Raw genomic sequence first — 144,179 nt, forward strand, 5'->3', positions numbered from 1 at the left:
AAAAAGAAAGTTGTTTCCACATATGTAGAAACTGGAATTGTGCTGAATATAAGTAAGACTAGCTGTCGCCATTGGCGTCGGCTAATGGGGATCCTAATAAATAAAATCTAATCAAATGTAAACTTAAAAAGCGATGAAGTTCCCCATGTAAGTTGCTCTTCTACATGTGTAGGAACATTGTTATTGCACTAATCTCTTGTGGACAGATGCACATAACAAGCTGTCCCTAGATTTTAGTTCTGGGTTGCCGAGATTATAATTACACCTAGTAACACCGTTGTATTGACATAGTAACCATGTTGAAAATTCTAACTGCAGCTGGAGAACATGACCTCTTTGATGACAAGTGTAGGCCATCTTATGCAGTATCGCCAAACAACAATTTTTCCATACATCTCTCTTGATCTTAATTAATACGGAAGTGCTGTCTGCATTTCTGATACTGCTAGATTACTGTTATGGTACATATATACTGTACAAGGAGGAGAGGGATTCTGAATCCTTTCTCTTACTATTCTACACATCTCCGTCTCTCTCTTCCATGTTTTTCATCAGCGTTGACTCCAATTGAAAATGAAGTGAAATAATAATGTCAGCTTCTTTTATTCTATCTAAGGTCCCTGTTCTGGGACTCAAATATTTAGTATTCAGTCCAGACATCACGCTCAACTCCCCCTGTCTCAGAGAATCTGGGCTTTAGGCAGCCTCATACTACACACATGCATGCACACTCTCTCTCTCTCTCTCGCATGCACCCCCCAAAAACACACCCACAACCCCCGCTCCCTGGCAGTGATGAATCATGGCAGTGAAGGGAGGGACTTCATTCTGTTGCACATGGCCCTGACTGAGTCCTACACCCATCACCCATGATCCTTCAGTGCCATCCGGGAAGGGTGTCCCCAGGTTGTCTCTACTGATGGGGAACACCTCCGAGTCACATGATGACATCTTCACCGATCTTCACCGATGATGACATCACCACGGCTTTGGAGGGAGGAAGAAATCCCTATGTCCCCTATGACAACTACCACCCATATGCTGCTTTAACATCCACCGTGACCTGAATTGAGCTAATGAACATAAGTGGATAATTAGTCAAATTACAATCTGGAAAATGTATAGAATTTTTGATTGAATTCATATATATTTTTTTTAATGAGGATTAGCTCTGGGATTGAAAACCATGATCTCAATTTATGCGCTGGTTCACACTGTGTGTACACTGAAAGTCGTCCTCTATACATAGCATGCAGCATCAAATAATCAAACCTACTTCCTTTTAGTTAAAAAGTGTGCTGCTCGATGCACAACCACACTGCCACTTTCTTTGATTAGATTTGTGTGTGTGTGTGTGTGTGTGTGTGTGTGTGTGTGTGTGTGTGTGTGTGTGTGTGTGTGTGTGTGTGTGTGTGTGTGTGTGTGTGTGTGTGTGTGTGTGTAATAATGACTGACAGTAACAGGGTCAACAGAGTTATTTAGTCTGGGAAAGGTAGACCACTGAGGAAGTGTCTGTAGGATTCTCTTGGAGTCTGGGGACGGTAGACCACTATGGAAGTGCCTGTCTGGATCTGCTCTGTATCAAACACTGGGACAAACGAGTAATTCGAGTTTGGGGACAGAATTGAATGTGACACAGACTGTATGATGGATGACCACCCCTAGGTGGCATTAGCGTGCCCCAACCCGGCTAAGAGCACTTTGTAATGGATCTGTCTTGATGGGAGAAAACAATCCATTAGTTATACTCTACTGTACTGTACGAATGGCCCAGTGGCCACAGCTTCTGGGAAGTGAATGATTTCCCCCCTTTTTTTTATTCACTACTTCCCCACTCTGAGCTTTAGTTATTAATCTACAGTCCAAGATGTCAGTGTGTGAACATTTGGTCCAGTCACTGAGATTGCAGTGATGCTGAGTGCAGTCTATACATGTGCCAAATTATACCACATGCAATACCTCTCAATATTATTAGATCACCCATGTAAATTAGATCACTTTTCTTACAACAGTTATGCTTACTCCTATGAGCAAAATGGGTGTACTGTTGGATAAGCCTTTTCTAGGTGGGGCGTCTTTTGCTAGGGGCAGGGACGGACAGGCCATAGTGCAATTCTGGCAAATGCCAGATGGGCTGGTCCAAATTGGGTTTTTATTTGGCTAAAAATGGGGGGCCTTGAGGGCTAGGGATTTGTCATATTTAGGTGGCCTTAACAAATGATTGAATGACTCATACCATATAGCATGCTGTATCAATGCTTGTTCTTTTATTCCGAAGATCTCCAGCACACCTTACAGGGAAGAGACTTGAATACAAGAAAATCATATGGAGACTATAAGAAATGGTCAAATGTTTTTCTCGATTGAGGCTGCCACTTCAGACATAACAGAACAGTACAATCTGCACTAGACTAAACTAAATAGGTGTTCAGAGATGCAGGAACATATGCTGTACAATATATATTATCACAGTGTGAAAGGACTCGTTATGTAATTAGGGCAAAGTGCTATGAAATCTTCATATGCAATTACAGAAGACATCTCTCTTGATACAACACATCCAATGCATGTAATCATTAGTCCTTTGTGCTGTGTTGCCTTGGTGTTCAGAACTCCATGGATACAGCTACATTCTGTAGAAATAGTTTAGCACCAGAATAATACATTCAGCTCAACGCGGGTACACCGTTTTAGTACATAATGGCTGCTGTGTGTGTGCGTGTTTGTGTGTGTGAATGGCTCAAGATGGGTATAAATTATTGGTTGAGTGTTTATGGAACACAAAGAAAACTATACACAGTATTCATATCCCGAAAGAAATAAATGTATCTCACTACAATACATTTTTATAGAAAGTTAGCAACAATAGATAAGATCTTGCTACCATGGAAAGGAAAATACCTGTCTAGTTGTGGAAAAATCACCCTGATTAACTCTTTAGTCATATCCCAGTTTACCCTGATGAGCTCTTTAGTCATATCCCAGTTTACAATGATGGTCTCTTTAGTCATATCCCAGTTTACCCTGATGAACTCTTTAGTCATATCCCAGTTTACACTGATTAACTCTTTAGTCATATCCCAGTTTACACTGATTAACTCTTTAGTCATATCCCAGTTTACCCTGATGAGCTCTTTAGTCATATCCCAGTTTACTCTGATGAACTCTTTAGTCATATCCCAGTTTACACTGATTAACTCTTTAGTCATATCCCAGTTTACCTATCTGATTATGGCCTTGCCTACACTTAGCGACATATTTTTTCAAATATATGAGCAAAAAATATAACATTTTATTTGGAACGGCAAGTCAGACAAAATTAAATGGGCCTATTTATATAATGAATATGAATTCGGAGTCAGAAAGGATAAAATATTAAAGCATTAGACCTCTCACTAAAGGCTTCAGTCATACAAAAGTTATACTTAAATCCAAACTGGTTCTCTAGCAGTTTAGTAAGAATGTCTCACCCCATGTTCAAGAATGGCCTTTTTCCCTTTATTCAGATTACAACCTCTCACTTTCGGTTATTTGAAAATGAAATAATCTAAAAAATATCACTATTTTTAAAACAAGCCATCGAAAGTTGGTTGCTATTTCAGTTTAATCCACCAGAAAAGACAGAACAAATATGTTTTTGTAAATTATCTATGTAAATTATATTCATAAATAGGACTGGTGGAGTTATGTCTCACATGCAGCTAACAAAAATATATGGAAATGTCTGCTCTACCCAAAATTACAACCAACTAATTGTAGCATTACCGCAAAAATGGAAGAGGCAAGTGGAAGTTGGAGAAAGTAAGGAACTTATCTGTCCCTGCATTAAAAACCAAAATTGGTTAAAGAAAATTGTGATAATATAGATTTTCCATGTACCGATTCAATGGTACATGGTTTATGAATTGATACATAAAACGATGCTGGAACCTGGAGGTGTGTTGGGTCATTGTCCTGTTGAAAAACAAATGATAGACCCACTAAGTCCAAACCAGATGGGATGGTGTATCGCTGCAGAATGATGTGGTAGCCATGCTGGTTGTGTGCCTTGAATTCTAAATAAATCACTGACAGTGTCACCAGCAAAGCACCCCCACACCATCACACGTCCTCCTCCATGCTTCACGGTGGGAACTACACATGCGGAGATCATCCGTTCACCTACTCTGCATTTCACAAAGACACGACGGTTGGAACCAGAAATCTCAAATTTGGACTCATCAGAACAAAGGACAGATTTCCACTGGTCTCAGTGGCGGATTTAGGTATAGGCGACATGGGCAGCCGCCGGGGGCGGCACGTGGCGCCGGCACAAAACATTTTGGACTGGTGACATTTGCACAATCGGTTTTCTATCGCTCATTTGCATGTCACATCAATGATATCATGTCACCGTGTGGGACTGTGTGGGTCAGTTAACCTTGTCGAAGTGGGCACCCTGATTCTAGTTTGTGAGCTAGGCAGGCTACTGCCTGGGAAGGTCTGCCACTCAGAAGTACGAGATGGGGAGGGGGGCAGGGGTAGGTTGACCTCAGGTCTCCCCACTGGAAGCCTGGGGTAGGGGGAGCAGGGTTAGGTTGACCTCAGGTCTCCCCACTGGAAGCCTGAGGTAGGGGGAGCAGGGTTAGGTTGACCTCAGGTCTCCCCACTGGAAGCCCGAGGCAGGGGGAGCGGGGTTAGGTTGACCTCAGGTCTCCCCACTGGAAGCCTGAGGTAGGGGGAGCAGGGGAATCTATCAAATAGAACACCTCTAACTTTGTACAGTACTAATGCAATTAGTAAAATCAGTCACACTACGAAATGCTACCAAATAAACCACAATTCATTCATAATACTGTGAATATATAGTTTCACAGACATATTGTTGCATTTTTTTCTGGTTTGTGTGAAATCGTTAAGAATAATGTAAAACCAGTCTGCACACCACCAAGGTTAATTGGTTTAGTCTTGACTCTTGGTTGACAGTGTTGGGGGATGGGTAATGTATTGATGCTCGAGGGCACAAATTTGTTTCTATTTGTCTTTGTTATTTCTTTTTGAAATTTATGAGTCTTACTTTTGTATATATTTTTATATTTATATAATTTTAGATGTTATGAATATTTATTTGTGTTGTTCCAAATGTCTGAATAAAAATGACAGTTAGTGCAGAATGGTGATTGGGGTGGAGGGGTGCAGAAGGGGGGGTTCGCCCAGGGAGCCATACAAGCTAGAACCACCACTGACCGGTCTAATGTCCTTTGCTCGTGTTTCTTGGCCCACGCAAGTCTCGTCTTCTTATTGGTGTCCTTTAGTAGTGGTTTCTTTGCAGCAATTCGACCATGAAGGCCTGATTCACGTAGTCTCCTCTGAACAGTTGATGTTGAGATGAGTCTGTTACTTGAACTCTGTGAAACATTTATTTGGCCTGCAATTTTTGAGGCTGGTAACTCTAATGAACTTATCCTCTGCAGCAGAGGTAACTCTGGATCTTCCTTTCCTGTGGTGGTCCTCATGAGAGCCAGTTTCATCATAGCGCTTGATGGCTTTTGCGACTGCACTTTAAGAAACTTTCAAAGTTCTTGACATTTTCCTCATTGACTGAAAGTAATGATGAACTGTCATTTCTCTTTGCTTATTTGAGCTGGTCTTGCCATAATATGGACTTGGTCTTTTACCAAATAGTGCTATCTTCTGTATCCACTTCTGTATGTCACAACACAACTGATTGGCTCAAATGCATTAAGAAGGAAAGAAATTCCACAAATGTAACTTTTAACAAGGCACACCTGTTAATTGAAATGCATTCCAGGTGACTACCTCATGAAGTTGGTTGAGAGAATGCCAAGAGTGTACAAAGCTTTCATCGAGGCAAAGGTTGGCAACTTTGAAGAATCTCAAATATAAAATATATTTTGCTTTGTTTAATATTTTTTGGCGTTACTACATGATTCCATATGTGTTATTTCATAGTTTGTATGTCTTCACTATTATTCTACATTGTAGAAAATAGTAAAAATAAAGAAAAACCCTGGAATGAGTAGCGGTGTCCAAACTTTTGACTGGTACTGTGTGTATATATATACAGTATATATATATTACAAGTAAACCTTATATTGTTCTGTTTCATAATTTCCTATAAACTGAAAGTATTCATCCTAATGTTAATCATAGATCGTAGTACTTGTCTCTAGTATGTTAGATGATGTCTGGTTGCCAATAGTAACCAAATTCAGCCAGCAACAATATTCACTTAGCCCAGTGAATGGACTAGATGGAGAGGGGGAGCTCTCCGGACTGTGCTCTGTATGAAAAGGCCTTGGGACAAACAGTGGTGGTCAGTGCTGTTTGAGATTAGGGACTTTTTTTTAATGCGCATTGCCTGATTTCTATTGCAGCATATTGGATGACTGTCATTCATATTCCATTCACCCAGCTCAATGTGACTTCGATAGGTTTAAGCTACTACGTGATACTTGAATTTCTCCTATTTTCATCATGAGGTTGCTACAACTTAGCCACAAATAAAAGTTTACAACGTAGGTGCACAGGTCGAGAGACAATGACACATTCGATACCGCCTTGCACACTCTTGCCTGCATCTAGCTGATCTGGTGTGAAATCATTATTACAATCCAACTAAAACAAGAGTTTCTATTGGCCAAATTCAGGTAGGTCCCTCCCTGTTTCGTTCAGGTTGCTTTCATTTATTGAAAAACGTTTTGCAAAAGAATTGGCGAAATTATGACACCCCTGATCACCCGCAAACACAGTTCACTTTCATAGCAGCCACATACAGCATCATCACTTTGCTCATTGTATAATTCCTTTTCACATCTATGCACTATCACCTTTTTAACTTTGCTTGTGGACAAACCATCATACCATAGCCACTAACTGCTACATAGCCTACATCGTTGTCACCAAAATAACATTATATTGTAGACAACAAAATAGAACTAACATGTAACCAATCCTGTATTGAATGACTCATCCCATTTCCATGTGTACAATCATGTAGTACAGTGTACAGCTAGCAGTTGCACCATTGGCAATAAATTAATAAAACCAAAAGCTTACCTTTACTTGGAAGAGTTGCCATGTTGGATAGCCTTAGCCAGCTAGCTAGCATAAATAGCAATAGTTTCTGTTTGAGTCCTGTCGTTGAGTAGGCTAAATTAGCTGCATTAAATAAGTAAGTGAAAAGTTATCTAGGAAGAAAAAAAATGCCATCTCTCTCTCTCTCTGCTGCTTCTCAATTTTTGAAGAAATGTATTTGTTCAAAACTGTTCAACTATTGTCTTTTCTCTTTGAGTCAACTAATCAAATCAAATGTTATTTGTCACATACACATGGTTAGCAGATGTTAATGCGAGTGTAGCGAAATGCTTGTGCTTCTAGTTCCAACCATGCAGTAATATCTAACAAGTAATTTAACCTAACAATTTCACAACTACTACCTTATACACACACGTGTAAAGGAATGAATAAGAATATGTACATAAAAATATATGAATGGGTGATGGCTGAACAGCATAGGCAAGATGCAGTAGATGGTATAGAGTACAGTATATACATATGAGATGAGTAATGTAGGGTATGTAAACATTATATAAAGTGGCATTGTTTAAAGTGGCTAGTGATACATTTATTACATCAATTTTTTCATTATTAAAGTGGCTAGAGATGAGTCAGTATGTTGGCAGCAGCAACTCAATGTTAGTGATGGCTGTTTAACAGTCTGATGGCCTTGAGATAGAAGCTGTTTTTCAGTCTCTCAGTCCCGCTACTTATGCACTGCAGTGCTAGCTAGCTGTAGCTTATGCTTTCAGTGCTAGATTCATTCTCTGATTCTTTGATTGGATGGATAACATGTCAGTTCATACTGCAAGAGCTCTGATAGGTTGGAGGACGTCCTCCGGAAGTTGGAATAAGTGCTGTGTAAGTCTATGGAATGGGGTGAGAACCATGAGCCTCCTAGGTTTTGTATTGAAGTCAAGGTACCCAGAGGAGGACGGCTACACCATGGGGCTACCCTACAGAGTGCTGCTGAGGCTACTGTAGACCTTCATTGCAAAACAGTGTGTTTTAATCAGTTACTTGGTGACATGTTTTATCCAAAAAATGATACATTCATTATTTTTATGAAATTCACTGAGTAGGATGGTCCTTCCCTACCTCCTCTGAGGAGCCTCCTCTGGTGGCAAATGTTGTAGTGAGAGACCAAAACAAATTAACATAAATGTAGGCATTGTTACAGTAACACAATGACCCTCGACTATGCACAGATCAATTGATACACCACACTCAAGAAATTTGATACAATTTATGAACTAATAAAAATTCTAACTGTTTTCCTTCAAATGCGTCATGTACCAAATGTCTTTTTGAAGGGACACTGATCGCGAGCACTTGCAATGAATGGGCATGACACCTCTGTGCATAAAAATGAATCACTATTTACCATCCTCATCATCAACGCCCTTGACCCCCCTCTTCTTCTTCTTTGTCTTCTTCTTCTCCCGTCCTTTTTCTCCTCCCCATTATCTTTTTTTACCATCATGCTGAACAAAATTATCTTCAAGGTCTTATTACGCTGCTAACCTTTTTAATTTGATTACTGTATTTTTTTTTTTTAAGTACATTTGGTGCGCTTTGGTGTATTACGTAAGGTAATCCTATACATAAATTGCAATTCAACCAGCCTCCAGAGGATGGCGAAAATACATTTGGGCGGACCGACCAATACTGGGCTGGAGGAAATCAGTTTGGAGTCTGCCAATAACAGGTCGAGTTGCGCTCAGCTTCAACGCTACATTCTGGAGGCAGTACAGAACGAAGTCCCCATTCCGAGTAATCTCTCATAAATACAGAGAAGAAGAGAAGCTGTATGCCTATAATATAATAGGCTGCGCCGTCGATTAATTAGGTTACATGGACTCAAGAGAAAGCTAATTATTTTGGCGAATGAATATAATTGCATAGCCTATTAAACGGCTTGGAAACTCAGTCGGCTCTTCACTACAAATCTGACCTAGGCTACCTGTGTAGAGGGGTTTGATTTTACTCATATCCTGGATCAATAGTTTTCTCGTGTGCTTTTCTGTCGGGTTTATATTTGTTTGTAGCAAACGGCTTCCGAGTGCGACTGGAATACGCGTCTGCACCGGGGATTGAATTGATACATCATAACCGACCGGAATTGAGATTGTGAATAAACAAGACATTGTTCAGGGTAACGTAACCTCACTCTACAACCCAATACATCTGGGTAAACTGAACGTGTATTTCGATAGCCGAGAACGATACTAAACCTGCATAATGCCTCTTGCACATCTTGCGGAGCCATGGCCCCAAATGGAACTAGTTACACTGGACTCAGAGGTAAGGACACCGGTGAAATTGCTCTTATTGTCATTCCGCATGCCAAATATAGGCTATCTGTAGGCTACACTTTTCCCTTCTGTTAATTTGTGTACTTGGAAAGACACTTGACAATAAATACCAGGATCAATTGGTTTTTATTGACATAATGGAACAATGTTGACTTGGGCCATGTTCAGAACGAAAACGTTCTCAGGAGTTGGAAATAGAAATGCCACATGGAGCCGACGTGATTCCATATTCTGCATGTCAGAGATGCATGTTTGTTCTACATAGAAATATGTTATCTGAACGTTTCAAAACGTTGTCCTGCTGAAGGCGCCCCAGTTGTTATTTGACAAGTTTGTAAAGTTAAGGAGTGCGCTTACTTGTTTGTTACAGTAGGTTGATGCAATGTACCCATGTGTGTGACAACATTTAGCCAAAGTGTGCCAAAATCAAATCTGACGGGGTATAATTTGATGTAATTGATTCCATGGAGCAGTGTCCTGTAGACTCTAAAACGTGTTCAAAATACTTATTTAAATGTTCCTCTGCCATTTAGTTTAATTTGTTATCAAGTGAGTAGGCTACTCTCCCCATCCACTCATATCCTGTTTTATTCAGTTGTTGGCATGGCTTGACATTTTTCCTTTTGATGTAAGGTAGTCTAGCCTAATAGCTCATGTTCAGAGGACATTAGCTGAACTCAGCTTCTGCCTTTTTGAATGTCCTCAGCACCTCTTGACTGGTGGCTGCTTGCCAGGAAGTCCTCGCTGGAATTTTTACTATGGTCATGACCTTGCAACTTTTGTTGAAAAGGCAAATTGGAGGCAAGAGTGACATACTGTCTCAGTCACAATGCAATAAACTAGTGTTCTCTCACGAATCAGCATTACATGTAAACCTAGAAAGCCCATTCTGTCTACTATGTTCTCATACTTCTCTCTCTTTGTGTTGTGATTCGGTTAAACTGGAGGAGTGTAGCCATACTACACCTGTTGGGAATGAGGTCTTCCCCAATCCCCACCAGATTGGATGGGCAGGTGACATGATGCCTGTCTTGCCTCGTTTCGTGTCATGGGCCTTTTGAATACGATGTGTTCGAAATGAGCGAGGTTTAGTAATGTAGAGAGATGACAAATGCCTTTAGAATACGGCACACAGATCTTTCCCATTGAGCTTGAGGCTGTAAGTCACAGCTCTCGTTGGCACCTGGCTCCGCTCCGGTCTTAGACCGACGGCCGAGGTGGATTGATTGAGCTGTAAACTGAGAGCCCTGAGACAGACGGACGTTAAGGCTGGGGTTGGATACCAGAGAGAGCTGTGGATTGATTGATTTGAAGGGTTGTGGTTTTGGGTTACTATTGGTTTGGACAAGGTCAGATTCATTAACAGCGTTATGGAAATGTAAGGTACTGACCGTCAAAGTACGAACTAGGTTCAGATTTTACCATTGGTCCATTGCTATATTTGAGCTGATAATGATGTCAGCTACTGTCGACAGCTGTGTACAGTTCTAAATAGTAGGATGTCAAATACCCAAGCGTATTGTTATGAACGTCTGATCTGAATATAAATGTTATAATCAACACAGTCTTAACACATCCACTCTGGGAGAGGAGCTACTCTCTCCTATCAGATGACAGCTGACGAGCTGTTTGTTTCCTGTCAGTGACTCTGTTTTGAAACTAGAGACGGTGCGAAGGCTACAGATCCGGCCCAGGGTTTAGTCACATACCACTACAAAGTTATCCCTCCATTCTTCCCTCTCTCTATTCCTCCCTGTCATCACGTCACCTGTCGTTCCGTTCCTTTCCCTATACTAGTCTCGTTCCATGTGCTGCCACTGGATCGCACCTGGCACACCACCAGGCTTCTTCCGGTCCCAGTTTGCTCCCTTCCTCTCCACTTTGGCCCCAACTGTTTTGACGTTTGCAAATCTGTAATGTGGAGTCTCCCCCACACTGCTGCTTATAGACCAACCTATCCAGAACCTTCAGATCTGCAAACCATCGAAGGGTTATGGCAAAGCAAACCATCGAAGGGTTATGGCAAAGCAAACCATCGAAGGGTTATGGCAAAGCAAACCATCGAAGGGTTATGGCAAAGGGGGAGGTGCGACTTGGGATTGGCTATCCGTCTGAATCCCCTGATTCCCCGACGTGATCCGGAGATTCCCCGACAGATGCCTCGACATAGAGCAATGCCCTAGTCATAGACACTTCTTTGATCACTGATGAAGTCACTGTTATTGTTCCCCTGTACATGTGGGGCACATGATTTTTGTTTCCTGCTCATATTGCTTGACATATTCCCTAACTGCTCTTCTCCTCCCTTCTCATATTATCATGAACCCCTTCTTCTGGTGAACATGTAATGCTTTGATATAAATGTTGTATTTTTAATTTGGAGGACATGTTTGCGACTGATGCAATCAGGCATCTACCTCTACTACACACTAGTCCTCTGTTCCCAGCAAAGCTTTTCTACCCAGGTGCAGCAGAAGGAGCTGAACATGAAAATATATTCACCAACTCTTGGCAGGACACTGCAAGTTCGCGGCGAAAAAAATAATTTGTGAAAACCAATGCGTTTTGGCGCATGCTTTTATCAGGTATTTGCTGATGGAGAGTAGAACAGAGCAGAACAGAACACAACAAGCCTCTGCAAGGGATGACTGTCAGCACTTCTGGAGATCTCCCTGTTATTACGCAAGAGGCCAGGGGTTGAGTTAATAACTGAGACAATGGTCCACATTCCTCTGAGCCATGCGTGGCCTGCCAGCACAGGGTACACTTTCGGAGCCACACAGGGATGCCGAGAGAGAGAGTGGGTGTGTTCCAGACTGACTATGTTGCAGACGCGCTGCACACAGCAGCCAATGGTTCAAATCACATTTTGTCACATGCTTCATGAACAACCGGTGTGGACTAACAGTGAAATACTTACGGGCCCTTCCCAACAATGCAGAGAGAGGAAATGGAGACATAATAAAGTAAAACGTGTAATGATACAAATAATAGATACACAATGAGTAACTACACGGTCCCGTGTGGCTCAGTTGGTAGAGCATGGTGTTTGCAACGCCAGGGTTGTGGGTTCGATTCCCACGGGGGACCAGTAGGGGGAAAAAATGTATCTATTCACTACTGTAAGTCGCTCTGGATAAGAGCGTCTGCTAAATGACTAAAATGTAAATGTAACTATAACTTGTCTATATACAAGAGGTACCAGTATCAAGTCTATGTGCAGGGGTACGAGGTAATTGAGGTAGATATGTACATGGAACTAGGAATAAAGTGTCAGTTAACAGTAGCAGCAGCGTATGTGATGAGTCAAAGTTAGTTTAGTTTGGTGCATCGCTTCCGCTTGCTGTGTGGTAGCAGAGAGAACAGTATGACTTGAGTGGCTATTTTTACGGGACTTCTTCTGACACCGCCAGGTATAGAGGTCCTGGATGGCAGGGAGCTTGGCCCCAGTGATGTACTGGGCTGTACGCACTACCCTCTGTAGTGCCTTGCGGTCAGATGCCAAGAAGTTGTCATATCAAGCGCTGATGCAGGTAGTCAAGATGCTCTCAATGGTGCAGCTGTAGAAGGTTTTGTGGATCTGAGGGCCCATGACAAATCTTTTCAGCCTCCGGAGAGGGAAGAGGCATTGTCGATCCCTCTTCATGACTTGGTTAGTGTGTTGGGACCATGATAGATCCTTAGTGATCTGGACACTGATGAACTTAAAGCTCTTGATCCGCTCCACTACAACCCTGCGGATGGGGGTGTGCACGGCCCTCCGTTTCTTGTAGTCCACAATCAGCTCCTTTGTCTTGCTGACTTTGAAGGAGATGTTGTCCTGGCACCACACTGCCATGTCACTTACCGCCTTGTCAGTGATCAGACCTACTACCGTTGTGTTGTCAACTTAACGATGGTGTTGTAGTTGTGCGTGGCCAAGGCTGTGTGCTCTACTGAGCTACGGCCATTATGTAAGCAGATTGGGTATGTTCCAGACCTACTATAATGTAATGGTGCTGCACGCTGGCATTATGAGATCTGGAAGGTGACTGCAATGTAGTCATCTTGAAACGCATCCAAAGAAGGGCCTTTAGGCTTACCTTCATCTGATCTGGGTGTGACCTGTGGAACAAACACCACCTGGGAGAGATGACTAACTGGCTGAATATAGGGGCATGTGATAACAACCTGGATGAGATTACTTACTGGCTGCCATAGGGGCATGTGATAACACAACCTGAAGCTAGTTTCACACTGGCAGGTATGAGGTCGCTTTCCTTGTTTCCTCATAGCTGCAGGTAGGGGCAGCAGGTAGCCTAGTGGTTAGTGTTGGGCCAGTAACCGAAAGGTTGCTAGATTGCGTCAGCTTGGGGATTCAATAATGATAATGTGTCGTTCTGCCCCTGAACAAGGCAGTTAACCCACTGTTCCTAGGCTGTCATTGTAAATAAGAATTTGTTCTTAACTGACTTGCATAGTTAAATAAAAATAGCTACATTACCGTTCAAAGTTTGTGGTCACTTAGAAATGTCCTTGTTTTTGAAAGAAAAGCAAAAAAAATGCCTTGAAGGCCAGCATCCCAGAGTCGCCTCTTCACTGTTGACGTTGAAACGGGTCTTTGCGGGTACTATTGAATGAAGCTGCCAGTTGAGGACTTGTGAGGCGTCTGTTTATCAAACTAGACACGAATGTACTTGTCCTCTTGCTCAGTTGTGCACCGGGGCCTCCCACTCTTTCTATTCTGGTTAGAGCCAGCTCTTCAGTTTCTTGGCAATTTCTCGCATGGAATAACCTTCATTTCTCAGAACAAGAATAGACTGATGAGTTTCAGAAGAATGGTCTTTGTTTCTGGCCATTTTGAGCCTGTAATCGAACCCACAAATGATGATGCTCCAGATACTCAACTAGTCTAAAGAAGGCCAGTTTTATTGCTTCTTTAAATCAGTAAATCAGCTGTGCTAACATAATTGCGAAAGAGTTTTCTAATGATCAGTTAGCCTTTTTTAAATGATAAACTTGGATTAGCTAACACAACGTGCCATTAGAACACAGGAGTGATGGTTGCTGATAATGGGCCTCTGTACGCCTATGTTGATATTCCGTAAATCAGCCGTTTCCAGTTACAATAGTCATTTACAACATTAACAATGTCTACACTGTATTTCTGATCAGTTTGACATTTATTTTAATGGGCAAAAAAATGTGCTTTTCTTAAAAAAAACAAGGACATTTCGAAGTGACTCAACTTTTGAATGATAGTGTATGCTACATTCTAGTTGTTTCTAAGTAAAGCTAGGCTTATGAATTAAAGATGGTCAATGCTGCAGCATTTTGGTTTGAAGTACAGTTTTTGCACTATGAATGAAGCAGTATTTCTTTTTTTTTTTGTCTTTTTTTTTGTGTGTGTGTGAGGGAGAGATTACCAGTTGCTTGGTTTTCAGGGTGGTTCTGCTGCTATAATCAAAGCTGTTACACTGAAGTTATATTTTAACCACGCCATGAGTTCTTCAAGGCTGTTTACGTTGCATGAATTATAGATGTCTTTTGAGTAACCTAATTGTGTCACATGGCTGGCTCCAAGCTATGTGCGTAGGGCGATGGCAAAATATAATTTATGATGGGATTTGATGTTTCTGAATAATGAAAGTTCTAAAAATGCATTATGGGTAGTGCATGACCCTAGGATAGCAGCACATTAATTCCGAGTGGTTTTAATGGGCTTTCTCCGTTCTGGTTGCTTTATACTGTTCAATCAAAAATACTGTTTCTGCACAAAACTGACAGTGAAGTCGTCCTATTTGTAGAACACCGCGTTAAAATCCTATTTTGTAGCCTCTAACTGGTTTCTATTTGCATTTTTTGTTCAATTTCAGCATTGTCATACATTTACTAAATGATATAACAAATCAAACATTAAAATACCTTACAGTGGACTGCTGTTGTATTTGGCTCATGTGATAAATGCAATTTGATTTGAATACCATTAGTGAAGGTACAGTGAAAATCCACATCGGTGGATCAATACCTGTAGCTATATTATATAGTAAAATACCATGTACCACTCAGCCCTACATGTGTGTACAGAAATGTATATCAGGGATCATCAACTAGATTTTATATACGTGTGTGTGTGTAATTATTGAGCGGCTGGTCAGGGGGTCGGTACATCATTACAGATACTTTGTAGACTGCAACTTGACAGCAACGAGGACAAACCGATACAACAGTTGACTAAAACGTTCTTACGTTTGTGTACGATCACAATTATGCATGAGAATACTTTGGAACAGATTTCCAAAATAAAAATCACTTGGAATCTGATTCACTGGTGTCTTTTATTTTTTTTATAACTTTTTTTGTTGTTTTTACATGGGATGGGGCAAATTCGTCCTGTGGGCTGCCATTTGGGGAGCCCTGATGTACATTTGGAATATGTTTGAGTGTGTAATTGTAAGTGTGAGCATGTAATTTTAAAGTGTGTGTGTGTTTTTACTCTGGTTGAAATCTCAGGGGAGAGCGTGGTTAACTGTGCCACTTGGATCAGCCATGCAGGGCTAATTAGGCCGAAATGTGTGGAGCAGCATCTTCCACATTCCTGCTCCAACCTCTCCTGAAGACCCAGGGATTATGACTACAGTAGTGACAACTTTATGGGAGGGGATAAGGAAAGTAGAGGAGGGAAGAAGTGCAAAAAATGGAGGGGAAGTCTACACAGAGGTTAGGGAAACACTCCGGAACCAGATGGAGGGGTAGTCTACACAGAGGTTAGGGAAACACTCCGGAACCAGATGGAGGGGTAGTCTACACAGAGGTTAGGGAAACACTCCGGAACCAGATGGAGGGGAAGTCTACACAGAGGTTAGGGAAACACTCCGGAACCAGACAACCAGTTGGTTTCCTCCTCCAAGGAGCCTCTTTTTATTTTTTATTTTTTTATTTTTTATTTATATTTTTCTTATTATTTTGTGTGTAAACCCCTCCTTTTTATGATTCATTGTTGGTTTGTGTTTCCTTTTTAGGTCAGTGTTTCACAACTCTCTTTTGAGTTTTAAGTTTATTAAAGGGGTAGTTCACCTCTACAAGCCTGTTTTCTGTAATTTTGAGGTGATTTAGGTGTAACATTTGGAACATACTAAAAATGCCTTACCACCCCCATGGATGTAAACCTTGTGACATCACTGCCTGGAATAGTGTTGTGGGTGATGTCACTTGAACTATCCCTTTCAACAACTGCAGTCAGTAACCACTTTACCATCCACATTTCTTTTGTTATGCTAGTGAATTCATACTGTATGGAGGAAAAAAATGAAAAACACGACAGCTGTGATGGCAAAGACAATTTTATAAATGTTGACAGAATTGTTTGTTTGATTATGGTGGGATCCTTTTGTGTCGGTTAAATTAAGTATGCAAGAAATGGCAGTGGAAACGCCTTTTTATGAGCAAATATGTATATAATAACCACCATATCAAAGTAAACTTGATGCTTCTTTCCAATAAATATCAAGGGTCTTATTCTGGTGACGTGATGATTCATGCTTGTCTAACGTTTGACAAATACAAATTCTCGCTCTTATCCATAATAATCTCATGTAGACTACACTATCCAGTGACCGCACAGCCTACCCGTACTGCGAACTGTTGGCCAGAGAGCATGTGCTAAGACCAGAGTAGTTATATTTGCTATTTAACACAACAGTGTTTGTGACAAAACTATTGGGAGAGTTTAACTGCGATGGAAACAACACAACTTTTAGATTTTTATTCGGTGCATGAAAACTTAAGCGAAAAAGTCAATTTTGTGTGCACTACGCCATCACACACTGATTTTTATCCGCAGTAAGTCAGTTTTGTGGAAACGCACCACTGGTCGGAAAATTCTCATGAAAAATCTGTCACAAAACTGGATGAAAACACCAGCTAGGTTAAGTCTTTTTAAAAAAAAAAAAATGTTTTTTTTATATTGATCTTCCTTTTGCACTCTCATAAAACCTCAGGCTGGGTTTGAGAAGCTCATTGTGTTTCCTAGACCTGATAGCCTAACAAGTTCTCTGGTGAGGGTGTGCCCTGAGAACATTCTATGATTACAGTAATCCTGCTTTCCTTTTGCGCTCTTGATTTGTGGCAGAGGCCGCTGCAGTAATGTCTCACTCTTGGTCCTTTTGGCTGTGTTTACACATGCAGCCCAATTCTGATATTTTGCCTAATTAATGAGCTGATCTGATTCATCAAAAGACCAATTAGTGGAAAAAGATCAGAATTGGTCAATCTGTATAAATGCAGCCTTTGAGACTGATGCAACTTAACATTTCCAATGCAAGTTAATTTGTGTCACCCAACAGACCTATCGATCTGTGAGATGACTATCGTGGCCAATCTTAGTGAGTGGAGGTTAAGGCCACGGTTCTCCGTTTAGTAAAGATCTTTCTCTGCCCTCAGACCAAGGGCAGTGCCTCAGATAAGCCATTTTCCCGCTCTTTTTCTTCTTTATCACAACTTAAGGCTAATCAATATCCTGGCTGGCTCTGTGTGTGTGTGTGTGTGTTAGAAGAAAACAACTGTATTGTCGTCGGGAGAAGAGTAGGAGAGGAAGTGTGACTTCAGGTTCGCCTCTCCATTGTGACATGACGGACGGGGGGCTCGGTCAGTGTTGGCGCGTCAAGCCTGAACCTCGCTTTGTGTCTTCGACTCTTTTTATTATAATTTTTTTTTCAAAATGCAATATATAACAAGGTCTCTATTTTTGTATGGTATGGTAAGAGAGAGGGTGTTTTTTTTTTGTTGTGTGTGTGTTCTGTCAAAACAAGAATGTGAATTTGTGTGTTCTTAGGTATAAGTTTACAGAATGCTTCCGACCAAACAAATCATATTTAGTTTTTGTGAAAACAGAGATTGAACATCTGTAGAGATACTTGCCCCCGGCTGTTTTAATGGCCTGTGGCAGTATTTTTAATGGCCTGTGGTAGCTGGATATTGCACTACAATGTACCAAACCATCTACTAAGGCCTTGGGTGAAACATTTAGTCAATTACACTCAACCCAGAAACCTGGAGTCTTTATATACAGTAACTGTTGGTTATTCAAATGAATCAGGCTGCCTAATCATCATCATCATCGTGGCTTTAATGGCAGTTTGATTTCACTGGAAAGTGGCCAGCCTGTCATGTATTGGTCTTTGAAATGCCGTGATTCTCTTTTCATCATGACATTTAAAGAGTGCCTGCTCTTGTGAAACTACATGGCAATTATGTCATCTGGTGCTTTAGCGTCTGGTCCATGCTGTGTATGCTGGGAAATAATGTGCAGACTGGCTGATAACAAATGGATGTTCTCTTTGAAGGGCTCTTAACAATGCTTCAGCTAGATACATTGTTGGAGGATAACTGTGGTTGGCCATTTCAACAGGTGAAACCCACTGGGTTTGTCAGCTTAGGAACAAAGTAGCATAATGAGTATAGATGCTCTAGGTTGCTATGGTTCCCACCCACACATACAATCTCACGCACAGCAAACATATTGGCACTGAAACCGTGTTCTCTCGTTTATTTTCAGAATGGGCAAAGCGTCACGGAGGATGGGGTCCCACCTGCTGGTCACAAGGTAAGAAGCGTCTTCAGATCACATCTCGCACATGCTCACCAAATAAACTATGCAATGCTGAAACAATTTGAAAAGATGCCTTTGGGAAGAGCTATTTTCCCTCTGCCATTATTTTATGGGAAGTGTGAACAGGAAGACTATTGAAGAAATCTACTGATTCGACTAAAATACAGCAATGAAGGTGAAACTGGGGACTGATAGGCTGTAAGACCACATTGTTTTCTGTATTTTGGCTTTAAATTCTATTGATTTTTATTTTTTTACCCATTTTCCTAACTAGGAAAACCTCAATGAGTTGTGTGTGTGTGCACTTGCATGTGTGCTTGCGTGTGTGCAGTGGCATTGGAAACCCTAAGCAAGGATCAACTGACTATGTGCTGTCAGGATGACTGACTGGGTGGTGTTGGCCAATATTGTGCTGTCAGGATGACTGACATGGGTGGTGTTGGCCAATATTATGCTGTCAGGATGACTGACTGGGTGGTGTTGGCCAATATTGTGCTGTCAGGATGACTGACTGGGTGGTGTTGGCCAATATTGTGCTGTCAGGATGACTGACTGGGTGGTGTTGGCCAATATTGTGCTGTCAGGATGACCGACATGGGTGGTGTTGGCCAATATTGTGCTGTCAGGATGACCGACATGGGTGGTGTTGGCCAATATTATGCTGTCAGGATGACTGACTGGGTGGTGTTGGCCAATATTGTGCTGTCAGGATGACTGACTGGGTGGTGTTGGCCAATATTGTGCTGTCAGGATGACCGACATGGGTGGTCTTGGCCAATATTGTGCTGTCAGGATGACCGACTTTTTATTTATTTGCATTACTTTTTTTAGATGAGGATAGGGATCTAGATGGAAGGGATTGGTCAAAAATATGCTTTATCTATCTGAACAAGAATATAAACCCAACATGCAACAATTTCAACGATTTTACAGAGTTACAGTTCAAATAAGGAAATCAGTCAATTGAAATAAATTCATCAGGCCCTAATCTATGGATTTCACATGACTGGGCAGGGGAACAGCCATGGGTGGGCCTGGTAGGGCGTAGGCCCAACCACTTGGGAGCCATACCCAGCTAATCAGAATGAGTTTTTCCCCACAAAAGGGCTTTATTACAGACAGAAATACTCATCAGTTTCATCAGCTGTCCGGGTGGCTGATCTCAGACGATCCCACAGGTGAAGAAGCCGGATGTGGAGGTCCTGGGCTGGCGTGGTTACACGCGGTTGTGAGGTCGGTTGGAGGTACTACCAAATTCTCTAAAAAGACATTGGAGACAGCTTATGGTAGATAAATGAACATTACATTTTCTACCAACAGCTGTGGTGGACATTCCTGCAGTCAGCAAGCCAACTATACGCTCCCTCAACTTGAGACATCTGTGGTATTGTGTTGTGCACATTTTAGAGTTTTTATTGTCCCAAGCAGAAGGTGCACCTGTGTGATCATGCTGTTTAATCAACTTGTTGATATGCTACACCTGTCAGGTGGATGGATTATCTTGGTAAAGGAGAAATGCTCACAACCAGGGATGTAAACTCATTTGAGAGAAATATGCTTTTTGTGCTTATGGAACATTTCTGGGATCTTTTATTTCAGCTCATGAGACTAACACTTCACATGTTGCGTTTTATATTTTGTGTGTGTAAAATATACATACAGTGTCTTCGGAAAGTATTCAGACTCTAAAACTGATTAAATAAAGCAATTTTCTCCGCAATCTACACACAATACCCCATAATGACAGTGAAAACAGGTTGACATTTTTGCTAATTTATTAAAAATAAAACACATGCCTTATTTACGTAAGTATTCAGGCCCTTTGCAATGGGATTTGAAATTGAGCTCAGGTGCATCTTGTTCCCATTGATCATCCTTGATGTTTCTACAACTTCATTGGCGTCCCTCTGTGGGAAATTCAGTTGATTGGGCATTATTTGGAAAGGCACACACCTGTCTATTGAAGGTCTCACAGTTGACCGTGCATGTCAGAGCAAAAACCAAGCCATGAGGTTGAAAGAATTGTCCGTAGAGCTCGGAGACAGGATTGTGCTGAGGCACAGGGAAAGTGTACCAAAAAATGTCTGCAGCATCGAAGGGCCCCAAGAACACAGTGGCCTCCATCCTTAAATGGAAGAAGTTTGGAACCACCAAGACTCTTCCTAGAGCTGGCTGTGCGACCAAACTGAGCAATCAGGAGAGCAGGGCCTTGGTCAGGGAGTTGACCAAGAACCCGATGGTCACTCTGATAGAGCTCTAAGGAGATGGGAGAACCTTCCAGATGGACAACCATCTTTGCAGCACTCCACCAATCAGGCCTTTATGGTAGAATGGCCAGATGGAAGCCACTCCTTGGTAAAAAGGCACAGGACTTCCCGCTTGGAGTTTGCCAAAAAGCACCTAAAGACTCTCAGACCATGAGAAACAAGATTCTCTGGTCTGATGAAACCAAGATTGAACTCTTTGGCCTGAATGCCAAGCGTCACGTCTGGAGGAAACCTGTCACCATCTCTACGGTGAAGCATGGTGGTGGCAGCGTCATGCTGTGGGGATGTTTTTCAGCGGCAGGGACTGGGAGACTAGTCAGGATCGAGGGGAAAGATGAACGGAGCAAAGTACAGAGAAATCCGTGATGAAAAACCTGCTCAGGACCTCAGACTGGGGTGAGGTTCACCTTCCAACAGGACAATGACCCTAAGCACACAGCCAAGACAACGCAGCCGTGGCTTTGGGACAAGCCTCTGTCCTGAGTGGCCCAGACTTGAACCCGGTCTAACATCTATGGAGAGACCTGAAAAATAGCTGTGCAGCGACGCTCCCCATCCAACCTGACAGCTTGAGAGTATCTGCAGAGAAGAATGGGAGAAACCCAAATACAGGTGTGCCAAGCTTGTAGCTTCATACCCAAGAAAGCTGTATTTGTATTTTTTTTATATAAATTTGCTAAAAGTTCTCAACCTGTTTTCGCTTTGTCATTATGGGGTATTGTGTTTAGATTGCTGAGGATTTTTAACTCTATGTACAGTGCATTTGGAAACAATTCATACCCTTTTTCCACATTTTGTTACTTCATAGCCTTATTCTAAAATGAGGGGGGGAAAACAATTGATTCCAATCTACACACAATACCCTATAATGACTTAGCAAAAACAGGTTTTTAGAAATGTTTGCAAATTTATTAAAAAAACAATTATTTTTAAGTATTCAGACCCGTTGCTATGAGACTGGAAATTGAGCTCAGGTGCACTTAGCTGCATGGTGACACCTTACAACTAATTGGCTCTCCTTTTTTCTCCCAGCCTGTTAGTGGAACCAACGGCACACAGGAAAGGTGGGCAGGCATCTGGTGTTGCTCATTGGGCTAAAGCATGACTCGTTGTTGGTCTACACTGTGGACAGGCTCCTGAACAGCTTCTATCCCCAAGCCAAAATACTACTAAATAGCTAACTGAATGGCCGTTCGGCCATATCTGAGTTGACCCTTGAATTTTACACACTCGCGCACACTGACACTCCAAAATGCACCCACATTTATACTGACTACACACACACACACACACACACACACACACACACATACAATCATCATTTTATGTTGCTGCTACTCTGTTTATCATATATCCTGATGCCTAGTCACCTTGTCCCTATACATATCTACCTCTATCACTCCAGTATGATTGCACATTGTAATTATGGTATTGGAACTGACCGTGTGTGATTTGATATATGTAAGTCGCTCTGGATAAGAGCGTCTGCTAAATGATGTAAATGTAAATACATATATCAATCAATCTTCTTACTTAATTGTCTTCCTCTTTATTTCTACACCCTTATTTTTTTGTACTATATTGATTACTGCGTTATTGGGTTTGGAGCAAGAAAGGCATTTAACACAAACTTCACTTTTTGGCTTTGGAGAAGTAAGGCTTAGAGCTGTAAACATGGACATGGTATTCTGATAGAGTTGAAAGTGGAATACATGTAAGCATTCATTTAGATGTATTATTTTATATTTTTCATCAACAAAACACTCAATTATGGAATTTGTGGAAGAATGGGGTTGCATCCCTCCAATAGACACTTGTATAATTTATGCCAAGGTGAATTGAAGCCGTTCTGGTGGTTCATGGTGGCCCAACACCCTATTAAGACACTTTATGTTGGTGTTTCCTTTATTTTGGCAGTTACCTGTATATTGTTGTAAAATCCCTCTCCTCTCTAGAGCAGTGCTTTCTCACCCAGGACCTTAACAACATCTCTATATGGAGGTTGTTGTTCCATGTAGCCAATTTGTTGGCTAGCTAATGATGGGCATATAAAGTAACTGGGAAGTAGAGCCTTTTTATTTATTTTAATTTTTATTTAATAAAATTTTTACTTTCCATATCTGACCAGGAAGTACTCGTGGTCCTTGACGAGGTGTCAGGAAGTACTCGTGGTCCTTGACGAGGTGTCAGGAAGTACTCGTGGTCCTTGACGAGGTGTCAGGAAGTACTCGTGGTCCTTGACGAGGGGTCAGGAAGTACTCGTGGTCCTTGATGAGGGTACTGTCCTCTCTCTGACTTGTGCTGAAGAACTTTGGAAGGATTTCAAATGTCGCTTTCTCCTCTTATCCCCATAGCCCTGTAATTTAAACAGATTTTTAAGGAGTTTCTACATTTTTTGTAATTTAGCAGACGCTCTTATCCAGAGCGACTTAGTTAGTGCATTCATCTTAAGATTGATATGTGATTGTCCCACCTAGGTGTCATAGTAAGTACATTTTTCCTCAAAGTAGTTATCAGCTGGGTCAGAGCTAGTAAGAGGGGGTTGCAGGGGCCAGAGTGTTGTGGGAATATTTAAGAATCTTTTGTGTAGGGTTTGCGCATAGCCTGAAGGTAGGGAGGGGCAGTTCCTCTTGCTGCTCCATAGGCAAGTACTATGGTCTTGTAGTGGACGTGAGCTTCGACTGGAAGCCAAGCCAGTGGAGTGCGTGGAGGAGCGGGGTGACATGGGAAGACTTGAAGGTTGAACACCAGGTGGGCTGCAGCATTCTGGGTAAGTTGTTTATGTGAGGTAGGGTCATATTCTACTGATTGTCATAGAGCATGAACCTGCAGGAGTGAGTAACTGCTTTGATGTTTACAGAGAATGACAGGATGTTGTCTGCGCCAAGGTTCTTTGCACTCTGGGAGGGGGACACCGTGGAGTTGTCAACCATGATGGAGAGGTCTTGGAGTGGGCAGGCCTTCTCCGGGAGGAAGAGCAGCTCGGTCTTGTTGCGCTTGAGGTGGTAGGCCGACATCCAAGTGGCGATATCTGCAGGCACGCAGAGATGCGTGTTGCCACCTAGGTGTCAAAAGGGGGGTAAGGAGAAAAGTAGAGTGTCCTCTGCATAGCAATGATAGGAGAGACCATGTGAGAATTTGACGGAGTCGACTGAGTTGGTGTGTAGAAAGGAAAAGGCCTAAAACTGAGCCCTGGGGGACACCAGTAATGAGAGTACGTGGTGCAGACATGGATCCTCTCCACATCACCTGGGAGGAGCGGCCTGCCAGGTAGGATGCAATCCAAGTGTGTGCAGAGCCTGAGACGCCCAGCCCTGAGCGGGTGGAAAAAAGGATCTGATGGTTGTCGAAGGCAGCGGATAGATCTAGGAGCATGCGGAGAGTCAGCGTTGGCAGTGCGGAGAGTCAGCGTTGGCAGTGCGGAGAGTCAGCGTTGGCAGTGCGGAGAGTCAGCGTTGGCAGTGCGGAGAGTCAGCGTTGGCAGTGCGGAGAGTCAGCGTTGGCAGTGCGGAGAGCCCCTGTGACGCCGAGAAGAGCAGTCTTGGTTCAGTGAACTGTCTTGCAGCCTGACTGGTAAAAAAAAATAATGGCCATTTAGCAGACTCTTTTTATCCAAAGCGACTTAGTCATGTCGTGCATACATTTTACGTATGGATGGTCCTGGGAATCGAACCCACTACCCTGGCGTTCCAAGTGCCATGATTTGCCAACTGGGCTACAGAAGATGGTTCTGATAGTGAGAGAGTTGGTCAGAGAGGGCACTTAAGTGTTTTGGAAGTCAAAGAAAGAAGGGATACCGATCTGTAGTTTGTCGGAGGGGAGCGACTCTGGCCATGTTGAAGACAGAGGGGACACAGCCAGTGGTCAGGGATGAGGAATGGGAGGTCTCCAGAGATGGTCTGTAGAAGGGAGGAGGAGATGGGGTCAAGCAGGCAGCTTGTCGGGCGGCTGGACGTCAAATTACACCAACACGTCTAATCAAATTGTAGCACAATACAGGCAATTAAAACGTAATAACATCTGATGGGAGATTTGGGAAATCTCCTTCAGACAGCTGTAATGCGGTCTGAGCCTTAGCTGAGCTGCAAATGATATTACTTAGCAGTTTTCTCTGTAGCAATAACGCTACAGTGCCACTGTGTAGGTATAGAACTACTGTTTCAAGCCAGCCTCTACGGTTTCTCCCTGGTGTCATCGTCCTTGCGGGGATGTTTTTGGAGGAAAGTTTCATCAATCCCCTCCAGGGCTTAGTTTGAAGGGGTGTGAAATGAACTGGAGTCATTCATTTCCGTACCTGAAGAGTGAGCGTTGTGAAATTGGGTTGGAAGTGTTGATGGTTTAATTTGATGTAAAGTTGGCATAGCCAGTTGATATTGAGCAATAATTTAGGGGATGTTTACTACATATAAAATACATGTATTTTGAATTTGTGTTCATTTGGTGTTATTTCATGAAGGCAACAATTGCCTTTCTTCTTTAGCAAAAATACAATTTTAAACACCGCTGCACTGAAAAGGAGCTCTGTGCAAAAGGAATCCTAGTGAGTGATTATACTGTTAGGCTGCACAGTTGGTCAGTTGCTTGGCATGGCTGGCTTTGTTATGGTTGCTTGGCATGGCTGGCTTTGTTGTCATGGTTGCTTGGCATGGCTGGCTTTGTTGTCATGACATTCAATAAGACTGTGCCAACGACAACCGAGGCTGTGGTGAAGTAAGCTCATAATTCAATTATTCAGGATTGACTTTTTTTTAGGTAAATGGCACATTTGGGGAAAGGCTGTTGCCTCAGTCATTTCAAGGAATAAAGAAAACAGCCACTTTAATAATTCTGTATTTTATTCCATAAAGGCCTAAGTGGTGATGAGTATTGATAGAACAATGGGGCTTTGCAGAAGAGCTGTCAGTCAGAGGACTGATGCACGATACAAACGCACACCTACAAACAGTATATAGTGCATTCATAAAGTATTCAGACCCCTTCCCCTTTTCTACATTTTGTTACGTTACAGCCTTATTCTAAAATGGATTAAATTAAATGCTTTCCTCATCAATCTACACACAATACCCCATAATGACAAGGCAAAAACTTTTTTTTAATTTGAGCAAATGTATACAAAAAACCAAGATGCGTTATTTACTTAAGTATTCAGACCTTTTGCTATGAGAATCGAAATTGAGCTCCAGTACATGCTGTTTCCATTGATCATCCTTGATGTTTCAGCAACTTGATTGGAGTCCACCTGTGGTACATTTTTTTATTGATTGGACATGATTTGGAAAGGCACACACCGGTCCATATAAGGTCCCACAATTGACAGTGCATGTCAGAGCATAAACCAAGCCATGAGGTCGAAGGAATTGTCCGTAGAGCTCCGAGACAGGACTGTGTTGAGGCACAGATCTGGGGAAGGGTACCAAAACATTTCTGCAGCATTGAAGGTCCCCAAGAACACAATTCCCTCCATCATTCTTAACTAGAAGAAGTTTAGAACCACCAAGGCTCTTCCTAGAGCTGGCCGCCCAGTCAAACTGAGCAATCGGGGGGAGAAGGGTCTTGGTCAGGGAGGTGACTAAGAACCCAATGGTCACTCTGACAGTTCCTCTGTGGTGATAGGAGAACCTTTCCAGATGAACAACCATCTGTGCAGCATTCCACCAATCAGGCCTTTATGTTAAAGTGGCCAGACGGAAGCCACTCCTCCAGTAAAAGGCACATGACAGCCCAGTTGGTGTTAACCAAAAGGCACCTGAAGGACTCAGACCATGAGAAACAAGATTCTCTGGCCTGATGAAACCAAGATTGAACTCTTTGTCCTGAATGCCAAGCATCACATCTGGAGGAGACCTGGCACCATCCCAGATCCTTGATGAAAACCTGCTCCAGAAGAGACTGGGGCGACGGTTCACCTTCCAACAGGACAACGACCCTACGCACACAGTGGCTTCGGTACAAGTCTCTGCATGTTCTTGAGTGGCCCAGCCAGAGCCCAGACTTGAACCCGATTTGAACATCTCTGGAGAGACCTGAAAATAGCTGTGCAGCGACGCTCCCCATCCAACCTGACAGAGCTTGAGGCTCTGCAGAGAAGAATGGGAGAAACTCTCAAAATAAAGGTGTGCCAAGCTTGTAGCGTTTTATTATTTGTAAAACATTTGCAAACATTTCTAAAAACCTGTTTTTGCTTTGTCATGTGTGTGGGGAGGGGGGGACGATTTAATACATTTTAGAATAAGGCTGTAACGTAACAATGTAGAAAAAGTAACAGGGTCTGAATACTTTCCGACTACACTGTATAGCACATTTAGACTGCCACTGTCCCATCTAGTGGAAATCGCTCAGCTCTGCATCCAGGACAAGATTCATGCCGATTTTAAACCTTAACCTGTGTCTGCGAGTGTCTGTGTCTGACATATAGTCACCAGTCACACCTTTCAGCCCTAGAAGCAGATGAGGGGCTTTGGGCTAGTAATGCTTTTGTTCCATTGGTGTCAATGAGATTAGTAAAGTTACTAATGTGACATAATGGGCTTTTGGTTTCGTTTAGCGCTGCTCTGGGCTATGTTTTTAACGCTCGACTGCCTGCTGCACTTTTTAAGAAGAGCAGGGCCTGTTTATTTATTTATATATTTTATTTATATATATTTTTTTATATCACTTTCCTCCAGTCGACAGCCATTTTGAGGTCACACAGCCTCTCGAAGCACGTAGGCCGGGGTGTAGTGCATCAATATTCCATCATTTTCCGGGGAAAACTGTGTATGAGAAGTAACTATTCTGTGAGGCTGTGTGACCTCAAAATGGCTGTCGACTGGAGGAAAGTGATATAAAAAATATTCCCTCTTACACCTCAGGCTCCAAATGCATGTCTTTGTTTAGTCAAAGTGTGTGCACCCCTTCTGAATGCCTCTCAACATTGAGATGAAAGAATGCAAAAGAGTCGGTTGTGATTCCGTGTTGAATCGTCTTCATCAGGATTAGCACCTGCTCACGATCGTGTGTGTCGGTCATGTTTGCCCTATGGGTGCTCTGTATTGAGCCATTCCAATTTAGGGTTTTAAGTATTGACCAGTATGATGGGTTGATTGTGTGTAGATGAGGTATTAGAGATGGACCTCTGTGTGGGGGGCATGTTGATGGAAGTAATGCAGGCCTCCATTCATACTGGAAGTCCCCAGTCAGCAGCGTGTGTGTTCATTCATTTTCATGGCGTAGGCATGGTAAATGCTCATCCACCCCCCCCCCATTTCAGGCCCCAATGCTCTGAGCGTGCGCGCACACACACACACACACACACACACACACACACACACACACACACACACACACACACACACACACACACTCATCCTGTCAGCAGCTCACTTCTGAATATAACTGTCATTTATTCTGCTCTACCTGACCTAAACAATGAACAGAGGCAGGAACTATGCCTGGGGGCACATCAACTCAACAGTAGAAGGGGTCAAAGGTCAGATTCGAAATGGACAACACCGTACCTGTCGAATAATTACAGCTGACCTAAACCTGGCATTTCGACTGGTCGGTTTAGATGACAACGTTTTCCCCCTGGGCATCAGCTCTGGTTTGAGATCCATTGCATGCTGGACCTGTAAATTGCACCAGGATTTCACGTCACTCTTGTCCATGGCAATGACACCTCCAAACGCCTGTTTCTTGCGATTTAATCAATCTCATAATTTGGCTACGTTTTTTTGTTGTCTCGAGTGGATGTCAACCTCTTGGTTTGAATTTCACATCTTCAAAGTCTTCTTGTGTCCAACTTGTCGGTGCTCCCCTAATACACCTGTAACTAAGGGACAGTAGAGGACAAGAAGATTGACTATAGTCAATCAACAAACATGGCTTTCCCTATGAAAATCCTGCACTCTATAGAAAAGCAACCCATAATTAAAGCTGCAAGCAGCAATGCCGGGGTTCAAGCTGTGGCCCCACTGTGTCACCATCAGGACAAATTTGGAGACATCACCCTAGGATGAGCTACTTCTTCTGTACACCTTACCACACTTGGCAAATATCAGAATTCAATCAACCACATCATGCAAAATACTTTTGCTGAATTTAACTTTTTAATTGATATTGACTACTTTAAACATGGTTTTTCTCCTGAACCGCTGGACCGAATTTGGTATATAGCATCTATGGAGGCTCATCTTTAAACACAACATTTTTCCCACGAGTCTATTTAAAAACAACATGGTCGCTATGAGCCATTGAGCTAACATAAATATTTTCTGTCCAACAGTGCCGTCATGCTGCCATACTCTACAGGTTACCTAGACTCACCTCCCTGAGCGTGTGTGCCAAATTTCATCACTCTTGAGACAAACCGCTCGAGATATAAACGTGTCGGTTATTATTACTAATAATAAACTATCACTCCAATAAATACAGTAGGGTTTCACAAGCTTCGCTACTTAAAACCCTAACTACTCAAGTCTTAAGGGACTGCAGTGCCTTGACATGTACTAGTGTGCCCTTTGCTTATAGTGATCAAATCAGGCCTGCACTGATAGATCACTATACAGAGAGTGCACTGTACTATGCTTTAGACATTTTAAACATGCAGTGGATTTTTCTCATTTCTGGTCATGTGGTGTATCTGATGTCATGAGGCTTTACTGTCTATGTCGGTACAGCTTGGGACTTCACACCTCAGGAGGAGAGCGTGTGTGAGAGAGGCTCTTTTCTACCTCCGGAGGTCCCGCACGACAGTTGTCCCGTGTGTGTGTGTGTCCCCCCCCCCCCTCAAAGCAGGACGATGTAAACGGAATTGTCTCGTTCAGCCCAACAGAATAAATTGTAATAGGAGAGCAATTGTTTTTGAAATCGCAAAAAAATGTGTAGACATTTTCCTAATATTAGATACTTGAAATTGCAGTGAAAGCTGGTTACTCTGAAATTGACAGTGTACTGTAGCTTTAAAGGAATCTCAAACGCCTTCATTTAGTTTAATGCAAAGGCGACCAGGAACACAAGCATCCACTGCCTAGTGAATTAACTTTTTCAGTCGCAATCAGCTTTTTTTTTTTTTCATGTAATGATTTGCATGATATTAATGAAATGAAGCATGGTTTGTTCTCAGATTTATTTTTGGCTTACCTATCTATTGTTTAGCTCTCTAGCTAGCTTAGCTAGTATGTGAGGAGGATGCAGGCATTTTGTTTAGCTTGCTACCTAGTTCTGTATGAATGACACTGTCAGGGATTGTTCTGCCATTGAAAACCTTGAGCGGGCCGCCTAAGCTCTTTTTCATGCTGCCTAAGTCCAAACAGTGTACATTTAGAAATACGTTTTCAGCATGGAAAAACTTTCAGTCAGAACTTAAACGACTTAAAACCAGATGTAATGTAATTGAAAAATGCATTTAGCAGTATTGATTTTATGTTTGAGCAAAAGGACACTGCATTAGCCAATGCAAAATGCATAGAATTGCAGGAAATTCACTTTAAAACTGCAATATTTTCTCTTATATCCATGGCAGATGTAGAATCACAGGAAATTAGGTATTGAACTTCACACACTTCTCTCAGCTCCATGGAGAAATGTGTAGAATTGCAGGAAGTAGTCGTAAAAATGGGGTGCATCTAAAATCTTCCCTAAAATTCAGCCATGGCGACGGGCTGACTGCGCCCATTACCACTCCTCGTGCCACGCCCAACACCTAAGCCCCCTTTTGATCCAGGAAAAACCCTGACTGTATGATAACGTTACTGTACTTTTTTATATTCGTATGTGAGGAGTGAACATTCTTTTTTGCTGTGCTGAAATTGCTTGAGGGAGGGAGAGATGTTCAGATCTAGGATCAGCTGGGGATGTCTTCTATGATCAACATTTGTAACTCATCACCACTCTCCAGGAGCCACGCTGCTACTACTTCAGGAGGTGTATATGTGGAGTGTGGGTGAGTGGCACTATGAGTAACTTCACGCTATTCTTCAGGATCCAAGACTACTGCTTCAAGATGTGTGTGTGTCTTGTCACCACTTTGCATCGAGTGTCACTTCTTTTGAGAAAGTGTGTTTTGTGTTTAAAAAGCTGTTTAGGTTCAGCGAACCTCTGTGCCTGATGTTTAGGAAAGCTAGAGGGCAGATAACATGTTGTTTTACCCCTGCTGATCTCCTCAGCCTTACTACCAGAGGTGCTGTTTATGTTCATAATGTTCAGTTTCGTGGACAAACATTTCTGCTGTCAGTCAGATTTAATGACGTATTTGCACCCCTTTTTAGCAACGTTAAGTTCCAGCTGTGATTAGCTTGTCAAGTTGGCAGCACACTGGAGATTTGCCTTGCCTGCATGTGTGTTGCACTCCTAGCCTCCTCCTCGGAGGCCTTCTTCGTATTCATTAGGGTACAATGTAGCAAAATATTTAGCTATGGAAATAAAAAAAGTAATGTCTCTTATTGGACAAAACCATGTACTCACTCCCTGTGTCAGCCTGTTTTCTTCTGTTTGGTGCCTAGTGAATAGGACCCTAGACTAGCTGTGTTGGAACATGCCTTTGGCCACAGAGGAGAGCCAAACACTTCACATTCCTTCATAGTTGAGGGGCGTGGTGGGGGTACAGAATGCGATCTCTCCAAAAAGAAATTGAGGAGTGAAACCAGAAGGAGATTCCTCTAAACTCCGTATCTTGGTGGCGTCTTCAGCCGTAAACACACTTATTATGCGGATGTTATAACGGCTGTTGGGAGTGGAGGTCAGGGAAGTGATTGGGTGACATCAGAACTGAATCGCGATCCCTATCGAGTTCTGTAATTGCTGACTTTTTTACTGTAAATTTGAATATGTTTCTCTTGGCTGTACTCACATGCTCTAAACACTAGACTGGGGAGTAGCCATTTGACAGCTGGGAACTGGACAGCTTGGCTGACCCTCTGACCGAACATGACATGCCTCAGTTTTCAAACTTTTTTGTTTGCCCGATTTGTTTGTAAAATCTATTTGCGGGCCAGAAAAAGTACAGTTATTTGAAAATATAGGTCCATTTTATCACTTCTATATACTTTCGTTCTAGTTTTACACGTTCAAAAGTGGCCTGGAGTTGATTTTATTAACCCATAATAATAATTCTACCCATCCACCCGCTAACTAAATGTTAAAAAAAAAATGTTTGAACGGGTCGGGGTTTGCCCACCCCTGCGCTAAACTGACGTCAAAAAACAGCATTCCAGCCAAGGTCGTGCAGGCCTACAGTATGTAATGGATTGGATTTGCAGCGCTTTTCCAAGGGTTCAAAGTGCTTTTGGTTGGGATGAAGCATACTTCATCCACACAATGTGCAGCACCCACCTTGTTTTTTTTTATGGTGGTACAGTATTTCTACAGGTGTTTGGCAGACATTAAGTGTCATTTAAGTCCATAGTCATTTTAGCAGTAAAAGTTTCACATAGTTCCTCATGCATATTGATGATGGTGAGGGGAGCAAGGGGCTGACTCCACTCTGTCTACTCTCCAAGGCCAACAGACTCTGGGACTAACTGACTGGGCTCCAGCCTTCTACACTGGGAGACTGCACTGTGTGTGCCAAGACCAAGCTTAGCCAAGACCAAGCTTAGCCAAGACCAAGCTTAGCCAAGACCAAGGTAGCATTCCACATATGCAAATGATGTATAGGACAAGATCATTTATACCATATTTATGAACTTCAAGAGACAGAATATCTTCACAAAGCCTGGAGAGTTTCTGGTACCCACGCCTAGCATATCCACAGAGATTCACATGCTAACATGTTCAGCAGGGTTGGAGTCAATTCCATTTTAAATTCCAGTCAATTCAGAAAGTGAACAAATTCCAAATGTTCCTAACTGAAAAGCATTGACGAGAATTGGAATGGGAATTTCAGTGTACTTCCTGAATTGAAATGGAATTGACCCTGATGTTCAATGTAACCAGAGCGGTGAGTCAGCTAAATCGCTAGCTAGCACAAAGTGTTACATACTATTTCTGTTGTCAGGCAGGATTAGACCTTGGCCTGCTCTCTGAACCCTGAGACGGCCTGGAAGGCGCCAACACAGTGGGTAGGCGTGGGTGATGCACACATTAGTGAAACACGGCTTTGTATGGTCACCGGCTCTCATTTATGGCCTGGTTTAGTACCATACAATCACATGTTCTACTGTAGTTCAGGTAGGTTTTCCCCCTCACTGCAATGAACTTGGTGTAGAATGTTGAGCAAGCTTTTCGGTTATTGTAGCAGTCTCAACTGTGCTTTTGGCTAGTATACTGTAGCGAACAGCCTGCTTTGATACTACATCTATATAACCTTATAGCAGTTGTCACTCCACACTTTGTCTGTCAGTAGAGATCAGTAGGCCTAAAATAGTTTGTTTATGCAGGGACTTTTGGGGTCCCCAAGTGAGATTTGGTTGGATCCCCCACAAACATTTTAGTGCCCACCCCCCCCACACTTTCTTAGGTGATTTCCTGTAATTCTTCAAATTTTTCCATGGGGCAAAAAAAAGTAGTAAAAATGTTAAGCTAATTTCCTGTAATTCTACATAACTCATGTTAATGATATCGGAGTGAGATTGACTAACAAAATCAATGTGGGGCGCCCTGGAGGGGAGGGCCCCTGGGCACGTGTCCTGTGTGACCAGTCGGTATTCAGCAATGATTACCACAAGATGGCTGGCTATACTAATTTCGCAATCAAAAAATGATCTGACATGGCTAATTCAGTGACTGACATAACAAGAGAAATTGCTGATATACAACCACATTTCAAACTTGTACATTGTGTATTCTGAGTTCCAAATGTCAACCAAAATTGCTTCTGGCAGAAAATGCAGCCTGACGTGCCATATGTGATGGTGCCAGACCGGCAGACAAAACAGAGTGACACAATCAGCCTTGTGACGAGTGTCTGGCTGTTCTGTATTCAGGAGAGCTGGGAGTTGCCTGGCAGTCACAGAGCGTTGTCTCGACAGATGGAGCTGAGTTTTTTTGCAACAGGGCCATGAGGTATGGATACGCCGCCATATGCTTTGATGCTAACACATCGTCAGAACACTCTTACTCTCTTTCTCACTTCTCTCTGACACACTCACCTTCTCACTCTCTTTATCCCTTTTTCTCAGTGCTTTTTACCAGTCACCCCATCTTTATACGACCCCAATCACACCATGCCATTACATCATTAACCACCACATCTCTCCTTCCCTCCTTACCTCATCTTCTACTATCTATAAACTGTTGCTAAGCCCCTCCACAGGCCTGTCTCAGCAGGCATGGCATTACATAGCATTTAGTTTCCTGTGATTAACAGGGCTAGCTGCCAGGACCAAGAGTGCTAGGGCATTGGGGTTCCTGCTAACGCTGCACGCACGCACACACACACACACATGCACGCACGCATGCACACATTTTAGAAGGGGAAGGAGAATAAATAAAGCTGTGACTGTGAGAAACGGTGTTCTGAGGGAGCTGTGTTCCGCCATACCAGAACATTCCTGAAGCTAGTAGGGAATGATCCGTTCAGGACGGACTGAGGGTGTTTAAAAAGAGACCAGACTCTGGGGAAATATCCAGCCAGACTAAGATTGGACAGTGAGTCAGATAATGCCATCTCACACGTTCAGTATCACCATTTTGTGCGTGCGTGCATGCCTCTGTGCTTACTCAGCAAATCAAATGTATATTCTTCAGGCTGGGGCATGAAGTTCCCGCAATGTGGTCATTGCGTTGCCACAACAGCTATGCACTCTTGGCTGACGTTAACGTTACTTGAGTTACACGCCATAAACTCTTATCGTACTGTATTTCATTTTGGAGAGTCGGGAAAGCGGCTGTTAATAGTCTTTAGGCCAATTGTGAAGTTTTCACCTTGGTCAGACGAACTCTGGGCTGTGAACTGCAGTACACTCTGTGGTTGAAGATGTCTTTCCGTTACAGTTCATCCATCCTATGGGATGTATTATTCATTCAGTGCAATGAGTCAGTCTCTCTGGCCTTGTCTGAATATTAAAAACAAATCTACTTTCCTTGAGTAAAACCACTGATCTAACACTGTAAGACTTGTCCTGTCCTGAAGCTACTCCTGTGTTGTCTTGGCTGTGTGCTTTGGGTCGTTGTTCTGTTGGAAGGTGAACCTTCGCCCGAGTCTGAGGTCCTGAGCACTCTGGAGCAGGTTTTCATCAAGGATCTCTCTGTACTTTCCTCTGTTCATCTTTGACCTGATCCTGACTAGTCTCCCAGTCCCTGCTGCTGAAAAACATCCCCACAGCATGATGATGCTGCCACCACCATGCTTCACCGTAGGGATGGTGCCAGGTTTCCTCCAGACGTGATGCTTTTCATTCAGACCAAAGAGTTCAATCTTGGTTTCATCAGACCAGAGTCTTGTTTCTCATGGTCTGAGAGTCTTTAGGTGCCATACGGTCAACTCCAAGTGGGCTGTCGTGCCTTTTACTAAGGAGTGGCTTCCGTCTGGGCATTCGACCATAAAGGCCTGATTTTGGTGGAATGCTGCAGAGATGGTATTTTTATTTCACCTTAATTTAACTGGGTAGGCTAGTTGCGAACAAGTTCTCATTTACAACTGCGACCTGGCCAAGATAAAGCAAAACAGTGCGACACAAACAACAACAGAGTTGCACATGGAATAAACAAACATACAGTCAATAACACAATAGAAAAAAGTCTATATACAGTGTGTGCAAATGAGGTAAGGCAATAAATAGGCCAGAGTGGCGAAATAAGTACAATTTAGCAATTAAACACTGGAGTGATAGATGTGCAGAAGATCAATGTGCAAGTAGAGATACTGGGGTGCAAAGGAGGGGAAAAAAGAAATAAATAACAGTATGGAGATGAGTTGGATGGGCTATTTACAGGTGCAATTATCTGTCAGCTGTCAGAGCAGCTCATGCTTAAAGTTATTGAGGGAGATATGAGTCTCCAGCTTCAGTGATTTAAAAAAAAAATGTATGTATTGTTTTGCAATTTGTTCCAGTCATTGGCAGCAGAGAACTGGAAGGAAAGGCGGCCAAAGGAGGAATTGGCTTTGGGGGTGACCAGTGAAATATACCTGCTGGAGTGCGTGCTATGGGTGGGTGCTGCTATGGTGACCAGTGAGCTGAGATAAGGCGGGGCTTTACCTAGCAGAGACTTGTAGCCAGTGGGTTTGGCGACAAGTATGAAGCGAGGGCCAATCAACGAGAGTGTACAGGTTGCAGTGGTGGGTAGTGTATGGGGCTTTGGTGACAAAACGGATGGCACTGTGATAGATCGCATCCAATTTGTTGAGTAGAGTGTTGGAGGCTATTTTATAGATGACATCGCCGAAGTCGAGGATCGGTAGGATGGTCAGTTTTACGAGGGTATGTTTGGCAGCATGAGTGAAAGTAGCCACCCTTTGCCTTGATGACAGTTTTTTGCAGACTCTTGGCATTCTCTCAACCAACTTCATGATGTGGTCACCTGGGATGCATTTCAATTAACAGGTATGCCTGGTTTAAGTTAATTTGTGGAATTTCTTAATGTGTTTGTGCCAATCAGTTGCGTTGTGGCAAGGTAGGGTTAGTATACAGAAGATCACCCTATTTGGTGAAAGACCAAGTCTATATGGCAAGAACAGCTCAAATAAGCAAAGAGAAACAACAGTCCGTCATTACTTTAATACATGAAGGTCAGTCAATCCGGAAAATGTCAAGAACTTTGAAAGTTTCTTTTAAGTGCAGTCGCAAAAACCTTGAAGCGCTATGATGAAACTAGCTCTCATGAGGACCACCACAGGAAAGGAAGACCCAGTTACCAACCAGAAATTGCAGCTCAAGTAACAGACATCTCAACATCAACTGTTTGGAGGAGACTGCATGAATCAGGGCTTCGTGGTTGAATTGCTGCAAAGAAACCACTACTAAAAGACACCAATAAGAAGAGGCTTGCTTGGGCCAAGAAACACCAAGCAATGGACATTAGACCGGTGGAAATCTGTCCTTTGGTCTGATGAGTCCAAATTTGAGGTTTTTGGTTGCGACCTCTGTCTTTGTGAAGCAGAGTAGGTAAACGGATGATATCTGCATCTGTGGTTCCCACCGTGAAGCATGGAGAAGGAGGTGTGATGGTGTGGGGGTGCTTTGCTGTTGACACTCAGTGATTTATTTCAAATTCAAGGCACACTTAACCAGCATGGCTACCACAGCATTCTGCAGCGATACGCCATCCCATCTGGTTTGCGCTTAAGTGGAACTATCATTTGCTTTTAAACAGTACAATGACCAAACACACCTCCAGGCTGTGTAAGAGCTATTTGACCAATAAGGAGAGTGATGGAGTGCTGCATCAGATGACCTGGCCTCCACAATCACCCAACCTCAACCCAATTGAGATGGTTTGGGATGAGTTGGACCCCAGAGTGAAGGAAAAGCAGCCAACAAATGCTCAACATATGTGGGAACTCCAAGACTGTTGGAAAAGCATTCCAGGTGAAGCTGGTTGAGAGAATGCCAAGAATGTGCAAAGCTGTCATCAAGGCAAAGGGTGGCTACTTTGAAGAATCTCAAATATAAAATACATTTTGGTTTGTTTAACACTTTTTTATTTTTTTTATTTTTTTTTGGTTACTAGATTCCATATTTGTTATTTAATAGTTTTATTTTTCCAATGTAAACTGTAAAAATAAAGAAAAACCCTTGAATGATTAGGTCAAATCAAATTGTATTTGTCACATGTGCCGAATACAACAGGTGTAGGTAGACCTTCAGTGAAGTGCTTACTTACAAGCCCTTAACCAACGATGTAGTTTTAAGAAAAATAAGTGTTATGTATGTATGCATTACACTCACTCTTTGTGATTAATGCTCTACGATTACATTCTAAGTAGGCTTGGGCGCTATACCGTATACCGGGGTATTTGGAAAAAGCCATGGGATGGTTTTTCAATACTGTCAACTATATCTTTGAAGGTTTTTCAATACTGTCAACTATATCTTTGAAGGTTTTTCAATACTGTCAACTATATCTTTGAAGGTTTTTCAATACTGTCAAATATATCTTTGAAGGTTTTTCAGTAAATGTAATGTTTGTAAATACTTTTAAGTTAATAGCTGCAGTCAACTTGTGCAATACGTTAGGAGTTAAAGAACGCAATTTGCTTTATTTCACCTCACATTATTTTCCATTTATGAAGCTGACTGTAGTTCCCCCAGAACACTTGAGCCAGTTCCATTTGTTTGTAAGCGGCACAATGGGAGGAGGCAGGAGCTGGTGAGTCCATAGCGTTTTTTATGTATCGGCAATTGTCTTTGCGGCATACATGGGGTGAAGTTACACTTGTATTCATTTGACTACTAAATCTTTGCCATCAGATATCTTAATGGCTTTCTGCCAGAAGTCAAAGAGCTCTGGATGAGTTTTGTACAGTTACCATGTTTCCCTGTGCTTCCTACTAGTGTTTTTTTTCTTCTCCCCTCTGCTCCATCGCTCACTCCAATGTATTTATAAAGCCCTCTTTACATCAGCAGATGTCAAAGTGCTATAAACACCAAGCAAAGCAGATGTAGAAGCACGGTGGCTAGGAAAAACTCCCTAGAAAGGCAGGAACCTAGGAAGAAACCTAGAGAGGAACCATGCTCTGAGGGGTGGCCAGTCCTCTTCTGGCTGAGGTGGGTGGAAATTATAAGAATACATGGCCATTAGGGCCAGATCGTTCTTCAAGATGTTCAAATGTTCATAGATGACCAGCAGGGTCAAATAATAATCACAGTGGTTGTAGAGGGTGCAACAGGTCAGCACCTCAAATGTAAATGTCAGTTGGATTTTCGTAGCCGAGCATTCAGAGGTCGTGACAGCAGGTGCGAGAGAGGGAGGGTCGAAAACGGCATGTCCGGGACAAGGTAGCACGTTCGGTTAACAGGTCAGGGTTCTATAGCCGCAAGCAAAACAGCAGGAACTGGATCAGCAGCACGACCAGGTGGACTGGGGACAGGGACAGCCAGGAGTCCTGATGCATTGTCCTAGGGCTCTGGTCGTCTGGGAGGAGAGAGAATTAGAGAGCATACTGAAATTCACACAGGACACCAGATAAGACAAGATAATTACACCAGATAGGATGAACAGACAGACTCCTAGCCCCCCCCCCCCGCATGTAGACTATTGCAGCGTAAATACTGGAGGCTGACATGGGGGGGTGGGGGGGGGGGGGGGTCGGGTGATACTATGGCCCCATCCGACAATAGCCCTGGACAGCGCCAACCAGGCAGGATATAACCCCACCCACTTTGCCAAAGCACAGTCTCCACACCACTAGAGGGATAACAGATCACTGACTTACTACCCAGAGACGAGGCTGAGTATAGCCCATGAAGGGATGGAAGAGCACCAGTAAGCCAGTGAATCAGCCCCTGTAACAGGGTCAGAGGCAGAGAATCCCATTGGAGAGGGGAGGCGGCCAGGCAGAGAGAGCAAGGACGGTTTGTCACTCGTGCCTTGCTGTTCACCTTCACACCACTGTGCAAGACTACACTCAATCATAGGACCTACTGAAGAGCTGAGTCTTCAATAAAGACTTAGAGGTTGAGACCGAGTCTGCGTTTCTCACATGGATAGGCAGACCATTCCATAAAATGGAGCTCTATAGGAGAAGGCCCTGCCTCCAGCTGTTTGCTTAGAAATTCTAGGGACAATAAGGAGGCCTGCATCTTGTGACCATAGCGTACGTGTAGGTATGTACGGCAGGACAAAAGAGATGGGTAGGAGCAAGTCCATGTGATGCTTTGAAGGTTAGCAGTAAACCTTGACATCAGCCCTAGCCTTAACAAGAAACCAGTGTAGCGAGAGTAGCACTAGGGTAATATGATACAAATATTTTGCTTCTAGTCAAGATTCTAGTGCCAAATTCAGCTGCTAACTGAAGTTTATTTAGTGCTTTATCCAGGTAGCCAGAAAGTAGAACATGTCAGTAGTCTAGAGGTGACCAACATGGATAATTTTTTCGGCACACATTTTGGACAAGAAGTTTCTGATTTTTGTATTGTTATGAAGATGGAAAAAATTGCCCTTTTTTGAAATATTCTTATGTTCATCAAAAGAGATTAGGGTCCAGAATAACTCTGAGGGCTCAGTTTTATTTGAGACGACTGTACAACCAACATTAATTGTCAGGTCAAACAGCAGATATCTTTGCTTCTTGGGACCTAGAATTAGCGTGTCTGCTTTGTCTGAGTTTAAAAGTAAAAGATTTGCCGCTTCCTAATATCTAAAACGCAGGCTTCCAGGGTAAGCAATTTTGGGGCTTCACCGTGTTTCATCGAAATGTACAGCTGTATGTCGTCCGACTAACAGTGTAAGTTGACCTTGTGATTCCGAATGACATCACCAAGAGGTAGACTATATAGTGAAAACAATAGTTGTACGAAAACAGAACTTTGAGGAACACAAACTTATGATTGATTTGTCAGAGGTCAATCCATCCAGAGAAGAACTGATACCTTTCCGACAGATAAGATCTTAACCAGGCAAGAACTTGTCCGTTTTAGACCAATTAGGGTTTCCAGTCTTTCCAAAAGAATGTGGTGATCGATGGTGTTAAAAGCGGCACTAAGGTCTAGGAGCACGAGGACATATGCAGAGCCTTGGTCTGACACCATTAAAAGGTAAATTTACCACCTTCACGAGTGCAGTTTTAGTACTATGATGGGGGCTAGAACCAGACTGTATACATTCTTTGTCTTCTGGAAGACAGTGAGCTGCTGCACAACAGCTTTTCCAAACGTGCTGCAGAGTAATGATTTAGTTTTACATTTTCCGGGTCAAGGTTTGGCTTTTTCAGGAGGCTTTATTACTTCCAGGTGGAGGGCGTCTGGAAGGGCGTCTAGGAATTTTTGGGTTGCCGGGGAATTTACAGTGCAGCTTTTAATAATCCTTGGTTGGAGTCTGAGCAGGTTATTTGTTGCGATTTCAAATGTAATAAAATGGTGGTCCAACAGAGCCACTGGACAAAACTAGATACAGGGTATGACTGTGGCAATGCATAGGTCCAGAGACATGTTGGACAAAAGAGTCGATGGCTCTGAAAGCCTTTGAGAGTGGGTCAGTGGACTTTTCCATGTGAATATTGAAGTACACATGCTGCTCTTCAGAAAAGCATACATGCACAATTTCTCTCTTTCACTTTCGCTTGTAAATGTCCACACTGACCGAAAATTACATTTAGTTTACATCGTCTGTGATTTTGCTATTAGTTTGTGCTAATTTTGAGGTGTCACTACAGTCCCTGGTTCGAATCCAGGCCGTATCACATTCGGCCATGATTGGGAGTCCCATAGGGCGGCGCACAATTGGCCCAGCGTCGTCCAGGTTTGGCCGGTGTAGGCCGTCATTGTAAATAAGAATCTGACTTGCCTAGTTAAATAAAAAAAATCTATAAAAAAGAGGCCTAATGGGCTTTTCTTGCATTTTTTTTTTAGCGCCCCCTTGTGTGCTATGCCCATAATAGTGTAAATCCCGGGATGAGAGAAGGACGGTATGACGATGTGAAAATCTGGATACCATCCAACCTTAATTCCCAGTCTAAACAAACACATGCTGCTACATAGTTTGAGTGTGTTGCACACACACCTAATACATGTCTGTACACACACCTAATACATGTCTGTACACACGTTGATAAAACGATGCCTTTCCTCTTTGTAGAAGATTTAAACATTAGATATCGTGCGTTTCCCTGTTGAGCATAAAACATTCTGAATGGTGTTAGGAGAATACATTTTAAATGGATTAAGTAAACCATTGACAAATGCCCACTTGAAGGAAAATCCTACTAGTGTAATAGTATAGGGATGTATCAGGTTTGCTGAGACCAATTTTAAATTCCACTTGACCCTGCTGAAATCTGTAGATTGAGCCCTCCCAATACTTTACTGCAATTTGTCAGCATGCGTGAGGACTCTCCTAAAACTACAGGAGTGGAAGAGTAGATGGGGTGGAAAATAATTTACTAATGCACTACTCGTGTGTGTGTGTGTGTGTGTGTGTGTGTGTGTGTGTGTGTGTGTGTGAGAGAGACTTTGGTTAATGTGTTGTTTGGGGATTCAGCTCTTCACTAGTGGGACAACTTAATTGGACCAGCTGTACTGTTTCCTCCAGAGTGATTCTCTTAATAAATTAGAATTACTAAATATTATGAATGATGTTGGCAGTGAATGCACTGGAGACTGAGCTTGTCGTGACACAATGTCTTGGTGTGAAAGTCGTGTACAGTATTTATACATGGAGGAGACCATGAGCAGTTTTCTAAGACAACACCTGGCAAAACGTTTTGCATTTCTTATTGGACAAGTTCAGGTAGTCCCTCCTTGTTTCTTTCCTTTTGGTGCCTAATGAACACAACCCTGTTAGGTTTCAGGACAGAACGGGTACCATATGTGCTTTTTCTTTTGTATCTGTCTTTGCTCTGATAAGTCCATTACCTTCGGTCTTTCAACTCTTCTGTTCTCGGAAAAGCTAAATTCTCCACATATTCATTTTCAAAGCCTCATCCTTGTTATTCACTCTACATCTCTGTATTCAGATACTGATTATTATTTTTTTTTTCTCTCCACTTAATTCCGGCCTTGGGGGTAACGGTCCCTGAGCCTGTAACACTCTCCATCTCCCATCCCTCTCTATATGCCTTGGTTTGTTCCAATGGAAACCCATTGGGAGTCATGGTGAAGATTTGCTACACAGCGTTGAGGTGTAAATGCAAACTTTTTTTTTTGTTGCCTAATTAATGTCTCGCACATCTCCTGCTCTTGTCGAGTATTTCAGCAGTCGTGCACACAGAATGATACCGTCGCCTGTGGCACTTTATTGAGATGGAATGAGGCGATTAGAATGCATGTCCATGATATTAAATTATTAACCTTGTGAAATGAGTCATGATTATTTCCCCATGAGTGTGTCTCGCTTCCAACAGCAATCCCTTGTTAATCCTAGCAATTTGCTTAAACTGTGTTTCACTTGTAGTCCTTCACTAGATGGCCCTAGAACTGTTAGCAGAGTTTCTGCACTGCAGCTGACGCAATGCCAAGTGAACCCCTTTAAAAACAGCCTTGATAATACAATGTTTTTCCGGAATGCTGAGAACTACATTGCTGATTTTGAAGAACCTGATTGGACTAGAATACAGATGAAAACTTTTATTTTTTAAATGCTCCTTGTGCTGCTCCGGTTATGGGAAAAACCTTTACTCTTCTTTTGTTTTACCCTCTGGCAGCCTTGTCTTTGAACAACAACTTGTCAAGGAAAATCTGTCTGCACTTTAGTCTGAGCCGGCTGGAGCCGGCTGAACTTTGAACTCACACTGGGTCTGTTGTGTTGTTGGTGAATGCCTACTCTAGCAGGACACCAGTCAGTGCTTTGACTTGACTGACACAGAACCCCGTTTTTTTGTTTGTGGCACTGCATTAATTGAACCATGCCAGAGGGCTTTGAAAATGAATTTAAATAGCACTTCCGGATCTGCAGTACCTAATCAGCCTTGACTCTGATTGCTTCTGCCGACCCTGGGGGTGTGTGGTGCGCTCAGTGCGCACGGTCAAGTGCGTCTGGTTATCTCAGGCTCTGGTTCTTGGATTTACAGTACGTGCGCCTTGTATCGTTTTGCCGATCGTGATGGTCCTGATGTGGGCCTGAGCGTGTGTCTGTCGATCATTGTGTCCACCCATGTGCGTCATCAGTAGCCAGGTGATGGAAGCCCTGCTTTACTGGTTGTAGTACTGCCCCAGCAGGAGTGGAGAGGAGGCCAGACCGACTGGAGCATGGTTTAGTCTAATTACCCACACTGCTGCTGGGTTGGAGGAGGGCACTAAATCACCAGGTGTTTCTATCCTATCCTCCCCACACAGACCTGTTTTTTTTTTAAATAGTATTTGTTTCCCTTCAAATACTTTTGAGTGCCTGACTGAGCCAGATGGTCGGTGTTTGCACTTGTCCACTATTCATTGGTTCCACTGCATGCCCACTAGGCATGCTCAATCAAGCACAGCTAAAGTATTTAGACCTGGATTCAAATAGTATTGGTTTTCTGCTATCTTTCCTATCCCAGCCTCGCTCTGTCTGGCAGTGAAGCAGCGTTCTATTTGGCCAGGATGGCTTCCCATATCAGGGCATCTACTGTGGATGCGTTCTCTCTTATCCAATCTAGCAATGGGCTCAAGCCTCATGCCTTTGAGCTATTTGCCCACATGGCATTGGATACAAGTGCAATGAAGAGAAACCAATCCAACTGCAACCAGCAGATCTCATCGCCCTTCCTGGACACGGTCTTGTGAGATTGGAAAAACACTCGTCAAGCATTTATTTTTACGGAACTGTTTGTATTTGTTTGTCTGGGCCCATATCAACAGGACTATATTTGTACAATCATTACTCGCTAGGCTACGTCTTCATTCAGAGGATTTGAGATGTAGCCTGATGTTTTCTGTTGTGTATGTGAGGTTAGATTGAAATGTCTGCTGGTTCCCACCACAGTAAAGCCTGCGGTGGGTTGTCATGGTTACGGCGGCTTTTCCTCGGTACCACAACACAGTACCCTTTTGACATGTGCCACAGGGTAACGGTGTGTGTACGTACCCCCCCCCCCCCCCCACTGCAGTACCCATTCACAGAAATCCTCCCCCAGTCTGTTTCATGGGGCTTTTCCTACCTCATTCATCTACAGAATCACTGTATTTCTGTCACGTGCGCGCACACACACTGTAATGATGTATCGCCGCCCAGCTAAAGGAGGTTCCATTAATCAGTGTGTGTATGATGGGGGGGGGGGGTTCTAATACAGAAGGCTAATTAACAGTTGTCACTATTTGGATACACTTCCTGTTCTATCACCATCAGCTAACGTTTTACTACTGTAGTCTGCTGTGACAAACCTTCTCTGTGTGACAAAAACAAATGTTGTGTGAGAGGGCCAGCGGTTGCCATAGTTTCAATGTGTAGAGACAGGGTGGAGTTTTTCCTTTTCAATCATTTTCCCCATTGAGGTCATCTATACGTCTCATCTATAGGGTGCTATTTACTCTCCGCAGTCTCTGACTGCGTCCATAATGGCACCGTATTCCCTATATAGTGCACTACTTTTGATCAGAGTCTTATGTAGGGAATAGGGTGCCGTTTTAGACGCAACCTCTGCCTTGTTTTTATTTTTTTAATCTTTATTTAACTAGGCAAGTCAGTTAAGAACAGATTCTTATTTACAATGACGGCCTAGGAACAGTGGGTTAACTGCCTTGTTCAGGGGCAGAATGACACATTTTTACCACTAGGCTACCTGCTGGTTACTAGTCCAACACTCTAACCACTAGGCTACCTGCTGGTTACTAGTCCAACGCTCTAACCACTAGGCTACCTGCTGGTTACTAGTCCAACGCTCTAACCACTAGGCTACCTGCTGGTTACTAGTCCAACGCTCTAACCACTAGGCTACCTGCTGGTTACTAGTCCAACGCTCTAACCACTAGGCTACCTGCTGGTTACTAGTCCCACGCTCTAACCACTAGGCTACCTGCTGGTTACTAGTCCCACGCTCTAACCACTAGGCTACCTGCTGGTTACTAGTCCCACGCTCTAACCACTAGGCTACCTGCTGGTTACTAGTCCCACGCTCTAACCACTAGGCTACCTGCTGGTTACTAGTCCCACGCTCTAACCACTAGGCTACCTGCTGGTTACTAGTCCCACGCTCTAACCACTAGGCTACCTGCTGGTTACTAGTCCCACGCTCTAACCACTAGGCTACCTGCTGGTTACTAGTCCCACGCTCTAACCACTAGGCTACCTGCTGGTTACTAGTCCCACGCTCTAACCACTAGGCTACCTGCTGGTTACTAGTCCCACGCTCTAACCACTAGGCTACCTGCTGGTTACTAGTCCCACGCTCTAACCACTAGGCTACCTGCTGGTTACTAGTCCCACGCTCTAACCACTAGGCTACCTGCTGGTTACTAGTCCCACGCTCTAACCACTAGGCTACCTGCTGGTTACTAGTCCCACGCTCTAACCACTAGGCTACCTGCTGGTTACTAGTCCCACGCTCTAACCACTAGGCTACCTGCTGGTTACTAGTCCCACGCTCTAACCACTAGGCTACCTGCTGGTTACTAGTCCCACGCCCTAACCACTAGGCTACCTGCTGGTTACTAGTCCCACGCCCTAACCACTAGGCTACCTGCTGGTTACTAGTCCCACGCCCTAACCACTAGGCTACCTGCTGGTTACTAGTCCCACGCCCTAACCACTAGGCTACCTGCTGGTTACTAGTCCCACGCCCTAACCACTAGGCTACCTGCTGGTTACTAGTCCCACGCTCTAACCACTAGGCTACCTGCTGGTTACTAGTCCCACGCCCTAACCACTAGGCTACCTGCTGGTTACTAGTCCCACGCCCTAACCACTAGGCTACCTGCTGGTTACTAGTCCCACGCCCTAACCACTAGGCTACCTGCTGGTTACTAGTCCCACGCCCTAACCACTAGGCTACCTGCTGGTTACTAGTCCCACGCCCTAACCACTAGGCTACCTGCTGGTTACTAGTCCCACGCCCTAACCACTAGGCTACCTGCTGGTTACTAGTCCCACGCCCTAACCACTAGGCTACCTGCTGGTTACTAGTCCCACGCCCTAACCACTAGGCTACCTGCTGGTTACTAGTCCCACGCCCTAACCACTAGGCTACCTGCTGGTTACTAGTCCAACGCCCTAACCACTAGGCTACCTGCTGGTTACTAGTCCAACGCCCTAACCACTAGGCTACCTGCTGGTTACTAGTCCAACGCCCTAACCACTAGGCTACCTGCTGGTTACTAGTCCAACGCCCTAACCACTAGGCTACCTGCTGGTTACTAGTCCAACGCCCTAACCACTAGGCTACCTGCTGGTTACTAGTCCAACGCCCTAACCACTAGGCTACCTGCTGGTTACTAGTCCAACGCTCTAACCACTAGGCTACCTGCTGGTTACTAGTCCAACGCTCTAACCACTAGGCTACCTGCTGGTTACTAGTCCCACGCTCTAACCACTAGGCTACCTGCTGGTTACTAGTCCCACGCTCTAACCACTAGGCTACCTGCTGGTTACTAGTCCCACGCTCTAACCACTAGGCTACCTGCTGGTTACTAGTCCCACGCTCTAACCACTAGGCTACCTGCTGGTTACTAGTCCCACGCTCTAACCACTAGGCTACCTGCTGGTTACTAGTCCCACGCTCTAACCACTAGGCTACCTGCTGGTTACTAGTCCCACGCTCTACCCACTAGGCTACCTGCTGGTTACTAGTCCCACGCTCTACCCACTAGGCTACCTGCTGGTTACTAGTCCCACGCTCTAACCACTAGGCTACCTGCTGGTTACTAGTCCCACGCTCTAACCACTAGGCTACCTGCTGGTTACTAGTCCCACGCTCTAACCACTTGGCTACCTGCTGGTTACTAGTCCCACGCTCTAACCACTAGGCTACCTGCTGGTTACTAGTCCCACGCTCTAACCACTAGGCTACCTGCTGGTTACTAGTCCCACGCTCTAACCACTAGGCTACCTGCTGGTTACTAGTCCCACGCTCTAACCACTAGGCTACCTGCTGGTTACCGCTCTAACCACTAGGCTACCTGCTGGTTACCGCTCTAACCACTAGGCTACCTGCTGGTTACCGCTCTAACCACTAGGCTACCTGCTGGTTACCGCTCTAACCACTAGGCTACCTGCTGGTTACCGCTCTAACCACTAGGCTACCTGCTGGTTACCGCTCTAACCACTAGGCTACCTGCTGGTTACTGCTCTAACCACTAGGCTACCTGCTGGTTACTAGTCCCACGCTCTAACCACTAGGCTACCTGCTGGTTACTAGTCCCACGCTCTAACCACTAGGCTACCTGCTGGTTACTGCTCTAACCACTAGGCTACCTGCTGGTTACTGCTCTAACCACTAGGCTACCTGCTGGTTACTGCTCTAACCACTAGGCTAGCTGCCTCCCTGGTAGGTGTTTTTCTCTGTAGATGGGTTGTTCCACCAATTCGGTGCCTTTCTGAGAAGTGTAAAAAGATTATAATTTATTTTTTTAAGTGTTCCCATCTCAAGAGGTTAGTTAAATAAAAAATACTGTAGTAAGTGCCAAATGAGTGTGTAACGGGGTTGAGTGTGTAACGGGGTTGAGTGTGTAACGGGGTTGAGTGTGTAACGGGGTTGAGTGTGTAACGGGGTTGAGTGTGTAACGGGGTTGACTACGTCTTCTTAAATCAGCCATACATTCCCCTGTGACGGGGGGAATTGAAGCTTGTGTGCAACAGTGAGTGGCAATTGAATGCAAGCTTCAGAAATTTTTATAATTGTATTTTTTTCTTTACAACATTTCTAGCCTGTATCAAAAGGTAACAGGGTTGATGTGTTTATGCTTGACCCACTCAGTTTTCCACCACAAAACACCAGAAAATGTCCAAGAACAGTAGAACCACTGATTTAACTATTCATGTTCAATGTTTCTTTTGAAAAACATTTTAAGAAATAGTTTCACCATATTAGAGTTCAGTTCACCGAACAGGGTTGACTTTAAAATGAGGGATATATGTGAAATAATCATCTTTGTCAAAGCAACAAAATAACTTGGGCTTTACAATGACGGTAAAAACATGGAGAAATGTTGTGATTAAGTGGGTTAAAATCTTCCTAGAAGTCAGTATGCACAGAGAGACATAGCAAGTCTTCATTCATAGAAAAATCTGATTTTATCGAATTCTCTGTGTGTGTGTGTGTTCATTTAATATAACAGGGTTTTAAGATTCAATATTGGTGCACAATTTCTACATAAAATATCATAGCCTTCAGCTTTGAGCTGAAGGCAATGTGCAGCCTGGTTTAGCCCAATGTGCAGCCTGGTTTAGCCCAATGTGCAGCCTGGTTTAGCCCAATGTGCAGCCTGGTTTAGCCCAATGTGCAGCCTGGTTTAGCCCAATGCTGCAGCCTGGTTTAGCCCAATGTGCAGCCTGGTTTAGCCCAATGCTTTGAGGGCCATGGTCACAACGCCCACTACTACTCAACCCCCCTGTCGTGTGGTCTGGCTCAGCTGACCTCTGTTCAGCACCTTCACATTGGTTATGTTCTTGCTGCTTTTATTTTTAATGGAGTCCGTCTGCATTTGAAATCCGACTTGGCCAAAGTTTCTTCCCTTCAGCTATGGTCTTCGACTCTCCACCGTCCTCACTGTGTGCTTTAACGCTTGTTTTTTTTCTCTCTCAACGGTCTTAGATTTATACCACCAGGGTGTGGCCCGGAGCACAGTACACTAACCTTTGACCCGGGTTGCCGTGGCAGCAGCACTGTTGTAGTTAAACGCCTCGCCTCCTAAGGCTAAACACACGATCTACATCCAAATGTAGTCTCAACTGGGTCAGTCACTCTGGACTGCAGCCATATCTATACCAAGTCATTACTATGGGATTTACAAGCCATTGAGCGATCCAAAGGCTGCTATTTGATTGTGTCGGCTGTAGGAGAGAGAACTACCAGCTGGGTGAGGGAGAGCGGGTAGCTGGGTGAGGGAGAGCGGGTAGCTGGGTGAGGGAGAGCGGGTAGCTGGGTGAGGGAGAGCGGGTAGCTGGGTGAGGGAGAGCGGGTAGCTGGGTGAGGGAGAGCGGGTAGCTGGGTGAGGTAGTATTTGGTATAAGGGAGTTCTAGATGGAATGTTTCTGTAAACACTACATATGGCCTGCGTTTTCAAATGGCTCCATATTCCCTATATAGTGCACTACTTATGGTAAAAGGTAGTGCAGGGAATAGGTGGCCATTTGGGACTCAGCCAGGCAGAGAATGTCATGCATCACTTAAGAAAAGGTGGAATGGCTGTCTGGTTAAATATTTTCTGTGTGGAGGGAACTTCCCACTAAGCTGGGAGTTGAAAGGCAATGGGTACATGGTTGTACTGTCTGCATGTTCATTTTTAATGTTTTATTTAACCTTTATTTAACTAGGCAAGTCAGTTAAGAACACATTTTTATTTACAATGACGGCCAAACCCTCCCCTAACGCGGACGATGCTGGGCCAATTGTGCGCCGCCCTATGGGACTCCCGATCACGGCCGGTTGTGATACAGCCCGGGATTGAACCAGGGTTTGTAGTGATGCCTCTAGCACTACAATACAGTGCCTTAGACCGCTGCACCACTCGGGAGAAGGCACCGGGTAGTGTTGTACTGTCTGTATGTTAATGTTGAGGCTGACTGGAATCTGAAGAGTGGGGAGGAGAGACACTATTAGGATTGTAAGGATTTGACCCTGGTATAAAGCTGCTTGTCTATAATTTTCCCCACGGTGGAGTTGTCTGGTATAAAGCAGCTTGTCTGGAATCTTCCCCACAGGGGAGATGTCTGGTACACTATATATACAAAAGTATGTGGATAAGTCTTCAAATTAGTGGATTAGGCTATTTCTGCCCCACCTGTTGCTGACTGGTGTATAAAATCAGTACACAGTCATGCAATCTCCATAGACAAACATTGGCAGTAGGATGGCCTTACTAAAGTGTGACTTTCAACATGGCAGTGTCATAAAATTTCTGCCCTGCTAGACCTGCCCCGATCAACTATAAGTGCTGTTATTGTAAAGTGGAAACGTCTAAGAGCAACAATGACTCAGCCGGGAAGTGGTAGGCCACACAAGCGAACCGAACCGCTGAAACGCCTAGCAACACTCACTACAGTTCCAAACTGCCTCTGAAAGCAACGTCAGCACAATAACTGTTTGTCGGGAGCTTCATGAAATGGGTTTCCATGGCCAAGCAACCGCACACAAGCCTCAGATCACCAAGCGCAATGCAAAGTGGCGGCTGCAGTGGTGTAAAGCTTGCCGCCATTGGATTCTGGAACAGTAGAAACGTGTTCTCTGGAGTGATGAATCACGCTTCACCATCTGTCAGTCCAACGGACGAATCTGGGTTTGGCAGATGCCAGGAGAACGCTACCTGCCCTTATGCATAGTGCCAACTGTAAAGTTTGGTGGAGGAATAATGATCTGGGGCTGTTTTTCATGGTTTTGGGCTAGGCCCCTTAGTTCCAGTGAAGGGAAATCTTTAAGCTACAGAATACAATGACATTCTACACGATTCTGTGCTTCCAACTTTATGGCAACAGTTTGGGGAAGCCCTTTCCTGTTTCAGCATGACAGTGCCCCCGTGCACTAATGCTCTTGTGGGTGAATGGAAGCAAGTCCTAGCAGCAATGTTCCAACATCTAGTGGAAAGCCTTCCCAAAATAATGAAGGCTATTATAGCAGCAAAGGGGGGACCAATTCCATATTATTACCCATGATTTTGGAATGAGATGTTTGATGAGCAGGTGTCCACATACTTTTGGGTCCTGAAGTGTATAAAGCAGCTTGTCTGGAATCTTCCCCACAGTGGGGATGTGAAGTAGTGTTTCCTATGTATGTGTGTGTGTGTGTGGGAGACATGGGATGTGGGCTATGGGAGGTTGTGTGTGTGTGTGTGTGAGAGAAACATGGGACGTGTGTGTGAAGAGAATTGCAGGCTGCTGTGAGTCATATTCCATAGTAGTGCTTGATATACAACATCACTACATTTCCGCTGCAGTCAGCCCTTAGCCCTGCTGCGCTTTGTGATGACCTCATTGTTTACCTTACAACATCCTCATCTCCCATCGACCCATCCCGCCACTCCAGACATTACGCCCTCCTAATGCGCCACCATCCCCCCCCTTTCAACCAGCCCTTCCTCTAGGCTAATGTTACTGCTCTATTCCTGCTAGCGCTGCTACTATTATTATGACCGGTTCCACTACTTCCGCTAATACTACTAGTCACGTCAGCATTTTAAGCAGGTAATGCTAACGGCTACTAGCCGAATTGCTGCCTTTGCAATTTTTGCTCCATCACTATTGACATGTACCAACTAGCTGTTAGCCTATGCTAACTGAAGGTACTATTGCTAGCATTTGCATAGCATTGTTCTATTGTCTGTGGTGAGTACAACTGGGCCTGATCCCAAATGGACCCCTAAGCCATTTGACACGTGTCAGCAATATGGTAATAGATTAACTTTTCCCTCTGATAGGCTAGGTGGAAGTTTCACCATATTGTTTATTTCAATCAAATCCTCTGATCTCCACAAGTGCCCAGGGTTATACAGTATTATTGTTATTCCATGGAAGTGTGGGATCGAGCCTGGTTGAAGTTTGACATTTTTTTCCTCAGGGATTTTAAAAGGGTGTTTTTTATATTGTTCTGGACTTGTTTCTTCCTACTGTAGGCACTCTCATCTCAGCCCAAACCTCCCCCTCTACTTCCTCTCTCCCTCTCACCTCAGCCCAAACCTCCCCCTCTACCTCGTCTCTCACCTCAGCCCAAATCTCTACCTCCTCTCGCCCTCTCACCTCAGCCCAAACCTCTACCCTCCTCGCGCCCTCTCACCTCAGCCCAAACCTCTACCCTCCTCGCGCCCTCTCACCTCAGCCCAAACCTCTACCCTCCTCTCGCCCTCTCACCTCAGCCCAAACCTCTACCCTCCTCTCGCCCTCTCACCTCAGCCCAAACCTCTACCCTCCTCTCACCTCAGCCCAAACCTCTACCTCCTCTCGCCCTCTCTCCCTCTCACCTCAGCCCAAACCTCTACCCTCCTCTCGCCCTCTCACCTCAGCCCAAACCTCCCCCAAACCTCTACCTCCTCTCGCCCTCTCACCTCAGCCCAAACCTCTACCTCCTCTCACCTCAGCCCAAACCTCTACCTCCTCTCGCCTCAGCCCAAACCTCTACCTCCTCTCGCCTCAGCCCAAACCTCTACCTCCTCTCGCCTCAGCCCAAACCTCTACCTCCTCTCGCCTCAGCCCAAACCTCTACCCTCCTCTCGCCTCAGCCCAAACCTCTACCCTCCTCTCGCCTCAGCCCAAACCTCTACCCTCCTCTCGCCTCAGCCCAAACCTCTACCCTCCTCTCGCCTCAGCCCAAACCTCTACCCTCCTCTCGCCTCAGCCCAAACCTCTCGCCTCAGCCCAAACCTCTCGCCTCAGCCCAAACCTCTCGCCTCAGCCCAAACCTCTCGCCTCAGCCCAAACCTCTCGCCTCAGCCCAAACCTCTCGCCTCAGCCCAAACCTCTCGCCTCAGCCCAAACCTCTCGCCTCAGCCCAAACCTCTCGCCTCAGCCCAAACCTCTACCCTCCTCTCGCCTTATCACTCTCCCTCTTCACAGGTGGTGCAATAGACCTGAAACAGCAGGTCATTGTAACTCTACACCTGAGGATGATTCACCCAGCTCCACCTATGGAATTCTTCCAAATCTGTGCTACACACGGTCTTGTGGGGGGGGGGGGGGGACAATTTATAACCAATCAAAAACGATTTTCCCTAACCCTACCACTAAGCCTAATTCTACCTTAACCCCCTAGAAATAGCATTTGACATTGTGGGGACTAACAAAGATTTACCCGGTTGGTCAAACTGTTTGTTCAGTATTGTTGTGGGGAGTTCTGGTCCCTACAAATATAGTTAAACATATCCACACACAAGAACACAGTTGTCTGACCCCCCCCCCCCCCCCCCCCCCCCCCTCTTTTCTCAGCTGCTTTACCCACCTGTCAATCTCTCACTGCTGGGGCTGGTGGGAGGGGATTGTATATCTCACTGCTGGGGCTGGTGGGAGGGGATTGTGTATCTCACTGCTGGGGCTGGTGGGAGGGGATTGTGTGTCTCACTGCTGGGGCTGGTGGGAGGGGATTGTGTATCTCACTGCTGGGGCTGGTGGGAGGGGATTGTGTGTCTCACTGCTGGGGCTGGTGGGAGGGGATTGTGTGTCTCACTGCTGGGGCTGGTGGGAGGGGATTGTGTATCTCACTGCTGGGGCTGGTGGGAGGGGATTGTATGTCTCACTGCTGGGGCTGGTGGGAGGGGATTGTATATCTCACTGCTGGGGCTGGTGGGAGGGGATTGTATATCTCACTGCTGGGGCTGGTGGGAGGGGATTGTATATCTCACTGCTGGGGCTGGTGGGAGGGGATTGTGTATCTCACTGCTGGGGCTGGTGGGAGGGGATTGTGTATCTCACTGCTGGGGCTGGTGGGAGGGGATTGTATATCTCACTGCTGGGGCTGGTGGGAGGGGATTGTGTATCTCACTGCTGGGGCTGGTGGGAGGGGATTGTGTATCTCACTGCTGGGGCTGGTGGGAGGGGATTGTGTGTCTCACTGCTGGGGCTGGTGGGAGGGGATTGTGTGTCTCACTGCTGGGGCTGGTGGGAGGGGATTGTGTGTCTCACTGCTGGGGCTGGTGGGAGGGGATTGTGTATCTCACTGCTGGGGCTGGTGGGAGGGGATTGTATATCTCACTGCTGGGGCTGGTGGGAGGGGATTGTGTGTCTCACTGCTGGGGCTGGTGGGAGGGGATTGTGTGTCTCACTGCTGGGGCTGGTGGGAGGGGATTGTATGTCTCACTGCTGGGGCTGGTGGGAGGGGATTGTGTATCTCACTGCTGGGGCTGGTGGGAGGGGATTGTGTGTCTCGCTGGTGGGCCGGGGGTGGTGGTGTCTCACTGCTGGGCCTGGCGGGAGGGAGAGGGGATAGAAAACTAGAGACAGAACCCCTCTGCTTGAACACTGAGAGATCGTGGAGGGGAGAGGGGTATTCCTCTGTTCATCACCTGAATGATGGGGCCAGGGGACCCTGGCCTTCCGACAAGGCCCAGGCACTACTGTGTGTGAAAGGAACTCCTCACTGTGACCAGGGTTATCTCCTCTGTAATGATCCTACACTAATCTACTGTTACGATGACATCACGATGCCACACACACTAAGGTGAGGTAAGCTAATCGTGTGTGTGTGTGGGGGGGAGGGGTGAGGAAATCAGAATCAGTTGGCTACATTTTCAACATTAGCGAGTCAACAGGTTTTTTTTAGCACTGAATTGTTTGTTTTGAAGCTTTTTCATTCTCGTCTGAGCCAAATCCAGCTGACTCAGCGTTTCACAAGGTGGAGTTCATGTTGACGTGGGTACAAGTGCTCTCCATACAGTAGCAGCTCCATATGCATTCAGCACACTGTGTGTGTGATATAGATAGATCTATATTAGTGCACACTGTGAAAGCATTACTGTGAAGTGTTGATGTCAGACCTAGTTTCTGATAATGATGTGCTACATTTCAGGTCCATAGTGGATATATTATGCTCCTCTGGCTTGGCATGGCTGGAGTTTGGCTGGGAGCTGAAGTGTTTTGGACTGAGCACTTGTTCCCTCTCCCTCCCTCCCTCCCACCTCTCTCAGGGCTGGGGTCCAGTATTTGTTTCAACAATGAGATCCACAATGTGTGAGGCTGTACAGTTACTATGCACTCCGAGGGGAGGGAGAAGGAGAGGGGGGGCACCGAGCCGGTGCACTGAGAGGGTGTCTGTCAGACAACCTGGTACACGGCCCAAGTGGACCGTCTCATCCTCCCTTCTCTTCTCCTCGACTAGACTCCTTTCTTTGTCTCTCATCCCGCTCTTCATTTCCTTCTCTCTCCTCCTCTACCAGGCTGCCTTGTCTCTCTCCTCCATATCTTCTTCTCCTTTCCTGGTCTGGTGTCTTTAACGGTTTCTCACTTTATCTAAAGATCTAGTTCCATCTCTCCATTTCACTGTCTCTCACACTCTTCCTTCACCTTTCTCTCCTCCCCTGTGTTCTCTCGCTTTCTCTGCCTCCATATCACCCTGCCTCTTACATCTGTCGTTTTGTTGAGCTGGAACAGTAGGACCGTGTTCTTGGCCGCAGCAGCTCCACCTCTAGTCTTTACTGGTGTTATTCTCTATGGAGTTGGTTTCTGTTGTAGAGAGTAGACCCACACTGCCTCCTCATGGTGTTTATTTAGCATTACATCAATATGTGCACCACAATGGTGAAACGGCTTTCTTTACTGCTTGGGGACTTTGACAAAAGCCTTACCTCTACATTTCAAGGAAAATTCTTTCACTCCCATTAAACAATGACCCTTTTCACTGTGGTTTTTAACGGGAATGTTTTTTATTAAGAGGATTTAAAAAAAATAATAATAATAATGTTTACTTCATGTGGAAGTGGTTTTGAAGGTTGTTTTAGTTTAACACTAAGTATATTTGTGCTATACTTATGTCATTCCGTTTCAAACAATTCCCTCACACGAACTCAATTCCCTCTCACCATCTCAAGGAGATTAAAGCCGCCGAAAAGGCTGTATTCACAAATGTTTCGCTTCATACAATTTCATGTCTCTCATTGGGAGGCAAGTGCAATTTCAGAACAAAGTATTTCATCCAGCCTGTCAGCTTGCAAGTCACTTCCTCTCCTTCCTGTCGTTGCATTGCAGAAGGAAACAGAATTTAGCGTACTGGATCATGACCAGAGAGATCGCCAGCTTGTGTCCTGACAAACAAAATAGATTTAGCATTTTCTACATCTGGTTCATTGGCCATTCCCTTTATTGCTCTTTATTCAGTAGAGACATTGAATGAGTAAGTAACCTAAACAGAGAACTTGTCTGAAGTAGACTTGTCTGTAATTGTTCAGTGGCACTGATACAGCAATGGGTTTGTGTATTTTGCGAGTACATTTTTGTGTAAGCGAACAATGAAAGTGTGATACTTTTGTGTGTGTACTCCCCTTCAAATGAGTGGATTCGGCTATTTCAGCCGCACACGTTACTGACTGGTGAATAAAATCGAGCACACAGCCATGCAATCTACATAGACAAATGTTGGCAGTAGAATGGCCTTACTGAAGAGCTCAGTGACTTTCAACATGGCACCGTCATAAGTCATTGTGTCAAAATTCTGGCCTGCAAGAGCTGCCCTGGTCAGCTGTAAGTGCTGTTAGTGTGATGTGGAAACGTCTAGGAGCAGCAACGGAAGTGGTAGGCAACACAAGCTCACTGAACGGCAACGCTGAGGGCTGGAGCGCGAAGCCTGTAAAAATTGTCTGTCCTCTACCCGAGTTTCAAACTGCCTCTGGAAGCAACATCAGCACAAGAACTGTTCGTCGGGTGCTTCATGAAATGGGTTTCCATGGCCGAGCGACCGCACACAAGCCTAAGATCACCATGCACATAGCCAAGCGTCGCCGGCAGTGGTGTAAAGCTTGCCGCCATTGGACTCTGGAGCAGTAGAAACGTGTTCTCTGGAGTGATGACTCGCGCTTCACCATCTGGCAGTCCGACGGACAAATCTGGGTTTGGCGGTTGCCATGAGAACGCTACCTTCCCCAATGCATAGTGCTAACTAAAGTTTGGTGGAGGAATAATGGTCTGTTTTTCATGGTTCAGATAGTTGGAGGACATGTGACATTTGGTTTCAGGTAGGTTGAGGGATGTTCCAAAAATTATATTCAATTGAATGTTCTACTTCCTGGTTGCCATCTGGCAGTCCGGTGGACAAATCTGGGTTTGGCGGATGCCAGGAGAGCGCTACCTGTCTGAATGTATCCTGCCAACTGTAAAGTTTGGTGGAGGAGGAATAATGGTCTAGGGCTGTTTTTCATGGTTTCATAGTTCCAGTGAAGGGAAATCTTAACGCTACAGCATACAATGACATTCTAGATGATTGCGTGCTTCTAACTTTGCGGCAACAGTTTGGCGAAGGCCCTTTCCTGTTTCAGCATGACAATGCCCCTGTGCACAAAGCAAGGTCCACACATGGTTTGTCAAGATTGGTGTGGATGAACTTAACCGGCCTTCAGAGCCCTGACCTCAACCCCATCGAATACCTTTGGGATGAATAGGAACACCGATTGCGAGCCAGGCCTAATCACCCAACATCAGTGCCCGACCTCACTAATACTCTTGTGCCTGAATGGAAGCAAGTCCCCACAGCAATGTTCCATCATCTAGTGGAAAGCCTTCCCAGAAGAGTGGAGGCTGTCATGGCAGCTAAGGGGGGGAACCAACTCCATATTAATGCACATAATTTTGGAATGAGATTTGCCGTGCAAGTGTCCACATACCTTTGGCCATCGATGTAAAGCGTTTCTTCTCATGACTGCAAATATACATTTCTCTACCCCCTGACTACACCTGTGGGACGGACTTGAACATTCAGTCTTCTACTGGGGGTGAACATGTACATGCTCTTTGCATTTCCCTATTTGTGTGTGAGAGCTGAGCGTACTGCCCCATTTTGAGTGTCGCAGCATGTCTGTGTGTTAGTCGAAGTCAGAGACAGTGTGACATGGGAAGCTCTGATCGACAAGATGTGGAGACACATATTTCGCACCAAACAAGGTTTCCGCGTACCCAAGGCAAGTCTCAGACCCTCTGTGTTTTCAGCGTATACACATGGGTGTGGTGTATTTTAGAGGCTAGAGAAAAGGGTCCCCTGTGAGGACAGTGGGTTCGGAGAACTGAGAGGTAGGAAACACACGGTGGTGTCTTTTATGGCTGTAGTCTCCTGACAAGCCCCAGCTACTCATTATCTCTGTTTGTCACAGAGGAAAGAAGGCCAGAGTACTGTCAACTTGGACTCTACTGAAACCTCTAACCTTCACTTAAAATGAATTGTGGCATTCCCCAGCGTTGTGTTCTGTTTCCAAACTGAAGAAAACCCTCTGAAACAGGAACTTGGAGGTACTATCTACACTAGTTCAATAAGGAACACATTTTCCTTCTTTCATTTCCAACCTTTTGAAATGTTTTGCTAGCTACAACATGCTGGAGCCCTGAGGAACACAACCTAGCTCTCTGTGTGAGATATTAGAAGCCTGGCAAACCAAGGATAGTCTACATCGGACTAAAATAAACGATCTGTGTGGATGTTACCACTACAGCAAAAGGTTTTAGTTGGCACACCGTTTAAAAAAAAAGTGATTTATGTATTTGTATGCGTTTTGAGTTACCCTTCACTTTCCATTTGCTGTGAGAAGATTCACATTGTTTCATAATTCCACAAAGAAATTCCTTTACCGCTCGTCAGCACTTATGTGAAATCCTACGGAGTGTGCTGTCTGGTGAATTGCATTCATTTACAGCTTCTTGGAAGAGCGACTGTAACAGTTTTCCGTACTCGCTGATAGCTGTAGAATGTGTGTGTGTGGCTCAGTTGGTAGAACATGGTGCTTGCAACGGCAAGGATTGTGGGTTCGATTTCCTGGGGCCACCCGTATGAAAAATGTATGCACACATGACTAAGTTAATGTGGATGAAGGCTTCTACTGAATTGGAATATACAGTGCCTTCAATATATTCATACCCCTTGACTTATTCCACATTTCGTGTTACAGCCTGAATTCAAAATTGATTAAAACCATTTTTTTTTTAAATGTATCCTACCCATCTACACACAATACCCCATAATGACAAACTGAACCTGTTTTACATTTATTTTTCAAATGTATTGAAAATGAAATACAGAAATCTCATTTACATATGTATTCACACCCGTGAGTCAATACCTTTTTGTAGAAGCACCTTTGGCGGCAATTACAGCTTTGAGTCGTGTGTGTGTCTACGCTAATCTGAATTCAGGGATTTTCTGCCAGATGCTCAAGCGCTGTTAAATTAGATTGGGAGCAGCAATCTTCAAGACTTTCCACAGGGTTCAATTCTAGGCTTTGGCTGGACCACTCGAAGGACTTTCACATTATTGTTCTGTAGCCATTCCAGCATTGCTTTGGCTGTTGGAACATAAATCTTCTCGTCAAGGATTTGCCTGTATTTAGCTCCATTGCTACTTCTATCCTTACCAGTCTCCCAGTCCCTGCCGCTGAAAAGCATCCCCAAAACATGATGCTGCCACCAATGCGTCACGGTAGGGATAGTGTTAGATGGGTGACAGGTTGTGCCTGGTTTTCTCCGGACATAGTGCTTTGCATTCAGGCCAAAGAGTAACATTTGTCTCAACAGACCACAGTATTTTACCTGATATCAGTCTTTCATGTGCCTTTTTGCAAACTCCAAGCGTGCTGTCATGTTCCTTTTTCTCAAGTGGCTTCCGTCTGTCCTCTCTCCCTTAAAGCGCAGATAGGTGAAGTGCTATAGAGACTGTAGTCCTTCTGGCAGGTTCTCCCATCTCAGCCAAGGAACTCTGTAGTTCTCGCATCTTGGTCATTGGGTTCTTGTTCACCTTCCTGACCAGCGTCCTTCTTGCCTGGTTGCTGAGTTTGGTTGGACGGCCAGCCTTAGGCAGAGTCTGGGTAGTTGCATATTTTTTTCAAATTTCCCAATGATTGAGACCACTGCGCTCTTGGAAACTTTCAAAACTCTAGAAATTGTTTTATACCCTTGCCTGATTTTTGTCTCATCACAATTATATCTCAGATCTATGGACAGTTCCTTGGACTTCATGGTATAGTTTCTGCTCTGACATGCACTGTCAACTGTGGGACCTTTATGTAGATGGGTGTGTTTCTAATTCATGTCCAAACAATTGAATTGGCCACCTGTGGACTCCAATCAAGTTGTAGTGACATCTCAAGGATGATCAAAGGAATGTGATGCACCTGAGCTCAATTTGGAGTGTCATAGCAAAGGGGTGTGGATATTTATGTAATTTAGATTTCTGTATTTCATTTTCAATACATTTGCAATAATGTCTAATCATATTTTCGCTGTCATTATGGGGTGAGGGGGGGGGGATTCAGGCTGTAACACATCAAAATGTGCAATAAGTCAGCATATGAATACTTTCTAAAACACTTTAATATTGTCATGTAGCCCCAGGAAGCGAGCGAGAGTGGTGACATCAGTCTCTTTCTGTGGGTTAACAGAAACAGGAAGTGAAGTGTGGGAGGGCAGAGCTGCGTCCTGTCATCTGTGTGTGTGGCAACCAGCCCATCCTGACTGCCCGGGTGGACAGGACACACAGTTGCTGCCGTGTGTGTGTGTGGCCTATTTATAGAGCCCAAGTATCAAAATAATGGGCTGCAAAATAATACCTTTACTGATGGCTCTCAATATCATAAGGTAGCATCATAAAAAGCATGTTTTTCTCCCTGCATCACCTCTACAACCGACTTTTTACTATAGAACACTGCATGTGAATCACAGCCAAACCTGATGCCCTTCTCCCTCTAACACCTCCCAATCAGGACAGGTCCCATATTACCTGGGTAGAGAAGGACTTTGCCAATATTACTGCCAAGGTAAGATTATTCCTCATTCAGTGGCCTTATCCACAGCTAAGTCAATACACTCTCTTCCTCAAATGCTTCGCCTTGCTGACCTAAAATCAATATTGTGTCAGCAATGTCAGAATATGTTGCGAATAATATGCTTTTCTGTCTGCCGACTCAGAGTGAAATGCAATAGCGCTGTGGCTGGCTCCTTGGCTGTGGCTGGCTCCTTGGCTGTGGCTGGCTCCTTGGCTGTGGCTGGCTCCTTGGCTGTGGCTGGCTCCTTGGCTTCAGAATTTGACAAGGCACCTTTTTCATACATCTTTGCTGTAGAAATGTGTTATTTTCAACATCTGGTTGAAATCCGTGTGGATTTCCTAGGGTTATCACGTGACTTTAAATGGACACCTGAAGCTTGAATGGCTCTCCATTGAAAGTACTTCTTAGTCCAGGACTAGGCTCTGCATCCTGGGAACCTATCCTACATTCCTTGTCTTTATCACATCACAAATGGAGTTAGGACTGAGTTCATACGGTAGATAGCATAGCGGTTAAGAACATTGGGCCAGTAACCGTAAGGTCGCTGGTTTGTATCACCGAGCTGGTGAAAACCGTCTGTCGCTCTAGATAAGTGTCTGCTAAATGACTAAAATGTAAATTATACTGTGAAGATAATAGGGGCGCGATCAGCAGGATACGTTTTGGAACGTTCAGAAAAATATATCTCACAAACATGCCTCTCTGTCATGTAGGCCAAGAAATCATGTTGGCTCAATGCATGGTATTTATATCTGCAAAGTTCAACTGAAGGTGGCCTAGGTACAAGTGGTACAGTACAAGATGTTTTGATCCTGGTCTAGTCATGCAGTAGACCTCTAACATGGGATCTGAGGCGCTTGAAGAAGTAGTAGTGACTTAGTCTCCATCGGCTTTCTGAGTGGAACAGTTTTCGGTGAAGCTAAGAGGAAGTGTGGATAGATTTATATAGACACAGTGTGTTTGTAGGGATGTGGATGTTCCTCTCCACACACACGGGGTAGATGGGGGGGGGGGGGGGGTGGCGGCAGGAAAGAGGCTGTAAGGGATTCCTGTGTCCTGGCCCGACTCTCTCGCTCTTTATAGTGCGAGAACGAAGGAGACAGAGACCTCTGCGCTCTCTATTAAATTCAAGGGGCTTTATTGGCATGGGAAACACATGTTAACATTGCCAAAGCAAGTGAAGTAGATAATATACAAAAGTGAAATAAACAATAAAAATGAACAATAAACATTACACTCACAGACGTTCCAAAAGAATAAAGAGATAACTAATGTTATGTCTATTAGGTGTCTCTCTTATGTGTCTCTATCTGGGTCATAATGTTGACAGTGAGGGAGGTGACACCTCACCACCCTGGCCACACCTCACCACCCTGGCCATAGCCAACGGGAAGTTGTCCTGTCTGTCTTTCACACACTAGTTGTGTGGGTTCTGCACACAGGTCTCTTCCTTCCTGCCTCTATCTCTCTCTCTCGCTCCCTCTGTCTGAGTGTCTCTTTCAGTTCAGCAGTAGTCAAAGCTCTGTGGTAGCAAAGGACAGGACACAAAGTTAACAGAGCTTACATACAGAGTACAACTTTCATCTTACCTGGCAGTCTACCAGTCTGGTACGAGATTGAGGACTTTGTCCGGAGGTAGGGGGGGATGGGACTGGGATAAGGTCTAGGTTGGCAAGGCAATGTTGAGATGGACAAGGATGGGAGGAAGTTTAAAGTGAGCCGCATGCTGACCCTCTTCTTCCTCTTCAAGAAACACCAGACCAATGCTTTGGCCAGCTGCAGCGCGCCACAGACGGGCAATGAGACAGACGCCTCATGTGTAGACCGTCAGAACAGGACCCCGTGTATGGTAATGTGGTCTTCACACCGGGGCGAATCCCAACTTCCACTTGTCAAATTTTCACTTACATGGTCATGCGTTGAAGTGCATTTTGGACTAAGCTGGTTTTGGGGCCATAGATAATTAGATCTGGTCTTGTAGTGTATGGAGCAGGAGATGTGTAAAAGGCATGTCATGTGTTAGAATGTATTGTTCTGCATTTCTTGTCCTCTTCTTTGTTTTGTTTTGCTTCCTGTTGACAGACTATGAATGTGCAGTGCCAAAAGCAGCTATTGAGGTATATGGCAGTTGTGTAGGTGTATTAATGAATTTACACTTATTCTATTGTGCTATGTGGCAGCAAGTGTTATGAGAGCTTATTGTGGTCGAAGCAGTCTGACTCAACGGGTTGAAGGCCTTCACATCGCAGGTGTTCCTCATTATCACCTTGGTCATTATTCAGTTCCTGTGAAACACCTGAATGAGTCGAAGTGCTTCACAGTATGTCAGTTATTTGAATCCTAAACACAGAGATATTGACAGTATGTATGTGTCATTCAGAGAGTATTCAGACCCCTTGACTTTTGCCACATTTTGTTCTGTTACAACCTTATTTTTTTTTAAGTATGTTTGACGAGCAGGTGTCCACATACATTGTTCTTGACGGTAGGGGTTAATTTGTTAAGAATGTACTAATTTATTCCAAACAACTTAACTTGATTACAATAAACGTACATTTTAACTACCGATCGTATGTATACCTGCTAGCTTTGTAGGAGACCGATGCAGTGGGTTTGAGATCTCATACCTGACACACACACACACACACACACACACACACACACACACTGCCTGTCTTCCAGCTCACTGCTTCACCCACCTCTGCTTGCTCTACTGATGTAGCACAGGAGGTGGTCTATCTTTATTTAGAGCACTTAGAACACATTCTAGACAAATCCGTTCAATGTTCATGTGTAATTAGTCCAATTTACAACAAGTACACATCTAAACAAACCCATTTAATGTTTATTCGTATTCATTCCATTTAATTTCTCTCACACTTCAGATGACAAGATCTAAAATAGCAGGGGTTTTTGTCCTCTGGTTGAGTTCATTGCTCTGGGTCTCAGGCCAGGCTGTTTCGCAGTAAGATAGGACTTTCATTATTTACACTGACTAGGTCTGACTACATAATTAAGGTGGTGAGGTATTGTAATTTCATGGTGACTCAGTGTTAACTCAGTCAGCAGTGTGGTAGAGGAGTGTTTGTGTCTAGTGTTAGTTCTACCCTCAGTAGTATGATTGTCTACTCACTATGCTTGGGTCACTGCACATGGTTACTAGCCTACTGCATACTGGAGTCTAAAGCCTTGTTCACATTTGCAAATTTGAAGTGACTCAAATTCTATTTATTTGCATTTCTGATTTGAATCTCTTTTTCATGCTGTCTGAACAGCCAAAAAACACATGGAATCGGATATTTCAAGCAAAGTTTCAAACCACCTTCTGATTCCTGGCTACGTGACAGTCAAATCGGATTTGTTTGCCCTCAAGTGGGTTTGACTTATTTGGCATATCTTGCTGCTTGCTAGCTACTCTGACTTTTTGACAAGAACATGTGGTAGCTAACTAGCTTGTTTACAAAAAAATTAGGGACTGTGCAAGAAAGCTAAACAGCTAACTAGCTAGTTGACTGCTGTGGCTAGCCAAAAAGGACTCGTTTTGAAAGTTGGATCTCATCGTTTGAGGCGTTATAAGTGTTCTTACACTGATTTTAAACATTCAAAGCAACTGGGAAACGTCCATGACAACGTTGTCACCTTAACTTGCTACATAACTTCTGAGTGACAGGAAGCACGAGCACCACGACCAATCAGCTTACACCACTGCACACATACCCGTTGTTACTATGACAACTAGGGTAGCCTTGTCAGCAAATGACTGCTGTCTGAACACACACATCTGATTTGGTCAAATGACTGCTGTCTGAACACACACATCTGATTTGGTCAAATGACTGCTGTCTGAACACACACATCTGATTTGGTCAAATGACTGCTGTCTGAACACACACATCTGATTTGGTCAAATGACTGCTGTCTGAACACACACATCTGATTTGGTCAAATGACTGCTGTCTGAACACACACATCTGATTTGGTCAAATGACTGCTGTCTGAACACACACATCTGATTTGGTCAAATGACTGCTGTCTGAGCACACATCTGATTTGGTCACTTGTAACTTGCTGTTTAGACAGTCAGTAGTTCAAAACGGATTTGGAACAAAACAAAATTCATTTGAACATTGAGGCCTGCAGTGAGAACGAGGCTTAAGGGGCCTGGGGTTGGGTCACTTCACATGGTATTGCACTGCAACTCTGCATACTGGAGTTGGCTATTTTGAGATGTCTTAGCAAACATGGTATAACGTATAAAGGCAATGTATTTGCAAAAAAAACAAATGGTCTGTGTGTACTGTGTGAATGTTGTAATTTCAGTAAGATTCAGTAGGCCTAGGCTCTAAAGCAGCCTATGTGCAACAACGCTGGTGTAAAAACAGAATTATTTAAAGTTGTGGTTAGTGTTACCATTCTCAGTATCATTGACAGTAAATGGTGCCATCAGCCTCACTGTTCCGACAAGCTGCCCACAACACAAATACACCTGAGGGTTGAGAAGTTTCCCAGGGGATTTTGGTTTTTTTGGTCTACACACTTGTTCTCTCTCTGTCTTCTAAGCCTAAATAGCACTGCTGCACCAAGCCATTACCGTTCTCTGAACTCTCTCTCTATATATATATATCCGCTGGTAATACCTGGTTTTCTAACCTCTTCCTCTTTTCATTTGGCTTCTTAGAATTAAGTACACACACTTTGATCAGGACACAACCTAGTATGAGAAAAGAGGAACCTGTATCAACCAACTCCCAGCAGCTCCTAAACGTCTTGCTCCTAATGCCTCTGTCTGTATCAACCAGCTCCATCATCTTGCAGCTCCTCATCTTGCAGCTTCTCAACATCTTGCTGCTAAGCTACATGCGATAGTTATTTGTATGCACTGTAGGAAGCTCTGGTCCTATTCATTCTGAAATATTCTTATCAAGAATTAGTTTATTTTCATGGTCACGTGATCAAACGTCTTTGGTTTTCCTCACTGGACCGTTTGGAGAAAGACAGATTTGTACTACCAAAGGACGCATGGCAAAATCTTACCGTGTTTAGGATGGGTTTTATCTGTAGACGGTGTCAATGTTTTCTCTTGGAAGGGTGACCTACTATGCTATCTCCTGCATAATGGACCTTGTTTTTGTTACTGTCTAGGACAATGATGTCATCAAGGAGATCAACATCACCAACGTGGTCAAGGAGGGCTCAGAGAAAGCCGACGCCCGCCAGTTTGAGCTGCTTAAAGTGCTGGGCCAGGGCTCCTTTGGCAAGGTAAGAGATTGTCTAAGGTAGTACATTGCCCATGTTCCATTAACCCTCTGCTTGCAGATAAATGGTAGATTGGTTTAAACCAGGGGTGGGTAATTCCAGTCCTTGAGGACCTGATTTGGTGTCAGTTTTTCCCCAGCTAACACACCTGACTCCAATAATCACCTAATCATGATCTTCAGTTTAGAATGCAATTTGATTAATCAGCTGTGTTTTCTAGGGATGGAGAAAAGGTGTGACACCAATCTGGCCCTCAAGGACTGGAGTTGCCCACCCCTGGTTTAAACAGTAGGATAGAAATCTTGCTTTCACTTGTCCAATCTGGGAGAGATCAGTGATGGCCTCTGTCATAAAGCAACTTACTGATTTAGAACAGGGATGAGCAACTTCAGTCCTCAGGGGCCTGATTGCCCCAGCTAACACACCTGACTCCAATAATCAACTAATCAGATGATCAGTTTAGAATGTAATTAGTTGAATCAGCTATGTTTTGCTAGGGATGGGGGGAAAAGTGACACCAGTCCGGCCCCTGAAGACGAGTTGCCCATCCCTGGATAAGATCAAAATGGGACTAGCAACACTGCTGTCTCCTCCTCCTCCTCGTTAGTGGGGAATAATGGTTAGAACAAAATGACATTCACTGCAGCATGTTTTACTACACTTCTGACCTTGTTTAGGGAAGCGAATCGTGTTTGACTTTGTGACAGATAGTAATGACTGACTGCTAAGCTTATCTCTTTAGTAGAAATACTTTCCACTTTAACCTCTCTGGGCTAGGTGGGACGTTTGCGTCCCACCCTAGTCAACAGCCAGTGGAATCCCGTGGCGCGAAATACAAATACCTCAAAAATGCTATAACTTCAATTTCTCAAACATATGACTATTTTACACCATTTTAAAGACAAGACTCTCGTTAATCTAACCACACTGTCCGATTTCAAAAAGGCTTTACAACGAAAGCAAAACATTAGATTATGTCAGCAGAGTACCCAGCCAGAAATAATCAGACACCCATTTTTCAAGCTAGCATATAATGTCACAAAAACCAAAACAGCTAAATGCAGCACTAACCTTTGATCTTCATCAGATAACACTCCTAGGACATTATGTTATACAATACATGCATATTTTGTTCAATCAAGTTCATATTTATATCAAAAAACAGCTTTTTACATTAGCATGTGACGTTCAGAACTAGCATTCCCACCGAACACTTCCGATGAATTTACTAAATTACTCACGATAAACGTTAAAAAATAACATAATTATTTAAAGAATTATAGATACAGAACTCCTTTATGCAATCGCGGTGTCCGATTTTAAAATAGCTTTTCGTGAAAGCACATTTTGCAATATTCTGAGTAGATAGCCCGGCCATCACAGGCTAGCTATTTTGACACCCACCAAGTTTGGTACTCACCAAACTCAGATTTACTATAAGAAAAATTGGATTACCTTTGCTGTTCTTCGTCAGAATGCACTCCCAGGACTTCTACTTCAACAACAAATGTTGGTTTGGTTCCAAATAATCCAAATAGCGGCGTTTTGTTAGTGCGTTCAAGACACTATCCGAAGGGTGACGCGTACTTCGAAGCATGTCAAACGCTGTTTAAAATCAATTTTTATGTGATTTTTCTTGTAAAATAGCGATAATATTCCAACCGGGAGTCGTTGTTTTCGTTCAAAGACTGAAAAAGTAAAATGGACTCTTCACGTGCATGCGGCGCCCGTCTCATTGTTCTCAGATTGACCACTTACCAAATGCGCTACTGTTTTTCAGCCAGTAACTGCAGAGTCATCATTCAACGTTCTGGCGACTTCTGAGAGCCTATGGGAGCATTAGAAAGTGTCACGTTACAGTCGAGATCCTCTGTTTTGGATAGAGATGACAAAGAAGGCAAGAAATGGTCAGAGGGCGCTTCCTGTTTGGAATCTTCTCAGGTTTTGGCCTGCCATATATGAGTTCTGTTAAACTCAGACACCATTCAAACAGTTTTAGAAACTTTAGGGTGTTTTCTATCCAAATCAAACAATTATATGCATATTCTCGTTACTGGGCAGGAGTAGTAACCAGATTAAATCGGGTACGTTTTTATCCGGCCGTGCAAATACTGCCCCCTATTCCCAACAGGTTAAACCATGCAGAAAGCTGGTGTTTTAGCACAGTGGTTTTCAGACCTCTCCTCCAGCCGTTCCACGCATTTGAACTATTCCACAGATTAGTTTGATTCAACTAATCATCAAGCCCTTGACTAGGTGAACCAGGCGAGCTGTTCAGGGCTACAACACAATTGTGAAAAGTCTGAGGAGCGGTTTGAAAACCCCTGCATTAGCAGCGTCCAATCACTCCCAAGGCGGTGCAGTTTCCGTACCAGGTGGTGATACAGCCCGACAGGATGCTCTCGATTGTGCATCTGTAAAAGTTTTAGGTGACAAGCCAAATTTCAGGAGCCTCCTGAGATTGAAGATGCGCTGTTGTGCCTTCTTCACCACACTGTCTGTGGGTGGACCATTTCAGTTTGTCCGTGATGTGTATGCCCAGGAACTTAAAATGTTCCACCTTCTCCACTACTGTCCCGTGGATGGGGGGGTGCCCCCTCTGCTGTTTCCTGAAGTCCACGATCATCTCCTTTGTTCTGTTGACGTTGAGTGAGAGGTTATTTTCCTGACACCACACTCCGAGTGCCCTCACCTCCCAGTAGGCTGTCTTGTTGTTGGTGATCAAACCACCACTGTTATGTCGTCTGCAAACTTGATGATTGAGTTGGAGGCATGCATGGCCACGCAGTCATGGGTGAACAGGGAGTAAAAGAAGGGGCTGAGCACGTACCCTTGTGGGGCCACAGTGTTGAGGATCAGCGGAGTGTAGATGTTGTTTCCTACCCTCACCACCTGGGGGTGGCCCATCAGGAAGTCCAGAACCCAATTGCACAGGAAGAGGTTCAGACCCAGGGCCTCGAGCTTAGTGATGAGCTTGGAGGCTACTATGGTGTTGAATGCTGAGCTGTAGTCAATGAACAGCATTCTTACATAGGTATTCCTCTTGTCCAGATGGCAGTGTGCAGTGCGATGGTGATTGCATAGTCTGTGGACCTATTGGGGTGGTAAGCAAATTGAAGTGGGTGGCAGGTAAGGTGGAAGTGATATGATCCTTGACTAGTATCTCAAAGCACTTCATGATGACAGAAGTGAGTGCTACGGGGCGATAGTCATTTAGTTCAGTTCAGTTACCTTTGTTCCTGTACCCAAGAATGCAATGGTGGCCATCTTGAAGCATGTGGGGATAACAAGAGAGCCTCGGTAATACAAAGGCAAAACCCTGCAAATGGAAATGTCCATTTCCATATGTATGGCTTGAGAATGCATTGTTCTGACAAGCCCTTGGACCTGATGCTGATGATATCTCATACCTGGCTTACACACACTGCCTATCTTCCAGCTCACTGCTTCACCCACCTCTGCTTGCTCTACTGATGTAGCACAGGAGGTGGTCTACCTTTATTTAGAGCACTTAGAACACATTCTAGACAAATCCGTTCAATGTTCATGTGTAATTAGTCCAATTTACAACAAGTACACATCTAAACAAACCCATTTTAATGTTCATTCGTATTCATTCCATTTAATTTCTCTCACACTTCAGATGACAAGATCTAAAATAGCAGGGGTTTTTGTCCTCTGGTTGAGTTCATTGCTCTGGGTCTCAGGCCAGGCTGTTTCGCAGTAAGATAGGACTTTCATTATTTACACTGACTAGGTCTGACTACATAATTAAGGTGGTGAGGTATTGGTTACAAATACAGTATTTATAGCTTTATTATTATTATTATTATTATTATACAGGCCAGGAAGAATGCCAGAGAACATCACATGTAGTAGTTCCAATGACCATCCCCCTTGTCGCTTCCATAGGTTTGTATTGAGCATAGAAATATATATATATATATATATATATTTAATATCACTGCCAGTCCGTCCATCACAGCATTGAATTGGATGGGAATGTCCGTTGTTCTATCTAGTAGTTAATTTTTCTAGGATTGAGAGTTGTATGTTGTCTTGCGTTGCCTGCAGGTGTTCTTGGTGCGGAAGGTGACACCTCCCGACGACAACGAGCTGTATGCTATGAAGGTCCTGAGAAAAGCCACCCTCAAAGGTACACACACACACAGTGGAATAGAGACATATACTATCATGGGAAACGATACTGTAGCTACACTTTCATGGGGTGGTAAACATGTTGTGAAGTTTTTGGGTGGTAAACATGTTGTGATGTTTTTGGGTGGTAAACATGTGATGTTTTTGGGTGGTAAACATGTTGTGATGTTTTTGGGGTGGTAAACAAAAACAGCCCACTTGTGGAGCAAACATAAGTGTCTCTGAATCCATCCAACGGAGCTCACGCTTTCATAACCACATCATCATAGTAAAGGCTTGGTTTCCCTTCATTTCATTTGTTGACATGTCTTTGCGTTCGCTCCGTACTCTACGTGCCAGTTTGCTTTACAATTTTGACCCCAGTGTTTTGAACTTGTCTCAAGGTTCTGATAGTAAGAAGAAATTGGCGTTTTTTTTTTTTTTTTCTTTTTCAGTTAGTGTGTATCTCGTCTTCCTGTATGTGTAGAAGACCACACCGCTAGCTAGCAGTCGGTCTCAGTCGCTCCCCACCCTGTCAACAGGTGCTGTGGTCTACTGCTGTGGTCTACACTAGATGTAAAACACCTTGACAGTGTAATTCTCAATGGGAACAGATTGTCTCACAGATTACAACTCACTGCCATTGTGTGCTGAAAATCTGTCTAATCGTTCAACAAGAAAGTCCGTTCACATTTTCATTTTTCAACAACAAAAAAAATATTATTTGTATTATCAAAATATTTAAAGGATTGGTTATTTGGCGTTTTTGCTTTTGACTGAATTCTCAAATACTGTATCCATTGAGTGAGATTGAAATAATTTTGGTGACACTGATAGTTTAGCATTTTGTTTAAGTTATGTCTTAGTCACGGACTCCCTTTTCCAAACCCATCTGTTACCAAGCTAATGTGGTAGCATTGTTTTGCGCTAACTTTCTGACAGCTCTGAAATGGTGCGATCCTTTCCCCACCCCACAGTGAGAGACCGGGTGAGGACCAAGATGGAGAGAGACATCCTGGCAGACGTCAACCACCCCTTCGTGGTCAAACTCCACTACGGTGAGTTCACAACCAGACCTTTGTTCAGACAACATGGTAAAGAACCACAGGGCTGGTGGTGACAACACCGTGTCACTTAGCGATAACCTTCCCTGTGGTCATCGTGGGCAGTGCCCTCCATGTTTATACGATGAATGGGAACAGTTTTGGGTGCTCTAGCTTTGCCAGACATTTTTATGCAAATTATTTTGCACTGGATATACACTTGTGCTAGCCCATTAAGTGTGTGTGTGTCTCTAGCATTTCAGACAGAGGGAAAGCTCTACCTGATCCTGGACTTTCTGAGAGGTGGAGATCTCTTCACCAGACTGTCTAAAGAGGTGTGTTCTTAATGTTTTCTGAGAGGAGGAGATCTCTTCACCAGACTGTCTAAAGAGGTGGACCTCAAGGACCTATGTTCCAAAAAATGTATCTTTGTGACATCTTATGTGTCATGGTTTTAATAACCTCTCTGCTTTCTATTTTGTGTGTGGTATCCAGGTGATGTTCACAGAGGAGGATGTGAAGTTCTACCTAGCAGAGCTGGCTCTGGGCCTGGACCACCTGCATAGCCTGGGCATCATCTACAGAGACCTCAAACCTGAGAAGTAGGTGGAGCCTCAGCGGAGGGCAGCTAGTCCTCGCTAGCCTAGTGTAGCATCACCTTCCTACAATAATAATATATGCTATTTAGCAGACACTTTTATCCAAAGCAACTTAGTCATGTGTGCATATATTTTACACATCAGTAGCCCCAGTGAGAATTGAACCCACAATCCTGGTGTTGAAATCGCCATGCTCTACCAACTGATGCCTTTTCTTCTAAAATGACAGGAACCTTGAGATGCAATGTGCTTCTATGTTAGCTATCTCTTCTATGTGTATATACATTATTCAAGGCCCCTTAATCTACATTTTTAGAAACTGCCAAATTTCACTGCAGTATAATTGATTGTCCTCTCATTTTTGATGGGGGTCATTGATGTTATCAACAATCATCATGTCTGGTCTTGAGTACTGGAATCTTAACATGACATATGGATACTAGAGAATGAGAAAGCCTTGCCTGAGTGCACAGACCGATTACATAAATGTTATTATTAAAAAATATATATATATTATGTGTGTGGCATATACATTTCTGATACTGTGAATTAACTGAGGGGGGCAACTTGATTTGGGCTGCGCTTTTGCTATTACATTTACATTTCTGTGAAGGAAAGAGGGAGGACGAGGGCTACTATATAAAATAAAAATGGAGTCTACAGACTTGTTTTTGATAATGCTAAGTCATTTGCAATCCGGTTGTGACACAATGCGGAGACCAGTCTGTGGTTGTGACACAACACCGCGGAGACCAGTCTGTGGTTGTGACACAACACCGCGGAGACCAGTCTGTGGTTGTGACACAACTGACACTAACTCTCTATTCTGTTGTAGCATTCTACTGGATGAAGAGGGCCATATCAAACTCACAGGTAGGACACACACACTACCCCCCCCCCCCCCCCCCCCCCCCCCCTCCCTCCAATATACACTGAGTATACCAAACATGAAGAACACCTTCCTAATATTGAGTCCCATCCCCCTTTTCCCTCAGAACAGCCTCAATTCGTTGGGGCATGGACTACAAGGCGTCGAAAGCGTTCCACAGGGATGCTGGCCCATGTTGACTCCAATGCTTCCCACGGTTGTCTAGATTGTATTTGGGTGGTGGACCATTCTTGATATACACGGGAAACTGTTAAGCGTGAACGCAGTTCTTCACACAAACTAAAATACTTAAATATTTTGTCTTGCCATTAACCCTCTGAATGGCACACATACACATTCCATGTCTGTTGGCTCAAGGTCTAAATTATTGTTTAACCTGTACTCCACTTCATCTACACTGATTTGAAGTTGATTTAACAAGTGACCTCAATAAGGAATCAATCAATTACATGTATTTTATAAAGCCTTTTTTACATTCGCTGATGTCAAAGTGCTTACACAGAAGTCTATACAGTGGCAAGAAAAAGCATGTGAACCCTTTGGAAATACCTGGATTTCTGCATAAATTGGTCATAAAATTTGATCTGATCTTCATCTAGGTCACAACAATAGACAAACACAGTCTGCTTAAACTAATAACACACAAACAATTATACGTTTTCATGTCTTTATTGAACTCACCGTGTAAACAGTCACAGTGCAGGATGAAAAAAGTATGTGAACCCTTGGATTTAATAACTGGTTGACCCTCCTTTGGCAGCAATAACCTCAACCAAATGTTTTCTGTAGTTGCAGATCAGACCTACACAACGGTCAGGAGGAATTTTGGACCATTCCTCTTTACAAAACTGTTTCAGTTCAGCAATATTCTTGGCATGTCTGGTGTGAACTGCTCTCTTGAGGTCATGCCACAGCATCTCAATCGGTTGAGGTGAGGACTGACTGGGCCATTCCAGAAGGTGTATTTTCTTCTGTTGAAGCGATTCTGTTAATTTACTTCTGTGTTTTGGGTTGTTGTCCTGTTGCCTCACCCAACTTCCGTTGAGCTTCAATTGGCAGACAGCCTAACATTCTCCTGCAAAATGTCTTGATAAACTTGGGAATTCATTCTTCCGTCGACAATGGCAAGCTGTCCAGGCCCTAAGGCAGCAAAGCAGCCCCAAACCATGATGCTCCCTCCACTATACTTTACAGTTGGGATGAGGTTGTGCTGTGCCTTTTCTTCTCCACACATAGTGTTGTGTTCCTTCCAAACAACTCAACTGTAGTTTCATCTGTCCACAGAATATTTTGCCAGTACCGCTGTGGAACATCCAGGTGCACTTTTGCAAACTTCAGACATGCAGCAATGTTGTTTTTTTTGGATAGCAGTGGCTTCTTCCACGATGTTCTCCCATGAGCACCATTCTTGTTTCGGATTTTGCGTATTGTAGACTCGTCGAGATGTTAGCACGTTCCAGAAATTTCTGTAAGTCTTTAGCTGACACTCTAGGATTCTTAACCTCTGTGAGCATTCTGCGCTGTGCTCTTGCAGTCATCTTTGCAGGACGGTCACTCCTAGGGAGAGTAGCAACAGTGCTGAACTTTCTCCATTTATAGACAATTTGTCTTACCGTGGACTGATGGACATCAAGGCTTTTAGAGATACTTTGGTAACCCTTTCCAGCTTTATGCAAGTCCACAATTCTTAATGTTAGATCTTCTGATATGTCTTTTGTTCAAAACATGGTTCACATCAGGCAATGCTTCTTGTGAATAGCAAACTCAAATTTTGTGATTTTTATTTTATTTTTATTTTTATATTTTTTTTATAGTGCAGGGCAGCTCTAACCAACATCTCCAATCTCGTCTCATTGATTGGACTCCAGGTTAGCTGACTACTGACTCTAATTAGCTTTTGGAGTCATTAGCCTAGGGGTTGACATACTTTTTCCAACCTACACTGTGAATGTTTAAATGATGGCTTCAATATAGACAAGAAAAATACAATCATTTCTGTTATTAGTTTAAGCACACTAAGTTTGCCTATTGTTGTGACTTAGATGACTTAGATGAATCAAATTTGGTGACCAAACTATGCAGAAATCCAGGTAATTCCAAGTGGTTCACATACTTTTTCTTGCAACTGTATATATGACATTACCCCCCCCCCCCCCCCCCCCACACACACACACTAACCCACCCCCCACACACACACGTCCCTCTGCCTATTCTCTCGTTCCACTTGGCCTCCCCATTAGTCAGTGAGTCGGCACCACTCTTGTCTGTTCCTGGGGGTACTTGGCCTGTCCACAGAGGGTAGTAGGACCCTGGGGGTACGTGGCCTGTCCATAGAGGGTAGTAGGACCCTGGGGGTACGTGGCCTGTCCACAGAGGGTACTAGGCCTATCCACAGAGGGTGCTAGGACCCTGGGGGTACGTGTTCTTGGGAAGACTCATGAGACCATAGGCCTACAGGTAAAATGCACATGAGGGGGTACTTCAGGGGTACTCCGGCCAAAACAAAATTCAGTTGGTGGTACAGTAACCGAAAAACAACAGCTGATGTAGAGCATGACCCTGAAATGAATGTTTCTCCTGCATCTTATCTACCCTGTAATCACTCTCTCCTCTATCGTCTGTTTACCTTGTTGGCACACACACACAAACGCCACAGGTGACCTTAATTATCCCAGTGTGGTGTATTACCTTCACATGGAGCATTTGAATGATAAGGCCTTAGAATACCTGAAGAGTCGTCATGGCATCAGGAAGTGGTACGGATAGTTTTCCCTGATCATGTGACCTGGCTAGGAGAGAGCTTCTAGGGCTTTGTCTGAAATGGCATCCTCTTCCCTAAAATATAGTGCACTCCTTTTGACCAGGGCCCTCTAGAATTACCCACCACAGGGAATAGGGTACCATTGCAGACCTGGCCTGGGCCCTAATTGTAGTCTATAGACTAGTTATTACAGTCAAACTCCTGTCCATTTCCATAAAGCATAGTGTTAATGTCCTTTCTTCCTCTGTCTGTCGTGTGTATTCATGATGTGTATTCATGATGTGTGTTCATGGTAGTACAGGTAATTGGATAGTAACTGACTTGTGCTGTCTTCTCCCCAGATTTTGGCTTATGTAAAGAGGCTGTTGACCAAGAGAAGAAGGCGTACTCCTTCTGTGGTACGGTGGAATACATGGCGCCAGAGGTGGTGAACAGGCAGGGCCACATACAGAGCGCCGACTGGTGGTCGTTTGGGGTACTGATGGTGAGTCATTTCATCTGTCGTTTGGGTCATATTCATTAGTGCACAACTTGGTAAAACGCTTTGCAATTGAAAATGAAAATAAACGTTAATTATTGGACACATTTAGGTAGTTTCTCCCTGTTGCAGTCTGTTTTCTTCCGTTTAGTGCCTAATGAACATAACCTTCACAATACAAACAATCAAACAGTTAGAAAAGCTAAGGCTAGCTTTTTCAAACAGAAATTTGCATCCTGTAGTACTAACTCCAAAACGTTCGGGGACACTGTAAAGTCCATGGAGAATAAGAGCACCTCCTCCCAGCTGCCCACTGCTCTGAGGCTAGGAAACACTGTTACTGCCGATAAATCCACTATAATTGAGAATTTCAATAAGCATTTCTCTACAGCTGGCCATGCTTTCCACCTGGCTACCCCTACCCCGGTCAACTGCCCGGCACCCTCCACAGCAACCCGCCAAAGCCCCCACCATTTCTCCTTCACCCAAATCCAGATAGCTGATGTTCTGAAAGAGCTGCAAAATCTGGACCCATACAAATCAGCCGGGCTAGACAATCTGGACCCTCTTTCTAAAATTATCTGCCGAAATTGTTGCAACCCCTATTGCTAGCCTGTTCAACCTCTCTTTCCTATCGTCTGAGATTCCCAAAGATTGGAAAGCTGCCACGGTCATCCCCCTCTTCAAAGGGGGTAACACTCTAGACCCAAACTGCTACAGACTTATATCTATCCTACTCTGCCTTTCTAAAGTCTTCGAAAGCCAAGTTAACAAACAGATTACCGACCATTTCGAATCCCACCGTACCTTCTCCGCTATGCAATCTGGTTTCAAAGCTGGTCATGGGTGCACCTCAGCCACGCTTAAGGTCCTAAACGACATCATAACCGCCATCGATAAGAGACATTACTGTGCAGCCGTATTCATCGACCTGGCCAAGGCTTTCGACTCTGTCAATCACCACATTCTTATTGGCAGACTCGACAGCCTTGGTTTCTCAATTGATTGCCTTGCCTGGTTTACCAACTACTTCTCTGATAGAGTTCAGTGTGTCAAATCGGAGGGCCTGTTGTCCGGACCTCTGGCAGTCTCTATGGGTGTGCCACAGGGTTCAATTCTTGGGCCAACTCTCTTCTCTGTATACATCAATGATGTTGCTCTTCCTGCTGGTGAGTCTCTGATCCACCTCTACGCAGATGACACCATTCTGTATACTTCTGGCCCCTCTTTGGACACTGTGTTAACTAACCTCCAGACGAGCTTCAATGCCATACAACTCTCCTTCCATGGCCTCCAACCGCTCTTAAATACAAGTAAAACTAAATGCGTGCTATTCAATCGATCACTGCCGGCACCTGCTCGCCCGTCCAGCATCACTACTCTGGACGGTTCTGACTTAGAATACGTGGACAACTACAAATACCTGGGTGTCTGGTTAGACTGTAAACTCTCCTTCCAGACTCAAAATAAGCATCTCCAATCCAAAGTTAAATCTAGAATCAGCTTCCTAAATCGCAACAAAGCATCCTTCACTCATGCTGCCAAACATACCCTCGTAAAACTGACCATCCTACCGATCCTCGACTTCGGTGATGTCATCTATAAAATAGCCTCCAACACTCTACTCAACAAACTGGATGCAGTCTATCACAGTGCCATCCGTTTTGTCACCAAAGCCCCATACACTACCCACCATTGCGACCTGTACGCTCTCGTTGGTTGGTTGGCCCTCGCTTCATACTCGTCGCCAAACCCACTGGCTACAGGTTATCTACAAGTCTCTGCTAGGTAAAGCCCTGCCTTATCTCAGCTCACTGGTCACCACAGCAGCACCCACTCGTAGCACGCGCTCCAGCAGGTATATCTCACTGGTCACCGCCAAAGCTAATTCCTCCTTTGGTCGTCTTTCCTTCCAGTTCTCTGCTGCCAATGACTTGAACGAACTGCAAAAATCTCTGAAGCTGGAGACTCATATCTCACTCACTAGCTTTAAGCAGTAGCTGTCAGAGCAGCTCACAGATCACTGCACCTGTACATAGCCCATCAGTAAACAGCCCATCTATCTACCTTCCTCATCCCCATACTGTATTTATTTATCTTGCTCCTTTGCACCCCAGTATCTCTACTTGCACATTCATCTTCTGCACATCTACCATTCCAGTGTTTAATTGCTATATTGTAATTACTTCGCCACCATGGCCTATTTATTGCCTTAACTTACCTCATTTGCACTCACTGTATATAGACTTTTTGTTTTCTTTTGTTCTACTGTATATGTTTTGTTTATTCCATGTGTAACTCTGTTGTATGTGTCGAATTGCTATGCTTTATCTTGGCCAGGTCGCAGTTGCAAATGAGAACTTGTTCTCAACTAGCCTACCTGGTTAAATAAAGGTGAAATAAAAAATGTAAAAAACAGACGTGAGATGTGTGTTTGCGTCAGAGCTCTAGAATTGAATGTGAAAGGTGTTTTTTTTTAAAGGGTGGTGGTTGTATTTGTTTGACAGTTTGAGATGCTGACCGGCTCGCTACCGTTCCAAGGGAAGGACCGCAAAGAGACCATGAACCTCATCCTCAAGTAAGTAGATGCCGTCACAGAATAGGTCTTTTGATAAGCCATATAAACTCAGCAAAAAAAGAAACGTCCCTTTTTCAGGACCCTGTCTTTCAAAGATGATTTGTAAAAATCCAACTAACTTCACAGATCTTCATTGTAAAGGGTTTAAACACTGTTTCTCATGCTTGTTCAATGAACCATAAACAATTAATGAACATGCACCTGTGGAATAGTCGTTAAGACACTAACAGCTTACAGACAGTAGGCAATTAAGGTCACAGTTATGAAAACTTAGGACACTATAGAGGCCTTTCTACTGACTCTGAAAAACAGGTGTAGAAGCACGGTGGCTAGGAAAAACTCCCTAGGAAAAACTCCCTAGAAAGGCCAAAACCTAGGAAGAAACCTAGAGAGGAACCAGGCTATGAGGGGTGGCCAGTCCTCTTCTGGCTGTGCCGGGTGGATATTATAACAGAACATGGTCAAAATGTTAAAATGTTCATAAATGACCAGCATGGTCAAATAATAATAATCATAGTAGTTGTCGAGGGTGCAACAAGCACGTCCGGTGAACAGGTCAGCGTTCGATAGCCGCAGGCAGAACAGTTGAAACTGGAGCAGCAGCACGGCCAGGTGGACTGGGGACAGCAAGGAGTCATCATGCCAGGTAGTCCTGAGGCATGGTCCTAGGGCTCAGGTCCTCCGAGAGAAAGAAAGAGAGAATTGGAGAGAGCATATTTAAATTCACACAGGACACTGGATAAGACGAGAAATACTCCAGATGTAACAGACTGACCCTAGCCCCCCGACACATAACACACAATCCCTCCATCAGTGCTCAGACTGTCCACAATAGGCTGAGAGAGGCTGGACTGAGGGCTTGTAGGCCTGTTGTAAGGCAGGTCCTCACTAGACATCACCGGCAGCAATGTCGCCTATGGGCACAAACCCACCATCGCTGGACCAGACAAGACTGGCAAAAAGTGCTTTTCACTGACCAGTCACGGTTTTGTCTCACCAGGGGTGATGGTCGGATTCACATTTATCGTCAAAGGAATGAGCGTTACGCCGAGGCCTGTACTCTGGAGTGTGATTGATTTGGAGGTGGAGGGTCCGTCATGGTCTGGGGCGGTGTGTCAGTGTTATCGGACTGAGCTTGTTGTCATTACAGGCAATCTCAACACTGTGCGTTACAGGGAAGACATCCTCCTCCCTCATGTGGTACCCTCCTGCAGGCTCATCCTGACATGACCCTCCAGAATGACAATGCCACCAGCCATACTGCTCATTCTGTGCGTGATTTCCTGCGAGACAGGAATGTCAGTGTTCTGGCATTGCCAGCGAAGAGCCTGGATCTCAATCCCATTGAGCACGTCTGGGACCTGTTGGATCAGAGGGTGAGGGCTAGGGCCATTCCCCTCAGAAATGTCCAGAAACTTACAGGTGCCTTGGTGGAAGAGTGGGGTAACATCTCACAGTAAGAACTGGCAAATCTGATGCAGTCCATGAGGAGGAGATGCACTGCAGTACTTAATGGTGGCCACACCAGATACTGACTGTTACTTTTGATTTTGACCCCCCCCCCCCCCCCCCCCCTCATTGTTCAGGGACACATTTTTCCATTTATGTTAGTCACATGTCTGTGGAACTTGTTCAGTTTGTCTGTTGTTGAATCTTATGTTCATACAAATATTTACACGTTAAGTTTGCTGAAAATAAATGCAGTTGACAGTGAGAGGATGTTTCTTTTTTTGCTGAGTGAGTTTATATAATTCAACACTATATAGGGAATAGGGTCCCATTGCTGAACCACACTGGGCCAACAATCACTGGCTAGGGTGTCTGTAATTATTACCAGAGCAGTACTATTTATTTAGCCCGACTAAACCAGCCTGAATGCTGCGTTCAAGGAAACCGTGGTGAACGTTCAGCAGCGTTAACCAGGCTGCTATTTTATAAAACTTCTGGATTTAACAATGTCTTCCCCTGCAGGGCCAGATTGGGAATGCCCCAATTCCTGAGTACAGAGGCCCAGAGTCTCCTCCGAGCTCTGTTCAAGAGGAACCCCATCAACAGAATGGGTGAGTACTAACCCACCAGCCAGTGACAAGGTAATTACAGTGGTTACTCCACTAGGAGAGTAATTACTGTGGTATAATAAGACCGATTTGATATTAAAGGAGCAATCTGCAGTTGCTACATTCATTTTTTTTTACTTATAAATTAAGGATATGTATTGAGTTACATTTATTTTGGGTAACAGACATAAACAACAAAATGTACAATGTGGACCCAGAGGATATCACTTCAAAGTATTCATTTAAAATGCTTGTTTCCAAACGCATATGATTAAAAGGCAAGACAAAATACAAACAACCATAAATACATTCATTTATATTGACAACATAAAAAGTGGAACTATTCAATGCATAACCTTAAAAATCAACCGTATTCATTTCACATTAAAACAATCTAATTGCACATCCTACTGATCCTTCAGATAATACACCTGACCAGCAGTAGGGGGCACAAGGGGCAGTGGACTGGTTTCTCTTAGACACACTTGTCCAAATGAAAACATTTTTCCTGCTTTTTAAAGCTATTTTAACTTTTTCTTTGCTTGATCTCCAAGGGGAGGCTATTCCATAGACAAGTGCCTGTATAGAAAAACGTGCTCCTCGCTGTACTGTTTACTCTTGGGATTTTACAAGACATAACACTAGCTCTGGTGTTGTAACTGTGTTGGTTATAGACCATATCAATGTGGTTTTTCATATAACCTGGGGCACAATCATTTTAAGATGTCAAACAAATGATTCACTTTAAGTTGGTCCATGTAACTATTGATTCTTGAAGAATATAACTTATAAATGCCTCATGAGCTTAGTTCAACTGTCGTACCCAATCAGAACTGAATATAAAACTATAATGTTGATATTGTGAATGGTCACACCATGCATCCATAGATCTGTTTATGAATTTGCCAGGGTGGCGGGAAGAATGCATTGCTTCAACTGCTGATTGCCGCTTTAAGCATAGAGCTGGTGTTATTGTATACAGTCATCCATACTAATAGTGTGATTGTGTGGACAGGTTCTGGGGCGGATGGTGCAGAGGAGATCAAACGCCACACTTTTTTCTCCACCATCGACTGGAACGTGAGTGGGGCCTCCCCTCTAGCACTCATCGTACACTCATAGTGTAGTCCTATCAGGACTCATTATCAATCTCATTATCCAATTAGCATTCTTAAATGAATCTTGTCATATGCTTCAGGCAATTCTCAAGTCTCCATTATTTGAAACCTTTTCAGAAACTATTTTAACCCTTTCAGAAACTGTTCCGGCGAGAGATCCCACCCCCGTTCAAGCCGGCGGTGGCCCGACCAGACGACACCTTCTACTTCGACTCAGAGTTCACCTCCCGCACACCCAAAGGTAAGCGGTCAAAGTTGACAAGAGTAACTTGTCCTAGCGTGACAAGACAGACCAGGGCTGACAATCTAACCTGACGTAGCAGGAGTAAAAAGCTGACTGAATCTAACCTGGCGTAGCAGGCGTAAAAAGCTGACTGAATCTAACCCGGCGTAGCAGGCGTAAAAAGACGCCTGAGTTACGTGGAAAATACTGTATCCATGAACAGCAGAAACATCCGCTTTTTACCAACACCGCTAAGGGTGGACTGAATCAAACCTAATTATAGTCTAATTATAGTGTTATTGTTTTTACTCTTTAAGAGAGAGTATTTAGGTGAATGAAACGTATTATAATGCCATTTTTAAGTTTGTCAGCTGGTAACAATTAGTCAAACTAGTACATTTGTGACAAATAAATCATCTTTGGCTCTCCTGTCTGTTTCAAGTGTGTATGAAGTTGTGTTCTTGCTCTGATTCCCACAGACTCCCCAGGTGTTCCACCCAGTGCCGGAGCCCACCAGCTCTTCCGTGGCTTCAGCTTCGTTGCCCCAGCCATGCTGGATGAGGAGGGGGCCAAGGAACCGGCCAAGCCCACACCACATCCAGTGGTCCAGGTCAGCAGTCCATCACAGATGGGAAATGCCTACTATTAATATATAATTATAATGTATGCCATTTAGCAGGCGCGTTCTCATTTCTTATATTAATTTCTATGAAAAACTATATCATATAGACAGTAAGAAGACAGAGATCTATCTGACAGCCAGATGGCTCCTTCCCCAAGATTTTGTCTTTCGTTGGCGTTTTGAAGGAGAACATGCTCTTTCACTCTCTGACCACTAGATGGCCATATTTCTCCATCCTACAACACTGTCAATCAGTGTAATGTAATGTAAAGCCATACTTACTTAGGGCAGATAAGGCTTGGGTTTAATTGCTTGATGATTTCACACTGCACATGTTGTTGAGGAGTAAACCTCTAATCCAGTTGAATTGCTTGTTCTAATACCTTTACCTCCAATGTTTTCTGTTCTTTACCACAACTGTGATGGGGTGTGTGGGTGGATGAATACATCATAATAGAAGAAAGTATAATATTAAAATACATTGATTGTTGTTTGTAAAGCACTGTTGTAGACTGTAGTTCAAGCACTATACCATAGATGTGTGTGTGGTTCATACAGCAACTCCATGGAAAGAACGTGTTGTTCAGCGACGGCTACATGTTGAAGGAGGACATCGGCATGGGCTCTTTCTCCGTTTGCAAGCGCTGCATCCACAAAGCCACCAACACAGAGTACGCTGCCAAGGTCAGAACACACACTTTAACCTCCCTCTCTGGGTTGTCACTCTCCCAAGAACCCCAAGTTCTTATCCATCCACCTTGTGGGCTGCTGAATCCTTCCAAACCAGTAGCTGGACATGACTATTCATTATTTTGATGAAGGTCTTTTTGGAGAGTGCCGTTCCAGTCATTTCTCATCTCGTCTCTCACACTGTCTCCTAATGGAGGATTTATAATATTATTGTGTATTGTCAGGTGATTGACAAGACCATGACAGACCCCTCAGAGGAGATTGAGATCCTGTTGAGATACGGCCAGCACCCCAACATCATCACCCTGAAGGACGTGAGTACACACACACACACACACACACACACACACTCACCCTGAACCATCCATCATGTGTTCTCTCCATCTGTCAGGTGTATGACAATGGGAAGCAGGTGTATCTGGTGACAGAGCTGATGAGAGGTGGGGAGCTGCTGGACCGGATCCTCAAACAGAAGGTCTTCTCAGAGCGAGAAGCCAGCTCCGTGCTCCACACCATCACCAAGACTGTAGAATACCTCCACGCACAGGGGGTGAGACGCTCATCTACACACACACACACACACTGTAACAGACTGGTCGCTATGGACTTAAACAGTAGTTTGATATTCCTCCTTATTCTTAGTATGTTTTTTTCTTTTTCTCTGTGTTCTAACATTCATCCTTTAAAATATACAGTACCAGTCAAAAGTTTGGACACCTACTCATTCAAGGGTTTTTCTTTATTTTTTACTATTTTCTACACTGTACAATAATAGTGAAGACATCACAACTATGAAATAACACCTCATGTAGTAACCAAAAAAGTATTTTATATTTGAGATTCTTCAAAGTAGCCACACTTTGCCTTGATGACAGCTTTGCACACTCTTGGCATTCTCTCAACCAGTTTCACCTGGAATGCTTGAAGGAGATCCCACATATGCTGAGCTGCTTTTCCTTCACTCTGCGGTCCAACTCATCCCAAACCATCTCAATTGGGTTGAGGTCAGGTGATTGTGGAGGCCAGGTCATCTGATGCAGCACTCAATCACTCTTCTTCTTGGTCAAATAGCCCTTACACAGCCTGGAGGTGTGTTGGGTAATTGTCCTGTTGAAAAACAGATGATAGTCCCACTAAGCGCAAACCAGATGGGATGGTGTATCGCTGCAGAATGTTGTGGTAGCCATGCTGGTTAAGTGTGCCTTGAATTTTAAATAAATCACAGACAGTATCAACAGCAAAGCACCATGATACCTCCTCCATGCTTCACGGTGGGAACCACACATGCGGAGATCATCCGATCACCTACTCTGCGTCTCACAAAGACACGGAGGTTCGAACCAAAAATCTCAAATTTGTACTCATCAGACCAAAGAACAGATTTCCACCAGTCTAATGTCCATTGTTCGTGGTTCTTGGCCAAACAAGTCTCTTCTTCTTACAGGTGTCTTTTAGTAGTGGTTTCATAGCAGCAATTCGAGCATGAAGGCCTGATTCACGCAGTCTCTGAACAGTTGATGTTGAGATGTCTGTTACTTGAACTGTATGAATTATTTATTTGTGCTGTGATTTCTGAGGCTGGTAACTCTAATGAACTTATCCTCTGCAGCAGAGGTAACTCTGGGTCTTTCTTTCCTGTGGCAGTCCTCATGAGAGCCAGTTTCATCATAGCGCTTGATGGTTTTTGCGACTTTAAAAGTTCTTGACATTTTCCGGATTGACTGACCTTCATGTGTTAAAGTAATGATAGATTGTCATTTCTCTTTGCTTATTTGAGCTGTTCTTTCCATAATATGGACTTTGTCTTTTACCAAATAGGGCTATCTTCTGTGTACCACCCCTACCTTGTCACAACACAACTGATTGGCTCAAAAGCATTTAGAAGGAAAGAAATTCCACAAATTAACCGGGCACACCTGTTAATTGAAATGCATTCCAGGTGACTACCTCATTAAGCTGGTTGAGAGAATGCAAAGCTGTCATCAAGGCAAAGGGTGACTACTTTGAAGACTCTCAAATATAACATATATTTTGATTTTACACTTTTTTTGGTTACTATGATTCCATATGTGTTATTTCATAGTTTTGATGTCTTTGCTATTATTCTACAATGTAGAAAAAAATTAAGAAAAACCCTTGAATGAGTGGGTGTGTCCAAACTTTTGACTGCTACTGTATAAATATTTTTTTAATAATATACGACCAACAGATTATCTCCAAGTGAACAGTTGAAGTAGATTATTTTTGCGTTCACATTTAATCTTTACTAATTAATAAATTCTCTCATCCTATCCTCTTTCTCTCTGCTATCCCGTCCTCTCTCCTCTCTTCCTGCCCTACCCCACCTCTCTTCCTTCCCACCCCCTCCTCTCTCCTTCTCTTCCTCCTGTACCTCTGCTTTCTTCCTCCCGTACCTCCTATCCTCTCTTCCTCCCCTAAACCTCTCCTCTCTCTCCCTCACCCCTCCCTTTCTCCCCCCTCTACTCTCTTCCTCTCCTCTTCCTCCCCTACCCTCTCCTCTTCGCCAGGTTGTCCACAGGGACCTAAAGCCCAGTAACATCCTTTATGTAGATGAGTCGGGGAACCCTGAGTCTATCCGGATCTGTGACTTTGGTTTTGCCAAGCAGCTGAGAGCTGACAACGGCCTGCTAATGACTCCATGCTACACCGCTAACTTTGTAGCCCCGGAGGTAAGGCCCGGGAGAGAGTGTGTTTGTGATGATGATTAATACATGCATAGCCCATCAATGCCCCCTATCAGATGGTATTTTGGGGGTTTTAATGGAAAATAAACCATAGAGAGAGATTAGTGATGCACCGATATTACATTTTTGGCCGATACCGATATCCAATATTTTCCTTGCCAAAACCCCCTCGATATATAACATTTTAGCAGCCTTTTAAGCATTCTAGTATAGTTAACACACACACATGGACACAGCGGTCTAAGGCACTGCATCTCAGTGCAAGAGGCGTCACTACAGTCCATGGTTCGATTCCAGGCTGTATCACATCCGGTCATAATTGGGAGTCCCATAGGGCAGCGCACAATTGGCCCAGCGTTGTTCGTGTTTGGCTGCGCTAGGCCGTCATTGTAAAGAAGAATTTGTTCTTAACTAACTTGCCTAGTTAAATAAAGGTTACACACACACTGACCAAAATATATATTTTGTTGGCATTTACATATGTCCCCATTACCAGTGAAACATAATCAAAACCTATTTCTTTCACTTGCTGTGCTGTTTCGTTGTTCAGTCTCAACCAGGATTGCATCATACATGTAAAGCAGTGAAGTTTCAGCTCTGTCTGTCCGTGGCCTCTCTTCCTCGGTGTGCACGGTCACTGTGTCCGTTTCCATCTTGTCCAGCTGTGTATGTAACATTTCAGGTAAATCCTGTTTCTTGTTTGCGTTGAAGTATCGGCCCTTGTACATAGCATCGAGCATGGTGGCGACACAGTAAAGAGAGAATGCCACCGAATCACTTGTTCACAGCCTGTGTGGGCAGTTTTGTTGCCGGGGCCCACTGTTGTCAAGGGCAACTGTTTCATTCGCCAATGTGGGCCAGTAAAAACATCCACCTCGTCGGGAAAAGGTGCAATCTTCACTCCATAGAAACTAGTCAGCACTAATGTCGCACACTAGCTGCTTGCTAACTGGTTAGCTTAGCATTGACAAAGTCAGAACGGGCATGCGCACTCCACTGTTATGTGACAGAATCGGTGGCGTTAGAATTCGGAATTAGAATAGGAATACTACACTGAACAATAATATAAATCAACATGTAAAGTGTTTGTCCCATGTTTCATGAGCTGGAAAAAAAAGACCCCAGAAATGTTCCATACACACATGAAGCTTATCTCAAATTCTGTGCACCTTTTGTTTACATCCCTGTCAGTTTTGACGAGCAGGTGTTTCAATGCCATGACAGAGGGTATCACGTCTGCTGCAGACACAGTTGATGAGCTTATTTCTCCAGTCAGTTGTTTGAATGGAGCTAGCTGGTGTGTTCATGTTTCCAACATGTTCTCAAATGCCATTGAAATGGCATCAGTGGTATGACAACCAGCATATTCATGAGCATGCAATACGACTGTCCTCAGCAAATCTCCGACGACCCTGTCAGACACAGCATGCTCATGGGGCTGATATCGCTCGTCCAAATGTCAGTCGTGAAGCTAATAGCAGTGACACTATTACTGTGTACCTCCGGTAGGGCAACATCTGAAAAATAGTACAAATAAAAGTGTACCGGTGCTTGACCAGTTGGCAAAAGCCAACATCACCCATGACGGAGAACGGTTGATTGTCAAGGGCAATGAGTTCCATTATCTTGGCTTTAATGGATTTCGCCTTGGAGTTGTCTTGCTAAAATTTATTTGCTCTTTCAAATGACTGCTCGATCCACACAGCAGACATTGTGCGCTAGTTTAGGAATGCTGTGTTGCACGTACAGCGTAACATTTTACGTGGCGTCATTACTTGTGTTATATAGGTATTCACGTCAGCTTTGGCATCGGTTTTTGCACATCGCGTTAAACTAGACATCGGGCTGATACCGATGTTGGCATTTTTCGCTGATATCGACATGTTCACTGATATATCGTGCATCCTTTATATATTATGTGTGTGTGTACACTATCGTTCAAAAGTTTGGGGTCACTTATAAATGTCCTTGTTTTTGAAAGAAAAGCACTTATTTTTTTGTCCATTTTAAAATAACATCAAATTGATCAGAAATACAGTGTAGACATTGTTAATGTTGTAAATGACTATTGTAGCTGGAAACGGCAGATTTTTAATGGAATATCTACATAGGCGTACAGAGGCCCATTATCAGCAACCATCACTCCTGTGTTCCAATGGCACTTTGTTAGCTAATCCACGTTGATCATTGTGAAAGGCTAATTGATCATTAGAAAACCCTTTTGCAATTATGTTAGCACAGCTGAAAACTGCTGTTCTGATTTAAAGAAGAAATAAAACTGGCCTTCATACTAGTTGCGTATCTGGAGCATCAGAATTTGTGGGTTCGATTACAGGCTCCAAATGGCCAGAAACCAAGACCTTTCTTCTGAAACTCATCAGTCTATTCTTGTTCTGAGAAATGAAGGCTATTCCATACAAGAAATTGCCAAGAAACTCGAACCAGAATAGAAAGAGGAGTGGGAGGCCCTGGTGCACAACTGAGCAAGAGGACAAGTACATTAGTGTCTAGTTTGAGAAACAGACGTCTCACAAGTCCTCAATTGGAAGCTTTATTATCTAGTACCTGCAAAACACCAGTCTCAACGTCAACAGTGGCGACTCTGGGATGCTGGCCTTCTAGGCCCGGACTTGAACCCAGTCTAACATCTCTGTAGAGACCTGAAAATTGCTGTGCAGCAACGCTCCCCATCCAACTTGACAGAGCTTGAGAGGATCTGCAGAGAATAATGGGAGAAATTCCCCAAATACAGGTGTGCCAAGCTTGTAGCGTCATACCCAAGAAGACTTGAGGCTGTAAACGCTGCCAAAGGTGCTTCAACAAAGTACAGAATAAAGGGTCTGAATACTTATGTAAATGTGATATTTCAGTATGCGTGTGTGTATAGTTTCTGAATGCACTGTATGGTCTAGCAATCGATTGGAGGTCTAATTCCACGGAGAGGGTGAGCAATTTCTCTGTTTAGCATCCCCATAGCAAACAATGTCATTGAGTAACATGGCAATGTTTTACCCTCAACCAGGTCCATAGCACTGAGATGACACAGTAAATCCTTCCCCTCATTCTTTCTTCAAGATGGCGATTTCAGAAATGTATTGAATGCCCTTTCCAGGCCATCAGAGACCTGAAAGACGGTTCATTGTTTCAATTGAAACTTTCACCCGAGATCTATTTCGCCTGCGTCAAAAGGATTTGGGGTATGTTGAGACACATCCGTCTTAAGATAACTAAATATGTATGCATCGACATGAACATTGCCATATAGATAGTTAAACATGTTTGAAGTCACGGGACTTACCGTTTTTGATGTTGCCGTGTTCTAATTTCGCAATAGGAGGAAGCAGCGTCACTGAGGGGGCGTGTCCATCCATAAGCTCTGTCCGATAGGGGGCATCGATGAGCTAGCGTCCTTGTCAACGCACTTTGCCTTTGGGTGTATAACTACACCCAGGTGATGCATGGTGGACAGTGTTGTGACATAATGCTGTGTGGGTTCTAGGTGTTAAAGCGTCAGGGCTATGACGAGGGCTGTGACGTATGGAGTCTGGGAGTGTTGTTGTACACCATGCTGGCTGGGTAAGGAACACACGACATGCCACTCATACAGCTGTGCACTCTATCCCACTCCAACAAAATGTCATGTTCTCACTCACTTACACACATACATTCATTCTCATTTGACTGGTCCTCTGTGCTCTCTCCCTCCCTCCCCCCTCAGCTTCACGCCGTTTGCCAACGGGCCCGAGGACACTCCAGATGAGATCCTGAGCAGGATAGGCAGTGGTCACTTCACCCTGACTGGAGGCAACTGGGATGCCGTGTCGGAAGCAGCGAAGGTACTGTAGGACTGACTAGGACTTGCTGGGTGACATAACTTTTCACGTGATCGTGCCGACCTGAACTGTGCTGGCTTGTATATTTTCTTTTCACAATGTAGTGAAGTGGAACAATGACTAAATGTATTTCCGTTTGGATTTCAAGGATAGAGGTACAGTATATAATCTAAAACTCATCTAACCTCCCAGCTATGTGTCTTTATAGGACCTGGTGTCTAAGATGCTTCACGTGGACCCCCACCAGCGGCTGACCGCAATGCAGGTCCTCAAGCACCCCTGGATCGTCCAGAGGGACAAGCTATCCAACAGCCAGCTGCAGCACCAGGATGCCAAGCTAGTCAAGGTACTATACTGTACACCAGTGGTTACCAAATGGGTCAATCGCGATTGACTGGTCGATCGTCAGTAGTTTTGAAACACCATAACCATCAGATGCAGGTACCATCAGTCCAGTAAAAAATAAAATGATTTCAATTTATGCTTAGCTGTGCTTTCCATGGCTGAGCAGCCGCACACAAGCCTAAGATCACCATGCGCAATGCCAAGCGTCGGCTGGAGTGGGGTAAAGCTCACTGCCATTGGACCCTGGGGCAGTGGAAACACGTTCTCTGGAGTGAGGAATAACGCTTCACCATCTGGCAGTCCGACAGACTAATATAGGTTTGGCGGATGCCGGGAGTAAGCTACCTGCCCTAATGCATAGTGCCACCTGTAAAGTTTGGTGGATGAGGAATAATTGTCTGGGGATGTTTTTCATGGTTTGGGCTAGGCCCCTTAGTTCCAGTGAAGCGAAATCTTAATGCTACAGCATACAATGGCATTCTAGACGATTCTGTGCTTCCAACTTTGTGGCAACAGTTTGGGAAGGTCTTTTCCTGTTTCAGCATGACAATGCACCTGTGCACAAAGCGAGATCCATACAGAAATGGTTTGTCAAGATCGGTGTGGAAGAACTTGACTGGCATGCACAGAGCACTGATCTCAACCCAATCGAACACCTTTGGAATGAATTTGAAATCCGACTGCGAGCCAGGCCTAATCTCCCAACATCAGTGCCCGACCTTACTAATGCTCATGTTGCTGAATGGATTCGAGTCCCTGCAGCAATGTTCCAACATCTAGTGGAAAGCCTTCCCAGAAGAGTGGAGGCTGTTATAGCTGAGGACCAACTCCAATTTAATACCCATGATTTTGTAATGAGATGTTCGACTAGCACATGTCATCATACTGTTAGCCATGTAGTGTATTTCTGGTTGACTTAGCCGACAATTTCATTACAGGTCCAAAAAGTTGGCATTAGAGCGCCATGTTGCACACGCATTGTCAATTGTTCTGCCAATAGCACCATGTGACCTAACTTCATAATTGCTGCAACTATATTTGTCCTCCAAACTGTTGTCTTAACATTGCACTACCTCTTCTCTTCCCACAGGGGGCGATGGCTGCCACCTACTCTGCCTTGAAGAGCTCCCAGCCCACCCCGGAGCTCAAGCCCATCGAGTCGTCCTTCCTGGCCCAGCGACGTGTCAAGAAGCTCCCCTCCACCTCTCTGTAGATCCATCAGAGAGAAACCATGAACACCCCCAGACTCTAGCTAGAACGTCAGCCAGTACAGGAACAAGTCACGGGACTGAAGAGACCAGTAGATCCCCTCTATCTAACCAGCCAAGGACCACTGACTACTCTACTGCCGTCTCCTCCCCTGGCAGTGATATCAATACTCTGCTGCAGTCTCCTCCCCTGGCAGTGATATCAATACTCTGCTGCAGTCTCCTCCCCTGCCATCGATATCGCTACTCTGCTGCAGTCTCCTCCCCTGCCATCGATATCACTACTCTGCTGTAGTCCCTTCCCCTGCCAACGATATCACTACTCTGCTGTAGTCCCTTCCCCTGCCAACGATATCACTACTCTGCTGTAGTCCCTTCCCCTGCCAACGATATCACTACTCTGCTGTAGTCCCTTCCCCTGCCAACGATATCACTACTCTGCTGTAGTCCCTTCACCCGCCATCGATATCACTACTCTGCTGTAGTCCCCTGTCCTGCAAACGATATCACTACTCTGCTGTAGTCCCCTGCCAGTGATATCGCTACTCTGCTGTAGTCCCCTGCCAACGATATCGCTACTCTGCTGTAGTCCCCTGCCAACGATATCGCTACTCTGCTGTAGTCCCCTGCCAACGATATCGCTACTCTGCTGTAGTCCCCTGCCAACGATATCGCTACTCTGCTGTAGTCCCCTGCCAACGATATCGCTACTCTGCTGTAGTCCCCTGCCAACGATATCGCTACTCTGCTGTAGTCCCCTGTCCTGCCAACGATATCGCTACTCTGCTGTAGTCCCCTGCCAGTGATATCACTACTCTGCTGTAGTCCCCTGCCAGTGATATCACTACTCTGCTGTAGTCCCCTGCCAGTGATATCACTACTCTGCTGTAGTCCCCTGCCAGTGATATCACTACTCTGCTGTAGTCCCCTGCCAGTGATATCACTACTCTGCTGTAGTCCCCTTCCAGTGATATCACTACTCTGCTGTAGTCCCCTATCCTGCCAACGATATCGCTACTCTGCTGTAGTCCCCTGCCCTGCCAGTGATATCGCTACTCTGCTGTAGTCCCCTGCCAGTGATATCGCTACTCTGCTGTAGTCCCCTGCCAGTGATATCGCTACTCTGCTGTAGTCCCCTGCCAACGATATCGCTACTCTGCTGTAGTCCCCTGCCCTGCCAGTGATATCGCTACTCTGCTGTAGTCCCCTGCCCTGCCAGTGATATCGCTACTCTGCTGTAGTCCCCTGCCCTGCCAGTGATATCGCTACTCTGCTGTAGTCCCCTGCCCTGCCAGTGATATCACTACTCTGCTGTAGTCCCCTGCCAGTGATATCACTACTCTGCTGTAGTCCCTTGCCAGTGATATCGCTACTCTGCTGTAGTCCCCTGCCAGTGATATCGCTACTCTGCTGTAGTCCCCTGCCAGTGATATCGCTACTCTGCTGTAGTCCCCTGCCAGTGATATCGCTACTCTGCTGTAGTCCCCTGCCAGTGATATCGCTACTCTGCTGTAGTCCCCTGCCCTGCCAGTGATATCAGTAGTTTCTCTTTCCTCTTGGATGGGCTTCTGGGCATGGTCACTTGATGTCAATCAACCTGGACAAGCAACAAGACATGGTTGGGGATGAGGGGGCAGTGGGGTAGGGGCAGGTTATGGCAAATTTGTTAGCAGTATATTTTGGATAAGAGGTGTGTGCGTAAGTTGTGAGACAACCTGCTACCACAGAGGACGTTGATGACCATTGAGGATGTTTCAGTTGTGTTTTTGTTCTGCTGTCGCTTTGATTGGCTCTTCATCTCCCCTCAGCATCGCTGTGATTGGCTGTCGCTAAACTCTCTGCATGTCTGTCTTTCGTGTGTCATTCTCTCTCAAATTGATCAGCTTGCCAAATCGATTAGTTTGTTTTTGCTGTTTTACCATTGAAAGCTGGAAAGGACAATGGCACAAAACGAGATCACAGTCCATCACTATCATTTTCCTACATTTTCAATGAACATTAAAAGAAAAAAAACAAAACGTTTTGCCATAAATGCCTCTCGTTTTTGAGACTATACTGGAACTAGGAATTCTGGGTAATGTAGTCAATTGTAATGTTTTTTCCCAGGCCGAATTTCTCACTCTCACTCTTGCATGACTTGCAGTGCGTATAGTCCAGGGAAGGGCACAGAAAGTTGTTTGCATGGTCTGGTGCAGTGTGGCGTCATGTTGCTTTGTCCTTCTCTTATCTGCACTTTTCTTGGTGACATTGCCGATTCTGAGAAAAAGAAAAGATTTGAGATATGGCCAAATATTTTTATTGTAAAAAAAAAAAGAGAAAATAATATCTATAAAGCCACTAACAAGGTGGAATGTTCATCTTTTTTTCCCCCTTTTTTTTCATTGTGTTTTCTTCTTGGATATGTGTATTTGAATGTCGTCTCGCTTGTATTTGCTTTTGTTGTTGAAAGGCATGTTGAACGCGCGCACACACACACACACACACACACACACACACACTCACTCACTGTTGGAGCGTCCATGATGGACTCTTTCCCACAGCCCTCCTCTCTCTGTGTTTCAATGTCAAGTATGGTGAGAGTGATTGTCAAAACGATTGTACTGAGCACTCAAATGCACTCTCTCCTTTAAAGATATTCTCCGGTACTTTTGTATACTTAACCAGTAGTTCTGAAAAGTAGCGCCGGCGAGCCAAAAATGGTCCCCGAAAATTGCCTACCACGTCATTGCTCTCTCTTGCTCTGCTGGGTGTGCTTCTTGCTAGTTGTCAGTCAAATAATGAGGGGCTGAAGCTCATTGGCTGAAACTCTAATTAATAGGGGGCTGGCCCACGTGCCGGTAAATGTAGGGAAAATGGTGCCGCACAGCTTCCAGAAAACTGTTGCTTTCAAACTCGGGATTTCTTAGCTAATTGAGATAAGACTGTAATTCTGCTCATAGATTATGCATGTATGAACTACACATTGACACATCCAGCCCAAAGCAGGAGATTTAAAAAAGACTTACTAGTCGCCAAAGTACCGGAGCGTGTCTTTAAGGTCTCTGTAAAGTACATAGGATTTTCTTTTATTTAGACAATCCTTGACAGGAATATTTTTTGTGCTTTTCTGATTTGATTGGCCTGTCTGCTGGTCTTAATCAGGACTTATAAAGTAAATGTTCACAGGTCCTTTCTGTCTCCTATTCAGTTTGACGTTGTCTGAGTAGGAGTGCTGATCTAGGATCTGTCCATATAATCTTATTCTATACGATCTTACAGATACAACTGATCCTGGGTCAGCACTCCTACTCCGAGACGCATTGTGGATACGGGCTGTGGACTCTAGTACAGTATAGGTCACAACAACGTCTTTCTTGACTAGAGGTTCCTATGGGATAGTACATGTCTGCGTGGCTAAGTTTTTTTGGTAGCTTTTAAATTCCTTAAGGGCCGAATTCCTAGACACAGTATCTGCGTTGAACATGCTTTTTAGTCTAGGACTTGTCCGGGAAACTGGCCCCTGCGCCTACAGCATAAATATCCTGTATGTTTATGTAGGCTTGGATCTTTAGTCTTAGATATGTGATGCATATCTGTAGAAAGGAAGGGATAACTCTTTCTATGGGAAACGCATTATTAAGAAGAAACAGCTCAAGATGAAGGGAACGTTTGACTAAAACAAGAAATAACAGCAACCACCCACTGGGACTCCTCGTAGTAACAGTAGCCCATCTGCTACAGTAGCATAGTGACATTACTACAGTTGCAAAGTATGAAAACCCCTTTCATCTCAGATCAAGTGGAATACATAGTTATGTTTATTTATTTTTTTAAATCAAGTTCTTTATAGCTTTTTCATTTCCTTTTTTTTATTTAACCTTTATTTAACTAGGCAAGTCAGTTAAGAACAAATTCTTATTTAAAATGACAGCCTACCGGGGAACAGTGGGTTAACTGCCTTGTTCAAGGGCAGAGCGAGCTACAAAGGTTGAGATTAAACGTTTAATTTACTATGATGATATTTACCTCCTTTTGTCTGTTCTATTTTGTTGTACCTTTTCTTATAAGGGTCCATAAACATTTCTCGTGGCAAAAACACGATTCACCAATGAATTGCAACCTAACTCAGACACGTCCCACGATTATGCCATCTAGAACCAATGAAATGACATCTTTGCTGCCTAGATTTGTTTTGTTGCCACGACCATTGTGTTTGGACCCTGAAGTGGGTGCTTTCTTTGGTATGGAACTATTCTATGTGTTTGTTCCTCTTGCTTTGTATTCCCTTCTTTCCTGGTTTTCCATGTGGGATGGGATGGGGTGAACTTCCTGGTTTTCCATGTGGGATGGGATGGGGTGGGGTAGTTCACCCTCTTCTGCCATTGCAGCAGTGGGGATTCAGGCCTATAGGGAGTTCTGATGAGATGCCTTTCTATTAAAAAAACTTTTCTCTGCGCTGATCGAAGACTGCTCTGTGTCAGCTTTAACATTTTCTGTCGTATGTGGACTTTAATAATATGATACAAACAGCAGGTCTTGGATACAACACAAATTGCAAATACTGGGTCTTTGCAAAATCCTTTCAAATGGGACTTGTACATGGTCCTATATTCTTGTCTGTATGATTTTTATACCATTTTCATGGACCAACCCTTTAGCATAGCACCCCGTATTATTGGCATATTCAACAGTGTTTAAGAAATATATTACCTTCAACAGTGTTCTCGTAATCAAGCCATCAATGTTTTGTAATTATTGGTGTCGTAAAAATGTTAGCAAATAGTAGCATTTTCACTGAAATGACATGCTTTCAGCTTTTTGATAATCGGTTTATCCAATAACAAAAAAAGTCCCGTATTATCGGCGTATGGTCCCCAGTTATTGGCCACCTTACTATTTTGTTTAAAAAAGACAGCCTTGTATCTGAAGTGTTTACTGGATAGTTGGCTAGCCTTCCGGTAAAAAACAATTGCTTGCCTGAAATCCGTTATCTATATTTCAGAGGTAAAAAAATTGATATTAAATGACATGGGTCTGTCACGCAGTCGAATTTTATAATATACAGCGTGTCCCACAAAATGGGTGTGTAACTTTTTTGAAAACTCCATTATTTTCCAGTCCATTTAAATGTTGGGCTTGAGGTGATTTAGTTAGGGGGTGTCCGATGTTGGGGGGGCGGGGATTAGCTAAGTGTAGTGTTCTAGACCCTGTGCTGTATTGATTGACAAGAGTGGTCCTTTTTAAAAACAACAGTGTAGGTGTGCTACACAAGCAGAAGAACACTGTGTGCATCTCACTGCCTGTCTGTTCATGTCCTCCCCACCTTCCCAAAGGTCCTCAAATGCACTCAGAGCAGCTCCTGTGATGGAACTCTGCTGCGCACACACACACACACACTCTCCCAGGCATCCTCTCCTCTACTGCACCATGCCATTCTGCTATATAACACACATGTCCTGAACACACACACCTGAAACAGAGTGAAACACACTCTCACCTAAACAAGAGTTTAATATCTGCACATAATTGACTGCTTCCCCTTGCACATGCTTCTGTACAATTACATAAACTCGTAACGTGTATATAAACAGCTACACAATACTTTATTCTGTTCAACATCAAATAGAACTGTCTCCCTCTGCCACGTCCCGTCAGTGCACTTCTTACGCTCTCTCTAGCCTCCCACACACATACTGACTGACTCAGCCCAACCGGTAACAGCTGCCAGTAACTACCGGTTCCCGGTATTGATTACAGTACGTGCATCTGAACCGTTCAGAGGATGGAGAGAAGACATCATCATCTGTCCTGCTGTCTGTTCGAGACAGGGCGGAGGCTCCCGTTACATTACACTGGTCTCCTCTCTGAAAGACTTTCTGGTCTTCCTCCTAAAAGGAACCCTATTCCCTATGTAGTGCACTACTTTGGATCAGGGCTCTAGACAAGAGCAGTGGTGGGAGAAAGTACTAAACTGTCCAACTTTGGTGAAAGTATAAAGTACATGCTATGCATCACATTTCCTATATTAGGCAAACCAGATGGCACAATTTTCTTGTTTTTTAAATTTACGGACAGACGGGCACACTCAGAGGCAGTAGGGATGATAATGTTATATTGATAGGTGTGTGAATTAGGCCGTATTACTGAGTGTTCATACCTCTTGACCTAATCCACATTTTGTGTTAATTCAAAATTGATTAAATTGTTTTTCTCTCAACCATCTACACACAATACCCCATAATGACAAAGTGGAAACATGTTTTCGACTGTTTTGCAAATGTATTGAAAATGAAAAGTATTCACCCCGAGTCAATACATGTTAGAATCACCTTTGGCAGCGATTACCGCTGTGAGTCTTTCTGGGTAAGTCTCTAAAGCCTCGTTCTCACTGCAGGCCTCAATGCTCAAAATCTGTTTTTGTTTTTACAAATCCGTTTTGAACTACTGACTGTCTAAACAGCAAGTTACAAGTGACCAAATCAGATGTGTGTTCAGACAGCAGTCATTTGACCAAATCAGATGTGTGTTCAGACAGCAGTCATTTGACCAAATCAGATGTGTGTGCTCAGACAGCAGTCATTTGACCAAATCAGATGTGTGTGCTCAGACAGCAGTCATTTGACCAAATCAGATGTGTGTGCTCAGACAGCAGTCATTTGACCAAATCAGATGTGTGTGCTCAGACAGCAGTCATTTGACCAAATCAGATGTGTGTGCTCAGACAGCAGTCATTTGACCAAATCAGATGTGTGTGTTCAGACAGCAGTCACTTGACCAAATCAGATGTGTGTGCTCAGACAGCAGTCATTTGACCAAATCAGATGTGTGTGCTCAGACAGCAGTCATTTGACCAAATCAGATGTGTGTGCTCAGACAGCAGTCATTTGACCAAATCAGATGTGTGTGCTCAGACAGCAGTCATTTGCTGACTAGGCTACGCTAGTTGTCATAGTAACAACGGGTATGTGTGAAATGGTGTAAGCTGATTGGTCGTGGTGCTCGTGCTTCCTGTAACTCAGAAGTTATGTAGCAAGCTAAGGTGACAACGACTCCCATGGAAGTTTCCTAGTTGCTTTGAATGTTCAAAATTATAGGGTAAGAAAAAAAATAAAAAAAAGGTTAAAGCCTCGAGTCCTTTTTGGCCAGCCACGGCTGTCCGCTAGCTAGCTGTTTAGCTTTCTAGCACATTCAGTAATTTGTTTGTAAACTATTAACAAGCTAGTTAGCTACCACATGTTATTGTCAAACTGTCAACTGAACAGCTAGCAAGTGGCAAGATATGCCAAACAGTCTAAAAACCACTTCTGGGCAAATAAATCCAATTTGACTGTTCAGATGGCTAGGAATCAGATTTGTATCTGACTTCAAACCACGTCCCCACTTCCGCCATGTCATGATATACAGTGCCTTCAGAAAGTGTTCACACCCCTTGACTTTTTTCAAACTTTGTTGTCTTACTGCCTGAATTTAAAATGGATTAAATTGAGATTTTGTGTCAAAGTGGAATTGTGTTTTTAGAAATGTTTACAAATTAATAAAAAATGAAAAGCTGAAATCTCTTGAGTCTATAAGTATTCAACCCTTTTATGGAAAACCTAAATAAGTTCAGAAGTAAAAATGTGCTTAACAAGTCACAAGTTGCATGGTCTCACTCTGTGTGCAATAAGTGTTTTACATGATTTTTTTTTGAATGACTACCTCATCTCTATACCCCACACATACAATTATCTGTGAGGTTCCCCAGTCAAGGAGTGAATTTCAAACACAGATTCAACCACAAAGACCAGGGAGGTTTTCCAATGCATCGCAAAGAAGGGCACCTATTGGTAGATGGGTAAAAATGAAACAAAAAGCAGATATTGAATATCCCTTTCAGCATGGTAAAGTTATTAATTACACTTTGAATGGTGTATCAATACACCAAGTCACTACAAAGATACAGGTGTCCTTTCTAACTCGATTGCCTGAGAGGGAAACTTCTCAGGGCTTTCACCATGAGGCCAATGGTGACTTTTAAACAGTTAGAGATTAATGGCTGTGATAGGACAAAACAACTGAGGATGGATCAACAACAGTAGTTTCTCCACAATACTAACCTAAATGACAGTGAAAAGAAGGAAGTCTGTACAAAATACAAATATTCTGAAACATGCATCCTGTTTGCAGTAAGGCACTAAAGTCAACCTGCAAAAAATGTGGCAAAGAAATGAACTTTGTCCTGAATACAAGTGTTATGTTTTGGGCAAGTAAAACACATCACTAAGGTACCACTTCATGTTTTCGAGCATGGTGGTGGCCTGCATCATGATATGGGTATGCTTTTCACCGGCAAGGACTAGGGAATTGTTTTTATAAAAATAAACAGAATAGAGCTAACCACAGGCAAAATCCTAGAGGAAAACCTGGTCTGCTTTCCAATAGACACTGGGGGACAAATTGACCTTTCAGCAGGACAATAACCTGAAACCCAAGGCCAAATGTACACTGAAGCTGCTTACCAAGATGACATTGAAAGCTCCTGAGTAGCCTAGTTAGTTTTGACTTAAATCAGCTTGAAAATCTATGGCAAGACTTGAAAATGGCTGTTTAACAATGATCAACAACCAACTTGACAAAGGTTGAAGAATTTTGAAAAGAATAATGGGCAAATGTTGTCCAATTGAGGTGTGCAACGCTCTTGGGGCCCAATTCCGACTTAGGATATTACATCTTTCTTACGCACGCCTTTCCTACGCACTTCTCAGTTGTTGGTATTCAGATTTACCTTATGATGGTGTGTAAAGGGCTTTGCAGGCATGGTTCTCTTGCGCATGCTGAATAAATGTATTTCAACTGCTGAAAACCCTCCCACTTGCTGGCCAACAGATTTTCTTGTGGAGTTTTCATTCAATAGGGTATTCAGTACATTTATCTAAAGCCATTCCTTTAAATGTGGTGTACCTTTTTTTGATTCGAATTTTGTTGACAGACTAGAATATATCGAGAGAACAGCTTCCGAAAATAGGGATCAATGCAAGAAAGCCATCTAAATATATGCATATTTGTCTCTGCTTCGGCACCAACTGGTAGATTCTTGTGGATTTAGGCCCATTTTATGATTTGGAAAGTATGAATCCTTGGTGTTGGAGGGCCAGTAGGAGGCACTCTTTCCTCTGGTCTAAAAAATATCCCAATGCCCCACGTAGGGTGCCGTCTTTCGGATGGGACGTTAAACGGGTGTCCTGACTCTGAGGTCATTTAAAAATCCCATGGCACTTATCGTAAGAGTAGGGGTGTTAACCCCGATGTCCTGGCTAAATTCCCAAGCTGTCCTTCATACCATCATGGTCACCTAATCACCCCCAACTTACAATTGGCTCATTCATCCCCCTCTCCCCTGTAACTATTCCCCAGGTCGTTGCTGTAAATGAGGTGTTCTCAGTCAACTTACCTGGTAAAATAACTGTAAAATAAATACATTTTAAAAAAGAATACAAAAACATTTGGAGTCTTTACACACATATATAGATTTATCAAAAACAGAGGTTTGATTCATTCTGAAAATGTCCACATTCAGTTCTTTAACCCATGGTAATTGTGGAAGATTAGTGTACATAGAATTATAATAGGGAGATTAGTGTACAATTGTAGGCTATACCCTCGTCGGGTTCAAACTGTTATGGCTTGGTCTGTGCTCAGCACCATAATGACTTATTTAGCCTATTTTTTTTTATATTTTTTTATATTATCAACTGTTAACTTACTAATGATCCTCATCAACAACCGTGACTGTTTACAAAGGAAGCAAATGAAGGTAAATTAAACAATGTACTTAAATGGAATGATAATGTAGGCTATACCAACTGAAGGGAAGTAACAGTAAATTGGCAGTTGAATATGTGGTTATTAGGCCTACTGGTGGACGATACTGAAAGTGACTAATATTTAGCTTGATAGAAATAGGAAACGGAGACAGTCGGGGTAGCCTATAATTAAGACATTAGAGAGTGCAAATTAAAAGGCAGTACAATTTAAATTCTGCATAATCTTTCACTTTTTTTTTTATAATTGTTTTTTACTGTGGGCTAGTTTGTCGATATGCTTCAGTTTGCTGCCGTATGAATGGTTTCACATTCGTCTCCAGTGATTTGAGGTAAAATATATCTAAAAACAAGTGTCATTTATAATTCCTTTATCCAAACAGATTACTCATTCCCCCAGCTCTTCATAATAGCTCTTATCCAGCTGTAAATAACAGTGCAGAATAAAGTAGATGCTTTTTCCACTTGGAACCAGTAGGTTTGCTAGACATTATTCATGGTTTACTCTTATGTAAACGTGGTGGAAATATTAGAGGATTAAGTCGAGGTCAGAATACAGCGTATCTGCAGACACACCTCCGCCACACCTTCTTTTCTTAGATCTCCACCCAGAACGAATAGCAGGTGAAGTTCGTCAGAATACGCATAGAGAGAGAAGTGCATAAAAAGGGAATAACGTTCCATTTAAACGTTCTTAACTCGGGTTGAAATCGGGGCCAAGACTTACCCAGAAAGACTCACAGCTGTAATCACTGCCAATGGTGATTCTAGCGTATTGAATCAGGTGTGTGAATACTTACGTAAATTTGATTTCTGTATTTTTTTTTCAATAAATATGCTAAATTTCTAAAAACATGTTTTTCACTTTGTCATTATGGAGTATTGTGTGTAGATGAGTGAGGAAAACGCATATTAAATTCATTTTGAAATCAGTCTAACAAAATGTGGAATAAGTCAAGGGGTACAGTATGAGTACTTTCTGAAGGCACTGTACCTGGACCACCTATTGAGATGTGCCTTTTAAGTGAATCCAGGTGTTAAATGGAGACTGGAGTTCCACTTTAACCACACTTAAAGTATTTAAGTAAAAATACAGTATTAAATACAGTAAAAATACAGTATTAAGTTTTATTTTTGCAGATATCTGTACTGTACTTTACTATTTATTTTACTTTTTTGTGTGTGGCTCAGTTGGTAGAGCATGGTGTTTGCAACGCCAGGGTTGTGGGTTCGATTCCCACGGGGGACCAGTACGGGGGGGAAAAATGTATGCGCTCACTACTGTAAGTCGCTCTGGATAAGAGCGTCTGCTAAAATGACAAAAATGTAAATGTTACTATTTATATTTTTGACTTTTACTCTGCTACATTCCTAAAGAAAATAATGTACTTCTAACTCCATACATTTTTCCTTGACCCCAGAAAGTACTCGTTACATTTTGAATGCTTAGCAGGACAGGAAAATGGTCCAACTCACACACTTATCAAGAGAACATCCCTGGTCATCTCTACTGCCTCTGATCTGGCAGACTCACTAAACATGAATGCTTCATTTGTAAATGATGTCTGAGTGTTGCCCTTGGCGTCTGGTTTGCTTAATCGGGATCGGACCCTTTTTTTTTTCACCTAAAATGACGTACCTAAATCTAACTGCCTGTAGCTTAGGACCTGAAGCAAGGATATGCATATTCTTGATACCTTTTGAAAGGAAACACTTTGAAGTTGATGGAAATGTGAAATTAATGTTTTTTTTTAAATTATTTATTTTTTCACCTTTATTTAACCAGGTAGGCTAGTTGAGAACAGGTTCTCACTTACAACTGCTACCCGGCCAAGATAAAGCAAAGCAGTGCGACACAAACAACACAGAGTTAGTTACACATGAAGTAAACAAGCGTACAGTCAATAGAAATGTAGGAGAATATAACACATTAGATCTGGTAAAAGATAAATAGAAATGCATGTTTTTTGGTTTTGTATTATTTTTTTGTTCCATCTTTGAAAGGCAAGAGAAATGCCATACATTAAGATAGGATCATAGGTGTAATCTAGATTTTGTCCACAAGATGGCTGCAGTGTGTGTGCAAAGTTTCAGACTGATCACCACCCAATACTTTGCATCAAGTTTGCCCAAATGTGCCAAATTGGTCAATTTATACATTTTCAAGTACTGCTATGGTAATACAGATTTTAAGGTTAAACAATCCCAGGAATGTCATACATGATGGATCATTAGCTTCCCTACAGAAAATACACAAACCTTCACACATCTAGATGGCTGGGGGTGGAGTCAGAGACAGCAATGGGCTCAAAACATAGAACCCAGTTCCTACATTTGAATATAAAATGATGCTTCATTTTATCTCTGGGACCCTCAGGGTGACAAATCAGAGCAAGATCACTGAATGTAAGTACATTATTTACCTTCAGAGGTGAATATATCAAACCAGTTGCAGTGATACAAGTGTTTTGTTGTGCATAATCCTCAAACAATAGCATGGTATTTTTTTCTGTAATAGCTACTGTAAATTGGACACTGCAGTTAGATTAACAAGAATTTAAGCTTTCTGCCCATATAAGACATGTCTATGTCCTGGAAAGTTGGCTGTTGTTTACAACTTTTTCTTGTCACATTATCGCATATTGAGCAACAACCGTCCCGGTTTAGGGACACCGATCCCATGGAGGTTAATAATGTAAGGAATTTGAAATTATTTATAATCTTACTTTTGATACTTAATATTTTACAATTTTACATCGAGCACACAGTCATGCAATCTCCATAGACAAACAGTGGCAGTAGAATGGCCTTACCGAAGAGCTCAGTGACATTCGACGTGGCACCATCACAGGATGCCACCTTTCCAACAAGTCAGTTTGTCAAATTTCTGTCCTGCTAGAGCTGCCCTTGCCAACTGTACTGTAAGTGCTATTATTGTGACGCGGAAACATCTAGGAGCAACAACGGCTCAGCCGCGAAGTGGTAAGCCACACAAGCTCAGAACGGGATTGCCGAGTGCTGAAGCGCGTAACACATCAGCAAAATAACTGTTTGTCGGGAGCTTCATGAAATGGGTTTCCATGGTCGAACAGCCGCCCACAAGACTACGATCACCACTCGCAATGCCAAACATCAGCTGGAGTGGCGTAAAGTTAACCGCCATTGGGCTCTGGAGCAGTGGAAACACGTTCTCTGGAGTGATGAATCACGCTTCACCATCTGGCAGTCCGACGGACGAATCTGGGTTTGGCGGATGCCAGGAGAACGCTACCTGCCCCAATGCATAGTGCAAACTGTAAAGTTTGGTGGAGGAAGAATAATGATCTGGGGCTATTTTTCATGGTTTCGGGCTAAGCCCCTTAGTTCCAGTGAAGGGAAATCTTAACACTACAGAATACAATGACGTTCTAGATCCTTCTGTGCTTCCAACTTTGTGGCAACAGTTTGGGGAAGGACCTTTCCTCCCCGAACACAAAGCGAGCATTTCTTATTGTGCAAGTACAGATAGTACTTCCCCGTTTCACACAATTTTTGGAAAATGTTCTTCCGTTATGTTCCTACTAAACACAAGTCTGTGTGGTTTCGAGGCAGTGGTTTCGAGACAGCTCTAGATAGAGACAGGAGTGTCAATTGTCCTGCGGATGAGTAACCATGTCTGAAAGTCCTAAGACGCAGAGTGAAGGCTGCCTATGACGACTCCTGTCTCTGTTTAGGCAGCAGTTCTCCGTCTCTGTGTGGGCAGCAGTTCTCCGTCTCTGTGTGGGCAGCAGTTCTCCGTCTCTGTGTGGGCAGCAGTTCTCCGTCTCTGTGTGGGCAGCAGTTCTCCGTCTCTGTGTGGGCAGCAGTTCTCCGTCTCTGTGTGGGCAGCAGTTCTCCGTCTCTGTGTGGGCAGCAGTTCTCCGTCTCTGTGTGGGCAGCAGTTCTTGGCGATGCAGAGAGCACTAACCCCTCTCACTCCAAAACAGTAAAGCTTCATAAACATTTTTGATACCACTACAGTATGTACTATCTAGTATCTACTGAACAACCTGATTTAATGGGTGTTTTATGCAGTTGTTTTTTATTGCTCTTTCTGGCTGATGTGAGCTGAATTCTGATTGTGCCTCTTAAAAGCTTTTGTTAGTGCTGTGTTACTGCATACACAAGCACGAAAAAATATGGACTTCTCTGTCTCTCTCTCTCTCAGCAGGTGATTTGTCTCTCCAGTTCCTCTGCAGCCCAGTAAAGCTCCCTCAAAGTAGAGCATACTCTGAAACTGTACACACAGGCACTATGCTATCCCTGTGAGCAAAATATGTTTTTTTTTGGTTGAAAATACATATTTTTAAATATCTTGTGCTCACTGTGATGCAGCCAGCATGCACAACAAGGAAATGGGCAGGCCTGTTAGACCTATTTGGAGCATTCGGGGTCAAACACTTATTTTAATACACAGATGCATGTTACTACAAATTGTATCCCCAATTATCATGCTTCTGACGTTGTAATGGGTGCAACAAGCCATTACTGAATAACTTGCAACCCAGTCCTTCCACCAACGTGACATCTTACTACCAAGATACTACCATGCATTCCATACACCCTAGCTGCCAATGGAGTCCCCCTGTTCCTGCCCTCTCTCCCCAATCCCCAATCAGACCTCATGATTCACAATCGAGAGCATCCTGTCACAGCCTGGTATGGCAACTGCACTGCCCTCAACCGCAAGGCTCTCCAGAGGGTGGTGCGGTCTGCACAACGCATCACTGGGGGTAAACTACCTGCCCTCCAGGACACCTACAGCACCCGATGTCACAGGAAGGCCAAAAAGAGCCGCAGCCTGTTCACCGCAGCCTGTTCACCCCGCTATCATCTAGAAGGCGAGGTCAGTACAGGTGCATCAAAGCTGGGACCGAGAGACTGAAAAACAGCTTCTATCTCAAGGCCATCAGACTGTTAAACAGCCATCACTAACTCAGAGAGGCTGCTGCCTACATTGAGACCCAATCACTGGCCACTTTAATAAATGGATCACTAGTCACTTTAAACAATGCCACTTTAAATAATGTCTACATATCTTGCATTACTCCTATGACATGTATATACTGTATTTTATACCATCTATTGCACCTTGCCTATGCTGCTTGGCCATCGCTCATCCATATTCTTATAAGTACATATTCTCATTCACCAGTTTATATTTGTGTGTATTAGGTAGTTTTGGGGGAATTGTTAGATTACTTGTTAGATATTACTGCACTGTTGGAACTAGAAGCACAAGCATTTCGCTACACTCGCATTAATAACATCTGCTAACCGTGTGTATGTGACCAATAAAGATTTTATTTGATTTTGATTTGATGATGATGATGCAATTCCCTCTATCCAGCAACTATTAAGTCACTCCATCCAACTAGCACCAATAAACATAGCCAGAGGAGATTCAACTAATCTGGGACAGAGGGTCTGTGTATGCACAGGGATGGATGCAGGGATGGATAAGGGATTGAGAGCAGGCTTTCAGGACTGTGTTTAAGTGAAGAGAGGTGAGGGAGCGGGTGAGATTATATCTGAGATGGGAGAGAGACCTTGTAATACTGTAATGCATCCTGAATTATCCTATCAAGAGCCTTGTTTAGTGTGCGTGTGTGTGCACCAGTCTTTCATAACAGGACAGGATCCGCATTACGTATCACAAGTCACGGGTGGACACGTTGTTGATGGTGGCAGTGTCCACCCACTGAGCACAGACGTCAATTCAACATCTAGTCCATGTTGGTTTAACGTCATTTCATTGAACCAATGTTAATTCACCCATTGTGTGTGTGTGCATGCTTTTGAACTCTTAGCAACCTGTCCATGGGTTAGATGAGAAGCTACTTTTAACTATGTTGTGCAACCAACCATTGGTGGCTTCCCAAACATTAAGCTAACTACAGGATGACAGGGTTTAAGTAAGAGAAATTTGAATTATAATTTTTATTTGACTTTTTATTTAACTAATTGACATGGAATTGACCTACACCGTGCAGCATGTGCACCGCAAAACCCTCCAATCAACCCTCTAATCCTAATATCACTCACTCCCAAAACCCACCAACCAACCCCAGTTAATCCTAATATCACTCACTCCCAAAACCCTCCAACCAACCCGAGTTAATCCTCATATCACTCACTCCCAAAACCCACCAACCAACTCATTAATCCTAATATCACTCACTCACTCCCAAAGCCACATAAGCCCTCCTTTAGCCTCTAGCCCTCTTTCCCTCTCTCTTTCTCTCTCCCTTTCTCTTTCTTTCCCTCTCTTTCCCTCTGTTTCTCTACCTCGCTCTCTTGCTCTCGTTAAAGTAAGAGCAGTAGCGGTAGCAGCAGTTGATAGATTGTTTCTGATGTCATGCAGATCCGGAGATAAAAACCGTGGCTGAGTGAGCACCATCTCCCATTTCCACCCACCCAATCATGCTCACTTAATTGCCACTAATGTTACTCATCCAAGGTAGTAGCTTTTAAAAGTGGCTATTTAAAGTAACACTCTCGCTCCCACCCTCACTACCACTATGAACCAATACTGTGTGTTCTTTTCCACCTAGCCTGGCATGACTGAAAGCATCTGGTCAATAATTGGCTAGACAGCTATGATGGCAGCAAATGGAACCAACAACAGAAAGCCTCCATTAGATACCTAAGGTCAAAATAACCATGGCTACCGCTTAATCTTTCTCATGTACACAACAGTAGCCTCAAAATACTTGTTTGAAATGTTTTGAAAAGTAATTGAAATAGCTGATTAGTATTTGATCCCAGGTCTGAGTAGCTTATGTAGTAGTGTGTTTTAAGGTACAGCAGCAGCTGACAGGATGTCGGTCTCTGAACGATGTTCTACATCTGGGCCCATTATTAATAACAAAGCGTCTCAGAGTGCTGATCTAGGATCAGTTTCGCTTTTTTAGATCATAATGAATACGATTATATAGATCAGCTTTCCTACTCAGACGCTTTGTGGATACGCCCCTTAGGTGCTCTGAGTTGACAGATGTACTGATAAAGGCGCACTGGTTGTTACATATTCTACGGTACGACCCTTCCTCCACTGACAGCCTGGATGTGGACGAAAGTAATTACATCTCCAAAACACATCTCCATATCCCTCCTCACCACAAGATCACAGGAATCTAGAGGTGTGACGTGTCTTCTATTAGTGAGGAAACCATTCAGCCTCGCCGTTCACTTCTTGTCTCGTATTCACATGGTTGGGTGCTGTACATGCTCTATATGCCACTAGCTTCATGTGTTTGTTAGCAACAGTAAGGCTTTCCCTTATTCGTTATATCAAAATGAATAAATAGTTAGAGCAGCCGGCTTGATCACCTAGCAGGGGCGTGGACCAAACAGATGGTGCAAGGGTGTCTGATCATTCCTCAGGTGGTTGTGTGGGGGGGGAATGACTACTTCATAAGGGGTCTGAGACCCTGAATCTACTAGGGGAAGTTTGTCATGGAGCTGGTTCAAACAATAAAGAAATTACATTTCAGGGCCAGACGGTGAATGATAGGAGGGGGAGGGGGAATAGTTGGAAAGAGGGATAAACAAGAGAGGGAGACAATCTGAACACCACCCCTCCCTCCCTCCCCCACTTGCCATCTGATGTCGAGACTGCGTTGCTATGGGCAACGAGCAGAGTGGGAGAGAGGAGGATGGATTGATCCCAGCTGGTGGGAGGGAGGGAGGGAGGGAGGGAGGGAGGGCGGAGAGGAGAGTGGCTCACACAACACACACACACACTGAGCCAACCACAGAGAGGAGAGGAAAAGGGATAGAATATCTGTTATCCGTCTTTTCCTGTTGAAGCAGACTAAGAGCACTGGAGATCGAGAGGGGAGAGGGGCAAGCAGCCAATCGGCATTCAACGGGAAGCAAGCAACCAATGAGGGGCGAGTGGACTCCTCCCCATACAGCGCTGTTCTGAGCTCCGATCCCTTATAAATGAATGGAGAGGCTCTGAGGCAGCACACTGCTCTCCCACAGAGCACTAGAATCAACAACAGCAGCATAGACGGATGCCCGCACCCAGCCATGAAGAAACGCCACAGACAAGCACATGCTGCAGACTCCACAGACGACATGGATCCCCACCATCCCCCTGAGGCCTTGGCACCCCCTCACACCCTCCCTTTCTCAGCCTCCGGCACCCTGGCCCTCCCACTCCCATCGCCCGCCACCCGACGCTCCATCTCTATGGGCGACTTTAGGCGGGTGACCACGGCCCTGTACGGCTCGGAGCCCTCCTCGACAGCTACCACAGCCCCCTCCTCCAAGATGGTGACCCCCAGCTCTAGCATGGAGTTCGAAGCGGCCCGTCGACGCCTGCTAGAGATGGAGGAGCGCCAGCGGGTCATCCGGGAGATGGAGCGACGCCTGGAGGAGCTCCGGGAGGTGTTCGTGCGCTCGGAGCAGGAGGCGGTGGAGCATGGCGAGGTGTTGACCCGCATCGCCTGTGGCGCCCAGCAGGGGGAGATATATGCGGCCGAGAACAGCGAGCGGCTCAAGAAGGGGCTGCGCTTCAGGAAGCACCGGCCCACCATTGTCTTCTCCTCCATGCTGGGACTCCGTACGTGTCTGCCCTGGCCCGTCAAGCTCAAATGACCCTTAGACTACAGACTGACACCATTCCCAGACTGTTACCCCTCCTTGAGGCTCAACCCCCCCCCCCCGAGCTCTTATTGATTCCAGGAAGCCGGCCCTCTGTGGACTAAAGAGTGTATATTGTATGTCTGGGATGGTTTGGGACTCACATGATGCATCTGTAAAACTACAAGTTGTTGTATGAAACCATACAAACCGTACTTGTACAAACGCAACAACAAAAAATGTAATCGCTTTGATGTGGTTTGTCGATTGTTATTTGCTTTGTGTTGAAATAAGTGGGAATGACAGAAGAGAGTCACGGTGCAGGTATTGGAGCGTGAGGTAACATGGAAACACTTCCTTTTCTCTGTACCTCTTAAGTTATGCAAAGAGAGAAGTGAGGGTTACATAACAAAGCCGGGCTTATGGGATGGGGGACAGCGTTGAACAATCTGCCTTTTCAACCACTGGAGTGAGAAAAGAGGAGCAGAGTGCAGTTGAGGTTTCACACTTTTCTTTTTGTTGCTGCTGCATTGTTTTCGGAAAACCGGGGGGAAAAACTGAGGAAGGGGGAGTCAGAAAGAATGGTTGGTAGAGGGCCTTGGGGGACCGCAGTGGGTCGAAGGGCAAAGTGCCTTGGCATTCCCCAGCACACTCACTATATCTCCCAGCCAACTCATCTTCTGAGCTTCAAAGGTCAAACCCCCAGTGGAATAGTAGTCTGCTCTCTCAGGGCGTGAGAAACTAACCAGGTCCTTCTGGGACGCTTCCACCTGTGGCCTATTCTTTGTCGCCTGGCAACCCAGGCCTAACTCACCTTCCAGAATGTATCCGACAAACATTGTGTCCTTGGAAAACAAGAGGTTCAAGAACAACTTCCTCTTTCTGAAATGTTTGAGGATTGCGTTAGCCATGCCATGGCCAGCGAGACAAGCACAGGTAGGGTATATACTGTATAACAAGATGATAGGCTAGCAGAGAGACGGAGGGTGGATGTTTGTGCAAAAGGATAACAGTCAGTCACGTGAGAGGGAGGGGTTAAAAAGGCGATAAAACCGCAAACAGACATTTAATGTTATTGATGTTATTGCATAAAATACAATTTGATTGGTCACATACACATGGTTAGCAGATGTTATTGTGAGTGTAGCAAAATGCTTGTGCTTCTAGTTCTGACAGTGCAGCAATATCTAACAAGTAATATCTAACAATTTCACAACAAATACCTAATACACACATGTAATTAAGAATATATAAATATATGGATGAACAATGTCAGAACAGCATAGACTAAGATACAGTAGAATAGTATAGAATACAGTATATACATATGAGATGAGTAATTCAAGATATGTAAACATTATTAAAGTGACTGGTGTTCCATTTATTAAAGTGGCCAATGATTTCAAGTCTGTATGTCGGCAGCAGCCTCTCTGAGTTAGTGATGGCTGTTTAACAGTCTGATGGCCTTGAAATAGAAGCTGTTTTTCAGTCTCTCGGTCCCAGCTCTGATGCACCTGTACTGCCCTCGCCTTCTGGATGATAGCGGGGTGAACAGGCAGTGCCTCTGGGGTGGTTGTTGTCCTTGATGATTGTTTTGGCCTTCGTGTGACATCGGGTGGTGTAGGGCAGGTAGTTTGCCCCCCGGTAACAGACAATGGGCAGTCTAAATAGATGCTCTACTTTTTCAAAGGGTAAGCATTGGACATTTCTGCTTAGTTCCTAAATCATAGTCCACTGCATAGGCTTACATATTGATTAGGGTCAGTTACTGCCTGCTATTTGTAAGCTAGACAGAGACAAGAATAATTCCTATTGTATGCTTCAGACTCAAACACCTTGTATTTTTTATGTATATATATTATTAAATTATATTGGAAGCCTACAGGTTACTATGGTTCTTCATTAAATGCCTTATACAATGTATGTGTATATACTAGTGTGAGGATGGAGTCCTGTGTAGCTCAGTTGGTAGAGCATTACGCTTGCAGCACCAGGGTTGTGGGTTTGATTCCCACATGGGACCAGTATGAAAAAAGTATTTAAATGTATGTATTCACTATTGTAAGTCACTCTGGATAAGAGCGTCTGCTAAATGACTTAAATGTAAAATAATGAATTCATGACCATTGATCTAATGATGACAACCAGAACACCAATGTCCATGTTGGAATACTTTGAAACTCTTGCACTATTTTCAGCGCTGTACTTGTTTTTGTTGCGTTTGCTATGAAATACTACGTTTCCTAAAGAGATCTGGGCCCACATGCAGAATGAATGTAATGTTTAAATCTGTTCCTCAATAAATATTGTTCCCTTAACTTGTTAAGGGCCTGTGGTTGAAAATACTCTTCTCTGTCTGGATATCTTCTCAACAAACCTTGTCTTAAAATGTGTTTAATTAATCAAATGTATCCTCCTTACTTCAAGGTTATCCGAATCATTTCCCTCCTCTCTGCACAATTGAGTTGCAGGGACACATTTCCCCTTGAATATATGACTGATTGAAGGACAGTTCGGCAGAGTCAAATATAGTATCTTGGTTAGCCACATTTTCATAGGCTTCCATGATAGACATTAGCCTGATCCGCAGTCCTGTCTGCTGCTGTGCTCTCATTTTGTTTAACATCAAACAAAATAAATGGTAGAACGAGGCTAGATAGGCAGAGCCTGGTCCAGTCCCATATCTGTTTGTGGTGTCTTACCTTTTCTTATAGTCAATGTCAGACAGCTTAAACCGATATGGGACCAGGCTATTAAAGGCATACAGCTAAGCCAAAACTGCAATCAGAACTGGTTTAAAGATAGCCTAAAACAAAATCAAGCGTTCTGCATCAACCACAGGTCCAAAACAAGTTTTATGACAATATTACTTTACTATTCTGTATATGAATGTACTTATCTTCTATTGTGTTAAATAGTTCATTTGTGATGTGAAAGTGTTTCGTTCTGTTAATTTTAACATAAGGCTGCGTTTACACAGGCAGCCCAATTCTGATCTTTTCCGACAATTGGTCTTTTGAACAATCAGATCAGATCTTTTGCCCATAATTCAGCAAAATATCAGAAATTGGCTGCCTGTGTAAACGCAGCCTAATAGTCCTAAAATATATTTCATTTTTAAACCGGGTTTAATCAGTTTATTTTAAATTATATAACGTCCTTCATTATTAAATTGCCATGTTGACCTTAAATATGTTTAGATGTATTTGAAGCTCTACTGTTAAAATGTGTTCTCCTTAACTTAGATCAATTTGAAAAGATGCTCATTGCTTTGAATAAGGCTTTTGCATTATAGAATGTTTTGCTCAAGTGACAAATTGCTTGTAATACATCATTTAATCCTAGGCTTTAGTGCAGAGTTTAAACAAATGTACAATTTTCTATAAAGACAAGAAAAATAGGCTTTTTTACATTGTTCAGGACAATTTGTTCTCGGTTCTGTCAGAGAGGGACTGGTAGTATACTGCTAGTTGGGGGAGAGAAAATGAATTAAGGCATTCTGAAATGTGGTGGAATGTGGTCTATTTTCCCGGAGAGTGTGTGAGAATGCTTATTGCTTACCCATGCACATTTTGACATTTAAGTCAGCTCTTACATCTGTTGGGCAAATGTCTCTCCTCTCTCCTCTCGCTCTCTCCTCTCTCTTTCTCTCCTCGCTCTCTCTCCTTCTCTCCTTCTCTCCTCCCTCTCTCTCTCTCTCTCTCTCTCTCTCCGTTGAAGTGACGCATTTGGCCTGTCACGACTCGTACAGAGGTAGTAGTCTGTCACCTTGGAGCACCAGAGCAGAAAAACAGAGCCTGCTCAGCATAACTGAAATGGCTCATGACGTAATGACATAATGAGAAGATGCATGCATCCTGCAGAGAGGAAGCCAAGGGACCTGGTAACAAAACACCCTAACACTGCTGGGAGCATCAGCAGACAAATGCCAGATGTGACGCGTGTATTCCATTCTGAATGAAGAACATCCTGGGTTTTAAGTTGAGCTTGTTACAATCAAAACAAATCAAATCAAATGTATTTATATAGCCCTTCTTACATCAGCTGATATCTCAAAGTGCTGTACAGAAACCCAGCCTAAAACCCCAAACAGCAAGCAATGCAGGTGTAGAAACACGGTGGCTAGGAAAAACTCCCTAGAAAGGCCAAAACCTAGGAAGAAACCTAGAGAGGAACCAGGCTATGAGGGGTGGCTAGTCCTCTTCTGGCTGTGCCGGGTGGAGATTATAACAGCACATGGCCAAGATGTTCAAATGTTCATAAATGACCAGCATGGTCAAATAATAATAATCATATTAATACCCATATTAAACTTGAGTTATAAGATGTGACGGTGCTGAACGTGACCGGTACCATGTGTGTCGAGAGACCCCATTGACCAATAGGATGCAAGATCTTCCCTCATGCATCCAAAAGATTGGCTTCTCCTTGGAATGTCTGATGTTCAGGATTTTGTCCTGATTGGTAATCTGTCCTGAAGTGAAGGCTTTGGTTATTTGGTGCACCTCACTTTGCCTGTTCTGTCCACTCTGAAGAATGTATGTATTGGTCATGATCTGGATGAGGGAGCCGTACCTTCTCCAATTGGTCTGGATGTACTGTATAATAAACATTGACAGGAAATGACATCATCACTGTGTTGGCCCCTCATTGCCCACCAATGACAGCCCAGTGAGCACAAGAGGTTGAAAATATGCATATTCAACCAGAAACACATTTTCAACATATTTTGCTCATAGAGAAACACTTCAGGCCTAATACCTGTTAGTTTAGAATTCTAGTCATGTTTGTCCCAGTGTACCATGCCTGGTTTCTCCATGATGTTGTGTATCTCCAGTCAAGAGAATCAAAAAGCATTATCTGTAATATCGTTGTGTCATTCACATGGTATATCAAAGCTATGAGACTACAAGGGAGCTATCTGACTGCAGTGTCCACGTTGGCAATATGATTTGATGACATTTCAGTATAAAATCATTATTCATCTCCATTAAGATGCTTAAGAATAATAGTAATAAAATAATACATTTAATTTGTATAGAGCTTTTCATTACAGAGTTCTCAAAGCTCTACTGAGGAAGAAATACAAAATACTGTATATAAAGTAAGAATAATGGGTTGCTGAGGTCAGGTGATTGTGGAGTCCAGGTCATCTGATGCAGCACTCCATCAGTCTCCTCCTTGGTCAAATAGCCCTTACACAGCCTGGAGGTGTTATGGGGTCATTATCCTGTTGAAAAACAAATTATAGTCCCACTAAGCGCAAACCAGATGGGATGGCGTATCACTGCAGAATGCTGTGGTAGCCATGCTGGTTAATTCTAGATCACTTGTACTCCACACACAGAGACGCGTACAAATCCATTTGGTAAATCCGACCACAACTCTATCCTCCTGATTCCTGCTTACAAGAAAAAATTAAAGCAGGAAGCACCATTGTCTCGGTCTATAAAAAAGTAGTCAGATGAAGCAGATGCTAAACTACAGGACTGTTTTGCTATCACAGACTAGAACATGTTCAAGGATTCTTCCGATGGCATTGATGAGTACACCACATCAGTCACTGGCTTTATCAATAAGTGCATCAAGGACGTTGTCCCCACAGTGACTGTATGTACATACCACAACCAGAAGCCATGGATTACAGGCAACATTCGCACTGAGCTAATGGGTAGAGCTGCCGCTTTCAAGGTGCGGGACTCTAACCCGGAAGCTTACAAGAAATCCTGCTATGCCCTGCGACGAACCATCAAACAGGCAAAGCGTCAATACAGGGCTAAGATTGAATCATACTACACCGGCTCCGACGCTCGTCTTACGTGGCAGGGCTTGCAAACTATTACAGACTACAAAGGGAAGCACAGTCGCGAGCTGCCCAGTGACACGAGCCTACTAGACGAGCTAAATCACTTCTATGCTCGCTTCGAGGCAAGCAACACAGGCATGCATGAGAGCATCAGCTGTTCCGGACGACTGTGTGATCACGCTCTCCGTAGCCAACACGAGTAAGACCTTTAAACAGGTCAACATACACAAGGCTGCGGGGCCAGACGGATTACAAGGACGTTTGCTCCAGGCATGTGCTGACCAACTGGCAGGTGTCTTCACTGACATTTTCAACATGTCCCTGATTAAGTCTGTAATACCAACATGTTGCAAGCAGACCACCATAGTCCCTGTGCCCAAGAACACAAAGGCAACCTCCCTAAATGACTACCGCCCCGTAGCACTCACGTCCGTAGCCATGAAGTGCTTTAAAAGGTTGGTAATGGCTCACATCAACACCATTATCCCAGAAACCCTAGACCCACTCCAAATTGCATACTGCCCAAACAGATCCACAAATGATGCAATCTCTATTGCACTCCACACTGCCCTTTCCCACCTGGACAAAAGGAACACATGTGAGAATGCTATTCATTGACTACAGGTCAGCGTTCAACACCATAGTACCCTTAAAGCTCATCACTAAGCTAAGGATCCTGGGACTAAACACCTCTCTCTACAACTGGAACCTGGACTTCCTGGCGGGCCGCCCCACGTGGTGAGGGTAGGTAGCAACACATCTGCCACGCTGATCCTCAACACTGGAGCTTCCCAGGGGTGCGTGCTCAGTCCCCTCCTGTACTCCCTGTTCACCCACGACTGCATGGCCAGGCATGACTCCAACACCATCATTAAGTTTGCAGACGACACAACAGTGGTAGGCCTGATCACCGACAACGACGAGACAGCCTTTAGGGAGGAAGTCAGAGACCTGGCCGGGTGGTGCCAGAATAACAACCTATCCCTCAATGTAACCAAGCCTAAGGAGATTATTGTGGACTACAGGAAAAGGAGGACCGAGCACGCCCCCATTCTCATCGACGGGGCTGTAGTGGAGCAGGTTGAGAGCTTCAAGTTCCTTGGTGTCCACATCAACAACAAACTAGAATGGTCCAAACACACCAAGACAGTCGTGAAGAGGGCACGACAACGCCTATTGCCCCTCAGGAAACTAAAAAGATTTGGCATGGGTTCTCTGATCCTCAAAAGGTTTTACAGCTGCAACATCTAGAGCATCCTGACTGGTTGCATCACTGCCTGGTACGGCAATTGCTCGGCCTCTGACTGCAAGGCACTACAGAGGGTAGTGAGTACGGCCCAGTACATCACTGGGGCTAAGCTGCCTGCCATCCGACCAACCAGTGCTCCCGCACATTGGCTAACCGGGCTATCTGCATTGTGTCCCACCCACCACCCGCCAATCCCTCTTTTACGCTACTGTTACTCTCTGTTCATCATATATGCATAGTCACTTTAACCATATCTACATGTACAGACTACCTCAATCAGCCTGACTAACCGGTGTCTGTATGTAGCCTCGCTACTTTTATAGCCTCGCTACTGTATATAGCCTGTCTTTTTACTGTTTTATTTCTTTACCTACCTATTGTTCACCTAATACCTTTTTTGCACTATTGGATAGAGCCTGTAAGTAAGCATTTCACTGTAAGGTGATACCTGTTGTATTCAGCGAACATGACAAATAAACTTTGATTTGATTTAAGTGTGCCTTGAATTGTAAATAAATCACAGACAGTGTTACCACCAAAGCACCATCACACCACCTCCCCCATGCTTCACGGTAGGAACCACACATGCGGAGATCATCCGTTCACCTACTACTATGTCTAATTTTGACTCATCAGACAAAGGACATATTTCCACCGGTCTAATGACCATTGTTTGTGTTTCTTGGCCCAAGCAAGTCTCTTCTTCTTACAGGTGTCTTTTAGTAGTGGTTTCTTTGCAACAATTTGACCATGAAGGCCTGATTCACGCAGTCTCCTATGAACAGTTGATGTTGAGATGTCTGTTACTTGAACTCTATGAAGCATTTATTTGGGCTGCAATTTCTGAGGATGGTAACTCTAATGAACTTATCCTCTGCAGCAGAGGTAACTCTGGGTCTTTCTTTTCTGTGGCGGTCCTCATGAGAGCCAGTTTCATCATAGCGCTTGATGGTTTTTGCAACTGCACTTGAAGAAACTTTCAAAGTTCTTAATTTTCTGCATTGACTGACCTTCATGTCTTAAACTAATTATGGAGTGTTGTTTCTCTTTACTTATTTGAGCTGTTCTTGCCATAATATGGACTGGTTGAGAGAATGTCAAGAGTGTGCAAAGCTGTCGTCAAGGCAAAGGGTGGCTACTTAGAATATAAAATATAAAATATATTTTGATGTTTAAACTTTTTTGGTTACTACATGATTCCATGTGTTATTTCATAGTTTTGATGTCTTCACTATTATTCTACAATGTAGAAAATAGTAAAAATTAAGAAAAATCCTGGAATGAGGTGTGTCCAAACTTTTGACTGGTACTATATATATTACATAATGTTTAATGTGCTATATGATAGTAAGGATAATTGGTGATAGGACACCATTTATGAATGTAGAGTATTACATACAGCATGACAGCTAAGCTGCTAACATGATATACTGTATCTCTTAACACTGTACATCCTCTCCATGGCTAAGCCATGTGGCTGACGACTGTTGCTGTTGTGGGTCCTGTGTGGTTCACCAGTTAAAGCGAGAGCCACACATTGCTGATCTAGGTTTGCCTTTTTGATCATAATAAGATTACGTGGACAGGGAGGGACCTGATCCTAGATCAGCACAATAAGGGCCTACTTCCTGGCTGCCTCAGCACCACCCTGACCCTCCGTCCTCTGAGAAATACTGGTCTACTTCCTGGCTGCCTCAGCACCACCCTGACCCTCTGTCCTCTGATAAATACTGGTCTACTTCCTGGCTGCCTCAGCACCACCCTGACCCTCCGTCCTCTGAGAAATACGGGTCTACTTCCTGGCAGCCTCAGCACCACCCTGACCCTCTGACCTCTGAGAAATACGGGTCTACTTCCTGGCAGCCTCAGCACCACCCTGACCCTCTGACCTCTGAGAAAAGAGTGATGTAATATCTGTCACTTACACATCCACCTGGCTGACGCTAGCCCGGTGGATGACGCTAGCCCGGTGGATGACGCTAGCCGGCTAGCCCGGGATAATGTTCCAACCAGCCACCTGACGCTAGCCCGGGATAACGATCCAACCAGCCACCTGGCTGACGCTAGCCCGGGATGACGATCCAACCAGCCATCTGGCTGACGCTAGCCCGGGATAACGATCCAACCAGCCACCTGGCTGACGCTAGCCCGGGATGACGATCCAACCAGCCACCTGGCTGACGCTAGCCCGGGATAACGATCCAACCAGCCACCTGGCTGACGCTAGCCCGGGATGACGATCCAACCAGCCACCTGGCTGACGCTAGCCCGGGATATCGATCCAACCAGCCACCTGGCTGACGCTAGCCCGGGATGACGATCCAACCAGCCACCTGGCTGACGCTAGCCCGGGATGACGATCCAACCAGCCAGCTGACTCTATCCCGGGATAACGATCCAACCAGCCACCTGGCTGACGCTAGCCCGGGATGACGATCCAACCAGCCACCTGGCTGACGCTAGCCCGGGATGACGATCCAACCAGCCATCTGGCTGACGCTAGCCCGGGATGATGATCCAACCAGCCATCTGGCTGACGCTAGCCCGGGATAACGATCCAACCAGCCACCTGGCTGACGCTAGCCCGGGATAACGATCCAACCAGCCACCTGGCTGACGCTAGCCCGGGATGACGATCCAACCAGCCACCTGGCTGACGCTAGCCCGGGATGACGATCCAACCAGCCATCTGGCTGACGCTAGCCCGGGATAACGATCCAACCAGCCACCTGGCTGACGCTAGCCCGGGATGACGATCCAACCAGCCACCTGGCTGACGCTAGCCCGGGATAACGATCCAACCAGCCACCTGGCTGACGCTAGCCCGGGATGACGATCCAACCAGCCACCTGGCTGACGCTAGCCCGGGATGACGATCCAACCAGCCACCTGGCTGACGCTAGCCCGGGATGACGATCCTACCAGCCATCTGGCTGACGCTAGCCCGGGATGACGATCCAACCAGCCAGCTGACTCTATCCCGGGATAACGATCCAACCAGCCACCTGGCTGACGCTAGCCCAGGATAACGATCCAACCAGCCACCTGGCTGACGCTAGCCCGGGATAACGATCCAACCAGCCACCTGGCTGACGCTAGCCCGGGATGACGATCCAACCAGCCAGCTGACTCTATCCCGGGATAACGATCCAACCAGCTACCTGATGATCCAAACCCCTCTACTGCTGCCTACTCTGAGGACCAGACTGTCCCATATACGCCTGCTCTCTTTCGTGTGTGTACATAAACACACAGTAAGAGCATTCAGTAAAAGGCTGTGATCCTGAGAGTGATCTTACTGTATAATGGTAATCCCTGTGCTAGGTGACGTGGGTTGTACTGTGTTAATCCTAGGGGATTTGGATGAGGGGTTGGAAGGTAAAGCAGGGTTGGGAGGACATGTGGCATTTGGTTTCAGGTAGGTTGAGGGATGTTCCAAAAATTATATTCAATTGAATGTTCTACTTCCTGGTTGCCATCTGGCAGTCCGACGGACAAATCTGGGTTTGGCGGATGCCAGGAGAACTTTCCCGAATGCATCCTGCCAACTGTAAAGTTTGGTGGAGGAGGAATAATGGTCTAGGGTTGTTTTTCATGGTTTGGGCTAGGCCCCTTAGTTCTGGAAGGGAAATCTTAATGCTACAGCATACAAAGACATCATAGACAATTCTGTTCTTCCAACTTTGTTACAAGTTTTGGAAGGCCCTTTCCTGTTTCAGAATGACAATGTCCCCGTGCACAAAGCGAGGTCCATACAGAAATAGTTTGTCAAGATTGTTGTGGAAGAACTTGACTGGCATGCACAGAGCCCTGACTTCAACCCCATCGAACACCTTTGGCATGAATTGGAACGCCGACTGCGAGCCAGGCCTAATCGCCCAACGTCAGTGCCCGACCTCACTAATGCTCTTGTGGCTGAATAGAAGCAAGTCCCCCACAGCAATGTTCCAACATTGAGTGGAAAGCTTTCCCAGAAGAGTGGAGGCTGTTATAACAGCAAATGGGTGACCAACTCCATATTAATGGCCATGATTTTGGGATGAGAAGTTGGACGAACAGGTGTAGTGCATCAATATGAGCCTGCATCAGATGATGACATTTCTGATCTTTTTAGTTCCAGTATCTAATCAGAATGACTGAGGTGGATTGCATGTGTTCTACACTCTCTTATCGCTTATCTCTTTAGACTCCAAATCCCATTAATATTTTACATTGTTCTCTCTCATGCATGATGTATGAGAACAAAAGTTTAATGCATCAAAACATGTAAATAATTAAATCCATTCTGAAAGTTACTTTTCATAACACAAATATTGAATATAGTGTAAAAAACCCACACAGATGTTAAAACAGTATTTAATAATCTCGTAACATGGAAAGGACAGAGTGCAAAACACATGTACTATATTACAAATACTTGGTAATAACGAAATGACAGAAATACTCCATTATATTGATGTTCTATCTTACATTGTCAGCACAGAAACCATGTGACACAAAGTCTCAACCATAGAGGCAGTTATCTATATAAGGTTAAAAAATGATAAAGACATGGAAGAACAACAGTAAGTGCCTTCACTTTACTCTCCATAAACTCCTATGCTGTGTTCCAATAGTATCATATAGTATCCTTCCTTCACATCCACTGATCGGATAGCACCCTAGGAAGAAAACGATTAAAAGAGTATTGGGACGCAGCCTGTGCTTGACTTGGGCAGGAGGTCATCGAAGTTGAGTACAGGCATCTCAAATGTTCTACTGCTTGAGCTCCTGCTCCTTAATATAAACAGTACCAGAACCCAAAATGAGTACCAGAACCTATTTCAGTCCAAGTTAAGTGTAGGACACAGCCCTATTCAAGCTCACACTCCAACGTAAAGTGTATAGGAGCGCGGGGGCTCCAGCACACCTCTCATTCCTATGTCTCAGTTCGTTTTTATTGTAGTCATTAGTAGGAAACTGGGGGTTATAGCTCCTTCCACACTCAATTATTGAAAGGGATCCTCTGACTGGGCCCTTCGGGGCTCCGCTAGTCCATACTGACTGGGCTCCTCTAGTCCATACTGACTGGGCTCCTCTAGTCCATACTGACTGGGCTCCTCTAGTCCATACTGACTGGACTCCTCTAGTCCATACTGACTGGGCTCCTCTAGTCCATACTGACTGGGCTCCTCTAGTCCATACTGACTGGGCTCCTCTAGTCCATACTGACTGGACTCCTCTAGTCCATACTGACTGGGCTCCTCTAGTCCATACTGACTGGGCTCCTCTAGTCCATACTGACTGGGCTCCTCTAGTCCATAGTGACTGGGCTCCTCTAGTCCATAGTGACTGGGCTCCTCTAGTCCATACTGACTGGGCTCCTCTAGTCCATACTGACTGGACTCCTCTAGTCCATACTGACTGGGCTCCTCTAGTCCATACTGACTGGGCTCCTCTAGTCCATACTGACTGGGCTCCTCTAGTCCATACTGACTGGGCTCCTCTAGTCCATACTGACTGGACTCCTCTAGTCCATACTGACTGGACTCCTCTAGTCCATACTGACTGGGCTCCTCTAGTCCATACTGACTGGGCTCCTCTAGTCCATACTGACTGGGCTCCTCTAGTCCATACTGACTGGGCTCCTCTAGTCCATACTGACTGGGCTCCTCTAGTCCATACTGACTGGACTCCTCTAGTCCATACTGACTGGGCTCCTCTAGTCCATACTGACTGGGCTCCTCTAGTCCATACTGACTGGGCTCCTCTAGTCCATACTGACTGGGCCCTTTGGGGCTCCTCTAGTCCATACTGACTGGGCCCTTTGGGGCTCCTCTAGTCCATACTGACTGGGCCCTTTGGGGCCCCGCTAGTCCATACTGACTGGGCCCTTTGGGGCCCCGCTAGTCCAGCACCCATGCCATATTGCCCTACTGACACATAAGAGTCTACAGAACCGAAGTGATGTTCACCAGTAGCATTAACATGACAGTATGTGAACATAACAATGTTCTGATACTCAGTCATTCTTCAACACTGGGTGATATTAACGTTTCCAACATGTTTTACCTTTGTAGAACAGAGCACAACATATACTCAATGGTCAGCCCTCACTTTTCAGTCTGGTTCTGGTTCCACTGACAATCATGCACTTCTCTACCTACTTGTCTAGGTATTAGCAACAGTGACTGGATCTAGAGAAAGCTAAACAAACCCTCAATAACCCCTGTCTACAGTAAGTACAGGAATGCAAACAGGCATGAAAACACTTACATGGCTGAAAAGCAACTGACAGTTATCCTCTAAAAGGTTTTTTTATTGTTGTCTGCCGTGCTGTAGAGAGCCCTCCACACCCACTGGAGGCGTAGCTTCACTTGTGGACAAACCAGTTGTATAAGACGCTTAACAGCCTGAGATCCAATACTGAGTTACACTTCCTCTCATTCGCTATTAGTGGCATTTAAAGCACTTTGAAACCATATTAGGAGACACTATTCTGCCAGAATCCTGGTGTATTAAGTAACACTAGAATTTAGTTCTAGGCTTACTAGAATATTAATAGAATGCAGTAACACGAAATGCAATGTATTAATGTAACTTTACTGCAGATTCAGAACATGAAAAATATGAATTAATATGAATGGGAGTGGTCAGACGTGAGTATGCACTAGTAAAATGTAATAACACTGTAGAGTTATGGTGCTCAAGAGACTAGGAAAACAGCTAATGTCTCAATACTAGCTTATGGTTAGCGATATGGAATCCTTCCATCACAATTCATGGGTGTAATAATATCTATTTACAATTCTCTACAGCCTTCTCTTTTCTTTACAATATGGAAGTGTCCAACTGTCCATATCTTTTGTATGAGGCCGAGTATAGACCCAGAACCGAGAGCAACTGTATGGAAAAAGGCACTAAGGCTTGGGTCATGTTCATTAGGGCAAACTAAAACGAAAAATTGGCATTTCTTATTGGACAAGTTCAGGTAGTCTTTTCCTGTTTCAGTCCATTTGGTGCCAACTGAATACAACCCAGCTTTGTGTATTTCACTGCGGTGACAGTCTCTTCCTTTCCTCTGCCGACTGTAGGAAGACAGACTCCTCTGGAGACGGAGAAAACCAAATCACCCAGGCTCCAGCCAGGCCCCCCCAGTCAGAGCTGGAGTCTGGCCCAAAACCAGCTTAGACACTGGGGTTCCATTTCAGAGCGGCAGCCAGAGAACCCTGGAGCCCCAGGAGACAGGCTGGCAGCCACAAATGCGCTTTCAGTTCCAGGTCGTTCCAGCCCCAGACATAATCGCCACCGGTCACTGAGCAGGTATTCATTGCATCTGGCTCGGAGTCCCGACGACCGTGACTGACATGGCATGAATCTCTTAAGTCTCCTTAGTTTCCAGGAAGGCAGTGGACAATGCCGGCTATTCATCCTCTTTTCTAGGGCTCCCACAGCACACGGTCTCACTCCTGCAGACTCCAGTGTTGTATGTATGTCATTGCCAGGTAATCCAATGGTATGGTTATAATCTCAGACACACGCGCAGGCAGGCACGCACATACATTCTAGCTCCTCCAGTACTGCTGTCTGTATCACAGGTATTCCAGCAGTTATGTGGATAGAGCTGTTGCTCTTATAATTTTCCCTGGGCAGCAAAGTGTGGTAAAAACATCCCTTTAATACCCTGGGCAGTAAGGTGTGGTAAAAACATCCCTTTAATACCCTGGGCGGTAAGGTGTGGTAAAAACATCCCTTTAATACCATGGGCGGTAAGGTGTGGTAAAAACATCCCTTTAATACCCTGGGCAGTAAGGTGTGGTAAAACCATCCCTTTAATACCCTGGGCGGTAAGGTGTGGTAAAAACATCCCTTTAATACCCTGGGCGGTAAGGTGTGGTAAAAACAGTTGTAAAGCATACAGGTATTAGAGGTCAAAAGCGGAGGGAGGTGTTTTTGCTCTCTTCTGTCGGGTTGTGAGGGTGGCATTCCTTCCTGTAATATGATCTCTTTTATCCCTTCTTTCTTTATGGAGACTTCCTTAAGTGCACTGTCTGTATATACAATTACAGTTTATGGGAGTCTCTAGTCGTCAGATCACAACACATCAAAGTGGTTCAGAATATCCTATGACAAGAAATGACCAGGAAAGCGAGCAAGCATTTTTGTTGTTGTCTTTGAATGAGTTGCGTTCAAGAGAGTCCATTCCAGCCTTTTTGTGTCCCAGGTAAGTGACGTAGTAAGGGTAGGGGCTAGGGTAGGGGCTAGGGTAGGGGCTAGGTAGGGGATAGGGCGTCTGGTGTAGGATTATCACATGAGTATGACTAGTCAGTCCCCAGTTTATGGACATAGTTCACAGGGAATGTCCCACTTCTGGATGGATAGCCCTCGATGTGGCCAACCTGGAGGTACAGAAACAATCAAGATCACTGACCGACTAGATAGAAAATACAGAGGTAATAGATTTGAGATAGAGGGACATTAATGAAAGGGCTAAGCCTATGGATTTTGTGTTTGCGCAGAAGGAAAACCCTCCAGTTGCCTTTTTTTGTAATAATATATAGGTTAAAACATGGTTGGTTTAATACAGAAAGGCAAATAGCTCAACTTTCTGTTTTAAAGCTGTGCTTATTAAAAGTAACAACGGATTTACAGAGGTAAAAAAAATAGAGGTGTAGTTCTACTCACCCACCAGTGGGGGTCCTCGGTGGCTGTGACTACGATGACCTCATCCTTGAAGAAGGCCAGCTGGTCCGAGCTGACGGCTCTGCAGTCCACCAGCGCCTTGACCCTCTTCTGGGTAGGTCTCCTCTGAGACACCTGGCGGATATACACGCTGCTCAGTCAGGCTCTTGTACATACTAGTGTCCCGCTACTGTATTACAGACAACTGATCTGTACGTGTAACCCATTGTCAGTTGGTTGGGCATTACTATCCTGCAACATCACTATTCAATGTGCGCCACTCGCTGCGCAGCGGTCTAAGGCACTGCATCTCAGTGCAAGAGGCGTCACTACAGTCCCTGGTTCGAATCCAGGCTGTATCACATCCGGCCGTGATTGGGAGTCCCATAGGGCGGCGCACAATTGGCCCAGCGTTGTCCGGGTTTGGCCGGTGGGTAAGCCGTCATTGTAAATAAGAATTTGTTCTTAAATAAAGGTTAAATAAAGGTTAAAGATTAAACATTTTTTAAATATAACAGCGTTATTGTGCCTTAAACTGAAATTGAATAGTGATGTTGCAGGATAATAATGCCAACCAAATGGGTTACATGTAGCAGCTGAAGAAAATGTATCAGAGTACCCAACAAAAATATATACATTCTTTATATATGTCTTAAAATGCATCCCAAAAACATATTTTAAATACGTAAATGTTTTCTCGTATGGGAGCATTATTTATTTCATTCCATGCTCTAACTAGCCTACCATATATAGATGCCATTCTCACTCAGATACCAGTGGTTTTGTTGTCACAGAAGTTGGCAGTGTTTGAAATGCTGCTCCAGTATTAGTGGTAAGGTCATGTTGTGTGTCCTACCATAGCGTTTCTGCGAGGGCGCACAGTGATAGGAGAGGAGGAGGAGGCTGCAGGTGTGGCGCTGGGAGCGGGTCCAGTAGTTACCACGCTGCAGTACAGCTCCTCCTGGCTGCCCAGTGCCACACAGCTGGGTGAGGTCACAGCTGAGGTCACGGCTGCAGAACACTTCCCTTGTCCTCCGCTGCTGGTCCGCCTGTACGATGTTGTTTTCTCTGAGCTGGGGAGGAGGAGAGGACAGGTTGGTAAAACACAAGTACCTACTCACAGATACATAGGACACATACAGTACCTACATGGGTCCTACTGGATTTAGATAGTCTGTTAATAGCATCTACAGATGGAAAATCCAGACTGTTTGCTAATGTTTCCAGGATGGACAAAATTTATGCACTCACAACTGCAAGTCGCTCCGGATAAGAGCATCTGCTAAATGACTAAAATGTAAATGTAAAATGTTACGGTTAAGATAAGAGTTAAGGTTAGTGGATAGTTAGTTGAAATGTTACTGATAGTCTGTAGACTGTCCAAATAAAGTGTTACCATGCCTTTTCATGTAATGTAATCCAGTATGCATGTAATGTAATTACAAAGTTTTGTAACATTAATGATTTTTTTATATAATTCATTATCAAGCACATTATTTTGCTGAATAGGAGTTTTTTGGGGGGACAGTGACAAAGTAGGTGTTCATTACTGTTGGAATGCGCTATGTGCTCAGCTCGTAGAGAATTGTTAGGCTTCAACAGCGGACGCTGTGAGGTCATTTTACCTGGCAGGAAACTGCTGCCCAAAGGCAGTCATCTTCACAACTGATGAATTCTCTCTCTTAACTCTAGGGTTGTTCCATTTAAATATATATATGTATATGTTTGACTATTCATTTCTAACAGTACGGGAAATCAAATCATGAATACAAACATTTTACTGTGAAGACCAGGAAGGAGTCTAACATTTGAACTAGCAGGACTAGAGAGAGTCTATCCGTCATAACATTGCAAAACCACACTGATCTCCTACTTTCTCTGTCAGTTCTGAAAGTATTTTAGGATTACCTGACAGGTCCTATGTGGTTCTGAGGGGAGCTGGAACTACTGTTAGACTTGGTGCTGTCTCTGTCTGAAGACCCTGACCCAGTATTGGCCTGACCCTCCCAGGCTGCGGTCTGTCTCTGTCCCCTCACCAGGATGCCCTGGCCGTGGGGTGATTTGGCTGGTCGCCCCCCCTGACCCTCCAGCATGGGGGAGGGGGGGCTGGACTGGGGGGCTGGGTTGGAGCAGCTGCACCTGTTGCTTACCCCCTCCTGGGTGGACAAGGAGATCTGGGGGTCCGAGCGACCTGGGGGTGCAGAGAGAGGGAGACAGGATCAGGTGAGTGAGTGAGAGACAAAGACACAGACAGCCATACAAAACAGTCTCTTTCTCAATTTGTCCTTCCTTGATTCCTCACATCCTTGCCTCCTCAAAAGGTGAGGAAAATGCGAGGGAAGGTCCTCAAATACAGTTAAGAAGAAAATGGGATGAGTGGAGAGGAGATGGGATGAGCGGAGAGGAGATGGGAAGAGAGGAGAGGAGATGGGAGGAGAGGAGATGAGGGGATGGGAAGAGAGGAGAGGAGATGAGAGGAGATGAGAGGAGATTGGAGGGGATGGGAGGAGAGGAGATGGAAGGAGAGGAGATGAGACGGGAGGAGATGGAAGGAGAGGAGATGAGACGGGAGGAGATGGGAGGAGAGGAGATGAAATGAAATGAGAGGAATCACAGAAAAATAATTTGAGATCGAGCCCCTATTTCAGTGTTTGCAGATCTAATGGAAACAGATCAGATGTGTGTATTTACTGAAGATGTGTCAGGACCAGGATGAAGAGGTGAGACAGCTCTCTCAGCTACGAGACTCAAACACCCACTATAAACTATACTAGACCGCTTCCAGGGTCTTGTTCATTTAAGCACCAAACGGGAGAAAACTGACTGAAACAGAGGGGGACTACCTGGGCTATAATGTTCATGTCAATGCGTGTGTTCACCTCTCATGATGGCTTTAGCGGGCAGAGGGGGCGGGAGCATGAGGACGCCCGATGGAGCACTATTGGGGGGGTTACGGTAAAGGAAGTCCACGTTTTCATAGGTCTTACACGCCACGGGGGCGTTGGCGAAGCTCCAGCGAGATGGCGAGGCTTTGGAGGGCAGAGGGGAGCGTAGGGTCCTGTGTAAGGGGTTCACCTGAAGAGTAGAGAGGAAGGGGGAGATGGTCAGTATATGATGCAAAACATGGCACCGGTGTTTCATCAAAAACAACCCCTACCCCTAACCCCTACACTCTAGGCCCTTGTGTTCTGAAATAATTGGATAAGTGTAAATCTAGCTTACATCCATCCCCCATTATAACATCGCCCTCATTCCAACATCCCCCATTCTAACACCCCATCCCCCATTCTAACATCCCCATCCCCCATTCTAACATCCCCATCCTAACACCCCCATCCCCCATTCTAACATCCCCATCCTAACACCCCCATCCCCCATTCTAACATCCCCATTCTAACATCCCCATCCCCCATTCTAACATCCCCATCCCCCATTCTAACATCCCCATCCTAACACCCCCATCCCCCATTCTAACATCCCCATTCTAACATCCCCATCCCCCATTCTTACATCCCCATCCTAACACCCCCATCCCCCATTCTAACATCCCCATCCTAACACCCCCATCCCCCATTCTTACACCCCCATCCCCCATTTTAACACCCCCATCCCCCATTCTAACACCCCCACCCCCCATTCTAACACCCCACCCCCATTCTAACACCCCCACCCCCCATTCTAACACCCCACCCCCATTCTAACACCCCCACCCCCATTCTAACACCCCCACCCCCATTCTAACACCCCCACCCCCATTCTAACACCCCACCCCATTCTAACATTCTCCCATTCTAACACCCCCACCCCCATTCTACCACCCCCCCCCCCTCATTTTTCATCCCCATTCAAACACCCCCATTCTTACACCCCCCCATTTCTAACATCCTCCCCATGACTAAGTCTAAATCGTGTGATAGTGAGGGATATGAACAGTGACTCAGAGGTAAAGTGTGGTTGCACCGAGGTAAACACTGAATAAAACTCCAGTGCAGTGTTTCCCAAATCCAGTCCTCCAGTAACCAGTACAGCACACATTTCTTATGTAACCCCAACAGTATACCTGGTTCAACTTGTAACCCCAACAGTACACCTGGTTCAACTTGTAACCCCAACAGTACACCTGGTTCAACTTGTAACCCCAACAGTACACCTGGTTCAACTTGTAACCCCAACAGTACACCTGGTTCAACTTGTAACCCCAACAGTACACCTGGTTCAACTTGTAACCCCAACAGTACACCTGGTTCAACTTGTAACCCCAACAGTACACCTGGTTCAACTTGTAACCCCAACAGTACACATTTCTTTTGTAACCCCAGACACCTGGTTCAACTCAATGAGGGCTTGATTAGTTGGTGAATTGAATCAGGTGAGTTTGTACAGGGATACAATATAAATGTTCTGTTGGGGTCCTGGAGGACTGGTGTGCTGGTTGTACAGTGGTTAGTGTGTGTACCCTTTCATCCAGGTCGTATTCGGTGTGTCTGTGTGTGTGTTTGTTCCTGTGTGTGTGTACCCTCTCATCCAGGTCATCTTCGCTGTCGTACAGGTCCTGGCTCTGTGTCTCCCACATGTACTCCACATGGATCTGACTGTTGAACTTCCCACTCTGGGCCAGCTCTAGCTAAAACAAACACACACACACACACACACACACGCACACGCACACACACGCACACGAACAAAAACACGCACACAGGAACAAACAAACAAACACAAACACAAAAACACACACACAGGAACAAAAACACACACACAGGAACAAAAACACACACACAGGAACAACACACACACAGAAACAAAAACACACACACACACACACACGCACACAGAAACAAAAACACACACACACACACACACGCACACAGAAACAAAAACACACACACACACACACACGCACACAGAAACAAAAACACACACACACACAGAAACAAAAACACACACACAGGTCAGTTACACACACAGGTCAGCTACAAATCCATATTTTGCTCAGATTACAAACATAGCATAGCTAGTCAAGTCACAGCTCCTATCAGTACCTTTAAATACTCAAATATCACCCAGAAAATAAAATAGTATATTCAAGCCTTGGGACAACTGTTAAAACCACTGAAACATTAGTGCTAGAAACCAGAACTAAATCTTACATGTGCTGGCCAGTGACTTAATTATGCTAACATTTATGTTAAAGTGCAATTCCACCACTTTTCAACCTCATTGTCATTATCTCCAGCACAATGCCAGTGTCTACCTATGTGAAAACGGCGCTTTTCTACGTTTTGTAGAAAAAAAATATAAAGTTAAAAAGGTCTACCCGATGACATCATCTAAAGTTAAAACGTTTTTTAAAACGATGTTTTCAAACAAGAAAATACCCCTCTGTCTGAAACTCACTGCAGGTTTTGAAAAGCACTGTTTTTCTTACTTTAAATCTTACCCTGTGATGTCACAGAAGCATTTATTTATTTATTTTACTTTATTTAACTTTTTTTTTTACCACAGATCATAGAAACACGCTGTTTTCACATATGTTGACACTGGTATGGTGCTGGAGATGGTGAATATGAGGTTGAAAAGTGGCGGAGTTGCCCTTTAACAGTCTGTCACGAAACAGTATTGAAACAACAACTTAGGTTACTTGACTTATCACTGTTTTAACGGGAAATAATGGATATGGTTTTCCAGTAAAACAACAAGAAGGACAGGAAATTAACACTTTCATTATGGACTTTACTATGACAATTCAGCACCTAACCATAATCAGAGACAGTGAGCATGTTATCTATTCTTCCATAAAGGATAGGAAGACAGGAAATTGAACGGGGTCAAAGCAGGTTTAGCAGGGGAAAACAGGGAGCCAGAAGGAAAATAAAGGCTGTATTTGTACTGAGAGTAAAGTCAGGGTCAACCAGTCCCTTTCTTGGCAAGAGCTCTCAAACTACGCAAATTACTATCAGTAAAGACATTGATACGCATATTTATTGATTTAGTGTTTCGCCAATTTGTTGTTTATGACGATGATGAACTGTCCATATAAATTAGGCTAATCATATCTTCTTCGTTGTGTTTTATATTGTATGATATCGCATTTAGTGCTCGTTTCTGCTTAAGTACCAAGATGTTCAAATAAACCGAAACCCAGTCAGTCATATCTTACCAGTTCCACACACTGGGAGTGCTGCAGTCTCCTGGCGATGTCCAGAGCTGTCTCTCCGGATGAGTTCACTGGATGACGAGAGAGAGAGACCAGTTAAGTCTCTAACTGTGGTATCCCTATTGAACCCAGCTTACAAGCACTAAAGGCACATACTGTAGGTGTATATATACTGTAGGTATGTATATATACTGTAGGTGTGTATATATACTGTAGGTGTGTACATACCGTAGGTGTGTACATACTGTAGGTGTGTATATATACTGTAGGTGTGTACATATACTGTAGGTGTGTACATATACTGTCGGTGTGTACATATACTGTCGGTGTGTACATATACTGTAGGTGTGTACATATACTGTAGGTGTGTACATACTGTAGGTGTATATATATACTGTAGGTGTATATATACTGTAGGTGTATATATACTGTAGGTGTGTACATACTGTATAAATACTGTAGGTGTGTACATATACTGTAGGTGTGTACATATACTGTAGGTGTATATATACTGTAGGTGTGTACATACTGTAGGTGTGTACATACTGTAGGTGTGTATATATACTGTAGGTGTATATATACTGTAGGTGTGTACATACTGTATAAATACTGTAGGTGTGTACATATACTGTAGGTGTATATATACTGTAGGTGTGTATATACTGTAGGTGTGTATATACTGTAGGTGTGTATATACTGTAGGTGTGTACATACACTGTAGGTGAATATACACTGTAGGTGTATATACACTGTAGGTGTATATATACTGTAGGTGTATATATACTGTAGGTGTGTACATACTGCATATATACATATACTGTAGGTGTGTACATACTGCATATATACTGTAGGTGTGTACATACCGCATATATACTGTAGGTGTGAACATACTGTAGGTTTATATATACTGTAGGTGTGTATATATACTGTAGGTGTGTGTAGGTGTATATATACTGTAGGTGTATATATATACTGTAGGTGTATATATATACTGTAGGTGTATATATATACTGTAGGTATATATATACTGTAGGTGTGTGTGTGTATAGGGTGTGTATATACTGTAGGTGTGTATATACTGTAGGTGTGTATATACTGTAGGTGTATATATACTGTAGGTGTGTATATATTGTAGGTGTATATATACTGTAGGTGTATATATACTGTAGGTGTGTATATACTGTAGGTGTGTATATACTGTAGGTGTATATATATAGTGTGTGTGTGTGTGTGTGTGTATATATATATATTGTAGGTGTGTACCATGTACCTGTGTGGAGGACAGCCTTTCCTTTGAGCAGCAGTTTGAGGCACTCTGTTTTGTGGTGCTGGGCGCTGTAATGTAGAGCAGTGTTCCCCTCTAGAGTCCTCTTCTCCAGACAGACACTGTTAAGTGGCGACAGACAGTTGGAGTCAATGTGATGTACATGTATGTCTCCGGGGGCTGGTGTAGCTAAGACAGTACTAAAGGTCAATGCTGGTGACAGAGAATGTGTCCCAAAATGGCACCCTATTCCCTACGTTGTACAGTCGTGGCCAAAAGTTTTGAGAATGACACAAATATTAATTTTCACAAAGTCTGCTGCCTCAGTTTATATGATGGCAATTTGCATATACCAGAATGTTATGAAGAGTGATCAGATGAATTGAAATTAATTGCAAAGTCCCTCTTTGCCATGCAAATGAACTGAATCCCCCAAAAATAATTTCCATTGCATTTCAGCCCTGACACAAAAGGACCATCTGACATCATGTCAGTGATTCTCTCGTTAACACAGGTGTGAGTGTTGACGAGGACAAGGCTGGAGATCACTCTGTCATGCTGATTGAGTTCGAATAACAGACTGGAAGCTTGAAAAGGAGGGTGGTGCTTGGAATCATTGTTCTTCCTCTGTCAACCATGGTTACCTGCAAGGAAACGTGCCGTCATCATTGCTTTGCACAAAAAGGGCTTCACAGGCAAGGATATTGTTGCCAGTAAGATTGCACCTAAATCAACCATTTATCGAATCATCAAGAACTTCAAGGAGAGAGGTTCAATTGTTGTGAAGAAGGCTTCAGGGCACCCAAGAAAGTCCAGCAAGTGCCAGGACCGTCTCCTAAAGTTGATTCAGCTGCGGGTTCGGGGCACCTCCAGTACAGAGCTTGCTCAGGAATGGCAGCAGGCAGGTGTGAGTGCATCTGCACACACAGTGAGGCGAAGACTTTTGGAGGATGGCCTGGTGTCAAGAAGGGCAGCAAAGAAGCCACTTCTCTCCAGGAAAAACATCAGGGACAGACTGATATTCTGCAAAAGGTACAGGGATTGGACTGCTGAGGACTGGGGTAAAGTCATTTTCTCTGATGAATCCCCTATCCGATTGTTTGGGGCATCCGAAAAAAAGCTTGTCCGGAGAAGACAAGGTGAGCGCTACCATCAGTCCTGTGTCATGCCAACAGTAAAGCATCCTGAGACCATTCATGTGTGAGGTTGCTTCTCAGCCAAGGGAGTGGGCTCACTCACAATTTTGCCTAAGAACACAGCCATGAATAAAGAATGGTACCAACACATCCTCCGAGAGCAACTTCTCCCAACCATCCAGGAACAGTTTGGTGACGAACAATGCCTTTTCCAGCAGGATGGAGGCCCTTGCTATAAGGCAAAAGTGATAACTAAGTGGCTCGGGGAACAAAACATCGATATTTTGGGTCCATGGCCAGGAAACTCCCCAGACCTTAATCCCATTGAGAACTTGTGGTCAATCCTCAAGAGGCGGGTGGAGAAACAAAACCCCACAAATTCTGACAAACTCCAAGCATTGATTATGCAAGAATGGGCTGCCATCAGTCAGGATGTGGCCCAGAAGTTAAGTGACAGCATGCCAGGGCGGATTGCAGAGGTCTTGAAAAAGAAGGGGCAACAGTGCAAATATTGACTCTTTGCATCAACTTCATGTAATTGTCAATAAAAGCCTTTGACACTTATGAAATGCTTTTAATTATACTTCAGTATTCCATAGTAACATCTGACAAAAATATCTAAAGACACTGAAGCAGAAAACTTTGTGGAAATTAATATTTGTGTCATTTTCAAACTTTTGGCCACGACTGTATATGCAAATTGCCATCATACAAACTGAGGCAGCAGACTTTGTGAAAATTAATATTTGTGACATTCAAAACTTTTGGCCACGACTGTACATAGTACACTACTATAGGCCCTGGTCAAGAGTAGCACACTATATAGGGAATAGGGAGCCATTTGGGACCCAGACAGTGTAAGGCTAGAGGAAGGAGTTCTGGGATGTGTTCAGGAGTAAGGAAGGCTGGGGTGTGTTCAGGAGTGTGAAACGTGATCACGTATTTCTATCTGTACCGTTCTAAACGTTTTTGCCTCACCGAGAACACACCCCCTGGGCCGTGTCTGAAGATGTTACTAGCCGTCAAATACTTGCCTCCTCCTTTCCTTGTTCCCTAAACTCCTTTCAAAGCCATTGGTTGGAGGAGGTCGGAGTGAGGGACCTTGGATCCTCTCCTCCAATGCACTTTGGGCCCGATTCAGACTGGGGATAAGTTGATTTAACAACATGTTAAGTCTACTTATCTCATGTCTGCATAGGGCCCACTAAGACGAGAAAACGGAGGAAGCACGGATTATACGGTGAGTAACGTTTTCTGATACAGCCTTTGTGTTATCACCTTGGTGCTATTGAGGGGTCTGGTGCTGTTGAGGGGTCTGGTGTTATTGAGAGGTCAGGTGGTATTGAGGGGTCTGGTGGTATTGAGGGGTCTGGTGGTATTGAGGGGTCTGGTGCTATTGAGGGGTCTGGTGCTATTGAGGGGTCTGCTGCTATTGAGGGGTCTGCTGCTATTGAGGGGTCTGCTGCTATTGAGGGGTCTGCTGCTATTGAGGGGTCTGCTGCTATTGAGGGGTCTGGAGTTATTGAGAGGTCTGCCGCTGTTGAGGGGTCTGGAGTTATTGAGGGGTCTGGAGTTATTGAGAGGTCTGCTGCTATTGAGGGGTCTGCTGCTATTGAGGGGTCTGCTGCTATTGAGGGGTCTGCTGCTATTGAGGGGTCTGGAGTTATCGAGGGGTCTGGAGTTATCGAGGGGTCTGGTGGTATTGAGGGGTCTGGTGGTATTGAGGGGTCTGGTGGTATTGAGGGGTCTGGTGGTATTGAGGGGTCAGGTGGTATTGAGGGGTCTGGTGGTATTGAGGGGTCGGGGGGGGTCGGTGGTATTGAGGGGTCTGGTGGTATTGAGGGGTCGGGGGGGGGTCGGTGGTATTGAGGGGTCTGCTGCTATTGAGGGGTCTGGTGCTATTGAGGGGTCTGCTGCTATTGAGGGGTCTGCTGCTATTGAGGGGTCAGGTGGTATTGAGGGGTCTGGTGGTATTGAGGGGTCTGGTGGTATTGAGGGGTCTGGTGGTATTGAGGGGTCTGGTGGTATTGAGGGGTCAGGTGGTATTGAGGGGTCAGGTGGTATTGAGGGGTCTGCTGCTATTGAGGGGTCTGGTGCTATTGAGGGGTCTGCTGCTATTGAGGGGTCTGCTGCTATTGAGGGGTCAGGTGGTATTGAGGGGTCTGGTGGTATTGAGGGGTCTGGTGGTATTGAGGGGTCTGGTGGTATTGAGGGGTCTGGTGGTATTGAGGGGTCTGGTGTTATTGAGGGGTCAGGTGGTATTGAGGGGTCAGGTGGTATTGAGAGGTCAGGTGGTATTGAGAGGTCAGGTGGTATTGAGGGGTCTGGTGGTATTGAGGGGTCTGGTGGTATTGAGGGGTCTGGCATTAGGGGGCGCTCACACCTGTTCTGTATGAGGAAGTCCACCAGGGATAGAGAGCTCCTCTCCTCCAGTCTCACAGCCAAGTGAAGAGCTGTCTCTCTCAGATGCTAGAAGACAGAAGAAACTCATTAGGTACACCCACTGAGTGTGTGTGTGTGTGCATGTGTATTTGTGTGTTTGTATGTATGTATGATTGTATGTGTGTATTTGTGCGTGTGTATGTATGTATGTATGTATGTATGTATGTGCATTTGTGTGTATATGTGTGTGTGTGTGTGTGTGTGTGTGTGTGATGAATGAGTACGACTATGAAGTGTTCCCCTTAGCTCTTTGGAGACATGAGCTCTGACCCAACAAGCTGAAATAATAAACCATACCCTGCCAACACACACACACACACACACACACACACACACACACACACACACACACACACACACACACACACACACACACACACACACACACACACACACACACACACACACACACACACACACACACACACACACACACCACCACACACCCCACCACACAACACACACATATCAAAATGTGTGCAAGACAGTACCATTACATACCCTTAGGAATCAACAGACGGTGAATTTGATTAAAGAAATGAAAAGAGAAGGAGAGAGAGAGAGGAAACATAACCTTTTTAACAAGAGAGGAGAGGAGAGAGAAGGGTGTAAAATGAGAGGGATATATTGAGTGTGATTACAGAGAGAGAAGGGAGTAAAATGAGAGGGATATATTGAGTGTGATTACAGAGAGAGAAGGGTGTAAAATGAGAGGGATATATTGAGTGTGATTACAGAGAGAGAAGGGAGTAAAATGAGAGGGATATATTGAGTGTGATTACAGAGAGAGAAGGGAGTAAAATGAGAGGGATATATTGAGTGTGATTACAGAGAGAGAAGGGTGTAAAATGAGAGGGATATATTGAGTGTGATTACAGAGAGAGAAGGGTGTAAAATGAGAGGGATATATTGAGTGTGATTACAGAGAGAGAAGGGAGTAAAATGAGAGGGATATATTGAGTGTGATTACAGAGAGAGAAGGGAGTAAAATGAGAGGGATATATTGAGTGTGATTACAGAGAGAGAAGGGTGTAAAATGAGAGGGATATATTGAGTGTGATTACAGAGAGAGAAGGGAGTAAAATGAGAGGGATATATTGAGTGTGATTACAGAGAGAGAAGGGAGTAAAATGAGAGGGATATATTGAGTGTGATTACAGAGAGAGAAGGGAGTAAAATGAGAGGGATATATTGAGTGTGATTACAGAGAGAGAAGGGAGTAAAATGAGAGGGATATATTGAGTGTGATTACAGAGAGAGAAGGGAGTAAAATGAGAGGGATATATTGAGTGTGATTACAGAGAGAGAAGGGTGTAAAATGAGAGGGATATATTGAGTGTGATTACAGAGAGAGAAGGGTGTAAAATGAGAGGGATATATTGAGTGTGATTACAGAGAGAGAAGGGTAAAAATGAGAGGGATATATTGAGTGTGATTACAGAGAGAGAAGGGTGTAAAATGAGAGGGATATATTGAGTGTGATTACAGAGAGAGAAGGGTGTAAAATGAGAGGGATATATTGAGTGTGATTACAGAGAGAGAAGGGTGTAAAATGAGAGGGATATATTGAGTGTGATTACAGAGAGAGAAGGGAGTAAAATGAGAGGGATATATTGGGTGTGATTACAGAGAGAGAAGGGAGTAAAATGAGAGGGATATATTGAGTGTGATTAGAGAGAGAAGGGTGTGGTTACTAACTACAGTTCTGGGACTTCTAACTTACAACACAATCACACTCACACACATTTCATTGCAGACGCACACAAACACATACACAACAGCGACATTTACAACATTACAATGTAGAAGAATTGTAGCGGTCTATTTTGAGATAATAACCCACAGTTGTCTTCTGAAAGAAGAGGCCAGCCACAGCCAGATGAATCAAGCCCATTGAGGCATGTTAAAGTCGCAGTCTGAGATCTGGCAATCTGTTCAATGATCATTTTCATTTTTTGTTGTTCTTCAAATCCCAGAATGTAATTTTAATGGAGCCTTCCGCCATTAGCTAGCTAATTAAATCATATGGGGACGACCCGCTGCCTTTTGTTTTAATAATTTCACAGCTCTTTACATTAAAAAAGGCATCCTAACGATATCCTGCAGAGCACACACTTCAAACCTTCCACTGGGAAGTTATCCTGGGTATTTCATACGCAATCCTACATGTAATATGACCATGTTCATGTTTATGCCTGTGTGCTTGTGTTGGGGTGTGTATGTATGTATACTTGTGCATGTCCTATCCAGTACCTGTCCCTCAGGCAATTCTAATGGGTTGGCCAGTAGTGTGTGTGTATATCTCTCTGCTATCTAGTACTAGGGCTGGCACAGTTACCGTATAATCGTGTAACCGACGATTATGGATGAAGACCGTCGTGAAAATAAAATAACTGTCAAATGTCTTATTTTAATTAATTTTTTTGTGGAACGAACAACTGACTGAAGACGGGACAGCCGGGTATTTGTGTGGTTCAGTCCGTTTCTGCGGTAACATGGACTCTTTACAAAATCGAACGATTATAACGGTGACCATGGTCATTTGGCTGACCACAACCGTCATCCAAATTTCCATGACCATCACAACCTTATGTCTAGTACCTGTCCCTCAGGCAGTGCTAGCGGCTTGGCCAGGTCCTCTCCCTGGGCGTACAGCTGCAGCAGAGCGGTCAGGTCCCGGCTCCTCACGGCATCGTACACACGCCATGGCTCACCGTCCTCCCTGTCCCGGTCCCTGTGCAGCACGTAGCGCCGCTCCACGTACTTGGCCACGATATACTCCTTCCTGGCATTCCTGGTTGCACAACGGGACAGAGCCATAGGTATGCATCAACTGGTTAACTATATCCTCCATGTTGGCACCATCAACTGGTTAACTATATCCTCCATGTTGGCACCATCAACTGGTTAACTATATCCTCCATGTAGGCACCATCAACTGGTTAACTATATCCTCCATGTTGGCACCATCAACTGGTTAACTATATCCTCCATGTTGGCACCATCAACTGGTTAACTATATCCTCCATGTTGGCACCATCAACTGGTTAACTATATCCTCCATGTTGGAACCATCAACTGGTTAACTATATCCTCCATGTTGGCACCATCAACTGGTTAACTATATCCTCCATGTAGGCACCATCAACTGGTTAACTATATCCTCCATGTTGGCACCATCGACTGGTTAACTATATCCTCCATGTTGGCACCATCAACTGGTTAACTATATCCTCCATGTTGGAACCATCGACTGGTTAACTATATCCTCCATGTTGGAACCATCAACTGGTTAACTATATCCTCCATGTTGGCACCATCAACTGGTTAACTATATCCTCCATGTTGGCACCATCAACTGGTTAACTATATCCTCCATGTTGGCACCATCAACTGGTTAACTATATCCTCCATGTTGGAACCATCAACTGGTTAACTATATCCTCCATGTTGGAACCATCAACTGGTTAACTATATCCTCCATGTTGGCACCATCAACTGGTTAACTATATCCTCCATGTTGGCACCATCAACTGGTTAACTATACCCTCCATGTTGGCACCATCAACTGGTTAACTATATCCTCCATGTTGGCACCATCAACTGGTTAACTATACCCTCCATGTTGGCACCATCAACTGGTTAACTATATCCTCCATGTTGGCACCATCAACTGGTTAACTATATCCTCCATGTTGGCACCATCGACTGGTTAACTATATCCTCCATGTTGGAACCATCAACTGGTTAACTATATCCTCCATGTTGGCACCATCAACTGGTTAACTATATCCTCCATGTTGGCACCATCGACTGGTTAACTATACCCTCCATGTTGGCACCATCAACTGGTTAACTATATCCTCCATGTTGGCACCATCGACTGGTTAACTATACCCTCCATGTTGGAACCATCAACTGGTTAACTATATCCTCCATGTTGGAACCATCAACTGGTTAACTATATCCTCCATGTTGGAACCATCAACTGGTTAACTATATCCTCCATGTTGGAACCATCAACTGGTTAACTATACCCTCCATGTTGGCACCATCAACTGGTTAACTATATCCTCCATGTTGGCACCATCAACTGGTTAACTATATCCTCCATGTTGGCACCATCAACTGGTTAACTATATCCTCCATGTTGGCACCATCAACTGGTTAACTATATCCTCCATGTTGGCACCATCAACTGGTTAACTATATCCTCCATGTTGGAACCATCAACTGGTTAACTATATCCTCCATGTTGGCACCATCAACTGGTTAACTATATCCTCCATGTTGGCACCATCAACTGGTTAACTATATCCTCCATGTTGGCACCATCAACTGGTTAACTATACCCTCCATGTTGGCACCATCAACTGGTTAACTATACCCTCCATGTTGGCACCATCAACTGGTTAACTATATCCTCCATGTTGACACCATCAACTGGTTAACTATACCCTCCATGTTGGCACCATCAACTGGTTAACTATATCCTCCATGTTGGCACCATCAACTGGTTAACTATATCCTCCATGTTGGCACCATCAACTGGTTAACTATATCCTCCATGTTGACACCATCAACTGGTTAACTATACCCTCCATGTTGGCACCATCAACTGGTTAACTATATCCTCCATGTTGGCACCATCAACTGGTTAACTATATCCTCCATGTTGGCACCATCAACTGGTTAACTATATCCTCCATGTTGGCACCATCAACTGGTTAACTATATCCTCCATGTTGGCACCATCAACTGGTTAACTATATCCTCCATGTTGGCACCATCAACTGGTTAACTATATCCTCCATGTTGGAACCATCAACTGGTTAACTATATCCTCCATGTTGGAACCATCAACTGGTTAACTATATCCTCCATGTTGGAACCATCAACTGGTTAACTATATCCTCCATGTTGGAACCATCAACTGGTTAACTATATCCTCCATGTTGGCACCATCAACTGGTTAACTATATCCTCCATGTTGGCACCAGGGTTGTGTTCAATTTCATTTAAATTCAGTTGATTCAAGATTTGCCCCCTGGTTGATACCAAACATTCTGTTACAACATTCTCATTTCAACACTTGAATGTCATTGTTTTGGAATTTTTGGTGCCAATATGGCTTCTGTCAAAATGTCTTGTTTCAAACCAAGATTGCCCCACCAATGAGAACATGATTGAAGTATGAAGCGTATAATGGACTTACATGTCACTCTGGGGGAGGGGTTTGATGGAATCATTGGGAAGATTGGCCTCCATGATGTCATTGAAGCGGGTGTTGCCTATACTGACTGCCAGCTGTGGACAGACGGAGAGTGGAGGCGTTAGGATACAAGATATGTGAGTACAGCTGTATAGGGACTAAACTTTCAATGCATCAGATAACACATATCTAACCCATGGCATTATCACAACTAAAAACCAAGTTAGCACGCTGAGCTAAAGCCAAAGCAGAGCTCAGAAAACAAACGCTTGTTTAGAAATGGAGGTGCGTGTGTGTGTGTGTGTGTGTGTGTGTGTATTGGGACTAAGACGGGGTCAACATTACTAGTAGTTCAGAGGTGCTGAGGACATCCAGCGTGAGAGACTGGATCCTGGAGTAGTGGACTCCCAACTCCCTGTGGATCCCAGAACACTCTATACACGTCAGGATGCCCAGGTTAGTGGAGAGCCACGTGGGGTCTGTTGACAACACAGGGACAGAACATGAGTACAGTTAACACTGGATTTACACTGAAGCAATAAGGCCCGAGGGGGTTTGGTATATGGCCAATACACCTGGGCTAACGGCTGTTCTTAGGCACGACGCAACGGAATTAGAGCAGTAAAAATAAATGTTTTGTCATACACATGGTATATGGTCTATTATAAACTGGATGCTGATTGGCTGACAGCCATTGTATACTAGACCGTATACCACATGTATGATAAAACATGTATTTTTATTGCTCTGAATATCTTGGTAACCAGTTTATAATAGCAATAAGGTACCTCTGCGGTTTGTGATATATGGCCAATATACCACGGCTAAGGGCTGTGTCCATGTACTCGCGATGTGTCGTGCTTAAAAACAGCCCTTAGCCGTGGTATATTGGCCATATACCACACCCCCTCATGCCTTATTGCTTACATATACCACGGCTGTCAGCCAAATCAGCATTCAGGGCTCGAACCACCAAGCCCTACTGGCTGTGTCCTGATTCTCCACCCTTCTCTTTAAGTGTGGAGACAGGACAAGAGCACATCCTAAAGTCTCTCGATGATTCCTCCCACTGACTATCTCCTGTCCACCAGTCTCACCGTGGGCTCCACAGTCGGCGCAGGCCTCGTTGCCGGGCATGTGTCTGAGCTCGGTGATGACTGCCCTGGCCAGCTCCTGCAGCCCGGAGTCCTGGAACTGCGGCTGGTCCCCTCCCAACACGGTGTTCAGGGCTTCCTCCTTACTGTTCTGCAGCACCGACACCCAACTGGAGGGAGGAGAGAGAGATTAAACAATGCAATATAGTCTTTATACAGTTATGTATTGTAGTACAAGTCATTCTTTCTGGAAATGTCTTCCTGATTTTTTTATGGATCTACGACAACCGGTACACTTGTTTTTTTTTTAATGAAACTACTATGGTGGTCTACATTCTGCGCTTCAAAAGCACGGACTGCCCACATGATAGTCCTGTGTGCAGCTGTGTGTCTTTAACCCAAGTATATAATTGTACCACTGAGAGCTTGGCACATTCACACTGCAGTAAACCTCCTTTCTCTTTCTCATCCCCCTCCATCTCAATTTTTCTTTCTTTTTGTTGTTTTTGTTTCAGCTGACCCTCCCTCCTTCTTCTTCTCCTCCCCACAGACACAGATGACATCCGAAGGCTTGATCCGGAGGCCAACACAGAGAGGAGAAGAGAAGAAGAAGAGGGGCTCCCGAGTGGCGCAGCGTTCTAAGGCACTGCATCTCAGTGCTAGAGATGTCACTACACCAGCATGGTGTGTGCAACGCCAGGGTTGTGGGTTCGATTCCCACGGGGGGCCAGTACAAGAAATGAAATGTATGAAATGTATGCATTCACTACTGTAAGTCGCTCTGGATAAGAGCGTCTGCTAAATGACTAAAATGTAAATGTACAGACCCTGGTTCGATTCCAGGCTGTATCACAACCGGCCGTGATTGGGAGTCCCATAGGGTGGCGCACAATTGGCCTAGTGTCGTTAGGGTTTGGCCGGTGTACG

At 44.2% G+C, this 144,179-nt stretch overlaps 2 protein-coding genes across 8 annotated transcripts in view; one reads left to right on the plus strand and one right to left on the minus strand.

The window, feature by feature from the left end:
- Nucleotides 1-8,748: 8,748 nt before the first annotated feature.
- On the plus strand, nt 8,749-96,284 carry LOC106612640 (ribosomal protein S6 kinase 2 alpha). Of its 6 annotated transcripts, XM_014214040.3 has the most exons (24): nt 8,749-9,363; nt 18,910-18,957; nt 61,241-61,294; nt 63,054-63,152; nt 66,446-66,562; nt 70,634-70,715; nt 71,674-71,754; nt 71,995-72,074; nt 72,235-72,341; nt 73,174-73,211; nt 76,330-76,472; nt 78,974-79,044; nt 81,016-81,104; nt 82,117-82,181; nt 82,358-82,460; nt 82,922-83,052; nt 83,623-83,748; nt 83,979-84,068; nt 84,146-84,304; nt 86,283-86,444; nt 89,959-90,035; nt 90,178-90,295; nt 90,501-90,638; nt 91,728-96,284. In XM_014214040.3, the coding sequence occupies exons 1-24, from the start codon at nt 9,301-9,303 to the stop codon at nt 91,848-91,850; spliced, it is 2,364 nt and encodes a 787-aa protein (XP_014069515.1). In that variant the 5' UTR covers nt 8,749-9,300; the 3' UTR covers nt 91,851-96,284. The 6 variants fall into 6 exon arrangements, with proteins under 6 accessions (XP_014069515.1, XP_014069674.1, XP_014069734.1 ...); XM_014214199.3 differs by lacking the exon at nt 63,054-63,152; XM_014214121.3 differs by lacking the exons at nt 8,749-9,363; nt 18,910-18,957 and adding an exon at nt 58,303-58,456.
- Nucleotides 96,285-121,629: 25,345 nt separating this feature from the next.
- The window catches only part of LOC106612547 (arf-GAP with SH3 domain, ANK repeat and PH domain-containing protein 3), a 59,112-nt gene continuing 36,562 nt past the window's right edge, over nt 121,630-144,179 (minus strand). Inside the window, exons 14-26 of one of the 2 annotated variants that reach the window (XM_045714254.2) lie at nt 143,256-143,422; nt 142,504-142,637; nt 142,162-142,253; nt 139,548-139,740; nt 136,888-136,973; nt 133,375-133,490; nt 132,108-132,175; nt 130,467-130,574; nt 128,830-129,025; nt 127,859-128,141; nt 126,807-127,023; nt 125,958-126,085; nt 121,630-125,667 (exon numbers count right to left, since the gene is read on the minus strand). In XM_045714254.2, the coding sequence (XP_045570210.1) occupies nt 125,619-125,667; nt 125,958-126,085; nt 126,807-127,023; nt 127,859-128,141; nt 128,830-129,025; nt 130,467-130,574; nt 132,108-132,175; nt 133,375-133,490; nt 136,888-136,973; nt 139,548-139,740; nt 142,162-142,253; nt 142,504-142,637; nt 143,256-143,422 (1,837 nt within the window). In that variant the 3' untranslated portion in view covers nt 121,630-125,618. Of the gene's footprint in view, nt 125,668-125,953; nt 126,086-126,806; nt 127,024-127,858; nt 128,142-128,829; nt 129,026-130,466; nt 130,575-132,107; nt 132,176-133,374; nt 133,491-136,887; nt 136,974-139,547; nt 139,741-142,161; nt 142,254-142,503; nt 142,638-143,255; nt 143,423-144,179 lie in introns of both variants that reach the window. The other variant, XM_045714253.2, reaches the window with a different exon arrangement.

This window comes from Salmo salar, chromosome 01 (assembly GCF_965601325.2).
Source record: "Salmo salar chromosome 01, fSalSal1, whole genome shotgun sequence".
Classification (NCBI taxonomy): domain Eukaryota; kingdom Metazoa; phylum Chordata; class Actinopteri; order Salmoniformes; family Salmonidae; genus Salmo; species Salmo salar.

Coding starts and splice junctions, on each gene's coding strand:
- LOC106612640 (XM_014214040.3), top strand. CDS start 9,301: ATGCCTCTTGCACATCTTGCGGAGCCATGGCCCCAAATGGAACTAGTT. Junction 82,182..82,357: donor TCTCCACCATCGACTGGAAC/GTGAGTGGGGCC, acceptor TAACCCTTTCAG/AAACTGTTCCGGCGAGAGAT. Junction 90,639..91,727: donor AGGATGCCAAGCTAGTCAAG/GTACTATACTGT, acceptor CTCTTCCCACAG/GGGGCGATGGCTGCCACCTA.